The following is a 144179-nucleotide window of genomic DNA, read 5'->3' on the forward strand; positions in this document are numbered from 1 at the left end:
AATACTAATGATGTTTGGTGATCCTTTCCCCTTGTTAAAAATCAAAACATCCCTGTTTTCAAAATATTCCCCAAAAATGTTCACCTTTCTTTTTTATTTGGCTCATTATTAAAATCATGTTCAGTGGAAATTACTTGGATTATTGCTTTATATATTATTAATGTTTTCCACAACAATTTCCATTACAATACGTTTTTATAAAATGATACTTTTATTTTGTAATATTGAAACTTTAATTTTATAATATTGAAACTTTAATTTTATAATATTGAAACTTTAATTTTATAATATTGAAACTTTAATTTTATAATATTGAAACTTTAATTTTATAATATTGAAACTTTAATTTTATAATATTGAAACTTTAATTTTATAATATTGAAACTTTAATTTTATAATATTGAAACTTTAATTTTATAATATTGAAACTTTAATTTTATAATATTGAAACTTTAATTTTATAATATTGAAACTTTAATTTTATAATATTGAAACTTTAATTTTATAATATTGAAACTTTAATTTCTTAAATTTCAATTACTTATTTATTGTAATGAAAAATTGCTGTCATTATTTGTATATAGCCATGTGATGCTGAATAAAAAATAAAAATTTATTTTTTGCTTAACTTACCGGCTTATCCACTATAGTGAAAAAAAATTTAAAAAAATGTCATTAAAATTTCCATCAATAAGGTAGAATAATAATTATACAACTATTGATCTACAAAAACATGAAATTTATTTAGTGAAGGTATTTCACTAGATACGATGATTCCTGATGCTTTAGCGTGTAGTTTAAAATTTTTATAATTTTACAAATATATAGTAAATTACTTTATTTATTTTTTAAATATAATAAATTCGAAAGATAATGTATTTAGGTATATTCTTATATTTTTACTCATATACTTGGGTAGCACAAACCCAATGAAGCAGACTTCAACGTGAATACAGAATAACTTTCCCTTACTTCAACACTCAACGTGAGTCAGCGCAACAGAGGGTGCTAACATTTATTTCTTTGAGAGTAGTTGGCGAAAAATATCGGCGAAAAATACGGGCCAGAACAGCTTGTCAAAGAATGTCCAAAAAACATTTCTGGATCTATTACGGTGACACAGAGCCTCAACAATGGATAAAAACCTCACTTTGACACCTGTCTATCATCAAATCATTCATCACAAACATGTGCAGTTCTGTGTGGAGTCCCGAAAAAAAAATCAACAGAGACCTCCTACAAGCAAGGCCAAAAATATACTGTTCTAGAAGATCACGGGTCTGGCTCTACGTTCTTTTCTATTTTTAAATCCTTAAATGTTGATTATCTTAGTTTAGATCAAATCGTAGCTCATCTGAGTTAGACATTGCATTTCTCTCGAAGTCACTGACATCAATAAGACCTTTCTTCCCTGGCCTCAGCGTTCACCATTCGTGATACCCTGGATATGGAGCAACACTGGAGCGAATCGGCTTTCTCTTTGTTGTGATAGCCACGAATGTAGCAAATGATACTGTATCTTCTCGATTGCGTTTGGGAGATAAAACGGCTAATTGGTTATGTGGGGAGTGTTAAAGCTCACCGATGACACGGGGAAACGGTCTCCGAACCATTTTTTTTTCTGTTTCATACGACGAAATGATAGAATTATCCACAAACAAAGAAGAAAAAAAGAATTCAACGTCTTTGATGAATTGTCTGTTCTCAATATTATAATAGCGTGGAGAAAGCTACAAATGGCTTTTTGAATGAAAAACAAATCGAACCTAAAACAACCCCTAATCCAAAACAAGCGCTCTGAAGCATGTTTGTTGCCAGTTGTTAGCATGTAATACATGATTTTCTAATTTTTTCTCTCAGTGAATCACATTTACAATTTGCGCATATTGATTGCACACTTTTCTTCAGAATTTCACCCTATAAAACTCACGAATATCCTCGGTATTTGTGGATTCGCAACGTTAGTTAACTTTTAGAAAACAGTGTGTAGTTCTTATAATACATTTTTGTGATAAGTTCAGAGATATATTAGAATACACATATATTTGGAATTATTTAAAAACAATATAAATGTCTGATATTTTTTTCATGAAACTCCCATGAAAGTCCTTTGTATAAATCCAACTACATAAAGTTGTTTCTTATAACGTACAAGTAGGGTCATGGAAGTTACGCGAACAATAATTCGACCGTCTTCGTATTAAGATTAACTAAAATCCAACAATCCAATAGCGATGTATGGCTATTGATTCGAATTTTTCAATAAAGAAATACAGAATGAGTAATTTTGTTTAAAGCATAAATTACTTAAAAGATCTGTTAATCTAAAACTTGAATGAAAGTATCCTACTAGATAGTACGTGTGACTTGAGCAATAAGTATGATGGCTCAGACAATCAACATAAACATTGTATTAAATCTTTTATAAGTTTGAGCTGCAATTTTCAACGCAAAGTCATTTTTTTTCAACCACAAAAGTAGGTATTAAATTCAACAAACCTCTCGGGTCAGCTGTGATGCCTGTAAAAGAAAAAAAAAACATTTTTTTATAAAGCTTTGTATCCGAATCAATATATAAACAATCAATATTATAACAATGAAAATATTTTGCTTTCTCTCTATTTTGCATAATTAAAATTCATTTAATTTTGGTCTTACGTGGCCGCATTTATTTAATTTCCCTCTCTTTGGTCGTATATGATATGACTTCTTCGTCACAATGCACTAGAATCACATCTCTTTCAGATTTCATTGTTATTATTATGGCACACATTTTGAATTCATATTTTGTGTGTGTGTATTTTAAATTTTATCAACGAAAAGTACCACGAATTACAACTATTACTAGTATTTTTTTCCTCCCTCCTGTACGCACACAAAAGTGTTTTTATAACCTTTTTATTTCAAATACAAATGTACAAATTAATCTCAAAGACTAAAAGGCAAAACATTAATATTTTAATGACATAAACGGCTTGAATGATATCGTGATTTTGCTCATATAATCCACTTAACACAATGGGAAGTAATGCATACGTATAAGCCAATCAATGCATTTCTGTCCTTTTTTATTTATTTTTAGCACTGTCTAGTCAACGGCTACCATTTCCGCCAAACTTGACCATTATCACGTTGACATTCTAGCTCTGCTATTGATGTTCCGTAATGGCTTTGAATGGTAGAGCGCATTTTAATTAGCACCAGTGGGCATAAGATAATTGTGTTATAGTAAAAATGAACGGGTTGAAGTTTTCTATTGCGTATATAGTACTTGTAAATAAATTATGGGTTTTCTAGAACAATGGAAAGTTTGCCTATGGGCAACAAGTATAATTAAAGGAGGTATCAGTAACTTTACCTTGGATGCACAGCGCCGCAACGGCAGCCATAGCGACGAGAGATGAGAAGGATAACAGCTTCATGGTCTGACCTTTAGATACTGCTTACGGCAACTGTGAGATCTTTTCCAACAGACCAACTTCTTGAATTTATCCCATTTTATTCCCGTGGAATGTCACGTGGTGTGTCACTTGGATTGCGCATCTATGGAATCATATCACCTGCTCGAGTAACCTTACGTACGGGGCGATTGCTCAAAGCAAGAGCTCATTATAAAGTATTTGCTCAAGGTAAGTTCAATACAAGTTTTATATATATATATATATATTGCGTCTCTCTGTAACCTCTGTTTGCGTAAATAACTCGTTAGTGATCCTGTTAAATTTCTGACAAAATAGCATATTTCGTAACCTTGTATGCGTGGTAAAAGACTTTCTAAAATGTGATATTTGATATTTGCAAAATCTTCAAAAAATTGCTGTTAATCCCCGAATCATATACATTAATGATTCTAATACAAAATGTAAACACAACATTTGGTATCGATTATATTCTCATTGCAAAATTTTTTTTTTCACATTTTTGATATTGATGCAGCTTGGACATGCTTTTTCCCCCTGTTTCTCATCGTAAAGAGAAACTAAATGTATAAATGCATTTCGGATATTTATTAAATATATATTTTTATCTCAGCGGAATATTTCTTATATTAGAATACAGAGATTTTCCAGAGATGTGTGAGTAAACATATAAGGAATAAAATCAGTTCTAATAAAATATTCGACAAAAATTATCGGAGTGATTTATTATTTTGATTAATTTTTTTCTTTCTCCCATACAACACGTTATTCTTCTTCTCCCACACTTTATCTAAAAATACTTCAAGTTATTTACGCGCCGAATATTAGTTCGTCCCGAGAGAAAGATTTTCGCAGGCTCATGTTCAGCTGCTGAATATTTATGAGATCACGTCGATAATGATGACTAAGACTGCAACGATTAAGAATTCTGAAAATTTCTGCAGCAGATAACGTTATCTCAAATTCAGAAATCGAAAAAAAACCCTAAAATTAACCAACCGAAATTTAAACGAGGTATCTAACTTCTCTACTATTAATTCATCGAGCTGTCAGTTTAGTTGACTGAAAATTTAGTGAGACTATTCAGAGAAAAACTACACGTTTGATATGCTAATATGACGTGCGTGACGACATATGAAAAGCAACGTGAAAGGCCTGTTTTCCAGGGAATCATTTTTTTGCAAAGTCAGTCAAAACAAACCTCATAAAATTGGCTGGAATGTTTCATCACATACACCCTACTGACCAAACATTGCACCATTCCTCTTTAAAATTTCTCATTCTTTGTTTATCTATTTCTTTTATGGGAAAAATGTACTTCCCTGGATATAAAAGATACACTTATTTGTGGTTGTTGTTGTTTTTTATCTCCAAAATGGATACATTTTACTGGAACAAATACTATTGATAGTTATCGAAACTGAACTTTCCCAACTCATAAGAAAATTTATGACGTTTAACTTTTCCAAATCACAACACATTATGCCAACAGACACTTAATATAATGCGTTCATCATTTATCAAACGAAAATGGTACAAAAATCACCCACAGATGGCTTCACAGCTCGATAAATCGTCGTCCTACATATTTTCAGTTTATTCTTCTCCGTTTCAAACAACGTTTTCTTCTAGCAGGTCTTCCAAGCAAAATGTGACCCGGTCGCATTCAGAAGACAAACTTTTTTCTCATGTTCTAGTACTATTGACTAACTACAATCATGCTGTGGAAAATACAGGTTTCTTTTAAATTAAGGACAGCATTGAGGACAGACACATTGCATATTTCAGAGAAAAGGAATTGAGGCAAATGTGCCACTTATTTGTAAATTTTTGGCTCCTTTTTCAATTTAGTAGATAGTGAGCGCAATATTTGGCATGTCTCTTGTCCGAATTTGGTGTCATTTTGGACAAGTAGAAAGATAAAAAAACACAAGCCTGGGTTGAGGAAGTTCAATTTCGATAAGCCTGTACACATATAGTTCAAATGCATTTCCTATGAATGGCTTGAAAACTGATGCTAATTTTGACTTTGAAAAAAAATTAACAAATTTATAAGAGTCAATAGAACCCGTCTAAATTAATAACTGCAGAGTCTCATTCGTTTATCCAACCACGCATACCACAAGTAAAAACTTTCATTACGTTTGCGTGCAATGTTCCCCACGACACAGTATGTAAATATAGCTTTCTACATATAAGTTTCTTCTACAAACACACTTTCAACACTCATTATGCCGAAAGGGAAATAGAAAAAAATTGATAAAACAATTCAGTATCCACTTAGGGGTCGTTGTTTACATGTTATTTGGAAATTTGGAACTGAAAATACGCATTCATTTATTGGATCTCACTAGAACGTTATCGATTTATTCGATTCTTCTTCTATTTATGTATAAAAACGGGACAGGACTCTGACATAATTGCTAGTTTATCCTATCACAGAAGTCCGGTTATTAATGGAATTTATTTCTGATCATTTGAGAAAAGAAAACTTCTTAGTGATAATTCTAATTTATTTATGGCATATGAAATAAAATTAGTACTGTTCTACTCATTTGTAACTGAAAAACTAAATTTTTTGTCTGAAGAGAAAGTGCTATACGCACCCGTCGATAATATGCTTACGTAGAATTCAGAAAATAATATTTTTCAATGTTTTTTTCTACTGTGGTGCATGCAAACTTACTGATTACTTAAATATTATGAGAAATATGTTTGGTAAACATTGTGTTGAGATCATTTCTCAATTCTTTCATCATACATGTTTTTAGATGAATTGAAATATATTCAAAAAATGAAAAAAAAATTGAAGTGTTTTAAATTTCCTAGTCATAATAATGATTTTTTGTTTCATGTATTTAATATCCTTTTACTATTCCATCATATTACATTTCTAACCCCGTTGATCAGTTCTTCATTTATGAAAAAAATCAAATACAAACTATTGTTATATAATGTTTATTTATCACTGTAAATTGATGAAAATTTAACACCAAAATCAAATAAAGTGCAAATCTGAGTGTCAAATCCGATGGAATTATTTGATTTTTTGGAAATTTTATGATATGAATGTTACGAAAAAAAAAAAAATTATGTGGCTATGCATAATCACCTACCATTTTTATAACTTTATTAAGGGGTGCCACGACCCCTGAAGTCGAATTTTCAAAAATGACTTCAAAAAATATTTCATTCGAATAAAAATGAAATACTAAAAATTTCGTATCAATCGGTTAATTTGATCTTTCAGTATAAAAGAAAGAAGTAATGAATTATAGTGTAAATTTGTACAGTAAAAAACACTTATAGAACGTGGCTTTCTCAGATTGCAGTTTTTAAGTTCATCCGTAAGATTAAAAAAAAACTACAACATCGAAAATTCTGAAACTTTACAGAAATGTTTATTCGACATGTGTTAGTAAAATGAACCTCAAACTTGAATATTTGTCAGAAAACTTTCCTGACACAGGGGTACAACAAAAAACGGCGACTTGACCGCAGCAAAAATTGCTACCGCAGGGAGTCCTCCATCGAGGGGTTAGCACACCTACCTCTCGATGAGTATGAAAAACAAGCCTGCCGTTCGGAATCGGCAATAAATTGTAGGTCCCGGTCTAATTAGCCCTCGTGTGCAGAAAATGACGGGGGTGCGACAAAAATGATCAAATGATCAAACTTGAATATCAGACGATTCGTTAGAATTTTACGAATTTTTAAAGTTTCAAAAAATATATAAATTTTGGAAAAATCTAAATTCAACATTTTTTTTAAAAAATACTTCCCCTTATTCAATTGCTAAATCCAAGGTTCATTTTATTAACACATGTCAAATAAACACTTCTACAAAATTCCAGAATTTTTGTAGTAGTTTTTTTAATCTTACGGATGAACTTTAAAAGTGCAATCTGAGAAAACCACGTTCAAAGTGCTTTTTCTTGTATACATCTACACCAGTGCTTCCCAATATCGCCCCCTGGTGGGCGATAGAATCTACGGATTTAACATAGGATCCTATCGGTTCACTTGAGTTGGGGGGCTATGAGAGAAATATATTTCTGAAGAAGGGGACGATGGAATGAAAAGTTTGGGAAACTATGATCTACAATATAATTCATTACTTCTTCCTTTTATATTGAAAGAACAAATTAACCGATTAACACGAAATTTTTAGTATTTTGTATTCGAATTAAATATTTTTTGAAGCCATTTTTGAAAATTCGACTTCAGGAGTCGTGACAACCCCCTATTTATTCCATTTCCAGTGATTACCATAATCCCTAGCTAGTATTTGTTCCCCCAGCATGACCCAACCCACACGGGTAAAGCGCTTGCATCCCGGAAGGGACTGAGCCCTGGTCCTGTCTGGTCTGACAAAGATAGTATTGGTAAATATGATGAATTGTCAATGGATTATTCGAATTTTTTGGACATTATGTGCAAACGTCGGCCTAGGATGACGAATTCGATCGGTAATGCTGGTTATATTTGTTGATATGTACGACGAAAGCCAGCATTAACGATAATTACAATGATTGGTGATTTCCTGTAATTTACGAGGAAATGATCAGAGGAATATGGTCAGCCTATTTATAAAAGGATATTTTTGGTTTTTACGGTATATTTTTAGTTTTTTAAGGCATAAATGAATTTTTTATGGACCGTATTCTGTCGGTTTTATGGTCATACTAATCCTAGTCATAGTGATTATATGGTTACCGGTATGTCAAATTTACTGCAACATGTATAAACATATATATTGAAGAAAAATATTGCAGTGGGCATTAGTGTAAGAAATTATTGAAATTTGACACGTCATTTTGCAACAAGCGAACTGTTCTTATAAGTATAATAAAATTTTATTGTGTGAATGTTTTATTTTTTTTATTTAGTTGCTAACATAAACTGCATTTCAAATTATTGATTCACAGAAAATGAAATAAAAGTAAATAAATAAATGCCTTCTTTTTTTTTTCATTTTTTTTTTCAAATTCGGTTCAAACTGCAAACTTGAACGATTGAATTTTTTACGAAAACGTTTCTCAACGACACTATTATAAAACATCTCATTATACAGGTTGTTTCAAATTGTTTGTGCATACGCGTATCTGCAACTGTTGGCTTTAGTTAAAACTGCAATTGCAGGTGAAAGGATTGAAGATCGAAACGGATTGGTTAAATTGAGGATTTTAACAAATCCGTGCCGATCGCTAATCCTTTAACCTTCGATTGTAGTTTAAACTGTGTTGGCGAATACAGCCGTTAACTTCCGCTAACAAAAGGGTTTCGGATGACACGGGTTTCATAAAATGTCATAATTTTTTGAGGGGTCGTATACATAAAAATAATTATACAGTCCTCGTGAGAAGCCGCTGTGCGGTCGTGTGGGCAAGGTGCTGGACTCTCATAATGAGGATCCAGGTTCTATCCCCGTTGACGGCACAGTGGTTGTCGGCTGAAGTTGATTTTCTGCGGTTTTACAACTTCAAGGCGTGAATGCAAGCCCCAGTCTTTCATTTAAAAAGTATATCCGCAGAGAGCAGGCAGACCGACAGCACGACACTCAGATAACATAAAAATTCAACAATTTACCATCTTTACTTAAAAACATAGGAGACAGATGGCAGCCCCAGTCGAACACAAAACAAATACATTTCTGACAACATAAACACATTAGGGTCACACATACACTCAGAACACACATTCCAGCATGTACGAATTCGTTAGAAATTCCGCAAAGGAATGTGTTCAAGGTGCATGTACGATAAAATAGTAGTAGTAGTCTCCGTGTGACAAAACTTCCAATTAGTGAAATGTAGATCATGCTCCGAAAAGTCATTTGCGAAAACTCCATATTTTTTAATGTAATTATTTATTGAGATATTACCGATGAAAAACTATAATGTTTTGGCTACTTATCACTGTGTGTTAGTGTGCTTTTATTGGGTTGAAAATCTCTAATTTTAAAGATTGTATACAAATTACAGTAAATGACCAATTATTGGTTATTTTATTTACATTATTTTATTGTGTATTTTAAAAGACAAATGTTTTTCATCACACACTGTGCTAAATACTTCCCATCCCTCCCGGACAAAATTATAATCATATTCACAATTATTATTTAAAATTATATATTCAACCTTTTGTGGACTAAGAAGAGAAATGTAAAAAAAAAAATCACAACGTATTGTAAGATAAAATCAAATTTCATGAACCGTTGCTATAGTTCCCACTTCAAACAGCGCGGAACCAGAGGGAGGAGATGGTCCCTCCCAAGAGCCGGATAATATGGAAGAAATCGGTCTGCGTTATAAAATACGGGGCGATAAACAAATAAATTGCTCGTCCAAACTCATTGCCTTCGATCCGAGCCCAACAAATGGTCACATAAGAAACACAAATGTAAAGGTGGTTTCGTTGGGAAGAAAGTTGACTGGAAAAACTCTATTATTAAAATTATTGAAGAGTGACACTATTTTAATTTTTTAGGCACAATAACATTATTTACAGAAAATTTTTGCATTTGTTGAGCATAACTTATTTTTTGCAATTCGTGAACACACCTTCAGTCATTGGTGATAAATATTGAAAAATTCAGTGAAATATCTCGATAAATGCTACTTTTAAAAATATGGAGTTTTTGCAAATGAATATTTGGAGCATGATACAGTGGTGGTCGGGTGAAGTTGGTTTTCTGTGGTTTCCAACTTCGAGGCACCAATGCGAGTTGTCTCCCTGTTAAAATTTTTGCCATAGAAGCAATATGCCTACAATGGTACAAATATTCAATAATTTCACTTCACACATAGCTCGAAATGCAGATGACAGCACTATAATAAAAAATACATAAAATAAATTTCACGTCAGGTATATAACACATATACGCTCATATAAGCATACGCAGAATTTTCTCAAAGGGGGAAGGTTTCAATTTTTTTTCTTCTGGGGAGGGTTTACGTTTTTTCCTGCAAAATAACACTATTATCTCGTCTTGGAGGGGAGGGGTTAGAATCACCCCGCTTTGCGTACGCCAACGCACACACACAGCTTCCAGCGTCGCCCACGACTACCTGCTCATATCTCTTCATGGAACCAAAGTCGCGGGTCATGATCGGGTTAGGAGGAAAAAAGTATGCTCTACATTTCGCTAACTGAAAGTTTTGACACATACGTGGGAATGTCTAAAAAGTTCATTTAAAAATATTTTTAATGCAAACCACCCCTAAAAATTATGATATTTTAAGAAACTGGATGGCATTTGAAAACTTTTTTTAATTGGAAATACGGTGATAACGGCTAACGAAGATAATTCGTTCCGGAATCACCTACGTTAGCTGAAACGAGATTTCTCATGTAAATTCATTTAATTCATTCCAGATACTACCCAAAATTTTGAGATAAGTTTTTTAGATTACCAATTAGCGCTATAAAAAATACAAAAACTCATCAAAGACGAAAATGAACACCTTCAAACTAGGACGAATAAGGACATTTACAGGAAGATGAGATATTGAAGATCGTTTTATTTTACGCAACCTACACGAGCTAAAGGCTGAAGTTGGCACGATCCAGTCGAGTTCGTAGGTGTCTCCTCCATTTGTGATTTGATCAGTTCATTTCTGTGTCTGATACATGTCCAGGCTGTTCAATTTGATGCTAAGAATCTTGCATTGAAAGAACGCGTGCTCTTTTTTTAATGCATTTTCTGTTAGATATATCTTTTATTTTACATGAAATGGTTCAACCATTTTCAGAAAGATAATGGGCGGGTATATCTGATAAAAGATTCCGAAGTGGACATGAATTAATCGGACTCGAGTTAAAATAATGCTGATGATTATTAGCACGAGTTCGGCTTTTTCATGTTAATGCATGCATTTATATCGATGAAAATGCTCGTTAGCCACGGTAGAAAAATATCACAATAAAAATCTTCATCAGCTGAAAAATTCGTAAACCGAGGCAGCCCCTATCACTGTATACCTCTAAAGTTAAGGGTTGCAGAGATAGTCCCATGAACAAAAAATTACGGAAAATATATCGATGTGTTCATATAAACATTATTCGCTCAAATAATTTTACTAACCAACACGGTCGGGGCAAAACAGTGTAACGTGAGAACATGCAGTTGGAAACTTTGTGGAAATTCTATTTTCCTCACTCTGTATGCATACTTTTTTTTTTCTTTGGATATCAGTTGTTCGAAATTGAAATCATCCTACTTGTGATGTATCATGATGAGAGCAATTTTTTCCCAATTTATGTTTGATCTTCTTTCTACCCCTTGATCCAAATCTTATTTTTGAATAAGCACAACGTTTACGAAACAAATCATAAAGCAGCTGTACGACACTCGAAGTAAACGTATTTATACCAACCGGTCTTGATAGCATATATTGATATATACACATTTATGTACATTCCATTAAGTTGTTTTGTTTATCGTAAGGAAAATGCTTACATAGATTGGGTCTTTTTCATTTAAATAAAAAAAACAATTCCTCGTCTCACAATTTATTTTTCCTCGAAACAAGTACACTTGCGGTCAGAAAAAAAAAAAAAGACGAAAAACATATGTTTGATTATATTTGCTCACCGGTATGAATGAAGGTTTCAACATCTCCCAGAAAAAGATGCCTATTAATTTCAATTTATTTCATCAGATACTTAGCTGGAATTCCTTATTCCAGAACATCATTTGGCTATTCATAAATCGCATTAAATATAATGATGCATCATAATTCAATCAATGATGATTATTTTTCCGATTTTAGCGTTTAGCATATTTCAGGAGGGAAAAGAGCTGCATCTCAGTAGACTGTATTTAGGTGAATAACTAGTATTTATTTGCGTTAGTAGAATCTAGATTGAAATATGGCATTACATGTTAAGGGGGCTATTACTGAAAAATTTTGCATGCCCAAAAATATTATCACTGGCTTTACTTGAAACATTCGTAAGAACAATTTGATTCATTTGCATAAAAATATCGAAAATCGCATAACTTTTTTTTAAATCTAAATTTTGAAAGAAATTCGAAAATTCAAAAGGAATTTTGTCACCAATTAAAAATCTAAAATTAGTCAAACCGTTAATTATAGTTTTATACGCGGTTGGCGTCGGAAAAGAAGCCACTATGTTACAATTCTACTCGGTTATAGATTCATATCCGATTTACGGTACGGGCCGGACTTGGGCAGGTGCTTTTTCTACCCTCCCCCCTCCTCCTGACTTTTTATATTTCATATTTATACTTTGCTAATATGAATGCGAGAAACCGCGTTGAGTTAGAACGAGTTTAGTTGCTGTCACCTATCGAATAAAAACAAAACTATCTGTTTTAATTCTTAAAATAAAATGGTTGCTGGTTTTAAACCAATGTGTGGAATAAAAATGAACATTCCGTGGTATGAAATTTTATTATTTTTATGCTGCATATGGTGTAAATTTTATGCGCCAAAATAGTGGTTGATATGCTTTTTGGTGTTTACAAAAAAGTAATCTGGAGGCAAACATAAAAATATAAAATAACCTACATTTTGTTGCATAAAATTTACATCAGTATGTAGCATAAACACAAATAACATATAATGTTATAGCACGTTTTGTTTTTCTTTGGTAGGTGGCAGCACAGATACCAATGTTTTTGTAATGTGCATTTTTTCCGTGTAAAAGTTTTTTTTTTTTTTTTTTGTGTATAAGAGATGTGCATAAAGTATATTTTTACAATTTTTGAATCAATCGTAGAATATCTTATCCCATTCGGACACTTTATATACTGTAAAATAGGGCCATGTAATTTTTTTTAATAATATATTTTTTACGTTTTTATGAAACTATGAAGTCTTTTGCGTGATACCCCCATCAAGATACACTATTTCGCTGGAAGTGAGGTTTTTCGATATATAAAACAACCCAGTTGCAGTACATGAGAACCCATGACCGCACCGGGCTGTGTGTGTGCTAAGTAATAGGACCGTGAAAATCGAACAAAATACGTCGACTACATATTTTTCACGCATTAGTGTAAGAACACTTGCATCATCTTCAGGGGCGTAGCCAGAAATTTCGTTCGGGGGGGGGGGGGGACCACTTTCATTTCGGGGGGGGGGGGACCAAAGTGACAGAATAGATAGAAATGAAGATAGATTTGGCCATCTTTTTCCCTTTTTTCGGTCATTTTCTCACATTTCGGGGGGGGACCAGACCCCCAAGTCCCCCCCCCCCTGGCTACGCCCTTGATCATCTTCGATGTAAAAATAAAAATCATGTCTAAACGGTACTTTTTTTATCGTTTACATGTAACCAAATTGTTGCCCTAAATCATCTTTTCATGTTTTTTCCATATTTTCAAAGAATTAAAGCTTAATTCCAAATTTTTTTACGTCTTTTTTCTGTATTGTGCATTGATACGCGTGTACTATCCATTGTATGCCAATACGTGGCTGTCTCGCACGGTTTTCTTCACTTTTTTGCTTGCTCCCCTATTTGTTTTGAGCAGTGTATATATGCATATATGAATTGACTTCATCATCATCGTGCCCCCCAGCGATAATGACTGTGCCCTCCCCCCAGACTTCCAAGTCTATTCCGCCTATGATCAGCGGTTCGCCATTAAAATGTCATACGCCCTGTTACATATGCCCCCTGTACATATGTGCATTTCTTTTTTTTCCCATTAGTTGTACCGGCATACATATAACGATTATTATTTTTCTGTTCTCACAAGCTACCTTAGTACCAAAATATTTTGTTTCTGTGTTTTTATTAAATCCGATATCTGTAAATAGTTTACCACTTTCAAATTGATAATGCATTATCCTTATCATTTTAAGACGTAATTATAAAAACTAAAATTATCTACAAAATGAAAATCTCTCGAAGAGATTATCGCCTTGCCTTTATTGGATGAATTTCAAAAGAATTATCCAAATAGAGCATAAATAAGTTCGATACTAGTTCATAATTTGAAATTGTCTAGGTTGTAAAAGAAAACAAACCGTGAAAAATTATTTTAATTTTCCTTTGTCTACCAACGGTGCCTTAAAGTACCCGTCAGGATATTTCACCGTAGTTAGAATAATTTTCGCTATGTACTAACTAATTGTTTGAAAAACAGTATTTTTTGTAAAGTTATTTTGTCTTTAGTTATAACTAAGATTTCCTTCCAAATCATTTATATGATGATAAGTTATTGTTATCATTATATTTTTGTTATTCCATTTTCCATAATATGGTAGACAAAGGGATTAAAAAAGTCCGATCTACGCATGTAATTCTTTTGATAGAAGTATTTATACAGTATTTAATTCAAAAATAAAATTTATAAGTTTCTTCTGTCAAAAAATATTAATCCATAGAATGAAACGATCAAAATAAAAACAATTTATAAATGTTAAGATTTTTATTCATTTGGTCAGAATCTCTTTTGCTTTTATTAAAGTAAGTATGTAATCTTATTGAAGTCGGTAGTGACATCTATGAAAGCGAATAGCAGTCAGCACAATCTCTGCAAGTGTTAAATAATTTTTCATTCTCTGTACCCAAAAACACTAATACTTATAATAAAACTTCGAATTTCATAATTGTTTAATGTTCTGTAAAGAGTCTGAAAAACGCGCGAGACTTTAAATTATCTCGGACTCCACCCACACTCGGTCTTATTTTCTCATTTTTCTAGAAATTTAATTCATATAAATAAAACTGAGATTAACTTCTGCCGTGAGATTGGATATGGATTAGCATTTCTATTTCCCGAAAAATATTCGTTTTCGATTTCAATTTAATTCTGATCAGTTTTTTAAAAGTTCTGAATCGCTGTTAATGAAGTCAATTTAATTAAAAAGGTTGGCACTTTTTTTTCTGAAAAAAATTTGCAATGATTCTATGACTGAAAGGAAAAAAAAAAGCAATTATGCTTCATTTTCACGATTGTATCTGAATTAAAACTTGAAAATTTTGTCTTCTTAGAAACAAGAAAAATAACAATACGATGCATTGATTTTTTTAGAGGGATCCAGAAGTTATATAAAAATTTGAAGAAATTCGATGAGAAAGTAATAGTCTAATGCAGGCATCTTCAACTCATCGCTCGCGAGCACCAAGAGGCACTCCCTGAATCACCCAGAGTGCTCGCGAGCACTTGATCAGCGTTCTAATTAAACGCCTCGTGGGAATTGCATTCAAGGATGAAAATCAATCCTTATTTCATGAATTCGTATGCCAAACTCGCCGTAAGGGGTGCTCTTCTTTTGACGATGGGTACAGGCAGTGCTCGCGACTAGGAAAATGGTTGAAGACCTCTGGTCTAGTGAATGATTGAAAGACATTTGTGTTGATTTTTTTCAAACTTAATTAAAAAGAAATAATTCATACTGCACAGGGTGATTCAGAACCCATGGGTAAAAAAATTGGAGATGGAACGCATCTAAACGAGCAATTTCCGTCATAGAATGCATGAGCATAACGAAATCGATGAGCCGCTAGGCGGCACTGTCACTGAAAGCTACAAAGCGCAGGTTTTGCTGCTACTTGTCGTTTCTATCATGGGGATGGTAAAAGGGATCGCTGAATTCAGGAATCAGGAAAAGACAGACATGTATTTCATGTATGATGCTGCTGACGAGGATGCTCAGGAAGTTCACAAAGACTGCACCAGAAGTGTTTTCCGGCCCGAATCCTGCCAGATCGGAAAAACCTTTGAGCGATTGAACCGGTATCAGTGCGAAACAAATTTCTTGTGGCGTGCAGAGGCGCATTTATGGTTTTGTCGCCCTTATCACATCTTGGTCTGATTTTCTAGAATACTCTTTCCTCGAATTCGCCACCTTGTGCTATAACCTCTCTCTACTCATGCAAGTACATTGTGTTACGTTGTGCCCATGAGTATGTCCCATGAAATCTATGAGAATCGCTTCTTTAAATGTTTTCTATCACCCCTTAAATTTTTGTTCATTAGATCTGGACCACCCTGCATAATGTATTTCGCTTTCTTTTCTATATACACTGCTGTACAAAAGTTGAGCACGTGACAGTGAAAAAAGAAGTGGCATGACAAAGGTCTGCAGACTAACTTCTTTGGACATCGTGGTGGACTCTCCTGAGAATCCAAGTTCGAACCCCGTTGACGGCGTAGTGGTAGGCGGCAGAACTTGGTTTTCCCACTTCGTGACGCCAATGCGAGCCGGTACCCCATTTGGAAAATTCTTGCCACAGAGAGCAGGCACACGATGCTGCCGTAATATGCAAATTTGACCATTTCCATCTCTACCTCAGAAAATGAACGACAGATGGCACCACGAACACGGAACAAGCGCACCTCGACAACATAAATACTTTAGGACCACACATACACACAGAACACATTCCGATTCGTTAGAAATTCCGAAGAAGAATGTATACGAAGTGCATGTACGGTTAAGTAGTAGTAGCGGCAGACTAATTTCTTTGAAATTGTTTATCACAAGTGAGAAATGACATGATATTCTTAAGAAAAACATTAACAACGTCCTTGATTAATTAATCAATAGCATCCCGACAGCATAACATTATGAAGAATGTTTATAACTCTGATCTTCTCTTCATTGCAAAGCTAACACAACTAAAAATTGACCCTAATCTAAAAATGAGCGATATTAAAAACAATTTTTCATGAATTTAATTTTTTTTCCAAAATTTTCAATTTTTCAATTCTCTTCTGTAACTAGTCGGAGATTTACAAGCATAAATCGCAGTTCTAACAAATTCGCAATATTGCCTCAATTTCTCACCCGCACCATGAAATTCCCGATTAACCTGGTTATTTGCGAATATGCATACCCGGACATAAATTTTTTTGTAAATCTGTACGTTTTACGACAAAGTACTCCATACTACGAATTCAATTTTTTATAAATCAAAAAAAAGTAATAAACGTATATTTAGTTTTAAAAAAGAAATTTATTGTAATATACTCTGATTCTACCATTGCATTCAGGGAAACAAACTCAGATAAGACAAACAAATGTACGATTTTGGAAACACATATATGTATGCACGTCAAGTAAATAATAAGGTTCAGATTTTTTTTTTTTTTTTAATTCTATTTGAACATGCAATCTTTTATGGGGAAGGTTTTATTTTTTTTTAAATAAATGAAATTTCGGCATTTTATTTCCAATTTTTTTTTTTTGTTGAAAATTTTAAGCAGGATTGTCATTCCATAAAAATAAATATCGTAATCTGCGGAGACAAAAAGAAGGAAGAGAATAATCTCTTTATTTGAAAATTTGGTGAGGAGTTGGATGTTTGGGCAAAAATTGAATTTGCGTTGATCACTTGGAGGGTCATTTCTTCTCGTCGGAATCAAGATGTCGAAATTTCTTGGATTTCTTCAATATCTTTTCAATCAACTTCTCCTGTAAGAATAAAATTGAACTTCAGCTTTCTGGAAATGAAATTTCTGGTATAATATGCCTAAAATGAGGGTTTTCTACTATGGTTTATAATTATTTTTAGTATTTCACTTGTTTACCAGAGCTATGCTGCGATCATTTGTATTCTGATTTGGTTTCGATCCTCTGGCTGTTTGAAGCAGATCCATCCAGTTCTCTCTTTCCTCTGATGAATCATATTCCCTTATTTTTAAAAGCACAATACATTTTGTAATTAGAATCAATATATAAATATTATCATGAGCATTCTACAATGAAGTTTTCAGCCTGAGAAATAATAAATACTTTTTTTTTATGAAAAGTTATGTCGTATAAATTCAATAATGCAACCGACGCTCGATATAACGAGCCCCTTTGTCTCGTCAAAAATGGTCGTTATATTGGGAGGGTCGTTATATCAAAAGTAAAACATATGTGATAGTCGATCTATGAAAATATTTGGGATTTATACTACCGGTCGTTGTAATGAAATGCTCGCTATAATATGGGATCGTAATAACGAGCGTCGACTGTATCAGCTTTGTTCATTTCCAAAATTGTGTGACTTAAATTTAGCATTCCCCGTCTTACGTACGTTCCAATTAAAGAAGAAAAATATTTATTATGGCTAACTTGGTGAATCATAGGGGTGAACATTGCGGGATGTGACAGTGATGAACAGTTCGGGCATTTGACGAAAATGTCGTGATAAAATTGTCGGGTCAAATTTAATACCAGGGCTATTGGAAATTTCCAAGATGGCGGGAAAAGACCGCTCACCATCGTCTCGAATTCACTGAATTCATGTGCTATCAGTTCGACAATACTTTTGGTGCTAATATCTGTATTTTAACTAGTCATTGTGTAAGTGCTCACAAATGAATTCAAAATTCATTAATTACTCGTAATGAATGAAACACGTTCCCACTCTGCACATGGACAGTAAAAGTTCTATATAGCGAGAATCTCGCTATAACGAGTGATTAACATATCGTTATAACTCTGTTCAAAAAAAAAATTGTCGAGTTCCCAGTTTTAAGTGTTTTGGAATATATTGGGGATGCTGATTCAAAAAACTAGTGTTAGTTTTACCGAATCGAATCTGGTTTTGGAGATGATGCATACTCTACATATTTTGATGCCGTCTGCAGCTGGGCAACTAATTTTTGCGTCGAATATTTTTACCTTTAATTTTTTAATTTTCTGATTTCAATCACTATATTATTACATTTGTGTCATCATCGAATATTAGCGGTTTATACGTATCGATATTAAGTTTATTACTGGTTTACATTTCGTGCAGTTTCAGTGTGATTTGTGTGCTGTGCTTATGATGATTATTGAAATTTTAATTTTAATTTTTACTTTATCTCCGAAATTGAAGCCGATCTCACAAAACCAATGCCGGATTTGGAATTTTTTTTTGCCTCCCAAAATTACCCTAAAATCACTGAAATATTTTTAGCAGTGATTTACATTTAGCACGGTTTTAATGTGGTTTTTTTTATTCTTATATGTGTGTTTGTGTATTACTATCGAAATTTAATTTTCACTTTATCTCAAAAACTAGAGCTAATCTGACGAAACCAATGCCAGATTCTGAATCAGCACCACAAAACTACTCTAAAGTCACTGAAATATTTTTTTGTGGAAAAAGTCAGTGTTGAGCAATGCTATAAAAGAGTGTTAGAAAGATACAAAAAAAATATTCGGTTATAGCGAGTTGAAAATTTTGAAACTTTTGCTCCACCGTCACCAAATGTTCTTTGTCTCCCTTGAAGAATCGGACTAAAGCGATGAATTATTATCACTTATAATTGCATTGCTCTTCATACCATTGTTTGAGACACTTCTAAAGGACACAGGAAAGTTAAACTTTTTACCCCTTCTCCTTCTCTTCATATTTATAGGCTTTCCCGTTATACACAAGTGGCATGTGTGTTGATTTCATTAAACTTTTTTTTCTCTTCCAATGACTAACAGACCACGGTCACTGCCACAGCTTATTTGATCGGGACTTGCAGTTTTTTTAAATTCGTTTCCGAATGAACAAATCGTGCTACAAAACCTTCTGATTAGCAGGGAAATAAGTTCACGCTATTTTTGAACAGTGATCGCTAATTGGAAGATTTTAAAAAGTCAATAATAGTTTGAGACAAATATGGGGGGATGGGGGGGGGGACCTCTCATACACATTTTAAAAATTAATAAAAAAATCAACCAATTGACATAGAAAGGTGTCGTTTGCACTAAAATACTTATCATGGCTCAGAGTAGTTTTTTTTGTAATTAATTCCCACGATTCCACTGATAGATTCACTGTATAACGGAAAATACGACATTATGGCCACTTCGGTCTCCAGATTTAACTATCCTTGATTTTTTCTTGTGTAGATATGTCAAAGACAAAATTTACGTCACACGTGTGGCCAACATGGAGGACTTGAAATTTGACACCCTTTCATGAAACGCAAATCGTAATAAACGATTTATGTCGCATTTCATGCGACAATAAAAAACCTTATTAAGTTACGTTAATTGCGAAGTTGATGAAAAAGTATTCTGCAGGTAAAATAGAGAAACGGAAAAATGTGTTTAAAATGAGGAAAATGAGTAGAGTTATGAATTTTGTTGACATCAGTTTGAAATCTAATACTAGCAACTGCTTTAAGTAAAATGGGAAGAGATCTGGAAATTGTCTGGTGAGTTACAATTAATAAAAAAAATGGGAAACCGTATTCAAGACAACATAACATTTAAGATATGCCTCCCAGTTCCGGGAATGATCAGAAGCCGTATCATACATGTTACTTAGTTTAGCCTAGCAGATTCTCGGAAGTCGGGTTTCGGGCATTTTTAGCAATCTCATCCAGAATTTTATTATGAGACGAATTGCTATTACTTTCAAAAGCAGACGTCCCAACTCTGCCCTAATGACGTAACCAGGCGCATGTCTAGGCTTGAATTTGTTGAAGTTTTTTAATGCTGTTTATGCACATCAAGAATACTCCATCTTGGGGCCGCGTAAAAAAATACAGATGCAACCAATAAGAAATGAAAAAGCTTACAATATATATTTAAATTATTACATTTCATCTTTGCGAAAATTGGTATATAATTATTGATTGCTAGCTGAGTCATTTTTTTTCGCGAGAAGTGTTTGTTAGCCTTTGAGAAGACGTCCGAGGAGGAGAAAGGTACGCCAAGATAGGTGTATTACGGTACTGTACCGATCGTTGTATTCTCCCATGACCAATTATCAGGAGAAGATAGTTTACCTCCTCTTCGGAAACCATGATTTTTGTTCTATTAAAGTTCATTGCTATCTTTAAACGCTTAAGGGTGGTATTCACCGACATGGTTTAAACTAGTCACAATTTTTTGATAAGAGATCGACACAGATTGGTTAAATTCAAGTTTTTAACCAATATATGTTGATCTCTTATCCAAAAATTGTGACTACAGTTTAAATATGCCGGTAAATACGGCCCTTAATCTATCAAAAATTAAATTTATTTTTCTTTGAAGATTGCTTCTTGTATCCGAGAACAATACCTAAGTAAATATGTATAAGTAAAATATGCATTTCTGTTCGATCATCAATGTTTATGCCAGGAATTTCTGCGTTTTGTAAAATATCTATAACTTCATTTGAGAAAAGATTTGGACTAAGTATTTCTCATTGAAGAACACCATGTTTCTGTTATATGACTGTGAATATCCACTACCAATACGTATTTAAGGAGTCGCGCCGTCGTATAAATCTTTAATCAGAGATACAAATCGGTAACTAAGACCATAGTTCTTTAATTTCTCCCAAAGTATATCATATGGGACAGAATCGAATGCCCTACTTAGGTTGATGAAAGCACCACAGACTTTTCTTCGCTTGCACTGGAGCCGAATGCTAAGTAAATTCTAATTCAAGGTAAAAATATATAATCTATTGCTCCATATCTCTCCCTCAATCTAGCTTGGCATTCACCTATAACATCGTTGTATTTTAAATATTCGTTTAGTCTATACAGTAACGCGTAAGTATATTAAATTTATTATTTTTTCAGAGACTAGACTGCTTGATTAATCAGATTAGCTGAGTAAGTAAACTAATAAACTCTGTGTAATTAGTGTTTCGTTCCGTTTATATAGTGTGTTTTTGAATCATAACGCGTGAGAAGACTCACCTTGTGTCAGCGTCTTCGTATGGTAGAGATCTTTTGGCGCTAATTCCCCGGCACATGGGAGCAAACACGAAACGCCTATGCAATCAATGAGAAGAAACAAAAATCGCACCGTTATTAAAAGTATGCACAGTAATCCAACGGAAGTTGCAAGAAATTTCGTAGTCAACGAAATGTAACTATTTATGGTTTAATATTCTCTTACGCAATTTTATAATAATGTAGTTAAAAATGTATTCTGGAATCTGCAACAAAATGGGAGAAACCAAAATATTTTCGCATGATTGTTTCACAAAGTACGACTGTTTGTAGTGTGGAAATGTTTTACAAAAAAAATTGTAAAGGGGAAGTAAAGTTGCTTAATTAAAGCCAAAGAAATTGCCAAAGGGAAGTGAAGTTACTAACAGCAGTCAAAAAATTATCAAGGGAAAGTAAAATTTCTGTGAAATGAATATATAAGTTATGTACGTAGTTATCTGTCTGTAATTACCGTATTTTAACGTGTATAAGGAACCCCCCCCCCCTCATTGTTTGGTTTTAAAAATTTATATGACAGTTGAAAAAGATATATCTATATAATGCTATCCGAAAATAAGAAATCCCATCTATTTTCGGGACCTAATTTTTCAATGTTTCACAAAAACGGGAGGGGGGGGGGGGGAAGAGGTTCCTTATAAAAGTTAAAATATGGTAATTATGATGGAGAGGTAATTATTATCATGTAGTCTATAATCCCAACCCTTGATTTCAGAAAAAAATAGAAATTCGGATAAGATTCGTTAAAAATCGGGGAAAAATGGACAATTTATGGAATAGTCGGGACAGATAAAATTACGGGAACATCTCGTATAATTCCTACCTCTTATATCCTACATTATACTGTAGGATACAGTACTACTGTAAGAGGTAATGATAATACGGATGTGATATGGTCACCATTTATATTCTAGTTTCTGGCTCGCGAGCAGCAGAAATTACCTGAAGAAATGTATGCAAGATTGGTATACTGCTTTTGATAATAAATTTATGTCACGAATCACTAAAGAGTGGCTAAGTATTCTTATAGCACAATCTGTCTTATAACCGAGATCGAAATATTCAGCAGTGTTTCAAAACAAGCCATAAGAAACTATAGCACTCTAACTCTTCAACTGCTACTAGTGCACATCAGACTATAGAACATGAATGAATGCCAGAACTCTACCGACGGACTTGTCCTATCGACGAAATCTCTTCCAGACCAGAGTCTGGAACATGTGTGTGTGCCTAAAAGTCTGACTGCGTATATGGTGTTGTGTCCGATTTTTCAGTGTTGCCATCTATATTTCAAAAGTGAAGTGAGTGAAGTGTATTGATTGAATATTAGTACCGTTGTAGGACTGATGCTCACTGTGGCGAGACTTTTTAACGAGGAGATCGGCTCTTAAATACAAATACAACGCCACAACAGGCAAAGTGCCCAACGAGGTGGCTGACTTAAGAACATCATGGATCCCCGAGCCATTTTTTGGAGGTCCTACCTACTACTGCTACACCCCAAATGCACCCCCCCCCAACGAACCCCCCAACGAATCGGTACATGCGGGAATGTGCGTGTACATGTAGTGCAACCTGACGTAAAGTTTGTTTCTGTGTAATGTTTGTTATGTGTAGTGCTGCCATCTGCCACCAGTTTTTTTTCTAACTATGAGTGAAGTGTTATGATTGAATGATTTATCGTTGTAGGACTGTTGCTCTCTGTGGCGAGACTTTTTAACAGGGAGATCGGCTCGCATTTGCGCCTTGAAGTTGGGAACCACAGAAAACCAACTTCAGCCGACCACCACTGTGGGGTTCGAACCCGGATCCTCGCATCGCGAGTCCGTCACTATAACCACTCGACCACCACAGCGGCAATTCACGCGGCTTATTCACGCCTCGAATTTATGAACTGCAGAAAACTAACTTCAGCCGACCACCACGGGCCAGATTCAAACCCGTGGTCCTCGCGATACGAGTTCTTCACTATGACTACTTGACCATCACAGAGGCAGACTTTAAATGAAACTATAGAGCAGTATTCAAGCTCTGAATGTCTCTAGATGGAAATAATACTGGAACAGTAATCTGGCTCTGAATGTTTCTAGATGGAAATGAGACTTTATAGAACAGTAATCATATATGGCCAGCGGACCGAGAAGGTTGTGCAGTGCACCCCTGATAATATGATAAAAACAAAATAAAAAATTACCGATCAATTTCTCTGTTGTGGGCTTTGCTTTTGTATTTGTATCAACATTCAAAACAATACTTTTACCAAACAGAAAAATGCCAAAATTCTACGGCATTCGTTTGCGTGGATCTCACCTCGTTTAGTTTGACTTCACAAAAGCCATCGATTTAACGTGCGTAATTAACTTGCCATGTGTAGAGGAAAAAAATGATTTCCTTTTATTCGATATATCGCGTGATTTTTGCTCTTTTCTTCGACTCCATGCATTTTTTTTTCCTTGGTTCTTATCATGTTTCTTTGGAGGGAACAACAAGGAGCAGTTACTTGCTTTTTGATCAGGAAAAAAATCGAATAGTCTGAGAACAATTGGTTCCTAACATTTAGTATAGTTCTGAGATTTTTGTGGGAACATGTTATTCTTCTTCTTATTGTTATTGTTGTGTGTTTGTTCTCTGTTTATTTCTTTAGCAACTTCATCTCCAACCCGTTCGGAAGTAGCAATTGATGACGATGTAAGAAAATAATGACTTATTGATGTCCAAAAACAAGTCTTCGGATTTTTCCGATTTCTCCGAGTTTTCGAAAGGAACTGTTCATTTCGTCTATTTTTTTGCCCTTGGAAAAAAAAATCGGAATAATCTTCGATTATGGGCAATCTGTATTGAAGAAACTGAAGCCGTATTGGAAAATAAAGATTCACATTGGGAAATCTACTGGAAGAAATTCATTATATTTCCGATTCATTCTATAAAGTTTAACTGATTTGATGAATCGTTCAGTTTATGCCAGGGGTTTATAACCCATGGGTCGCGTCCCAAACTTGGGTCGTAAGGGTTTTCGCGATGGGTCGTATAAATCCTCATACAATCTGGTTATAAATTCATTTTTTGCACCACGTGTTTCATGGAGCGTCTTAATGATTTCGGTAGCTTGGACTGGGACAAAGGCCTTTTGGGGGCCCTCTTGAGATGCAAATATCTGTGCATTAGCCGACAGAACTCATTCCAAAAATTCGAAAACCACTAAAAAGTGTATAGCGACAAAAATAATAAAAATGTTCTCTTTTGAAAATAAACTCATTCCTCTTTAATTATACGGAAAGTATAATAATAAAGTATAATTTTTAAATAAAGTAAAATATATAAAGTTATTTTACTTTTTATATAAATGACTTTACATCGTAAATATTTTGACCTTCAACTACCGTTTGTCAAAATGTTTTATGTATCTGGGATGATGGGCCTCATCTCTTCTGACTACAATTTCATCTGTCATTCATCAATGGCAACAATTCAAGACACAAATGCTCGGATTTCCGCGTCAATTTTACCTTTGGTAAAATTTAAGTCGCAATGTGTGTGCTAAGATGATCTTTGATCTCAAATGGTGCCTCACAGCACCGAATCTACTGCGCTCAAAATTTTTCACAATCGATTCAAAAAGCAGCGGTTTTCAAAAAGTGTTCTGGGGCGTCTACAAGAACTTGCAAAGGGGTCCACGGGATGTGTTTCAGAACAAAGCAAAAATTGAAAGAAATTATGAAACATCTATGGGCAGTATGTTATATGCTATTAATTATTTGTTTTTTTCGTTGTGGCCATTGTATTTGTATCTATAGTCTTGGGTCACAAAGGGCACCCAATCCATCAATGAATTCAGCTCTAGTCACTGCTTGGAGATGAATTGGGTGCCCTTTGTGATGGACCAAAAAAGTCCTCTGGTGATGTGTGAATGAAAACACACACACACTGCGCTATAGAGGTGTTGAAAACACGTGCCGATATTCCTTGCCTTAAACAACAATAACTAGCCTTACTTTCATTGTCATCGCATTGTCCACAATCACCATCATCATGAAATGCCCCCCCCCCCCCATAAAACAAAATACACCAAGCACCAAGACCGCAGAAAATCTGAATGATATATAATGGTTGATAGATACTACTCTGCAGATCCCGGAAGAGCCACAAACTTGGAGTGAATTTTATAGATACTGAATCTTAATACTTTGAGTGAGAGAAAATTAATAAAAAATTAAGTTATTTCATATTTTTTGCAATCACAATTAATTTTAATTAAACGACTTTTTGGAGTTCTTCATGCCTACTAAATGTTTGCTTAGTCATTTATAAACTCGTTAAGCACCACACTATCAAAATAATGTCTCAATCTGTAACGAAAGGGTTTTACATAACACGACTATGATGAAAAAACTAGTCTCTCTACAGAATGTGAGCCTGAACCTGTGAAAGATAGACCATGTACTTTACTACGAGTCATTAACTCCACAAACTAGTAACGGTGTTATAAATTACTGTTATAAAAGCTTTTTTTTTATGTAAGCAATATTCCCGCATCCATCGACACATGGTAGTGAATACTCGTGTTTATCTGACTTTGGTTTGTACCTATTCAGGAAGTCAAAAAATTACCACACACACAACCATCGTAATTGAATTAGAAATGTATATGAATCGCGTGGAGGATTTTAAATGAAAAATATTCACACACACACAGCACTAACGCACACAAATGTACATGTGCGTGCCAGACATATATTTTAAGTAACGACGTTATTTGAATTACCCTATTTAAAAATAACACGTTGAAATGCTTCAGTGAATGAACTTCGTGGAACTAAAAGTATTCTTGTTGCAGAGCAAACTATTTACACCTACGCATTCGGATTCCAACTAAAATGAATTATGAGTAGCACCATGTGAAAAGTTTTCACCGTTTTTTAACTCGAGTTCTCACAACGATATTTACGTTAATTTGCATGAATGAGAGACATCCAAAAAAAAATGTATTCTCTTTAATTAGTGAATATCGTGAATACAAATACAATCATTGCACGTAAGCAAAAAATTAGCTTTTAACAGAAAACACGCAATTTTATTATTATTATTGCTAATTAAACTTGATTCGCAACAGTTTAAGGAGTATTAAAAAATTAAAATTTTTGGAAACATGAAGTGCTTAGAATTAAAATGATCATTAATACCAATTTATCTATAATTAACTTATTAGTGGTCTTGAGAAAAATGATAAATTAAAATAATAGAAATAAATCTGTGACTTAAGGGGCCGTTCAAATATTACGTCGTCATCGATGGAGGGAGGGGAAGGGGGTTTCCGATTTTCTGACTTTTGATGACAAGTGGGGAGGGGGGTTTGGATAATGCTTACGTCATCAATCACCCTTTATGAAAATATGAGTTGGATTCAGGGGGCAGAGCTGATGACGACATTTTGCTGACAAGGCGGAAGGGGGGGTCAAAAATTGCTAATAATTCAACCAATTGACATAAAAAGATGCGGTTTGCACTAAATTTGGCCGAGACTTTTTATTTTTTGATCAATTAAAAAAAGAGCCAAATTTCACTCACATGTGTCACTACTGTAAAACAAAAAAATCGACATACCACATTAAATGCAACGCAAACAGTGCAGTAAAGAACAAAGCCCAAGAGCCAGAGATGAGTGGCGGCTACTCAACATGGAGGCGAACCAGTCTTAGGACTGATGCACCGTTGATGATGATGACAGAGCATAATTAATGTTCGCGACAATTTTTGCGTCACGTAAAAAACTACCGTATTCCAATTTAATCACCCTTCCAACCGTTTAGATGTAGCCCGAACTAATACAAATAAATACGAATGCCACAACAATGCAAAGCTCCCAACGAGGTGGCTGAAAAAATTATGCCCATAAAAAAATACGAATGTCAAATATAACCAAACTACCCATCAAGGGCGCTCGTATTGAAATGTGATAATTTTATGCTTTGTAAATTATCATAAACATTAATCATGCACTTTTTGTGTTGCATTTTGTGCTATGCCGAGATTTTTTTTTATAGCGCCACATGTGAGTGAAATTTGAATTTGTGTTTTTTTTTAATTTATCAAAAAAAAGAAAAACTCTAGGCCATGATAAGTAATATTTTAGTGCAAACCACACCTTTATGTGCATTAGTTCATTTTTTTAAAATTGGTCCAAGACTTCACGTTCTGTATTTCACTGGCAAAAATGAGACAGACCAGTTTGGATTTAATAAGACAGAAAGTAAATTTTTTGAAAACATTACCGTGATATAAAAATTTATTCAAAACTTTTCTTTCAAGTCTTACATTGGCTTCATGAGATCTTTTTTTTTATTACATTCACAGTCTAAATCAGTCGTCATTTACCAAAGGTCCTTGAAGCGGTGTTCGGGAGGGATGTCTGTGAGCTTGTACCAGAAAGCAAGTAACTTATTGTTTTTACATTAATATATGTTGAATATCATTCAGTAAAGGAGTCCGTGAACTTGATCTTATTGACAAAATAGGGGTTTGTGGCTGCTTTACCACACACCAACTCCGGTCGTATATCACCATACGGTGATTTCCAACCAATTGAGTTGAGTGGGAAATAAAGGCGTCATCTATCGGTGGTCGCCCTAAGATAGGTAGATAAAGAACTTCATTCTGCTGTTCTTTGGCCAGATTCGAACGAGGTAAGACGAGCATCTTACCATTGCACCACTCGGGCGCAAATGGGGTTTCCAGCTCTCATTTTTTTGGCACAAAGGGTCCTTGGCAAATTGAAAGTGTTGCAAAAATGTTAAGAACCCCTGGTCTAAATATATAAAAAAATATTTTTCACGGGCAGAGAGAAATAAATCCTATGAGTGAAACTTTGTTTCTTTGTTACATCCGTATGTTTGTTTCGATTTCTAATCTAATTTCAGATATAATGAATGTATTTATGATTACCGAGTGCTTCAAATTCAGTTAACTTGAAAAAAAAAGTCCATATTTCACAAAATAATGATTCTGTGGCAATTTGAAATCAAAATTAAAAAAAAAAATTACAAAAATAGTTACGGTGATGTCATAATAGTCTCAGCGACATTGTAGAACAGTGAAGAAGCGTATAAAACTAGGAAACGAGCTGTAAGTACGGTGACAGTTTTTAACAGCCGAAGACCTGTAATTTGGAGGTGCGAAAAAATATTTTGTGATTTAGAAATGCTGTCCAACATTGTGTCATGATGGCTTCAGGTTTCGGGAACGAATAACAACCGCCATATGAAACATCTCGATTTTTTTTTTGTGTGTGTTTTGGCAGCATTGAATTCTAGTGTGTTATTAAAATCTATCTTTTATATGGGAACGTAGGCATGGCGTCCTATAAATTCGTGAGTAGTTTAAAAATTCATAAAAATTTAAAAAATAGGTATATTTGAATGCAGTTTACGGAAAAGTTATTCTCACGAACACAGATTTTTTTTTTTTGGTATAAAGAAGAAAAATTCTTTCAAATTTTCGCCGATAGAGAAAGCAAATTATAGAATTTCAAACCCGAACTTTTCTTCCAAATCTTCTGCGTCCAAAACGTTCGTCAATAGTTCTCCATACACCGATGTCAGCATCACAATGTAACCTCATGCACAGGAAAATTCAGAAATGAGCTATCAATCGTACACCCTGTATTTCTTTTTTTTTTTTTTTTTCTGACTGATTTCCAAATGTCCAGTGGTTTGGTTCCGTGCAGCGGCCTCTACCGACAAAAATCGGAACTATGTTTTAATACCAACTCCCTCCCTCTTCCCCCCATCGTGAGAATAGCTCTTTTTTTGTACACCGCATTCTAATATACCGATTTCTTCAATTTTTATGAATTTTTGAACTATTTATGGCACACCCTGCAGATTACTTTAGGTATTTCGAATTCGGTAAAAATTTCAATTATAGAAGAATTCCAGAATGTTATGTCAAATGAAATCAATGAAAATGGTGACTCTTTTATTTACTCACATAATCGAAGGCTTCGCTGAATTCTTTTACCGTTACGAGTGACGACGTTCCTTTATTTCTTGGTATTCATATCGGTAAAAAATAACTCACCAAGATTTTTTTCGGTATCCTTTTAAATTTGACGCAGCATTTCCATATAACCTGCTCGTGCACAGATGTTGATTTTCTGTGACACTTGCCGCAACGAATGCATCAGAAAGAGCCGATGGAAGATGATAGGCTTTTAGATATATCGCCATATATGTATGGTAACCACGCACAGGGAGAATTTCAATTTCTACGGATTTTTTGAGAAAAGGAAAAGCCGTAGACATTCTATTTAAAATTCAAAAATATTGTTTTTATCAGGGGACCGAAATGTCTTTAGAGTATCAAGACAATATTTCAAGACAGAAGTTATTTATTGCATGTTACATTGCTAGAAAATCGATATTACTCAGAATTTGATCGATAATCAGTAGAAATATCGGATAGATGGAAAATATAAGAAAACTATGATATAATGAACTTCAATTTAACTCTCTAATTTCTTCAGTATTCCTCCCGAAGTAAAAATAATGAATTTCTCATGAAATATCAGAGCATTATATGCATTATAAATAAATTATACATTGTACATTGTATATAATGCTAAATTGTACAAGATGTGTCCTATAAGTCCTAAATCGACCTTCTATCTCATCAACAGTTTATCGCAGAAATATGGTTACAGTTTAAAATATGCTCAAAATGTGTTCACAAAAACCACCCTGCACTAGTTCTGAGAATGAAATTACTGTATTTCACAAATAAAAAAAAGTCTAAAATTTTATACGGTCCCACTGTCCTCTAACATCAAATTAGAAAGTTGTTGCCCTGTCTCTTCTGAGCCTAACAAAAAAATTCCACGGTTCTAACTGTAATGTTTGCTGAGATATTTGAATTCCAAAATTGGGGAAAAGTTGGGAAAGCACGCCCGCCATACATTACAAATCATTTATACTGTTCTTTTCAAACTTACTTTTCTCTTAATTTTAAATTCAAATATCTCAGCGAATATTCCAGTTAGAAACATTGGATTATTTTGTTGGCTCAGAAGAGACAGGGAAAAAACTTTTTAATTGGTAGTTGAAAGACGGGGGACCGTATAAAAATTTAGATTTTATTTATTTTGGACACAGTTTTTCACCCTCAAAACTGATACAGGGTGATTTTTGAACACATTTTGAGCATATTTTAAACTGTAACCATACTTCTGCGATAAACGGTTGATGAGATAAAGGTCGAATTAGGACTAACGGGCACACTGTATATTTTAACATGGGAATTTTAGAATTTACACATTATAATCCACGAATTCCACAAGCCAATGCACATTATGATTATAAAACATCCAATTAATCTCGAATTATTCCCGACAAATGGTAATTGCAGAATGCATTTGATTGCTTAACTGTTTGCATGAATATGGTAATAAGGTGTTGAGCTAGACTAATTCCATTTATTAGCATATACATGCGTATATAAGTGATAATTCCGTATAACTTTTTACCTGCAGTCAAGTGCTTCGCTGAGTAGAGTGAAGTAGATGACGCAGAGAAGCAGAGGCATTCCTATTTCCCATAATCGGGCCATTGCGAGTCTGTAAAAAAAAACAAAACGAAAAAGCAAAAATATATATAAGATATTTAAATTGACCTCGTGAAAGCAATTCAATGCGATAAAATAAAATCTCTCTCTCTCTGATTTAATAATTTCACATAATATATTTCTGTTCTTTCCATACGTATATTGCACTTGGATTTGATGAATTACGTATAATTTAAAAAAAAGAAAAAGTTCACTATGAGATATTAAAAGGGAATGGGGTCTGTATTTTAGATTAGCGAAAATTCTGCCTTATATATACAGTACAATACGAGTATGTATGCATGAATAATACATAGTATATACATAAATAATATAATTATTTGTACACATCACTGCATGTGCTGTTACGATATTTCATGCAGGAACGCAGAGTATATGAATTTATAGCATTATTGTTATTTCATACATTCAGATGAATTATTTGGGTCTAAATTCAGAGCACAAAGACCATTAGCGTAATTCTGGAGTATGTGATTTTCTTACTTTGGAGCTGACATCTCTCTCCAGAAAACTCCTCCCCCCCAAACAAGGAGACACCACTACTACTACTTTACCGAACATGCACTTTTCGTACACACAATTCATCTGCTAAATTTATAACGAATCGGTACAAGCAGGAACGTGTTGAGTATGTGTATACAGGGTGGATACTATCGACCGCCCAATAATCACACACTTGATTATGGAAAACTAATACAGAGAAAAGTGTATCCTCTTTTATAATCGGACGAATATTTCGAGAGGTTTTTTTCCCCAACTTTTCTAAGTTTTTCAAATTTAAATATCTCGATGAATATTGCATTTAGAAAAGTGGAATTTTTTTTTGTTGGCATCAGCAGAGAAAGAGACAGAGCAACAACTTGGGTAACATTTGGGTACTTATTCTAATAGCAAGTGTCCCTCTAAGATGAACGGTCCGAGAGAAAATACCATACGCCCTGTTACCTATGCACTTTGTATAAGTAATCAGTAATCATATGTGAAAATTATATGCAATTTGACTACAAAATCGGAAGAGCGATCAAAAATACGTTAATTAGTGAGCCAAAGAAAGAATGTTTCTACTAGCGTCCTCTGCTGTTGACTTAAAAGACTAATTTCCGAATGCAAACATATAAAAAAAAATTGTCTTTTTGAAAAATTTATACATGAGTTAGCATTTTAATAAAATTTAGTATAATTAGTTTTAATTATAGAGAAATTTGATGCATTCAAATAACGGTTCATATATTTTTATTGTATTTTATTCTGGTAGACAAATTTAATTCTAACTCCATAGGTGGCAACTCTTTATAAATTGAGTCAGAATTGCAAAATTTTACAGTTACGGTTTTTATTAACACAGCCACTGAAACTACTCGTAATGCTCCTACTAATGATCCACTGGGTATTCCTTGCTGGATTAAGGAACGTATCGAATTAAAAAACAAATTTAGGAGGAAATGGCAACGTACGCGCTAAGTCCGTACTTCAAGGACAGATACAGAGATATTAAAAGAATTGTAGCTCATGAAATTAGGGAGTTTATGAGTGAGCGTTGTTTGACCTTTCTGTGAGAGGCAAATTGTACCGATGGTACTCTATATAAGGTATATAAAACTTGTAAGCCCTCCCAAAGGAGAATTCCTCCGATTAATGGACTAACAACACACTCAAGAACTTACCTGACAATATGGTTCGATATCTTGTCAAAATTTTTAATGAACTGCTCCGACTGAACCATTCCCCGATGAGCTGGAAACTGGCCAAAATTAAGGTTCTCCCCAAAGCTGGGCAAGACCTCCACTTCCCTCAAAACTGGCGCCCAATCTCGCTTCTCAGTTCAGTGAGAAAGCTATTTCAGATATCTGTGGCAATACGAATTGACAAATTCATCGAGGAAAATAGCATTACTGGCCCAGAGCAACACGGCTTCCGCAGTATACATTCGACCACTGCTCAATTATTGCGTTTCATTGAACGCAGGATGCAAAAATCTAGAAAGGCACAGCAGCAGCAGTAGGTCTTCTTTGATCTGAATAAATTATTTGACAAACTTTGGCATAAAGGGCTCCTGCTTAAAATGATTCGCATGAAAATGTCTTTTAATATTATTAAATTTGTGAGCAACTCTCACGCTCCTTCCGAGTATAGATAAATGACTAAACATCAAATTCAAGACCTGTTCGTTCGTCAATTGCTCAAGGAAATGTGTTAGGCCCCATCCTGCACAATGTCCACATAGACGATTTTCCTGTTTCCCCAAGTGCTTCACTGCTCTATACGCAGATGATAGAGCCATATGTTGTACAAACAAGGATCCAAGTAAGGCTCTCTCAAATTTACAGGAAATGGTGAGACTGGTCGAGTGCTTGTGCGTCCGAATCCGTGTTGAGCTTAATGCAGAAAAAAAAACCAGTATTCATGTGGTTCACAAGACTAATTTACCACATTATGCTCATATTACCGTACAAGGCACTAACATTCATCCTGTTACACACACGAAATACCTTGGGGTCATGGTGGATAAGAGATTCAGTTTCTCCCGTCAGTGTGATGATGCCATTCACAAGGCGACTGTGGCCTCGGTTATGCTGAACAGGCTTAGCCAAAAGCATTCAAGTCTTACGCAACAAAATTATACTCTACAAGATGGTCATTAGACCAGTGCTACTGTATGCTGCTCTTGTGTGGCTGTTCGCACGAAAAACGAATGTAATAGTCCTTGAAAGATTACAGAATAAAACTCTCAGTTGATACACTGGTCTTCCTTGGTTCAACAGGAATCTCAACATTAGAAAAGATACCGGTGTGTTGAACATCACTGCAAGGTTTTTCGATGAACTTTCGGATTCTGAATTTCAGCACCTATCTGAAATCTCTTCATATGACTGTCGACAAAAGTCAAGACTGAAAAAACCGAAGAATTATCTTCATATGCCCGGTCCTGCCTTGCCAGGTCTATGAACTGTTTCAAATAACAATAGAAAGTAATGGAACAGAAACCCCTCGGGGACGAATTGATTCTGTATGCCAGTGTTCAATCAAAAAAAAAAACCACGTTATCACGATTGGTGACCTTCACCATTGACCCTGGTAAGATTTATTTTTTCTCAAAATCAAAAAAAAAAATTATTATACTCCGCTGACTTGTGGCTTTCTTTTCGGTTTTAAGCTGCAAGTTGTTGAAATGATCCTGGTTTTCCTAGTTGGTGTAAATAAATTTTAAATGCATACTATTTAATCGCATTTACTCACAATAATCGCATTTACTCAACATCAATCGCATTCAGTCAACATCAATCGCATTTAGTCAACATCAATCGCATTCAGTCAACATCAATCGCATTTGCTCAACATCAATCGCATTTACTCAACATCAATCGCATTTACTCACACTAAATTAGACACTACTGCTACTGGAATCGGCAGAGTTATGATGAAGGGGGTTTGATGGGTTTATCACTACCTATTGGAGCCCCCGTTTTGAGTTTTTCAGGTATCTAGAAAGTGTGGATTTTACGAGTGTCAAAATAAATTAGTTTCGTTTTTTAGCGTCACATATATTTTTGACATTAAATATCATTTTCTAGCTTGACGGGTACAAATTTTGGTATCGTTTTTTTTTAATCGGAAAGATCAATTTCTCAATAACTTACAAAATAATTGATTATTTTGTAAATTCAATTATTTTGTAAATTGATTATTTATTATTTATTTATTATACACAGTATATGTATTATTATACACAGTATCAGTTTATTTTTATAAAGTGTGCACAACGTATTTACAAAATAATTGATTATTTTGTAAATACGTTGTTTCTTCTGCCTTAATGACTAGAACCATTCTAATGCCCATTGCATTGTACGCATACTTCGTAGTCTTTATTAGTTTTAATTGTAGGAAAACCATCGGAACGGGGAGGGGGAAGTATTGCTCGAAGCATGTGAACATTTTGACCGGGCGTACATTTTTTTATTCACCAAAATGTTCGCTTCGTTCGATCCATGAATTTTTCTACATACAGTAAAACCGCCCTCAACGGTCATCCCTCTTTTACAGTCAAAGATTAATTGCCCCTTGTAATTAAAAAAATTATGCGACCGAAACTATACATTTCAAACTCCTGTGATTAATGGTCACCCCTCTTTTACAGGCGAACTTGTTTTTTGTCCCGCCGTTAGCCGCAAAAGAGGTGTTTTGCTCCACTGTATATCCCAAATGTTTCGCCCATTATTTGGCCGGTTGCTCTCAAGAGAGAGAGAGAACAACGTGGTTTTCCTTCTTTTTTTCAAATAAAATCATTTTATAATTTGAGATAGTTTTAGCACCAATGCTTCTAAGCAGCTCCTCCTGAACATTCGATTTTTACTTGTGAGCTGTTCATGAAGTTTCTATAATTACCAGCATAATGGCTCAAAGGTACATGTCTCCTATTTCTTGACAAGCCAAGCAAGAACGATTTTTGGCCCTCGCATTTTGGAGATAAACACCATGTATGTAGGAGACATGTTACTGTGCATTGTTCAACAATGATAGAAAAATAAGTTGGAAAACAATAATTGACCTTTTCATGCTATTCAAATCTATGTAAATACAGTGTGTTCCTTGGAGCGCAACATCCCATATTTTTCTAAATATTGACAACAGTCGACGGTCGTTATATCGATCGAATATTACGGCTACCAGATAAGTTAACTATTCATCCCATACAACGACAAACGAAGACTATTCAATCTAACACAACTCAGATTCTGCCGATCTCTGGATCTGTCCCGCCTCTTTGTTTGCAAAGAAATGGAGAAAATCCGTGTTTTTCGTTTGTTAAAATGGCGTTTGACGTTATCCGTAGATATTGAAGAATTTATTACCCATGTGTTTTCATGTAATTAGTTATTACTAGAGCCCGGATTATGTACACTAAAAAGTAGTGAAATATGCTCTAAAAATAAGCAAATATGCACTTAAAAATGCCAAAATATTCATTAGCAAAAACCCAAAATCTGCACTGAAAATTCTGAAAAAGTTAAAAATTCCAAAATAGTCAATTTACGATAGGTCGATCTAGAATTACTGGAATATCTGTTTACGTCAACTTTTTCACTCTGCCTCAGAACTTTAGTGTTAAAATTTTTCCTTAACTCGAAGTTTTCTTCCTCTATGTCGAAGGTTTCAGGAATGTGAGAAATTTAGAAAAGAGCATTTAGCATTTAGCAATGTAATTTAGTATTTAACAATATAATTTAGCATTTAGCAATTTTATTTAGCATTTTCATAATATAATAAGTACGTCTAGTTCATTTTTAAATATTCACATTCAATAATTAAATATGATTAAATTAGAATGATTTATCTCTTCGAATTTATTCATCTCTAATAGATGGACATGTTTAACTAATAAAGTATTCATAAATAGCACTGTAATTATGATAAATCTTTTTCTTCTCACTCTGAAATCGAAATTTCTGATAAGTCGAACTAACGATAACTCGAAGTTTTCTGTAGGCCACTGCACATTCGAGTTATCGATATTTGATTGTATGTACTAAAAATGAGAAAAAATATAAGTGAAAAAAATATACGTTTTTAAAATACATATTTTCTATCCCTTAGTGCATTGTTCATTTACAAAAACACATCCCACATGTGCCTGTATGTATGCAAATAACTTCCAGACATTTTTTATTTAGGCATTTGTAATTTCTAGTTAGTCGTAGCTGCTCATTAACGTAGAACTGCTCAGTAACTAAAGAATTTATGTTACTGGTATTTCTAGAAATATAGCGCAAAATGGTAAATTTTTTGTTTACCTCATATTTAACACTTAGCATTTGACTCAAAAACTGTGGCAAACATATAAAGCACCCTTCTTCCAGTTATGGACCACTTATGGCCTAGTTATGGTCCAAACTGACACTTGCTGAGGGTTAAGTTGGCAATCTTTCACACTGCTCACAACAGTCATTAAGCTGTGATAAACTACAGAATTTCTTGTGCTCATATGAATAATTCAACCTCATAATTATAATATTTTAATTTTGATCAAGCTACGATATGATAAAGAAAACGAATCATTAAATCCCACCTGCATGAAAAATAAAACCGAAATTATGAAAATATTATGAGCAATATTCATTTGAAAAAAGTGTAAAAGAAACGCGACTGACATTTCGTAAATATTGAAAAATAGGGCCTTATCCTGAAAATTCTTTGATTTTATGCATTTACATACATTAATGCTGAAAAAGAATAAAATATGCAAATGGAAATGCACATATGCAAATGGAAATGCACATATGCAAATGGAAATGCACATATGCAAATGGAAATGCACATATGCAAATGGAAATGCACATATGCATTTACTTATAATCCGGGTTCTAGTTATTACAATTTAATTATTATTTTCTTACCTGACACATTTTCACTGCAGCTGCTGCTTACATTTTACAACGAAATAATGGCATAATTTTTTATTCCGCCAAAATGTAAAATCGCTTGAATTCTTTTTTTTTTCGAATTTTCCAATATAACGTCCGTTTTCCGTGGAACGGGGGGGGGGGGGCGGTTGTTATAATGAACTTAAACACTAGTAATACTAGTACTATTTCAAATTACTCAAGTAATTTCAGTAGATATCCTCAGTCTCTGTGCGGATGTATGGTTATCGTATTGAACGCTCATCCTGAGGATTCATGTTCGAAACCCGTTGCTGCACGGTGATGAAGTTGATTTTCTGAGGTTTTACAACTTCAGGGCGTTATTGCAAGATAGTCTCCCATTTAAACAAGTCTCTCCGCAAACAACAGGCAGACCTACGACACTAGTTCCAATCTATATACAGGGTGTATAGCCAAAAGGGAATACGGCATTTTAATGGCGAATCGTTGATCCTAGAGGTATATTTCCAATTAGAAAAAGTTTTAAACTAACGTGTTGTACGCAGATATGCAATTCATGTTGCAAAGGGGGGGGGGGGGGTTATAGAGTTATTAAAATAAAAAAAAATAACTTTTTTTTTGTACAGCCCCCCCCCCCCCCCCCCCGTGTGTCTCAAAACCCAATTTGAAAGTTGTTGCTCTCTGGCTCTCCTGACGTCAACAAAATACTTTCCACATTTCCACAAAGTGTATTCGTATTCTCTCGGATTCGAAAAACGGAAGAAGATAATTAGGAAAAAATAGCGTTAGAAAAATGTCGTTAAAACAGTTTTTCCGCATTTAAAGCTGTTCTTTCCCAACTTTTCTTTGTTTTTCGAATTTGCATATCGCTGTGAATATTGCACTTATTAGAAACGTGGAAAGTTTTTGGTTGGGTCAGGAAAGCCAGGGCAACAACTTTCTAATTGGGTTTTAAGGCACACTGGGGACTGTACAAAAAGTTTATTCTTTTATTTTTAATAACTATACAACACAAATGTTATTTGCTCTGAAATCACGCCGAGCAATTTTCAGATTACCAAATCCACACTAGCGAAGCCGCTACAAGTTCTCAGAGCTATAACAGCAACAGAGTTCTCAATATAACGATGCTAACAAACAATGATGATAAACATTCGAATTTCTACGAACGTTTACCATCTTTACTTCTAAATATGGAAGACAGCTGGCAGCACCTGTGAGAACATGATTTTGACAACATAAATACGTTGTGGCCACACATAACGCCCACTCAGAACACCCATTCCGGCATATACCAATTTGTTAGAAATTCCGTACAGGAATATGTGCGAGGTGCATTTACGGTTAAGTAGTAGCACATATATATGCACAAGAAATGAGCTCATGAATTTTTCGAGCGGTACCGAAAGATGCTCAGACGTTAAAATAACCTTCTTTTCTTTATCGTCCACATTGCGGTAATGGCTTGAGCACACAACCAACGTTGATTTATTTCTTCCTTCATTCCACAAGATATTGTGAAAGGCTCATATTTTCGATACCTGTATAGGGATAGTTATGAAATTTTTAGTGAGTGAATGACTCTTTTTTGAAAAAGTGGGCATTCTTTTGTTGAAAAGTACCCAAGAGAGAATCTTTTCTCCTTTCTCTGCACAAGATTCGGATATTCTTTAAAAAGCACGCGGTAAAATTCGAAATCCATTTAGAACGCGTTTCAGACTGTCAAAAGATGCACGTAAAAGGACATAAATCACACTTTGCATCTTATTACTTTTTTTTTTTTTGAGGGGGCGGGGATAGAATATATCAATGGGGTGATTTTTCCTCTTCTCATACAATTTGTTAAAATTTTTTTCATTTGACTGATATTTGATTATGTACCTTTCAATTTCCTGAAAAAATGGAATGAATGGATACGTAAGAAGACATAATGGTTATATATTATACAGTATGATAGTAATTTTGTAACCTTGAATATATATTTGTATGAGCTCATGGTGATATTTGCACCCAATACTGCCTTCATAGTAATGTTTATGTGCATTCCCAATAATATAAAAAAGGGAAGTTTTTGTAATGTAAATAATGTATATGCGTGTAATTCGAATGTGAATGTGTCCAGCACTGTCAACGGAGGCTCTGTTTGATTATTCCCGTCGCCGTGCAGGCTCTGTGTGTTTTCTGTGTGTGTATATATATTGCATATTCTGTAAAAGGAAAGGGAAGCAAAACTGCCCAGCACTGTGGACGAAGGCTTTGTTTCTTCGTTTCCCGTCACAGTCGAGGCGCTGCGTATATATATTTTGTATACATTGCGTATTTAGACCATTCTCAAATCTCTCCCACTTCAACATGCCAGCTTCTTCTTTCTTGCCCACAAGTCTTTTCCACACTTCTTTCGAAATCCGAGGCTGCGGTCTCCGGCCCTTATGTGCCACTGGGCACACGTGCAATTTTTCTCCCTAGACATTGGATTCAGTCACCCATTTTTGTCAAATGGCTTGTACGTTGCATCGAGTTTATGGCTGTCTTCATGGGGAGAACGACGCAAGTGATTCGATACTTGCGAGCGCGGGGCAAGGGGAGCCACCACTATAAATCTTTGCTAACTTTTCCGACACAACTCTGCCTCTTTTGAGGTAACGGAAGTAAGGTGCTTTGCATCAGTCCGGGGTTGTGAGCGATTCTATCTATCTATCTATGGTATGGTATTAAAAACGGAAAATATTTAATGAGAAGTTCATTACTAAGTTTTTTTAAAGTATATTCCCAATTTCTGGGAAGTAAGAGATCATCATGTCTATATTTTCTTCCTTTTGAGGATACAATTACAGTGATACTTTCCGTCAATAATTCGTCCGAAAACAATCGGGGAAATCCGAAACCGACGAAAACAATTACTTTTTATAGTATATTATTTTTTATGTTATATTATTTATTATTATATTAAGCAAAGAGGCAATTATATATATTTCCTTATGAATCAATGTAAATCCAATTAATCCGTTCTAGACGCTCCGAAATAACACCAAAAAACACATTTTATAGGGAATAAGTTTAGTACTAAAAACAATAAGAAATTAATATAAAATGAATATAAAAGATTAATGTAAAAAATAAATGAACATTCAACATGGAATTTACATTTTTATACCTTTCTGAAGATTCTTCTAGGCGTATTTAAGACGGTGGGGGAGGGGGGAGGAAGTGATGTAGATATTATTGTTTGGAAGGGGGGAATCCTCCCCTCCATAAGGACATTGGGTATCAAGACACTATCTAGGGTCACTTCCTGAGGCATTATCTGAGTTCACTTGAATTCGGACACAAATTTTTCGGCCCCAGACTTATACGAACTTGAATCTGCGCCGTGCCTAGCGCCACTGTATATGCTAGTGCGGCTGTTGAATTTTCTGAACCAGCCTCTGCTGGCCTTAAAATCAGTAAGTACACTAGCACTCGTCCGAGGCATTCTCGATAATGAGATCGGCGTACAACAGTCTGGCCTTTTCACATATGATGGCCTCCGAAACAAAATCGCCAATGGAAATTTTCAAGTGCATGTTTTGACATTTACAAATGCATATAATGACATTTACAAATGCATTTTTAAATGCATATTTTTCATATTTTAAAGCATATTTCACCACTTTTTTAATATACAGTCGGTCCCCCGTCATCGCTGTTATTTCTTTATTGGGAAAAGTTTTTGGCAACACAGCATTCGCCATTCACGTGTTTTGTTTACAAAATTTAAGTTGTGTGTGTTTAGGATGGCTCATTTTTCCAGTGCTACTGATAATACTTCGAAAAGACAAAAAAAGAGTGAAAACTTTACAAGAAAAGTTGGATATATTGACTATACTCTTGGCGAAAGTATGTCAATTGCTGCTGTGGCCCGCCATTACGGAATATACGGTGAGATATATCGAGGAAAAAGAAATTTGAAATTCGATAAACCGTAGCTGTAGCTGCACCTGTGGCAGCGAAAACTTTGCATCGCCTGCGGGATCCATGTGTTTCTCTTACAGAAAATGCTGTTTTTTTTGTGGGTACAAGACTGATAAAAAAATGTTATTCCAATTGATTGTAATATTATAACGGAAAAGGCGAAAAATGTTTACTTTTCTGTAAAGGAAAGGCCTCTGCCGACCAGGTGGCAGCTAGAAAATTCCCAACAAAGACTTTGCAAAAAATTATTGAAGAGAAGGGTTATGCACCTCAGCAGGTGTTTAACGCTGACGAAACTACAGTATTTTGGAATAAAATGTCGCAAAGAATATTTATCACTCAAGAAGAGAAGCGAGTCCCCGGTTTTAAGGCAAGTAAAAATAGACTTACTATATATAAATTTAAACCATCATTTTCAAATTTGTGAATCCACGAGCATTGAAAGAAAAGGATAAGTCAAAGCTCCCACATAGTATTTTGGATGAACAATAAAAAGGCTTGGATTACGGAAACACTTTTCCTGGATTGGTTTAAACGGTGTTTCGTTTCGGAGGTATCTTGAAAGTGAAGACATGTCATTAAAAGTTCTTTTGATACTGGATAATGCTCCTGGACACCCAGATGTCGGTGAATTTAAAGTTGATAGTATGGAAGTCCCTTATATGCCTCCTAATACAATATCTATCATTCAGCCTCTTGGTCAGGGGGTAATGCGAGTATTCAAGGCTCACTGTACACGTCACTTAATGGAAATGATTGTGCGCGCAATAGACGATGCAAATGCAGAAAATGTCTTGAAGATATAGAAGAATTATACACTATCGCTAATGCCATTACTGTCATCAATAGAGCCGTGGCAGCTCTTAAGCGAAAAAAAGTCAACTTAGGATTGGCTTAGCCTTTGACCATAATGTGCGCTTAAGGACACAACCATTTCTACAGAGCTAACTGAAGAGATTATAAAAGACATTGTCACGTTAGCGAAACAGGTGGGTGCAGAAGGTTTCAATGATATGGATATAGAAGAAGTCGAACAGCTAATTAATAGCAATTCAGAGGCATTGGCCGAGGAGGAATTAATGCAGCTGACTCCTCCTAAAACTGGAGCGGACCAGATGAAGAAGCTCAAGATAAAAAAATGGAAGACAAGTTCACCATGCGTAACACCGGGGAAGGGCTTTGCAAGCTCAAATCAGCAATAAATAATTATCGTGATATAGATCTCTCTGTGTTACGTTCTTCACGTGTGGAAAAATTGGTAGAAGAATTCTTGTCAACGTACTCCAACACACTTGATGATGGGAAGAAGAAGAAACGGCAAACAGAAATCACAATGTTCTTTCAGGAAACATCGCCAACAATCACTGTACCCTCTTTTACATTCCCTTCTAACTCTGCGTCACCCTGCTCTTTCTCATGATGTTCAATAAACGAGATATACAGAAAAAACCCATGGTTTCGGTTAATAACGGATTTCCCGTATTCCCGGTCACCCCCGGAACATAACCCCCGCGAATACGGCGGGGGGCGGCGATTGTATAATCCGTATAGTTATGATATAACCATTTAATTGGAAAGCTTAGAAATATCCAGGAGAGAAATAGTAAGCTAATATATTATCTATATACAGTATACATAAAAAAACTTGTCCCGACTCACTGACTGATTCATCATCAACGAGCTGAAATCACTGAAACTATAAATATTTAATTTGTCAGTATTATATTTTATAATATAGAGGCTCACTACGGCGGGATTTCTGTAAATTCAGCTTCACAAAAGGTTCATTAGGGGTTCAAATATGTTATATGGCGTTAGGGGGGGGGGGGATCATCACTGAGCAATTTCAGATTACCACATCCACTGTTACCAGCGGCAAACGAAGCCGCGGGTAACAGTAAGTATAAGTTTTATTAAGCAAATAGGATACCCTGAATGTCATTTCATGGCCAAAAAATATTAGTGTCAATATTAAAAAGATATGGGTGTTTCATTTTAAGCAACACTGTATTTTTATGATTTATAGATTAGATTAATACAAAAATGGCATTTATTGCTTGCCAACTTACTTTTCTATCATTGCTGAAAAATGCGCAGCAATATATCTCCGCCAAGCAAGGTATTTCTTTCCAAAATGCAAGAGTCATAAATCGTTCTTGCTTGGTTTGTCAAGAAATAGGAGACCTTCGAGCCATTCTACTGTCAATTATAGAAACTTAATGAACAACTCACAACTAAAAATCGAATGTTTAGGAGTTGCTTACAAGCATCGATGATGAAACGAGCTCAAAAACTCCTTCACGAAAAATATAAGAAACTCGTGATGCTTTTTTGAGAGCAGCATTGCCAAATAAAGGGGTAAATTTCCTTGTAATAAGCTAATGCACAAATGTCTTCAGTGAAAACGATGACAAATTATTAGATCAACTCCATCTAATGACTATTCAATCAATATGGATTATGGAATCACAATGGAATATCATATCGTAAATATTTCTATACGTTATGTTTCAATATTCCTTGGAGGATCCGACGGGTGACTTGAAATAATTAAAGCGATGTATTTGTTTACCAGGCCCAATGCACGTTATTACATTTAATCCTCTCTATCTCAGGTCAATATTGGAATTCTTAGAAGAGCCACGAAAAGTTATCGATGTAAAGCTTAAATTAATGATGTAGCTATAGGCTATTAATCACAGTTGACTATCCTATCGCCAGTGATACGCGAACCCCGAATGTTTGAACAAACATAGAAAACGCTTCGAATGCTGCTAAAATTCATTAAGGTTTCATGAAATCGTCGATCGTAGCCAAAAGTTTGCGAATTAAAGCACTTAAATTTACGAAAATGTGTCGCCGTTGCTGTTGGCAGATTCGGAAGCGTCATCTCGAACTCGCTGCTTCAGCGAGAATTCAGTTGTATAGAATCTTTTGTATTTTTTTTCATTTCGTGAAACGAACAAGCGTTGATTGAATCTGAAACTCGTGTTGCTTCTGAAGTCCTTGAGTTTCGAATTTTATACTTCAGAGAAGGGGCTTCCAGTAAGTTGATTTTGTTTGAAATACTCTAGTCGTTAGATTCGGAAATTTCATTTGAATGATCGAATTCATTCTTATGTAGTGTATATACAAGAGTATATCACAAAGATAGTCAAAAATATAGTAATTCGAATTTTTGTTTATACTGCCTCGACTCAAAACTACTTTCAATGAATAAGATTCGCTACTATCCCTACTATACAAAAAAATAAAATAAAAAATTACACCGTTATGTTCTGATACAAATTCGCCGATTGATCGAAATTCTGGTTTTTTCCATGTGTCAGTTTTTGTAAGTTAAAATAATTACGGTAAATTCCTGCGTATAATTCGCATACCCAAAAAGTTCATTTTCAATCATAGAATATTAACATTTTGCGGCCTATGTCAAGGTGGACTCTACATAGGACTGCATCAGAAAACACAGTATAAACTTCGTTGCTATAACGGCCCCTTACCCTTGGAGAAAGCCTCCACGCTATGGAAATAGTTATCCATAGCGTGCGCGAACAACTACATAAATAAAGGGAATAAAAAAAACGTGATATACATGTAAAAATGTGCACATCATCAAAATGGAGCAATGTATGATGTGATGTAAATGCAATGCCTATCTATCTTTTTTCATGGTAAATCTTGTCCACAGTTGCCCTCTAATTTTTCATATTTATAGTTGGAAAGTCATTTTATAGACACCCTGTATGCTTAAGAAAGCGAAAATGTTTTCAAAATTAACAAATTAATCATGTGGGATAATGCTTGATATCTTTTATTGTAAAAATTTAGTGTGATTAAATATATTGCACAAAAAAGAAGTCGGCCCTTCTAGTGTTAACCCTTCGAGTGTTCATTTTTCTTCCATCTTCTTCCAACGAAATGCATTTTATGATTCACCCAGGAGAAATCCACCAAAAATTCAAGCCTCGATCACAGTACAATGTAAAAGTGGAAAAAAAGAAAAAATCCTAGCTAGACTCTTCCTCCTATTTGTGTATTAGCTTGATCACACTCATCAGGAGTGCGCTTCGCAAGGCACAACCATAACCGAAGAGTACTACCAAGAAGAGGTTCTTGGTAGTTGCAATTGGCAGCTCCATCACGATTATTAGCGTTGTTCAAGTTTCTCCTGCCATTTTGTCGAAAACGAAAATACGACGGTGATCACTTCCTCACTAATCGGTGATGTGCCGGCGACTGTCAGCTTCTGCATGCAAGAAAAAATTCAAGCATGATTACCAGGATTGCCTACGTGCACTAAACTACACCTCCCTAGCTTCATTGGTTAATGCACGGAAGATTATGATCGGATACTTTTTGAACAAACATAGTGATTACGTCTGTACAATTCGCGAGCAGGGAAATATGAAAAGCCTCAAAGATTTCAAAAGACGCAAAAACTGTCAAATATCAAGAATTTAAACTATCGATATCCAATGAGTATTCATCCAAATGTTACCGAGTGAATAGATAAGAGAGTCGGCGACAGGCTGAGAGAGACTTTTTTTTTTATTAAGAGGGATATAAAAATTTTAATTTTCAGTATTTTGCAATTATTATTAAAAAGCTCAATTTTTCTCAAAAATTAAATTACAATTTTTATTTCTCTCAAGCCCGCTTCAAGAAGCATTTTGTAAATTTCTGTACAAACAGCATGTGAAAGATATAATTAGATGATAGGACTATTATTTTGTTTCACTTTGATAATATTCTGATAATTCGCTCTGAAATATTCTAGATTTTCGGAAGAATTTTCAAAGAGAAAAAAAGTTTTGTCCGGAATATTCGAATGCGTAAAAGATGAGTAGGACGCTTATTTACTCATAAAAATCACTCATAAACTTAATATTTAATAACTCATAAAAATATGAGTTGTGCAGGTAGGGAAAAGTTTACGGCTACCACGACGGCACGGCTACATCTATGCACATGACACGTATGAATAACTTAAAAGTGTCTATCTACATGATGGGAGAATAAAACTTGAAACAATCTTTTGATGTGAAATGATTGTTTTGGTTGTGAAAAAAAAACCCCTAAAAATATATACGACTTATTTTGTGAGATACCAATTTGATTCGGTATATACATTTTCGTTTGTTTTATATGGAAAAGTGTCGTTTTTTTGTTTTTTTCTCACCCAATCCTGAATGTCTTCAAGAGCACTTCAGATTATATTCCTGATGTGTCCATAACCTAAAGACGAACATCGTTAAATGTTATAGTCACTAAATTTGACGGAACAGCTTGTGCGGGGGTGCTATTTACATAATTGTGGGAGTTTAATCGAAATTCTGTTGTTTATGCCGGTTTCCGAATCCTGTGCGTTCACGTGGCAAGCGAATCTAGAAAGTTCTGAACGTGCAGAGCTTATAAATTTCATCATATTGAGTACTTTTTATACGTCTGGTTTGCGGTAAATGATAAACCGGTGACCATGCATAATAGGATAAAGCGAAAAACATTTTTTCTGAATTTTTTTTTTCCATATTGTCTGAATCATTAAATGGCGCCAAATTGCTAGAACAAATTGTCTCCGAATTTTAGCCTAAAATATCATCTTGAGATTCCACACCTCAAGTGAATATTTATAAAAGGGTCCCCTATCTTTTAACATGGTGAAAAAACTGTGCTCTAGTGGAAATATCATTAAAAATATTATTAGTTATTATTAACCATTGATTTATTTCAAGTTTGGTACACATATTTTTGATTGTACATGCCAATCTATGGCAATTTTCAAAATAGCCGGCGATCATTTATAATAACCAGTGATTATGCATTAATCGCATTCATCACATTTACCGTAACATATGTGACAATAAATGTGATAAATCGAATATTATACATAAGAACCGATTTTTATGCATATTTACCAATACTGAAAGCATTATCACTTTTACCAGCAATTATGCGTAATTACCCAGTTTCGTTCGTAAATCTGGTAAATACTTGAAATTTATCGCCTTTATCTCTGATTGAGAATAATACTATTAGAGTAATACTCTAGAGTGAATTTGATAAATATGAAAAAAATTTAAATCAGCCTAGTATGCGCGATGAATACAGTTTATCAATGACGCGACTCTTGGGTATTCTGTATAATCGCTGGAAAAGGTGATACATTAAGGAAAATTTATCACACTTACCAAAATGCTTGGTAAGCATGTGTAGTAATCGGTCATTATTAATAATAGCCACATTTACCGTAACATATATATCACCGGATTTATCACTTTTAAAGCACCAAATCTATTAAAATTCGTAGTTTTATTTCATCGATAGGAAGTGTGTAAAAAATGATAAACATGGCATTTTCACTTTACATCACAATGAATACAATCATTTTTTTTAAAGCCGTATTATCTTGTATTGTCAGGAAGTATGTGTGCAATTTGGTAGAGGAATATGTCTGTTCAGAGTACGAGAGTAGGAGTACGTATTAACTAACCTTACAATAAGTAAATTTACAGCTCAGAACACAGAGCTGTATGACGTTCTATTGGGGGGAAAAAACAATTATATTCCCTTTTACAGCACTGTAAACATGATATTTTGTGTTTCCTCAAGAATGGATCACTTAGATACCTACCCTATTTCCATCAGAATATCAGAGACAATTTCATTTTTCTTTTTGAAAATCGTTTTCTCACATTAAAATTGTTCAATATAACATTTTGTACACGTAATTTTATACCTTTGATGTATTTTTATATCGTATTAAACTTGTATTTTAACGTGTGAAAGATTGAAATCGTTCGTCTTTTAAGGACACAAAAAAAAATTTACGTTTTTTATAGGGAAAGGGAGTTTCTTATCACATATAAATATCCATCTATAGTTATCGATTAGAAATTTATCAATACAGAGTGTCATTTTATTTCATAACCGGAAGATACTTCGCTTTTCTCGTCGAAACCCAGCAGCAAAATCCGCCAATACATTTTCACGCATCGATTAATTTTTAAGGAGAAGGAGATTACCGCGTTGGTAAGAAAACTGGCGAAAGTTGATACCAACAACGATCCGCGTACACAGAATGACGGTTCGCGTCAAGTTGACGGTTCAACGAACAAACACGATACCTGGAAAACGAAGAGGACAACGCATTTCTCTCTCTCCATCTGCAACCTATCAGATAAAATAATATTATTATTATTACTTATCACCCTGGGATGGATTCGCGCTTATTACTTTGAGTGGAGTGAACTCTTTTGCTCGCGTTTCCTAAATAACAGCCACTGATGCAGTAAATGGGGGAGCGTTGCTCAACCTTTCGCCTGTGTCGACGACATCGGTAACAAACGTCATTGAACACAACAGATTTGAACGAATTTAAAAGTCTATGAATCCATAATTCGTTGTTAGAAATGCACCGGGAAACGTCCCTTCGCATATTCAACTTGAAGATGCCATAAGGATTTAAATTGAGTTCTAACACGTAGTTGCTGGATATCAGTTACTCAATACCACTCGACGTGTTTCTAAAGATGAATTTGCATTCAGAAAAACTTAATAATATAAAAAATAATAATTTGCCATTTAAATAGAACCATTTAAATTCCTAAATAAATAGTTTTGAGCTACAGTAACCATTTTTCTTTTACTCAGTTTGATTCATAAACATGTTGCTTTAAGCCACGTATATCAAATAGTTTTTACTCGTAGTTGCCGTATTTTTATGGCTTTTGTATGCAGTGTATCGTACGTTTTAAGCACTCGTGATTTATTACCCAGTGTCATCCAAAGGCATTACATTCTATTCATAGAATCCCTTCTTCCATGAATAGATAAAATTGATTGAAAAATAATGCATATCATTACCAACTAAGTAGTTATTTATTGCATTTGGTTTTTAATGTTTCTATACAGTACTTAACAGAAAGAAAGACCTTAAAAAAATTATGAATATATTTTATGTAGGATAAATACAGTGTATACATGATTAAATACAAGCAAATTTTAAATTTTTTAGCCTGACTTAAACATCTGCCAAAGTGTTCAAGAGGAATACAGCTTTGATGTTTTTACTAACATTGAAATTGTGAATCGGGGTGTGTCTGATCTTTCATCTGATATTCAAGAGTTCCCAGAGAACGGGGGCATTTTCAAGATCAAAGCTCAGAATCTTCCGGGGATCACACAAGCCATTGGATTGTGGATGTTGGATTGGGTAGGGGAACGGTTAGATTAAGACGGATAAGCAAGCGTCTTAATCCAACCGTCCCCCTACCCAATTCTTGTATCCTTGCATCACGTTTTAATAGGCATCCTTACCAAACCAAAAAGCCAACCATGGCCCCCTGCGCTGTATTTCTTTCCAAAGAACGAAACCTGAAGGATGCATTTATTCAGGAAATGTAGTATAACCATCGCCGAAACAGTAGGCATTAACTACAGTATTTACAAGAGGTAGTCTATCGCAATCTAGCGTCGGCGATTTTCTTAGAAGTCTGAATCTGACAGCCCAGAACTATACAGTATGTAACATGTATGTGTACTAAGTAATACAGTCGGCCTCGCGTAATTTGATAACGGAAATCCCCCCCCCTTCCCTTAAACGGATTAAATCCTCCGGCGTCAAAATTTCTCCCATAGAAACAATTTAAAAGTTCCCCGCTTAATTATAATTTCAACGACTTCATCCCCCCCCCCCCGCTTAATTGAATATTGCGCTACACACGTCAACACACATCAATCACCTCACGTATAATGTTCTTATTGAATAAAACATTTGAAATTAATATAAAATATGCTACTAAGATAAATACATTTGAGAGTAGGTACTAACCTCCAAGTATTCAAGTTATCTTCAATACCTATACATAATTATTTTATTTTTGTTCGCTGTCGAGCCAATAGAGGGTGCTAGCTTTCCTCATGAAAATAGAAAAACTTAGGTATCGTGATCATTGTCCTAACGTTGTGAAATGTCAAGTGAATTGTTCCCTGCTTAATCAGACATTGTATGCTGGAATCGATTGAGCGGAGCCGACTGCACTTTGCAGCACAGAGCCTTTATCAGGCACGCGGCAGCTAAGAAGAAAAAGAACTTTTGTGCCTAAATATTATACGGTAGATGTGATGAAACAAGTACAACTTAGTATAAGTAAATTCCTACGTAAAAAAAAATTTGGCTTCAATAAGGGAGATGCAAGCGATGCGCGAAACATCTATGTTCAAGTGATGGGACCCTCCATTGGCATTGAGGGAATTTTTTTTCAAAACGGCACATTTTTCAGAAGCACTTTCAAAGTCAAATTCTACTGTAGAATCTCTCGATAACAGACATCCATTGGACCGAAAATTTTGTCCGCTAACGAGGAGTGTCTGTTGATACATTGCAAAATACATTGAATGCCATCGACGTGATTAAAAAAAAAGTGTCCGTTGGTGGAGATGTCCGTTATGAGAGGTTCGATTGTAGAATGACCGCGTTTATTTTATATTATTTTCTAGAGGGATGTAAGGGGAAACCCTTACTTTTGGCTACCTTGAAGCCTTCTGGAATCAACGGTTGGCGTAGAAGTTTTCAATTTTTTCAGACTTTACCAACACCAATTTTTGTATCGAAAGGTAGCATTTCCACTAATTTTCTTCCAAAACGGAGCATTTCCTAAATTTAATGTAAATAACCCTTGAATGTTGATCAAGAAAAACATAATATTTAAATATTCTAAAAGCACACATTTATGCTACCTGTTGGGCTTTTTTTCTATTTTTTTGAAGCAGTCCATTCCCGAGAAAAAAAAAGTTTTTTACTTCTACTGTAAATTTGGCCAAAGTGGAAATTTTCCTTCTTGAAAATCAGCCCCTCATATGTAACCACAATGTCATTGGTATAGCACTCGCTTTAGTGTTGCCAACAGTTGAACACTTTATCAAATATTTGAGTTGTCTGCTTTGTCCAAGTAGGACATTTCAACAAGCACTGTTCTCGAAACAATCTCATTTATGCATGAAAATGTTAATTAGTGAGCTTAATATATACTAGATCAGACGTACATCTAATTAAAACAAAGTGGAAAGAAAACATTCTTTAAAGAATAACTGATACCACAAAGTATAGATTTTTCTGCTAATTCGATTCAGTTCGAAATTGTCCTTGTATCACTTTCAACGGAAATCTAAACTCACCATTCATTGAAATTTTTGTTTGTCAAGTCATTCGAAGCATCTGACCTGTGTTAAGAAGCTCTATCGTACGAAGCAGCAAATTTCCCAATCGATCGGTTACATTAATATCTAATAATCAACCATAAACGTCTGTATCGATGAAATATACTTAGAATGCAGCTTTGTTTGCGTTTCCGTTCGAGAGAAGCGAAATCTCTACTCACGCGCACGTATTCATGCAAATCAGTTTCCACCCGATAAGTGTTTATTGCTGTTAGCTCGTAGTAGTAAATTAATTTAAAGTGCTCCGAGCACCTCGCACAATGAAAGACTTTGGAAAATTAATCAAGATTATGATACAGAAAGTTCTTAAAAGTGCTGCTTCCTATATTCTATTTCTTTAATGTAAGTTCAGGAAAACAACGAAATCTAAATTTATCTGCTTCATTTATTATGAGATTGAATAATTCATTAAAAACTTAATGCCAATAATTTAAATAATTTTCCATTCCCGCTCTTGTTTTTAGGTTAGCTGCGATTTTTGATGAAATGTATTGATCAAATCATAATTATCGGGATTCATTGGCATCAGTATTTACTGCCTACAGTAGCAAACGGTCCATATTCGAAGTCAAAACAGAAAAATTCAACATGTTATGGGCACATAACTTAACAAAAAAAAAAAAAAAAAACTAACAAAAAACCATCCGGACAATGTTCCGGCACTCGTGGGTGTCGTTTCCAAGGTGAAATAAGAGAGGTCCTGAATATAGCAAAAAAGTGATCAGAAACTTAGAGAAGGGTCAAAAGGACTGATTTGTCTGCGGGGGTCAGAGTTGTTTGGCGTCGGTTGCATCAGTTTTGGTCGGTTGTTTGAGCGTTGTTGTTTCGGTGTCTCGGAGCCACTTACATATTTTATAATGATAGCGTATGATTAACTTGGTCACCATCGATTGTCATTCAGGTGCTAGAAAAATCACCTAAAATGAAATGGCAGTGGAATGAATGGAAGGCGTTTATTTGATGTCATTCACTAATTGTTCTTGAAAAACCTCAATATAAGTACCCTCAAAGAAATGCAAAAAGTAGTGGAAGGAGGAAATTGAAATTTTTGGATCACCTTTGCCTCGGAAAAATTAAATTTGTGGTCCAGCAACATAAAGCTATTGTGGATTTATAGCACTCCCGATGTCAACAGCGCCCATGATTACCGAAACAGTTTGCCAACAGATATTACACGCCATTAAGCATTTTACCCACCTTGAGTACCAACAAAGTTGTCCTACGGACAAAAAATTCGAATCACCCTGTTATAATTACAATGTCATTGTGATGATTTCAAATTTTTTCTTTTCCAAAACACGTTATATTTTTCAGTCTTTGCAGTCTGAAGCTAACTAATCAGAAGTGTAGTCTTCGCGAAATGACCAACAACTGCTTAGTAGTAAATGACTAGTGTCTAAAGTCTGTTTGATGTGTCAGAAAGCCGGCCATTTCGTGTAGAAAATTAAACTTCTGGTCGCTAGTCACCCTTAAAAATTATTCCAGGGAGAACGCTAACTCAGTGGCATGTTCAGGTAGTCCTGAATCTATATGCATTAAACACAGGTTCCATTCCTACTATCACATACTGGCGTTCGGCTTTGAAGTTAGTTTTCTGAGGCGATGTCGCATCATGTTGGGTCACCAACACTTATTCCGTTATTGATTCAAAGTTTCTCATATAAATGTTTACGAGACACTACACGTGCAGTTAACGATATGGCCGCACTCTTTTGCTGTCAAGGCGGGGCTTTTTGAAGACATTACCAAGATTTTGCCCTGCTACACACAGAAAGGGTGATACAAGTTCCTTGGCCTGCCCTGTCGCCAGATTTGTCGTTAAAACTGTATAACATCTGTGAGAAAATCTGGGACGCCAACTTCGACAGCTACAAGTTGAGACGATCTACAGGTCCAGAGAGTTCAGCAACATCACAAATTCTAAGCATCTTTTCAAACTGCTCAACCCCTATGGCATTTATTTCAGAAAAAAATATTCAAAAATAGGAAAAAAAATCCTGTTTAATTTTTTTCATTATACTGCAACAATAAAAAGTTAGAGAACGGTTTTATTTTGTAAAAATAATAATAATAATTAAATAACTCCTACATAATCCATAGTTTTTACATAATCCAAAAATAAAGGCTAAAAAATGAATTACTAACTGATTAAATGGATCATAGCAACGAAACACTAACTTTTCGGGCACCACAAATATTTCACGTATGATTTTCCTGAACTTGGTTTGGATGACACAGGTTGGGGCTCTCTTGCCCGGGGAGTGAATCAGCGAGGTGCGCATGCGCATGATCTATAGTGGGGTGCGCGTGCCATCTCGCCCTCCCTACTATGCCAATAATACATTTTTTACTAAACGGAGGGGTGACCTCTTCTCCTCGCCCTCCATCCATATCCGCCTATGCACGGGCTCTTCGGAAAGTGATGTTTTGGGGTTTCCTACCTAGCTTGAAGTACCCACCTAGCAATTTACATACTTGCTCTCAGACTTTCTATACTTAATCATATTATCACGATGCCCCTGGACTGTGCCATAGGGAGTCCATTTGCCAAGACCTGTCCATGTCCATGCTTAAACTTACATTCTAATCCTGACTCGTGCAGCATAAACTGCCCAAGAGAGAAAGAAAAAATCCAATTTACTCCATAATTTTTAAAATTAAGCACGCGTCTTAATCAAACCACTGAATGAAGTCATCTTTATTATGAAAATATAATTAAGTTATATATAAAAGAACGTGATTTTTTAATTTAAGGTAAATAATCTTTTGTGAATCTAATCAGTGAATAAAAGCTGCTGAATTTAACAATTTCCCTATTCAAACTAGAAGCCCCAGCAGATTAGTTGACACACAATGAAATCTAACATTATGAAATTCATTTGACATTGCTATGATGAAAATTTTCTTTTTTGATATTTTTCGGAGCAGTTTTGAAAATAACGCAATTTCCATCGTTTAAAGAGCGATTAAAAATACTGCCGACTGTAAAAAGAAAATTCAGGAGGATAAATTAAATTAACATAACGCTCTAATAAGCATTTTTAACACGTTTCAGACAAAAAGTTTTCTTTTATAAAAATTAATTTCATTTAGAAAATAACATAGAGAAAAAGAAATAAAAAGTCAAAAATTTCTTAGAAATCGTGAGATTTAGAAGCAAACAATTATGCAAATGAGTGTTACGTGTTCAAAACAATTCATTTAGCCCTCCAAAAAAAACCATTAGTCAAGACTTGATTATTTTTAGCATCATTTTTAAAAGTTGTTGATTACCTGTTAACTTATATATTATCCAACTTCTCGCATCAACAGTGTTTATAATATTTTGTTAAACTGATTATTGTAATTTGCAGGAAATAATTCTAAAGCACATCCTGTGTTATTAAATATTTTTAATAGTTTATAATAAACTTCTAAAGTGCGGTTGTAATTTTTTTTTTTTTAATGAGGTAAAATTTAAAATGAAATTGCTTTCAGAATGGTTTTCATATTTATCTAAAACTTCATAATCTTTAGCAACGTTTCTCAACCTATGATCCTCGGACTACGTCTGGACGATGGCATAGGTGGTCCGCAGGCAGACTTGATAATTCTATTCTAACTGAATGAAAAATTATTCATTTTCTGTAACTGATATTAAAAGCACTCATGTATGGGTCCAAATAAAAATTGTACTTTCATATTTAGGTTCACCATACATCATCAAGGAAAATGCTGGAAATTGCGATCCTAAAGATGAGAGGTCACCAATTGCCAAAAGATGAAATTTACAAGTTCGCTAACTACTGCAAAAATTGGTGGGGGGGGGGGTATAAAAGGCTGCGTGACCAGTAACCAAAAATTTATCTGACGATTTTTTGTTTGCATTTATAGCTATAACAAACGATCGTAAAAAGTTATGGAAACGCCGTTTATCCACGATTATAGTAAAGATAACAAATTCAAGTAAGCATCATGGAAAAAACGGGACAAACGTATAAAACCATTAGGACCAACTGAAAACACAGAAATGTCCCGAAATACGCGCGGAACAAAAGTGGTCCGTTAAGTTGTTCAAACATTTTACTGGTGCTTGGGTTCAGAAAGGTCGAGAAACGCTGATCTATAGCACTGCTCTTCACCCTTTCATATTTTGGATTGTTGAAAAAGAATTTGGCAATTTCATGGACCGGCATTAATGAGAGAAATGATTGGCGAACCTGAGAAAAAAAAATGATGGAAGAAAAATTTCCCTACCTTCTGTGATTAGAGAAACAGAGTACGGCTAGGCTCTTGCTGCAACCTATCAAATAAAAACAAAACTATCTGTTATAATTCTGAAACTAAAATTGGTTTGTGGTTTAAAACCGGCACGCGCGCGACATCAAAGTGAACAATATGCGGTAGGGCGCCATATATTGTCTGTTTTCATGCTGCATACCGGTGTAAATTTTATACGCCGCAATGCAGGTTTCAATGTTTACAGCACAATTTCAGCTATTACTTTACTATTATATTATTATATTGTGCTGTACCGTATATTATTAAATAAAAAATATATTATACCCTTTTTGGTGTGTCGAATGTAAATATAATTGAAACTAACGGATTGCTCATAGGGAGTCTCTGGGTCATTAAAAGAGCACATTATTTGCAAGTTATTGTTCATGTTTGGAAAAAAATACTCTGCTTGAAAAAGTCAGTTTTCTCTCAACACATAATTTGATATATTACAAAACAGATTTTGAATAGATTTTGATAGATTTTGATTTCAGTTCATAGAAAGTATTGCTTTGCATTCATTTTCAATGAAGCAATTGTTAAAATGTCGTAATGGATATTTAGAAATAGTGGTTGAGAAAAATAATTGCCCTTTTTTTTTTTGTGATCATTGTATCTAGAAAAAAAACGCATCGATCCTGAATTGTATCTCAAAATATGTTATCCTATCGAATGGATATGTTATCCATTCTCGTCTTGGCCGCGGTAGGGAACGGTCGTGCTTTTATCGCGCTCAGCTCGCTGACCAATAGCTGTAGTTTCATCTGAAACCGTTGCCGAGGGATTACCGAAGGGTTATCTGTCACGTCGGTGCCCCATTTTGTGTTTTTCTTCATTCTCGTGAGATTTATTTAGCGTGTTTTTTTATTTTTGGGTCATATTCTGCAGTGTTTTCTATATTTTACTAGATTGTGTGTTTAATTTTCTGTTTAGTTTGATTTTGTCACCCGATTTTTATGGCTGCACATTGTTGGATTTGCGAGATAAGCGTTTTTTTTTTTTTTTTAGATTTTCAGAACATTGGTCACGATGGTCAAAAGATCGAATAGAATGTTCTTCATTTTCAAAAAGGTCTCCTTCACGTTCTCCTACAGTCATTCTTCCGCTTTTCCGAGACTTAGTTCGTCCTGGACTGGAGTATGCGTTAAGATTTCGGAGACCATCCCTACGGAGGGACATAGACTTTGGTTGAAGGGGTGCAGGGAAGAGATAGGCGTGTCCTTATTGGCACACGGTGAAGACAGACTTCATTTATTGAATATGTTTACATTGGATGAACGCAGGTGTCGGGAAGATATGATCGAAGAGTGCAAAATATTCAACGGGATAGATAGGATAGACCATGAGTTATTTTACACCATCAATCGATTTCTTTTACAAAGGGGACACCAGTACCGATTAGTAAGGGACAATTCTAGATTGTGGTGTCTCAGGGAATTTTTCTCTAATAGGGTTGTTAATATATTTAATAGCTTACCCTAGGGGTAGTAAATTGTAACACAATTCACACGTTTAAAAAGAAATACGATAAATATGTTGGCGTAAATCGAGAAGCTGTCCCTACTTAGAATAAGACAATCATAAGTATTCATTATGGGCATTGTATAATATTTCATCATGCATTTATATTGTTTGTAATTTCATTTTTAATTGGGTTGCTGTATTTTTGAAATATATGGCATCCATATTTGTTATGGGCATCTTTTTATTAGCCACCTCGTTAGGCATTTTGCCTGTTGTGGCGTTTTGTATTTGATTTACAGATCGTAAATAAATCGAAATATTGTACGATTCCATAAACAGAAAATTTTGTACAATATTCGCAAAAAAATTTATGGCAGTTTTTCCTCTCTTTAAACCCATAAAAAAATTAATTGAACGTCAATCTCAATCACAAAAACTTTCATGTCTTCAATAAATTTGCAATCGTTATATTTGATGCTATCCTTATTGTCGTTTTGCGTCATACACCAAAAACTCAACCGTAAAAAAAATTAATTGAATGTCAATCACTGACAATCATTTCAGAAATACCGTTTATAACAGTTCGTTCATTTTAAACCTTTTTTTTAACGTTAAATGGTTATATTTATGTCGATTGATTTCCATCATTAACGAAACTATAAAAAACTATCAAAAATTATTCGAACCTGTAGAGACTAAATACTCATGCTCTATATACCGTCGGTGAGTTTGAGTTGTGACAATGTCACAAAGCATCTCTTCAATTTTACGCGTGAAATAATTCAATGAAATTTCATTTACGTTATCAAAACTTTTTTCACACTGTTTATTCTTTGTCTTCCCAATCAATTATGACAACTCCGTAGCATTATGCGTACCAGAATAATGGTTCAAACTTGTAGGAGTTTAAAAAAGGTTAAAAAATAGAAAAATAAATGAAGGAATATGTTTTCAACATTTTTTGAGTAACGAGTATCGTTTATGCACATCATCAGATGAACCATGAGAACTCTGACATTTGCTACAACTATCAACGCCTTAAACTCTAAAAGTCTCTCTCTCTCTTTTTTTTGGTTTTTTTTTTGTCAGAGTGTCAATACCTTGTGAGCATGAAATCTGACACAAGCATCGAGCTCATGGTACTCGCAAGTAGCAGGTGGAAGATGTCATGTGTAAAACACTGACTGAGTACGGATCAAGTAATAGCCTACATTTTTAGTACGAAGATCGAAATAATGTTTCTGAGAAAAAAATGATTGCAGATATCGTGCGAACATACAGGCTGTCTCAAATGGTTTGCACAGCAGATATCGCAACCGTTTACTTTAGAAACATACTTTCAATCACGAAAAGTTTTCAAATAACGTGCACTTTACTTAAAATCTGAAACAAAGTTTGAAATTTTCATTTAGACTTCATCGAGACATTATGGATGTATAAAATCAACAAGTTTTGGTAAATTTTATCTGTGTTGACAAGTTTTCATTGGCCACAAAAGCTGCCATTCGTTAACTGCCCCATAACCACAGAAAGAGATTGCTACCGCATCGAGGGGTTAGCGCACCAACCTCCCAGTGAGTACAAAAAAATATGACTGCCGTTCGGAATCGACAATAAATTGTAGGTTCCGGTCTAATTAGCCCTCATGCGCACAAAATGACCGTGTTGCGACAAAAATGATCAAATGATTAAAAAGCTGCCATTTTTAGGGACTGTACGCTAACACAACTCAACCATTTTTATTTTTTTCCCACCATAATAGCAACTATATTTTTTTACAAAAACTTTCTAAATGGTTTTTGAGCACAAGGTGTCCGTATAAAATGTTAGTTTTTGTATAAAACAACAAAACAACCCCTACATTATCAATGACATATCTGAGTTCTACACGTTATTTGGAAAATTTTATACCTCTAACAAGGAAAGGTTCGGAAGGTGTCATCCTCAAAAAATTATGAAAAAATTAAAGCATATTCATCTCTCCCGGAATTACATGAAAACAGAAAATTAGCGGCGGAGTTCAATTATTAAAGCCGCGAAAAATTATTAACAATTACAACAGTTGGCTACTTATCGCCTCTATAGCTTCTTTGCGATTTCTATGAAGAACTTTTCCCGTAGATACTCTCTAGTAACAGTGAAACCTCGTTTATACGACGTTATGGAGGCCGAGCCAAAACGTCCTAGAATGATTCTTTTGGCAGTAGATGATTTGCAACCAGCAGGTTGGTCTTTGATTTTGTTTCCCTGCTTTATAATCGTTTTCAAAGGTGCCACGAGAACATTCAACTGTTTTGCAAGATCGACTTTCGTCATGAATTTGAAATTCTTGTTGAATTTTTCCAAAATTTCCATTTTCTTTTTTTTTAAAAGAAATCACTTTTCTTTTGCGACATTGTGAAGGGCGGATTTGACTTTGCAAGCAAAGCACCGCAACGAAAGAAAAATAAACAGGAAACGATTGAAAGAACTTATTGTATATGTGTACCGTATGTGTCTCTTATCTGTAGACCTGTACCCTCCAAATGCTTACGATGTGTGGACTTTCTAAATCTTTGAGGATAACGCTGAAAACTTTTGGACTCACCGCGTCTGCGTATTCTCAGAAACAAGCATAAAACAAATCGCTTAAGAGTCCACACTAAATGACCATCAGCTAGCTCACTGACTATTTTCGTATATGTCAGCAATCATCCTAAAATTTATGACTATTGCGGTGACAATTTGCAAGAACCGTTGCAGCAACGTGTTTTCTCTGCATACAAAAATTGTGCGCTCTCGATGGACGTTTTTTCGAAAGATTCGGTGTACGGGTGGAAGTGAAAACGTCCAGTAATTGAGGTTTTGCAGCGAATAAATGAATTATTTTAACATTAAAATGTATAGGAATATATTTAGACGGAAGCCAAACGTCGTATAAACGTGAAAGTCGTATAACCGTATACTTAGCGACGTATAAACGAGGTTACACTGTAATTCTCTTTTTTTTGCTTCAGTCTCTTCTGTTGTACCTAATCATGTTGTTTGAATGACGTCATTCTAAGACTCTACGTTAGCCCCGAAGACTCTAACAGGGTTAGCATCGCTAGGTCACAGGAATTTTTTAAGACAGGAAAAATAACTCACAAAACAGCCGATAGGTAGCGCTGGTACGAGCGACATCGGTGTAAATATGAAATATGGACTTTAGACGGTTGTAAGAACTTGCGCTCCTATCCACAATCAGTTCACCGTTGTAAACCGGGTATGTGCACCTGCTGCACTACGCCGTTGCTGGATTTGTCACTCGCCTGCAATGAGTTATTCCTTGTGGTGGTGGTCATGTTGAACACATGTTGCTATAATAAACGATATTGAGGCATTCTGTTCGTTATTTGCGTATCTTTTCTTTGACTGGTGTACGTCAGTGCAGTTTTTGGATGGGTTTTTTTTTTCCAGTCTTTAAAAAATCCCCGTGACCTAACGTTGCTAACCCTGCAACCCTTTTTTTATTTCGGTCATTTTTCCGGTTTTTATGCATTTTTAAAGTTTGTACGGACTTTTTGCCCACCCTGTACTTAAATTTTCTTTTCAGGTTTTCTTTTAAAAAAATATTCTAATTAGTTTGATTTAACGGAAATTAAAGTAATGAAATTTCACATCTGGATAATGCATAGTACGCGATATTTTTAACAATCGATTACATAAAAAGTTAATATCAGAATCAACCATATTATACCAATATTATACCATATTATACCAATATAAGAAATTCTACAAAACTTTTTTTTGACATAATTCTAATTTCCTTTCAGACATAATTCTAATTTTTATAAATGCATCAGCATCCATTGATTAAATACTTATTTCATTCTTGAGAGAGGATACGTTGTTCAGGAGAAATGCGTGGGAAGTGGCTTAACCTTTCATAGACACACCAGCTGCGTTGTTATATTTCAGCGTTTTTTTTAATGCTATTTTAGCCATTTCGACCACTTCCAATTATTTTCTTAAAAATTACTTACCATAGCCGTGAAATTTCACATCAGATATTTTTTTGTCATTTAAAGTAATTGAAATAATGGCGCTGTACCAAAGTTCTTAGGACGAATTAACCGTGTCTTTTGAAATAAAATACTTTTTTTCATCTTCTATTAGATGATTAAAGAACACCCAAATCTGACTTCCATAAAAATCATTTTCAATTTATTTGAGTGAATCAGCATAAATTCCTTTTCTTTCGGTTTCCGAAGAAAATTCTTAATAGCAGAAAAAAACCGAAATCGAAATATTTTTTTAGGATGATAATTATTTTAATTATCGATATATGCATGAGAAAAAGAGGTACTCTGGTAGCTATTAATTGGTAGCAGATCGTGCTGTAGTGATTTATGGAATGTGAGTAAGCGTGTAACGCTGAATTTCTACTAATGGGGGGAAATTATTGAGTCATTAATTCATGTGCGGCGACAAATGAAAAGACTTCTACTTACGTTATTTAAATGGTGTCGAGATGTCACACACAATTATCGATGTAGTTATGCTACAGATCAGAGCCGACCTTATAAGGGGTATGCGTCAGGTGCGGTCGCACCGGGCCCCGCACTTAAGGTAACAATAATTTCTTTCATTAATTCTGAATTTTCATCGATTTCGAAATTCCATCAATTTTGGAATTCTGAATTTTCAGCACATCTAGAATTTGAATTTTCATCAATCGGCGAATTTGGAATTTATTATATATTCTGGTATTATTTCAATCATTTATTCTGAATTTTCATGACATCTGGAATTTTGAATTTTCATCAATTCTGGAATCATTTCCACCAGATGTTGCCCTACGAGGGGTTAGCATACCAACCCCTTGGTGAGACGTCTTTCTTTGTCTACTTCCTGAGCCGGCGTTTAGGGTGCTGCAGAATACCGCTCGAACGCAATTCATGGCTTTTCACTGCGCCAGTCACTTACTAATGCATGAATGTGAATGTTGACAATTGAATTTTTCGAAATTTTGTTGTGACCGCAACCGCGGCAGCAAGGGTTTCGTTTTCCTCTTCATTCTTTGAAGGGCGTATAACTTGAAATACTAAGCGCATACTTGAAAACACCCAGACTTCGATTTTCCTTCGCATTCGTTGGTTTTTGCAGCAGCTAGGGACTCGTGTATCGGCAGTCATTTCATGGCCATCCCGTGAATTGATTAACATCAACTAATTACTTTAATAGATATGTTTCTTCGAATGACGTATGTTCTTCTTAATTAATAGAAACCAGAGGAAAAATGCGATAATAGTTTGTAATGACTTGAAAGCAAATATTTCGAAATGTATTAGTTCCAAATATAGATGTTTAGAAATGTGTGTACACTCATATATCAAAATGATGTGTAGATGCACAAGGCAAAAACGTCATTTTAACGCAAGTTTGTATGATTTATGTGATCTATCGGTGTCACCACTTTGTATACTGGTTTCACAGAATTCGCGATTCACTGTGTTTGTATTTTGAAATGTACGCTTCCGAACCGACGAGGTCAAAAACGTAGAAAAGAACGCGCATATATAACACGAAATAGTCATTTTTCAAACTACAATTTCGAACATAGGATTGAAAAATTCCGTGTTCCCTCTCTCTCGAGCTGCCATTTCGAAGTTTCTCACTAAAATTGACTTGTCTGCTTACTCATGACTGCGCTCTCTTGACAAATTTGCGTAGAAATTGCCGCAATAATTCAGGGAAGTACAGTGTGATTATCTCCCCGAATAACCGAGTGATGAACAAACGAGCTGTCACTTTGAAACAGTTGTTGCCTAAATACAGTAGAAGTCCGTTATAACGAGTACGGCTTATAGCGAGAATCTCGCTATTACGACCGATTCGATAGTGATTGTCATAGATGCAAAAATATTCGCTTATAGCGAGTTATTTATGAATGAAAATCAGAACACATATTCGCTATAACGACAACGGGAATACTCCAAAAAAAAAGCATGTTTTCCTTTCCCTTTCTTCAAAAATCATATACAAAATGAAGATTAGAAGGGGAATGGCATTTTTTAAAATCCCTATACCCTATTTACATTTGCATACAAATGGGGCATGTTAGTTCCTCCCTACATAGATAAGAAGATCACATGCTGTATCTTATCTTCTTGTTAACTACACAGGGGTTGAAAAAACACATCATTTCATCTATAGGTGTGTTAATCGGGTAGGTAGGAAAATTCATCATAACATTACATTAACTTAATCTTAAAATAGTTTTAATTGTAGAGAAAAGAAAAGATTATTATATTGAATAGATTTTGCCTTATGTTGTATTTGTACAGTGGAATCTTACATAATTAATCATTTTATTATACCTATATTTAATTGTATATATTATGGTACATATAATAATAATAATAGTGGAAAGCAAAATCTATTCTATAGAAAGTTTAGGCCTTAAGATACAGTTGTACACGGTACTGCTGCCTTGGGGACCCAGATGAGAAACACGGGTCGAATTACAAAGGGTTGTAAGAGAGTGAAAGAGATGGTCATCGAGCCATATAAGGTAATGTTTGTTTTTCAGGGGGTGTGATTAAGGGTCCTTGGCGAGAAGAATTTCTCCGAGGGTCTTAACGGTCCCCTTAAGTTTTCCCCTTTTTTCTGTTGTACCTCACTCCCCCTCTCTCTCCCTTCTCCGCCAACTGTAAATTAAAACGCCGAATAATTCCCTTCAGGACCTGTACTCAGTACATTTTCATATAGTTTTGGATCGCCAAGGGGCCTTTTTAACATACCCTCTGGGAAAATTCGCTGGCAGTCTCGGAGAGATGATTTCTACGAGGGTTTCGAGAATTCTACGCTACTGTCGGAGGAGAGTTTTTTGCTCTCGCTTGTAATTGAAGCTTGCGCGAGTTATATATGTTCGCTCGCTGGTGATTTGAATTTACTATGTGCCTCGAGTATTCACGACTCCTGTGTTCTCGAGTAAATCGCGTGCGTCTACCGCTACGTATTAATTAACGATTGTACGAAAGAGCAGAAATCATATGGATGGAGGGTCTGGATCAATGGTCATTCCAGCAATTACTATGATAGAGGAACACCTTCGCCTTCGCTACTTCGCCTTCCAGAAGGCCGATAGTAGCCAGTCGGTGAGTGCCCCTACCAACCTGTTCCTGAGAGGTGCTCTTAACAACAGGAGTGCTCCTACGAACCTGCTCCTGAAAGGTGTTCCTAACAACAGGAAGGATTCCTAGCCGCCAGTGACCTGCAGAATATGCGGGAAAATAAATTCCGTCTTCATTATGGACAAACCTCCATGTTCACCTTTTCGAGCGTCAACCGTAGTTTGCATAAATAGACAGAACGATAATATGTAAGTTTTTTTTATTTAAATCATTGTAAAGCGATGTTGTTTTTTTTTGTCTCGGAAAATCTAACCTTCATTTGGTAGATGTTTGCATTTATCTGTATAACCTTTTTAATTGTTAAAAGGTAGCTACCTACACCATTATTTTCTATTGTTAAAAATTAAATATCTTCTTTTCCTTAAAATTTGACTCTGATTTACTTGCTCATGAAAGTGTTGTGTTGTTTTCTTTCATCTTATGGATTGCTAAACCCCTTGTCTTGATCCTGCAATATTTATTCGAACCTGGGTGAATGGATTCCAATTTTGAATCAAAGAAAAATATAAATTAAAGAGAAAAGGATCAAGACACGGTGGTCACCCCAGTCTCGGCAGGTAAAGAACTTGCTTCATATGTTTTTCCTGGATTTGGATCCGTGGTCATTGACGGTAACCTTCATGGTGAAAAACGAGCATATCTTGCAGCTGCGCCACTCGGACGCAACCCCTAATCACTAGGACGTGACCTCTGGCTTTGACATCGTTGTTATTTTCCTTAAAAAATTCTTTACCCTTCCCTTCTTTCTTGGAATCTTCCAAAACTAGACATAGGTCCAGTAAATAAGTTTTAATCATTTTCTCTGCCTTAAATGTTATTGGGCATATTTATAGTGTAACGAATACTCCAGTTGCAGAAACTGCTGCATCCTATAAAGTGAAAAATTTTATTTTACAATCAACATAGGGTACACTTACATATAAGCAGCTAATTCTACTTTCTATATTTCAGCAGAAGTAGTTCAAAATAAAAGGAAAAATGAAGGTAAATTTATCTACAGTCGTGGTCGAGTTTGTAACATTTTTCAAAACACCGTCATGAAAAAGAAGTTGTAAAGGCTTTGAACGGGAAATCTGAAGGAGTATTAGTAATTGTTGGGTGGTGCGTCAGTTGTGGTCGGCTGAAGTTGGTTTACTCTGGCTCCCAACTTCGAGGCGCAGATGCGAACCGATCCGCCAGTTAAAAAGTCTCGCCACAGAAAGCAACAGACCTACACAACGGTACAATTATTTAATCATAACACTTCACTCATAGTTAGGAAAAATTGATGGTAGGTGGCAGCACACTACACAAAAAAAGCAGTACACAGAAACAAACATCATGTTAGGTTCACAACGCGTGTTCTCACATTCCTTCATGTACCACCAGTTCGTAAGAAATACCGTAGAGGAATGTGTACGCGGTGCATGTACGTTTAAAAGTAGTAGTGATTGTTGGGACCTCGAAAATAAGTCGTACTAAGCGGGAAAACAATCCAAGTGGGAACATTATAAGTGGAATCCACAGAAGTTAGTTTTTCCCTATTTATATGTTTTTCTACTTTACAAGAAACTAAAATTCGTTTATAGCGAGAAGTCCGTTATAACGACAATTTCCTCTATGATTGTGAACTGTCATTATAACGGACTTATACTTTATACATTGATGAAAAATGCTCAAACTAATCATGATAATGAGTTTTTCGTATGTGGGTAGATGAAGAGCATCGTAATATATTATGTTCAAACATCATTTTACCGGTATGCCCATGATGTTCTTTGGACGGTCTATAAGACCAGTACCCTGAATCAAACAATATCCTTACATTGTTGAAAGTTTTCACTAATTCTGAAATCATTTCTTTCATAAATTCTAGATTTTCATTAATTCTGGAATTATTCTCATTATTTAATGGCGTCTTTACAGGTGGGCCAATAGGGCCTGATTACCGGGTCCCAATTCGCACTGGTCACCCCAAGTTATTGGAAACTTTCACAAGATAAAAGTATTACTTTCATAAATTCTGGAATTATTTTTTTCAGTAATTATGGGAAATGTTTTCATTAATTTTGGAATCGGTAATTCTTTTAATAATTTCAGATCCAATTCGGAATTATGATATCTTTCTATGCATAGATAATTTTATCCCTGTGCAACAATCTGTGATAACTTTATGCTTTTTTGTGATTGCCGACCTCTCCCCCCAAAAGTACTTTATTCAAAATTCTGGGTCAAGAGGGCTCTAAAAATGTCTGGATTACAAGGTCATCGATATCGTTAGGACACCCCTCAAACCAGTGATGCAACGAATGAATTTATAATCAGATTGTAAGTAGATTTGTATGACCCATTTCAGGAGGCCTTGCGAACTAAATTTGGTTCGTGACCCATAGGTGAAGAACCCCTGTCCTACAAGCTTCTTCCTAGGCCACGATGTCATGATGACATCGGCGCTGCCGCATAACTATAAGTTCGTCATAAACTTGGCGCGATTTACAGGAAACTGGATGTTACGGCTTTGTAATTATTGGTTTTACATAGAATACCTCATAAAGACTATATATGTGCAAGTGAAAATGATATAATTAATAATAAATAATGACTATTCACATAAATATCGTAACAATATGTCAAAAATCGAGATATGGTCATCAAATCTATTCATATAAAATAATAACATGTCCTGACTGATTCATCATCACCGAGACAAAACCATTGAAGCTATAAATATGAAATTTGGTCAGAAGTTTCATTTCATAACGCAAAAACGAGCTAAAAGAAGGGTTTTTCAAAATTCCACCACACTTAAGGGAGGTTCATCATAAGGGAGTTCAAATATTATATATAGAAATCCTGCCAAGAAAAAAACCACAGAAACTAAAATATGAAATTTGGTTAGTATTTTTATTTCATGAGGTCAAGACTCACTAAGAAGGAGTTTTCCGAAATTCCATCCCTAAGAGGGCTATAAGTAGGTTCAAAAGTTACATAGAGAAATCACGCCTGGCCGATACCGCTAAATATACTATATTTATGAAATTTGGTCAGTATTATTTTATGATGTAAAAACTCGCTTAGAGGGGCTTTTAAAATTTCAACATCTAAGGAGCTCATAATGTGGTTCAAATGTAATAAGGGGTGATCACGGACGAGCCGAAACCGGTGAAGCTATAAATATGAAATTCGGTCAGCATTATATTTTATAATGTAGATACCCACTAAGATGGGATTTCCGAAAACTCAACTCCAAAGGGGTTCATGAGGCGTTCAAATGTTATATGGGGGGAATCAAGGCAAAGTAATTTTTAGATTACCTAATCCACGCAAGTGAGACCGCAGGTAACGGGTAACAGCTAGTATTACATAAGTATTGGTAGATTTTACCGATGTCTCAGATTAAACAAGTGCAGCAAAATCGAAATTCTAGTCCATAATATGTAGTAATCTATAAAGCTTATAAGCCCACAAAGTATGTAGTTAGGGAGGCCATGAAAAGTTTTAAATGAAAACGAGGAAATTTCTCTTCCTCCCGTCACACTTTTGATCTCAGAAATCCAGGAAACCGCATGATCAGCTTAAAATTTAAATAAATTTTCATCGCAATTCGAAACCCTTATACCGAAGTTCTGCGCCACATAAGTTTAAGAATTCGCGTAACGCTTGGAGCAGAAGAGCATTGCTTAGCACCAAAAATCCTTCAAATGAATAATCATGAACTATATACTATACGAATATGAGTTTTAATCTAGCAGCATTTTAACTATAGCAGATATTGTATATTCAAATCTATATACAGGGTGTACATTAAATTCGTAAATAGTTTAAGAATTCATATAAATCGAAGGAATTTTTGTATCTCGATAGAGGACACTGTAGGAAAGCAAATAACTGGAAATATTCAAATCACAGTCCTATAAAATGCACGGTGTACAAATAATAGCTTATTTCTGAATTTTTTTTGTTACTGGCGCTTAAATACGGCTTCATAGTGATGTTGACGTTGGTGGATAAAGCACTGTTGGTAAGTTGTTTTACCTCAGTCGTGAATTGCCGGCTCAAGTTTTACGAACGTTTCGGACACAGAAGAGATTGAAGAATGGTTCAGTTTGTGTGTTATTTGATTTGCTTTCGTACAGCACCCTCTATCAATAAAAGCTTGAACCATTTTTTTCAGTACCAAACAAACTTCGTGAATGCCTGCGTGTGTTGTCCACACAAATCTACAATGTTATGTTAGACCGATCTTCGCCCAATTTTGCATATGGGATACACCAAACGGAAGCCGACTTAAACGATAGGGTACTTCAATAGTTCTTCAGAACTGGTCAAATCCCCGAGAGGGCCAAAAAATTGTCGGGTAACAATGATTCTTCCAACAATGACTTTTGATTGCTTTATTTGGTAACCGTGGTTCCCAAACAGTGCGTTTAAGACAGGTTTTCCCCTTTTACAATTGTTTGTCGCTTCTTTAATGCTGCCAGTATATGCAGAAACCCCGGGACGCGCCGGATATATTATAGCTAGTTTCTAATACAGATAATGATAACTTATTATGAGGATTTATTTCAGCCGAAGTAAATGCTTTTTCTATATTTGTAACGACTGAATACAATGTCCCGTGACGCAATATCTGTATCTATAATCGATGAGAACTGGAATGTAAATACGTTTATCTGGGATCTGTGACTCAGTTCTCTCCATCATATTCTTCTAGAGCAGGGGTCCTTCAACGTTTCAGGCATTGCTGGCCGAAAAATTTCCCTGAAGCCCGAGGGCCAATAAGTCATATCTCACTGACTATATTTAGTTAAACGCAGTGACGTTTTAACGGATTGATCCAATGGTCGGTCCCAAGGGCTCTGAATCAAACAGGAGCCCTATGTTATTGGAGAATTTTATTTATTTTGTGAGATTATTTTTCCCTTATAAATTTCGATTCTTAGATATTTTTTTTCCTTATATATAAATAAGAATTTTCATTTAATTCTGAAATTATTTTTCATTGAATGTGAATTTCATTGATTCTGAAGTTATTTTTCCGTCAAATATTAATTTTCATTAATTCTGAAATTTTTCATTAAATATGAATTTTCATTAATTCTGAAATTTCTCATTAAATATGAATTTTCATTAATTCTGAAATTTCTCATTAAATATGAATTTTCATTAATTCTGAAATTTCTCATTAAATATGAATTTTCATTAATTCTGAAATTTCTCATTAAATATGAATTTTCATTAATTCTGAAATTTCTCATTAAATATGAATTTTCATTAATTCTGAAATTTCTCATTAAATATGAATTGGATTTAGTTCTTACTAGTTTTGAGGATCTAGTTGAACATGTTTCGGTGGGGGAAGAGTTTTCTTCCAGTGATCATCGTATCGTCAGATTTCACTGTAACTTTTCCTCGGGTAAGGTTGATAACAAAAGACTGGTTCCTTGTTTTCGGAGAACTAACTTTGATGTTTTGAGAAGAAGGTTAGCGGAAGTTTTCAAAGACCGGTTGGAATCAGTAGGGGTGGTAAGTCAATGGGAAGAATTTAGTACGAAGCTGTCCTCTGTTTTGCACAACGTCATACCCTTTGTTCGAAAAAAGCGTGTTTGTACATCGCACCCTCTATGGTTCACGGATAGCGTGCGGAACCTTTATCTTGAAAAGAAAAGAGCATTCAGAGAATATAAAAGTGGACGAGGTGACCTATCATTGTTTACTGATAAAAGAAGACTGTTGAAGAAAGCGATAAGGGATAGTAAAAAGGAAGTTGAATCTAGGTTGGCAGATAATATTGGCTCTGACCCAAAATCATTTTTTCGATACGTCAATAATGGATGTAAGGGGACAGTTGGCCCCCTCTCGATAGGAGGCTCTAGGGTAGATAGCAATGTAGGCATGTGTAGTGCTTTCAATGACTTTTTCGCGTCGGTTTTTAATGGAGATAATGATATTCGATATACGGGTGTTGCATGGGGTAATAAAACCCTCAACGATATTCAAGTAGAAGACGGGGAGGTCCTAAATCTTCTAAGAATGTATGTGCAAGCAAAGCACCAGGACCAGATGATATCTATCCCAGGGTCCTCAGGGAATGTGCTAATGAATTGTTGGGTCCGGTCGCACAGATATACAGAAGTAGTGTTGCTGAGGGTATCGTCCCAAGAGATTGGAAACTTGCTAACGTTGTTCCGATATTTAAGAAGGGTAGTAGAGAAGCTGTGTCCAATTATCGTCCAGTGAGTTTGACGAATTCCCTCTCGAAAATTATGGAAATTATCATCAAAAGACAGTTTGTGAAGTGGATAGACGAGAATAATGTATTGTCGGATAATTAGCATGGGTTCGGGAAGGGGAAGTCATGTGTAACTAACCTCCTTTGCTTCTATGATTACGTGACTAAGGCTTTGGGTAAGAGCAAAAATGTCGACGTTGTTTACCTTGATTTCCAGAAGGCATTCGATCGGGTCCAACATGGCAAACTCTTGAAGCGTTTACACGAGATTGGAATAGGGGGCAACTTGCTGAATTGGATAGAATCGTGCTTAAGAGATAGGTCGCAACGAGTTATGGTGAACGGGGAATTCTCTGGTTGGACAGACGTCACAAGTGGAGTTCCTCAGGGAAGTGTCCTTGGCCCCATACTTTTTTCACTTTTTATCGACAAACTCGATCAGGGTATCGATGGGATTACTAGCAAATTCGCAGATGATGTGAAGCTAATGGAGGTAATCGGGAATGAAAGCGATAGGGAGTTGCTCCAGACCAACTTAAACAGGATTGCAGCATGGGCAAATGAATGGAGTATGACGTTTAGCGTAGATAAGTGCATGGTCGCTCATTTTGGTTCGAACAACCCACGGTTCTCTTACGAGTTGAATGGTGTCACTATCCCGGATGCAACTAGGGTCACCGATTTGGGAATTCTCATTGACGAGCGACTTAGGTTTTCTGAACATTGTTCAGCGGTGGTCAAAAAATCGAATAGAATGCTTGGTCTCATTTTCAAAAAGGTCTCTTCGCGTTCTCCTAAAGTCATTCTTCCACTTTTTCGAGGCTTAGTTCGTCCTGGACTGGAGTATGCTGTAAGGTTTTGGAGACCATACCTACAGAGGGACATAGAATTGGTTGAAGGGGGTGCAGAGAAGAGCTACGCGTGTCCTTATTGGCACACAGGGCTTGAGTTATGAAGAGAGACTTCATTTTTTGAATATGTTTACCTTGGATGAACGCAGGTGTCGAGGAGATATGATCGAAGCGTTCAAAATTTTCAATAGGATGGATAGGATGGACCATGAACTTTTAGTACACCGCCAATCGACTGCTTTTACAAGGGGACACCAGTATCGATTGGTGAGGGACAATGCAAGGCTATGGTGTCGCAGGGAATTTTTCTCTAATAGGGTTGTTAATAAATGGAATAGCTTACCCCCGGAGGTAATAAATTGTAACACAATTGACACGTTTAAAAAGAAATACGATAAACATGTTGGGGTAAATCAAGAAGCTATCCATACTTAGTATAAGACAACCATAAGTATTCTTTATGGGCGTTGTATAATATTTTATCATGTGTATATATTGTTTATAATTTGTGTTAAGTGCATTGGGTTGCTGTATTTTTGAAATATATGACAGCCATATTTTTATGGGCATCTTTTTATCAGCCACCTCGCTGGGCATTTTGTCTGTTTTTGCGTTGTATTTGTATTTGAATTTCTAGCAATTCTGAAATTGGTTTTTTTTTTTATTAAATACGGATCTTCATTATTTCTGCAAATATCTCTTTCAATAATTCTGCAAATATTTTTCATGAATTCTGGAAATATTTTTCATCATAATTCTGGAAATATTTTTCATCATAATTCTGGTAGTATTTTTCATTATAATTCTGATAGTATTTTTCATTATAAAAAATTCTGGTAGTATTTTTCCTCAATTCGAAAATATTTCTTTCAGTAATTCTGGTCATCCTTATAAAAAACTTTGAAGGTCACATAAAGATCCTCGGGCCATATGAGCATGAAGACCCTCCGTTCCAAATAATATTGTGTTTTTGATGAGTTCCCAGAGAGAAATTCGCTCAGTTTTTTGAGGTTACGACGAGCTTAAAATCTCAGAAAAGTAATCCTTCACTTTTGTATCATTCCGAGAATTCAATCAGTCTTAATCCCGCATAAGCCAAAGCATTTGGGGAGATGTTTTATTCCCTTAGGATATTTCTTATATAAGAGTTTCTCGTATTAAATTCGCATCAAAAGCTCAATATTGGTTCACGTAACGTAGAAAACTCTTATTGAGACAGAAAGCCGATATCAACCTTTGACCTCAACATCCCATCCACACTTTCATCTTTTGATGCTTCCAATTAGTTCGTGGCGAGGCTAATGGAATTTCCGTATAATGCCGTCAAGCAATTTGCACACTCCCGCTCCTCGTAAAGCAGATTATGTTATGTACCTTCGTGGCTTTGTTTTCCGGCTAACAACAGCAAATGATAAAGAGAAGTTATTCTGGGAGCCACAAAGTTATCATGTCCATTTGAGGTTCGGTTCGAATAGCACCGAGTCTCTAATAATATTGATATATACCTTTTACATCGGTATACATTTTCCTGGGACTAAGGTGAGATCTTCCGGACACAAACGTAATTTCGACTAATAGTCTTAAAGAATTTCTGATGGTGAAATTCCGAATATTTATCTATTTTCAAAAGAACGTTGTCCATAATAGTTGTTAAGACATTAGAGCCCGGAAATTCAAGAGAAATATCACAAATTCTAAGTTTTAGCGTATTTTTAATTTTTCTTTTTGCAAAAATGCTTTTTTTTATTTTTCCGGCCGTAAATGCCTATTTTGAAATCGTTTTATGTTTACCCGTGAGTTTTAGAGACCATGATCTGTATAACTCGATCATTTCAGGCATTGACAACATCGAAAGAATTGCTCTTTTCAAAAATTTCAGCCCTTGATAATAATTTTTATCAAAAATCCACCCCCCCTTCCAGCTCTATTTGAATGCAAAAATGCGCAAATGCCCGAGAGATAGACATCTAACAAAACAGTATTATCAGGCATAGAAGTGGCCAAGATTTTTTCGCCTCTGCTATACATAGTTTTCAAATAGCAATCAACTTATCGTCAAATTAACATCAATGTTATAAGAGCTCTAATTAAAAAAGGATTACAATATAAAGGACACAAATTATAATTACTTAACTATTTATCATTATTTTTCTAACTATACTTATTGAATAGTCGATAAAATCACCTCCGACACCTTGAAGCATACTAAATACTTTATTTTTAGTATGATAGTATCAACTTGTCTTGACTAATAATGCAGTTGTTGTAAACTAATTTGAATTACAAGCCAATAACGTAGTTTGACCCTTAATATCATAGTTTTCAGTTATTTTTCGTTTTTTTTTTTTTTTAAATTATAAATGCCTTTTTTAGTGACTATTTTAAGCATTTTCAGTGGGGGTTTTTTTGCCTCTTAGTTTTGTAATTTATAGTACTTGAACTTCCAGTCCCTAGTTATCAGTCATTTTTCTGTGGTTCCTGACTTCGAGGCGCAAGTGCGAGCCGATCTCTCCTTCAAAAAGTCTTGCCACAGAGCGCAACAGGCCTACAACGGTAGAATTATTCAACCAGTGCACTTCACTCATAGTTAGAAAAATTGATGGCAGATGGCAACACCACACATAACAAACATTACACAGTAACAGACTTTGTTAAGTTCACAATAAGTACACGCACATTCCAACATGTACCAATTTGTTAGAAATTCCGTAAAGGAATGTGGACGAGGTGTATGTATGGTTTAGTAGCCATTAGTCATATTCAACTTCTAGGCGTGAATAGGAGACGATCGCTCAGTTAGAAAAGTCTCTCTGCAGCAAGCAGGTGGACCTTCAGAACTATACTTACATAACATGAAAATCCGGGCATTTTTCACTTCAAAATATGGAAGACATATGACAGAACTAGTATAACGTGAAACAAACGTAATTCTCTAGCATTATAAAAATGTTAGAACTACTTTATATAAACACACTCAACACGTTGCTGCATGCTTTTTTTTGGGGGAGGGGGGGGTTCACGGCTCATTTGTAGAACTATAAAAAACATGCTTATTTGAAGGGGGGAAATATAAATAGATTATATACTAAAGAAGAAAAGTTTTAATTGAATCAACACGCAAAAGCACTGCTACAACGTTGGCAGACTGCAATAGTAGTAGTGTTGTGATTTCACAAAAATTGTACTCGTGGTTGCATCTCTCGATAGAAGTATGTGAAACGTTGTTTTAGTTCTTTTGCAGTTCAGTAGATGACATTCCTATCGCATGACATTTACTAGTGCTGGATAGAATGTCCTTCACCATTGCTCATGAACCGTAGCAGAGCCACCAAGATTTCCGGAGTCCACGACTGAATGAATGAATGAACGCCAGAACTTTGCCACTAGACTTTTCCCATTGCCGAGATCTCTTCCGGTCCAGCTTCGTGGCAGAGTCCGGAACACTTTATTTTGTGTCAAAAAAACACATAACATACAAAATTTTTACAACATATTTTCCCCGGACGATTGGGTACTGTCGCGATTTAAAAATTTTGTGGTGATTACAGACGATATGGGGTTGGGAGTTGGAGAAAAGTTTCTGTGTTTCGTTAAGACGGATGAATGTACACATATTAGAACGGTGGTATAAAAGAAGTAGAAGGGGGGGGGGGCCCATGCCATCTCATCTGTTATCTTCCACTTGTCATATTATATACACAGGATACAAAAAAAGAACAAAATGAGAATGGGGTCCACGACTGAAAATATTAGAACCGCTGGTATACAGCATGGATTTCAAACAAGGTGTTCCATGAGAGATTTTTATGGGTTCCACGGAATCCAAAAAAAATTTCCATAAAAATTTCAAGGGTTCGTCACGGAACCCTTGAAATTCCTTTAACCCCGGAGAGCTATTTAAGAAAAAAAAATTCTTACAAATCTGTTTTTTGATCTGAATTTCGACTAGAGTCGTTTAAAAAACAGCAATTCCGTGTAGTTTTTCTCTCTCGGCCCCATGGCCACAAACTGCGGACGTTCGAAATATGGAAAGAATTCACAACAGACATTGCACCATTTTTTTTCCCCCTTCAAATTATTTTTTTGCCTAAAATGTTGAAAGCATAAGGGAAATTTCCCACGAGTGACCATTATTACATCATGTGAGTGAGCGCATTTAACATTTTAAGACTACAGAACCATATGAGACAGAGAGAGAGACACACGTGTCCTTTCATTGTCCAATCAGCACTTGTCATGCAACATAAAGTGGCAAGCAAAAAAAAAAAACTTTTAGCAGCCTCGCCCAAAGAATTATATGTTTATACAACTTGAAACTGGTCGTTTTTTTCACATTATGCTACTTTACGTTTTATGAGGGTTTTGGAATAGACATCACAATCATCATCACTTTGAGAGGCAAGCGCAGGATATGATCGCTACAGAAATCAATGTTAAAAATGCCGACTATCCAATGTGAAAATTCGAAAATTTGGTGGGGGTTTTCACACCCCGTCAATACTTTCAAAATTTAAATTGAGTTCTTATTTTTCAAAATCTCGAGTTTGTTTGGAGATAAGAAACCGAGAATACTTGATGGAGAATTATTAGCAGTATCTACTTTTGAGTTGGATATGGTACATGTAATAATACACATAAATTTCAATCTTTTATTTATCATGAAAATGAAATTGTACGTCTGTACGAAAAAACGCAACACTAAAGTGGATGTAACTTTGGTTCTACGCGCCATATAAACAAAACAAGGACTGTAATGAAATTACATCGTACAGGGCTTTCATAAAAGATAAAAATTGATATTTTCTTCCAAAACGACGTTTTCAACGTAGTCGGATACCTTATTTGTGTAGTTCCGACGATTCATGAAATATTTACAAACACAGTATAGTGAAACAAAAAAACAAGATCTAAAAATTCATGCAATATGAAAAATCTCTCGTATTCCTTGAGGCACTCAAAAGGAAAAACAAGAAATATCTGCATCATTCGAAACATATTCCACACAAGCATCCACATCGACAAAAAATAAATAAATAAATAAAGTAACAGTATCTCGCCATCATAAACAAACAGCCGATTCTTCAATGAACATTTTGAAATGATTTCAATATTCTGGAATGTTTTCACCGTTTGGAATCTCTGCTTACAGTGCATGCTAATAGCGTTTACTTCAAACGAGATAATTAATGATCTGACACTCAAATGTGAGCAGATGTAAAAGCGTCGCAGAAAACACTCATAAATTCTCCGACGCGTGTAACAAACTCCAAGTTGTTCGAGCGGATTTCGAGTCTCATCTCACAGGTGATAAAATCATTCAAGTCAGCCAAAATCATCTTGAAATTATGAGAAAAAATAATAATAACAAAATTTTCTTAGTTTTAAAACCAAATTTCCACTCATTGAGTAGGATATTTGGCAAAATAATTCTGATCACGTTCAAAATATTTTTCAGGTGAAGGACCTATTGTAAATATTACTTCCTTCAAAACCCACGTTTTCAGTAGATTAGAAAAAATCATGTTCCCCTTAGAAATTGCTTAAATATTTATTAGAATACGAAGAAATTCTGGTATCATTTCTTCTTACATTTTTTGCTTCCAAAAAAATGCATTCTTCTGTTGAACTCGGCATATTATTAATAATTGCCGGCAATGAGTTTCAATGAAGAAAATGTATGAGTATATATTAAAAAATACTAAAATAACAGAAATTGTTATATTTATATTTCAGACATATCATACATTCCTGGCAGTATTCAGGCTTGTTGTGAAGTGGTCTTGGAAAATAAATACTGTCAACAACATATATTTTGTCTGAGCAGATGCGATAAACATGTTTCGCAAAAAAAGTGAATGTTTATATATTGATATTTTGAACGCCAATACAGAAAAAGGTTTGAATTTAAAAAACTACTTCATCAAACATCAACTCTGACCATATCGCTATATAACAATTTACTGCCATTAATGAGATGGGTTGGAAATAAAGGCGCAGTCTATCGGTGGTCGACTCAAGTGCGTTAGGGAAAATATCTTGTCTATATCCTCCCTTGGATTCGAATCCGGGACCGTTACAGCAACCTTCACGGTGGTAGACGAGCATCTTACCACCACGCCACTCGGGCGCGAATTTAAAAAATTGGCAACCCTAGAGTCTTAGAATGGCATGATTCAAACAACACGATCGGGTACATACAACACAAAGAAAAAGAAATAACGAGGTTCTTTTTTTCTTCTAGACGGGAGAAGCTGTGAAGGGGAAAAAGTAGAGCTGGAGAGTATGTGTAAGGAGTGAAAAGAAGTCTTTTTAGATATCACCAAGAAGAGAGAGACGCGATGAGTAGCCAACTCTAGATCAGGTACAACACATGATCAGATACAGCACAGACAAAAAGAGAGAAAAAAAAGATAGATAGCTAACTAGTTTTTCTAGAAACAGACAAGCTGGAGAAAAAAAAGAGCAAAGAAAGTGAAAAGAAGTTTTTTAAGACATTGCTAAGAAGCGCAAGAGGCGATGAGTAGCCAACTATTATAATTTTTAATAATTTTTTGAGGCTTTTAATATAATTGCGTTCCGCCGCTATTTTTTTTCTTTTCGCGTGTTTCTGGGTGAGATGAATGTATCATTTTTGTTCATAATTTCTTGACGACACTTGGAACCCTTTGTCTTGTCAGGCACAAATGTACCAATCAGTAAGCTCTTGAAATATAGATCCTGGAAAATAATATATAGTCACTGAAAATATTTATCTATTTTAAAAAGGACTCTCTAACTTTTTTTTTTAATTTGTATATATAGACTCAACTTTTCTATTCAAACACGAAGTTGTTTATAACAGATTCATGATCCTCAAAAATATTCCCTCTAATGCGATGCATTTTGCATATTGTTTCACGTTCGAGCTATTCGTATGATAATGCTTGAATAAATTCCGTGTATCTATTTTATTGAAGAAAATTATTATAACTATTATAACAAGGCGTACATAACAATGTATTGAATATATCTACTGAATGCCTTAGCCGTCGATTTTTGTATAATTTGCCGAAAATATTTCATATTTTTGAGTCATTTAGGTTTGTAATTTTAACTAAACTCAAATGCTGCCATTATTGCAAGCGATTGACCGTATGTGTAACTTTGTACAATGTTCCCCCAAAGCTATTATTCATCGGTTGTATTATTATAACAAAGATTATCCTCGCATCCTAATCGAAATTTGTTTAATGTGGTTATCGAACGCATTGGAATTCATTCGGCTCCGCTTGATTAGTATTCACTGTGTAATTTCAGAATACACCACACAATACTTGTTAGTGGTTGCTGGTTTGTTCGAAATGAAAATTATTAACCTTGAATATCAATTAACGTTAGAATAATATTTGATATTATGGAAATTGCTCTTAATCGCACTAATTGTCTCTTAAAATTTCAATTTATTATGGGTTCATTTTAGGTTAACAAATTTTCAGTAGCATACATGTATGTGCTTCTTATATGTATGAATAATGCTAATTTTACCAGAGGGTACATCAAACTTTGTAACTCGAGCCACATCATAAAACTTATAACTGATGTTTGTTTGTTCTTTAATGAATTATTTTTTTCCCGATTTTGATCGTACGTTCTTTTTTTAACGGGACTTCTCCGATTCTGACCCCAAAATTCTAAGTAAGTTAATTGACGCCCATTTGACGTGATTCAAAATGGATCCTGTTCGTAAGTCAGACAATAGCTTTACCGTGAAAACGGAAATATGAATAAATTTTTCAGTCATGTTTTACACATCGGCTTAAGTTGGTTTTCTGTGGTTTCTGAATTTGAGCCGATTATCTCGTTAAAAAAAGTCTCGCCACAGAGAGCAACAGGCCTACAACGGTACAAATATTCAATCATTACACTTCACTCATAAATCAAAAAAAAAGAAGATGGCAACACTAGATACGCTCTCGGACTTTTAGGCATGAGGACACACTTCTGGTGCAACTCATTCGGTAATAAATTTCCCATGGCGATAGACCAGGATTGTGCTCGCTTTAAAAGAAGAATAGAAAGAGAAAGAAGTTCCATATGTGCGTACAGACTGTTATGACGTGCCTTCATATGTATGTCTTTCACAATGAATCATTGTGACGACAAACACTGATGTGTAACTTCTAAATGGGATTCGTATAAATAAATACTCATCATTTACTTGTTTCATTTATCTAAAGACTGTTTCGTGTCAGCTTTTTCTCTCCAAGATTTGAGATTTCTCAATATGTCTTATGAAAGATCGTTTCTTTGTTTCCGAGGTTCTACTGTCAGAATGAAGAAACCAATTTCGCATTCCGACATGTTGTTGAAATTCTTTAGACAAACACTCGTATTTCTCAGAAATTTCATTTTTTTTCCCGTAAGAAAATTGATGGTGTTATCAGACAAGAAGAATATATGGTTTATTTTCCCGTTGTAGTTGTTTTGAATATTTTTCTGAACGAACTAACATTGACAAAATAGATGCTTTTCCGTGCTTGTTTTACCTACCATCTGCATACTTGCTCATTCCTTGTACACACTCACATGTTCCTCTTCTTCTAAAATCTTCTTCCGAATTTCTTAGTTCATTCTTGTTCGCTTACTTTCATACTTATTTTTGGATCCCTATGGTTTGGCGCATACATCGATACCTTTAATGTGATCCGTAAGAATTTACTTTTCTATAGGGACAATAATATTTCGGTAGCACACAGAAAAAAAATTCAATTTAAAGCAAGATACATGGATCAACTCTATATTCTAGTCACGTTTGAACTTTGAAATTTCGTAAAAAATATCACGAGTATCCAATAAATTTGCATAATCATAAGGAGGAGAAAGGTTTTCCAAAAATAAAATTACAATACTAAAGGGAAAAAAAACCTCGGCGGAAAATTTATCGGTGAATGTAAATTTGAAAATACCCGAACTTTACACTACTCAAATTTGTGTAGAATTTCCGAAAAGAAAAATTTTTGAACCTTCCAAAACACAATGTTAACAGTTATTCAAGTGTGGACTAAGTTGCTCACATTTCCAATAATAATTCGATTTACTCGAAAAATTCTAATTACTTCGACTCGAATTTCTCATAAAAAAACAGAAAATGTTTTTAGCCAGAGCATAGAATTTATATAAATTCGTGTATGAAAATTACTGGAGCATCTCTTTTTTTCACCGATTTTCAATCCTGAATGGCTAGTTATATGCAAATGCTCGTGCAAGAATCGGAAAAAACTAAATGAGTGAAATAAAACATAGAATTTTTCCGAAAATTACATCCATTATTTAGAATTAATAGAAATATTTGGAGTAATTTTGTTATTTCGTAATATAAAAACTACATTTAGTTGCATGTTGCAATATTGAAAAGAGCCTAAATGAATGCGAGTTATATAGGGGGAAAAATATCCAGAATTCTTCTCAATTTTAAAGTTAGCATTGTATAGAGTAAATTTTGAATAACAAAAATTGTCAAATATTATATTTATATATTTATATACATTTATCAAATATTATATTAATCAAAATATTTTATTTCATTTACTTGTTTGTAATAAGGTATATCCTAATTAATGATTCTGAAAAAAATTTCAATCTTTTCCATACAATTCTGAAAAAAAAAAAACCTTTTAAAATATACAAACTTTACTTAAAAAACTTGATATTTTCTTTTAATATCTATAATTATTCAATGTAAAATGATATCGAGAAGCAATTAGTGTAATTTTGAAGCTCAGAACTGAAAATGTAACTCAAGATCGAATTTCCTTGAAATAAAAAAAGCATCGCTCAACAGGTGATTTCTAGAATCGAATACATAACTTCGTTATTTTATAACCACTACTAGTAAAATTTTTTAATGAGATTATTAATGGTAGAAACATCTAAAGTATCCTTATAAATTATATTAACGAAGTATTTTCTTTTTTTCGTTAAACATCTTTATGCTTCAAACTTTCACTTATTAAAATATACGGCGCATCAAAAAAACTGTGAAGCTTTATGAATTTGATCTCTCAATTTCACTGAATAAATTTATCCGAATGAAAAACATTTATTTTTACATGTTCATGAATTATCTGGCAATATTTGATAAAATATTTCCCTCTTTCATCGCATTTTTAAAATGAAAAGAAATGATATTTATCTCTAATGATTTAAAAAAAAGTATCACGATCTAGAATAATATGTCGGATGTTTCTTTAAAAATACTAAATTGGCGATATTTTTTTCCTCTTGTTAAAGCACGAGGTTCCGTAAGATAGTTTATGTCTAAAAGAGAAAACTTACAACATAATTAATGTTGAAGAAAAGAAGATAGATTAAAAATGATCCTAATGTTTGTTTTTATGTCCTGGCTTGTCGTTGAAAAGGAAACATGAAACTTTTTCAAAAATTGAGAAATAAGAAATCAATCCGTATAGATTTACGAATCGTATATAATGAAACTTCGAAAACATAAAATCCTACTATAGAAACTTTTTCCAACGAACTTCGTAAGAGAGAGAGAGAAAAGAATCAAATGTTCTTCAATTTTATTTCGCGATTTCATCGCTAAAGTGAATTTAAGAAGTTTCAACTGGATTTTTCTTGATTCTTTTTCTACATTTTTTTTTCTCCCATAATATCTGGTTTCCTCATTCCCGAACAATGGACTTTTCAGACTGATTCATCTCATTACTCATTTAAGGTTGTTACATTGTTTCAATTGTCTATGAATATGATTCTTTTTTTCGTTGGAATGCCAAGTTCCTGTAGTTTTTAATTTTTCATTTAGAAGTGGCTGAAAATTACATTTTAAGAAAAATTAAATTAATTGATGTAATTTGTAAACAAAATAAAAGAAAAATTCTTTTGTTTTATATAGAGTTTTAGGATGTTTTTCTTTAAATTTTCAAAGCAATGAATTATATTAACTTGAAACAATGAATTTCCTGAAAATATAATTTCTAGTTCAGATGAGTATTGCTTCCACCTGGTATAATAAACGTTAAATTTCTCGCAAAAGTAAGAAATAATTTTCGTAATAAGCAATTGATGTCCAGACCAGACCAGAATTAAACGTTTTCTTCGCTGCCCAGCCTTTGTAGGCTGTCTGGCGCTTGCAACGTCGTGAATTGGTCAAAGTCCGAATTGCAGAAATGATTCGCACTTTGGCTGGAAATGTGGCGAAGTGGCCGGTGATCCCTGTCCAAAGCTCGATGTGCTGATTTAACACGGCTCGATAGGAGCCAAATCCATTCTTTTTAATCGCCAACGTGTGATGCATGTCTACATCAAAGCTGCATTAAGAGTTGCATTAACTTTCAAGTGGCTTTGGTATATACGGGGAGATTATAAAAAAACTATCCCGATATATGGGCCCCTAACTATCATACCATTCACAGAAACTGAATGAAATTTTGGCATAAGGTATTTTGAGGTATGCGCTCAAGAATGATATGGAAAACAACAGTGTCACTCTAACAGTTACGGTTACAGTGAGAAAATTTCGAAAATATCAAATGGCAACACCAAGTTTTTTGTATTGGAATGCGATCTCCATACTGAAAAACACTAAATAGCGTTGGAATGGCACCTGTAGCACGAAAATCCCCGGAGCTAGGCAAGGAAAAAGTAAAAAGGACTTTGCCGTGCACTAGAGCATTAATGTTCATTTCATTCGTCACACCGTTTCTTCGGCTGAGATCCCAGCCTGATTAGTCCTCCACAAAACGAGAAGAAGAAACCAAGAAATGCAAATTTCGGGTTCTACGTAAGACACAGTCATGACTGACGTCGTCACGCTAGGTGAAAGAAAAGGCACTGCGAAATGCGAGCCACGTATGTTGCTTTCTGCCATTCCGAACAAGATTCCGCTTTCAGGGAAAGAACGTGGGGAAATCGTAAAGATTTATTACCTGAATGGACAAAATGCTGCAGAGACATTGCGTGTTTACCGCAGAAACCATGGATTACGGCGAGGCCCGTGCACTGTCAAAGCTGTACGGGACTTGATTCATAAATTTGAAGAAACTGGTTGCACATGCGATCGACCTCGGTCTGGACGACCCTCCGTTCCCATGGAAGCTGTTGCAGAAGTTCATCAGACGATAAGCACAGTTCGTACCGCAAGTGCACGCGGTGTATCACGTGTTCTGAATCTGCCGAATTCAACTGTCCACAAGATTCTGCGCTCTGTTCTAAACATGTTTCCGTATCGATTCCAGCGTGTCCAGATGTTGGAAGCGGGAGACTATCAATTACGGCTGGATTTTGCGAATCAATTCCGTATCCGGTACGATGAAGATAGCAGCTGGCTTTTACGCATTCTGTGGACAGATGAGGCGCATTTCTCGTTAACTGGTAACGTGAATTCGAAAAATTGTGTGCACTGGGCAGACAATAATCCACATGATGTGCTTGCACGTCCATTACACGAGGAAAAAGTGACTGTGTGGTGTGGTATAACGAGTACGTTCATCCTCGGCCATTACTTTTTTGAAGAGGTTACTGCCGGTGATCTGCAAACATGTACAGTAACGAGTGCTCGCTATCTGGACATGTTAACTCGTTACGCGATTCCCGCATTGCAACGGCAAAATGCTCTATCTGAAGTTGTGTGGATGCAAGATGGCGCTCCTCCACATGTAGGGGCTTCAGTCAAACGTGTCTTAAGTCAACAGTTTGGTGACAGAGTTATCTCCCGTCATTTCCCGTTTCCGTGGCCACCAAGGTCTCCTGATCTCACACCAATGGATTTCTGGCTGTGGAGATATCTGAAATCCAAAGTGTATCAGTTTCGTCCGCAAACTGCATCTGATTTGAAAGATGCCATCAGAACTGCGATTCAAGAGATTCCTATTGCCATGGTACGTGCTGCAGTGCTATCCACCATCTGCCGCATGCAAAGTGTCATCGTGTGTGAAGGAGGTCATGTGGAAAATTTGTGAAACACAATAAAATGCTTTATTTTATGCTGCTTCTCTGTCCTTATTGGTTGTCCTCACTTTTAACCTATCTACCGCCAGTGATTTTCATGCTACAGTTGCCGTTCGAACGCTATTTAGGGTTTTTCACAATGGAGATCACATTCCAATACAAAAAACTTGGTGTTGCCATTTGATATTTTCGAAATTTTCTCACTGTAACCGTAACTGTTAGAGTGACACTGTTGTTTTCCATATCATTCTTGAGCGCATGCATCAAAATACCTTATGCCAAAATTTCATTCAGTTTCTGTGAATGGTATGATAGTTAGGGGCCCATATGTCGGGATAGTTTTTTTATAATCACCCCGTATATAGCAGCTGTATTGAATTAGCTTCATGTGGCAAGAGAAAAAAAAGTTAATTCTGAGAGCAAAACTATAAAAATTATTATATAAACACAGTGTTTTCTGCTTAATTTCGGAGGAACAAAATGATTACTGCATCGTGATAACTAATGTGCACATAATTATCACGAAAAAATACGCCAACTTGATGATGATCCCGAATCAAGTCTGTTCTTTAACTAGGGATCACCGGCCAGTTCACGAACTGTCAGGGTCAATACTTAACGGCATTGACCAATTTGAGAAGTGGCCGGCCCCGTTGCGAATTGGTCAATTTCGGGCTTTGGCAGTAGCATATATATTGTAAAAAATATATTACTTATTTATACAACACAAATGCAAAAAAATTAATGTATCGATCGTTTAATTTGTCCTATAAGTTTTTTTTTTCATAATTTTAATATTTATCTAAATAATACAATAATATTTAATATATTCTTTTAATATTTTATCTTAAATATATCAATTTAATTTTACATTTTATTCGAAAAAACGAAATTAATTTCATGAGGACAATGAATGAAAGAAACCAATTAGTTTAAGTGCCACTTTAATCGCATATCGAAAGCGGAGGAAAAAATAATGTAATAAGAAAAGTTCAATGACACAACGCGACACACGTTCTGTCTCTAAATAAATCAATTTCTTATTTTGTAACTGGACACTGATCTAGTATATTTATTTCTTATGTCATAAATATTAGAATCAAACTTTTTTCCCCCAAGAAGAATCCCTAAGGATAAAATTCCCAAATTTATTAAACTAAAGTAATCCTAAATAATTTAGGCGATTTTCAAATAGATTGGAAATACAGTATATACTGTTAATATTAGGAATGTATTCTTCATAAAAGTTTCTAAATATCTTCTTGAGGTAATACAGTAATGCAAGGTGTTCTTAAACTATGCGTTAACGGAACTTAAGTCGCAGGGGCTCCCCAGATTTGCACATCCACTAACAGCCAGGGGTTCTTTGAGCTATGGTCCCGACACAGACTTGATTCGCAGGAGCTTCCGAAATGGGTCGTAAAAATCTACTTACATCCAGGGACTCTTGAGCGTTCTTTCAAAGCGAGCACAACTCCGGTCCATCACCATCACCATAGGCAATTTACTACTGAGTGAGTGTGTCTCCCTAACAATCTGAGTGTGTAAATAGTGTTGTCTATGCCTCTTCAGTGCCGCCATCTATATTTCAAAAGTGAAGTGAGTGATGTATGATTCAATATTTGTGCAGTTACAGGCCTGTTCTTCTCTATAGCGAGAGTTTTTAATGATGAGATCGACTGGCATAGATCATGACCCAAACTTGATTCTCAGGGGCTTCCTAGATGAGTCGTACAAATTCACTTAAAGTCCTGTTACCAGTGCAATTTTTGCGTCACTAGTGGTCGCGATAGGACTCGAAGCTTATCTTATTGCTGATTTCGGGTAGTGGTTGAAAAAGGTTAAGAACCCCTGCAGTAATGCAAAGAAAATGCGATTTCCTTGCAGCTCTCTTTCTTTCTCTCTCTATTCTACAAATTTCATTAGTTGAAAAATATAGAAATTTACGTAATGTTAAGGTTGTTTTTATTTTTGGATAGTGAAATGAACGGTGTATGGGTTTTGTAACGAACTCGTACAAGTAATTTTGAAATTCATCGAAATTTTTATGTAAAAAATACCGCTACACAATGCTAATGATATGCAATTTAGTAAAAAAAAACGACAAAAAGATATTTTTTTTAATTTTACTTCGCAGTAATGTCTGAAAGTCACCGCCTCATCTGACATTATCTTAAGCATTAAATCCCCTAAAAATATTCAGAGGCAGCATATCATTTTCTTGAGAAGTGGATTATTTCGTCTTTTGTTTGCCACCTAATGTGTTAATTCCCCCAGAAGAAAAAATACCTACGCGGAATTTCACGCGAAGATCCAACTTGTAGGGAAACCATTTTGAGGGGCGATTATATTCCCATTTACTTAAAATGAAAATGTCTTACGGAGAAACATTTTCACCTTTTTTTTGATTTTCATCTATGCTGAAATATTCGAGCAAATGGGTATGTTTTTTCCGGGACTTGATCTCCCGGACGATTTTCTTTCATTGAATACCTTGACGATCGAGGAAATCTCTAGATTTTTAAAACAAAAAAATGATTAGAGACTCCCTTTATGCATTTGATTTCTCTCCTTTTATTTTAAATATCAAAAGCAAAAACTTTTTTTAGAAGCATTTTTTTCTCAAACTGTCATTATTAAAATTTTTCTAACGAACTTATATATACCGTATATACTCGTGCTTAATCCGAGTTTTTTTGTGGAAAAATTCATTCCCAAGTGGGAGGGGGGGGGAGGAGTCTGCTTATACTCGTGTCAGTTTTGATGAGATCCCCGCAATCAGTAGTTATTTTTGTAGCAGTGTTCGAGAAACCGGCATTATCGGTATGGGACATGTTCAAACCCCACAGAACTAATAATGTCAAAGCCGAGGCAAATCGAAAACATTATTAGTTGGTGATGGCTAACGTTGATTGTACAGCCTTTAGATGTGAACATCAACAAGCCTCTCAAAGACTATTTGAGGAATTTGTGGATCGAATGGATGAGTTCCGATGATAAAGAAACTGCAAAAAGTGGTGCCTTTAAGAAACTTGACATTGGTCTAGTGTGCCAATGGGTACATGAGACGTGGAATTCTGCTTCCACCGAAATTATCATCCGATCCTTCAAAAAGTGTTGCATCAGCAATGCGATGGACGGAACTGAAGATTATATCCTCTTTGAAAGAACAATGGCGATGACAGCCCAGATGAGGATAAAAACGAAGATGCCGCACCCTATGATGATCTGATGGATTACAATTAGCTTGGAGACTCGGAAGAAATGGATTAAAAGGTTTGAGCCATTTTCTATCTTAAATTTCCGCAAGCTATTTATTTTGGATGAAAATGTAATAATTTTTTTTATCTGAAATGCACGGATTTTTTGGGGGTCGGCTTATACACGGGTTTTCAATTTATTGCGGTTTTAGTGGTCCTGAAGGGGGGGGGGGTCGGCTTATACACGTGTATATATGGTATATAAGACAAAAGGTCTTTGTAAAAAAATATTATCGATGTTTGTGTATGGATTGTGTTTTATAAATGAATTAATATAAACTTTCTCTCTTATTGGCATTTTTCTTCTGTGATGATAACATCTTATTTTATAACATTTTTTTTTAACTAATATGTTGATGAAATCATTTTCGAAAATTTCGTGTTTTAAGCATGTCAGAATAATTAAAAACTGTCAGAATAACTAAATTTTTTTATTCAAGTCGAATCACCGCATAGAAATTTATACTAAATAAAAATTATACTAAACTGTAACATTACTGAAACCTAAATATTTTCGCTGATATTTCCAGCAGTAGTCACGGTTAATAATTTCCTAAAGTAGCTACCTATTTTCATAATATTCTGCTTAACCCATCAAAGATGTTAATACTGAGTTTGTAAAGATATTAGGATGAATACTGTTTGTGTGGTGTGTTTTCTTTTTTTTTCCATTAATTTTCCCTATAACCTTTTTCCGATAGATTATAATTCGGCTTTATTGATTACCCCTTAGTTTTTCCAAGGTGCAATATATCGATTTCCCTTCGGAATCTATTAATCTATTTCATAAAATGCGGGGGGGAAAATATATATACACAGCATATCTCTACTTGTATATTAACTCTTTTTTTTTTCTCTTGAACTTTCAAAAAAATACTACAACAAGTATTCCATACAATATGATTGTTTAAAAACTTCTAAGTTAAAATGCATCTAAAGTGTTTTCATCAGTTTTCTTAAACGCTTCCAACACGGAAAAGAATGCTGACTAAAGTTCTTAATTTTTATTCCAGTAGTAGCAGCAATTTTCAAAGGTGGGGATGAAAATTATTTCACAATAATTTTGTAAAAACTTTCGTAAATTTCGTAAATGCTGCTTTATATCGAATTTATTTTACAATATTTATTAGAAAAGTGACCTAAAATAAGGTAAGCGCTTATAAAATAAATTGTAGTTTGAAATCAACTATAGTGGAACCTCCGTACAGTGAAACCCTAACAAAAGAATTTTTCTTTTATTTTGTTTGCAAATTACATCAATTAATTTTTTTTCATATTCATAGACTATTGAAACAATGTAACAATCTTAAATGGGTAATGAGATGAATCAGTCTGAAAAGTCCATTGTTCGGGAATGAGGAAACCAGATATTATGGGAGAAAAAAAATGTGGGAAAAGAATCAAGAATCCAGTTGAAACTTTTTAAATTCACTTTAGCGATGAAATCACGAAATAAAATTGAAGAACATTTGATCCTTTTCTCGTTTGAAAAAGTTTCTATAGTAGGATTTTTTTATGTTTTCGAAGTTTCATTACGATTCTTAAATCCGTACGGATTGATTTCTTACAACGGAAACTCCCTGTTATTGCAGACACTTCCCGTTAACCATTTTACGATCAAAGGACGTAATATTGCGTCCATACGTCAACGGAATGAATTCAAAAAGTTTATTTTCCCTTTTCTTTCCTCTCTTCCCTGATCATCCCGAAGCTTTGTGTTGCAACCTTACAATTTTTTCCCCTCATGGTTTTTTTTGTATACCCTCAGTGATTTTTTTTCCTCACATATGATGTATCTTTATTTTAAGAGTGAAAGAGAACAGGTAGGGTGAGAGTGAAAAGAAATATAACTTTGCAATCTACATCGCTTTATCTCTTATATTGTCTTACTCATTTTTATTTGTGTTTTTTTTTCTTTCCTTTTTCCTAACGTGCGATTAGGTTAGGGCAAGATTACTATAATTATTGCTGATTCGTCAAATAGAGAGCATCCCTACTTCTTGCCAATTCGCTTGTAAGCAAAGGGGTTGATGGACACATTTTGGAATACGTCGATGGCCTCAATGTATTTTACTAATTGTTAATGGACACTTCCCGTTAGCGGACGAAATCTTCTGTGCCAAGGGTATCCATTATCTATCATAAAGGTTCTATTGTGCATAAAAATTTATGATGATTGTCTTGAAATGCATCTAGAATAATTACTGTTATTGTTATAATTATCATTAAGTATAGTTACTATATTAATATTATTATTGATAATATTATATAAATGTAGATATAATAATATTAATAATAATTTATTTGCTTATGGGGCCAGACCCATGCAAGGATGGCATACAAAAAATAAAATATACAAGTAATAAATTACAAATCATTAGAATACCAGTCGTAGGACATAGAACACGCACACACATACACTTCAATATAAAAAATTCAGGAAATTCACAATATCATTAAAAAAATAAAACAGTTTTTCAATTTGATATTCAGAGAGGTGCGAAATTTTAAAAATTGGGTTTTGTCTGGTTGGATTGCGAAAAATACACGATTTTAACAAGACAGCTCTCTGCAAATTAAACAATGGGCATTCAAAAATAATATGAAATACGTCAAAGGAATGACCAAAGTTATAGTTACAGTTAGGGCAATTCACGCCAGGAAAAAAAAATGTCGATATAATTGTAGTTATTATTATTCATCACTACTAAAATTAACAACAATTTTGACTGATTAAAAACATTTACCACGAAGTAATTTGTATTAGAAACAGCTGAGATCGGAAACGAAGCAAATATTCAAAACAGTTTCAGTGGATTCAGCAAAAATCTGATAATTTTAATTTTTTGAAATGTTTACAATATCCAATAAACTAATTTTTATGACTTCATTAACATCAAAATTGAAAGAAAACATTTCTATACTATTGTATTCTATGTCTATTTGAAAATTTTGATAGTTCGAAAAGGAAAAAAAACCGATCAATCACATAACAGTGACTAAATATTGCATAAATATATTACGTATTTCATAATTGTATTTTTTCTTCTATAAAATGTCATATATATTCAATACGTTTCAACTTGGATACTAATCAATTCACAGAATTGTTTCTATGAATATACAGGGTGATTACTTAATTTCCCCTTGCGACATTTTACTAGCGAACCGTTGACCCTAAAGGCATACTTTCATTTGCAAAAATCATTCAATTAACGTGTAGAAATCAGACACGTCATTCATGTTGCAAGGGGTTGTATTGTTACTAAAATAAAATGAAAATTTACTTTTTACACGGACACCCCGCCATCAAAATAGGTATGACTCTAACATCAACGATTCATCAGTAAAATGTGGCAAGGGGAATTAAGTAATCACCCTGTATAGCTACTATGAATGCTTAAACATATAATACTAACTAAAATTAATGTTTAATATAAATCGGATTAATTAAGTGCTGTATAATATTAAATAAAATGAGTGTATGATATAATTTAATGATAATCGGCAAAATTAAAAACATAAATTTATTTAAAAATATTGGTGCAATAATTTGAAAGTTGAACATATACATATACCGTATTCTCATCACGCAATATTTCATCATCGCTTTGCCGAAAATTGAAACAGGGGATGCAAAAAATGTATCGTCCCATTTTTCATATTTCTATATTTTTTTCTAATACTTATTTATTCACTTTCAAAATTTTAAAAATATAAATGCTTTTAAATTTGGGAAAGAAAAAGATAATGTAGATAAGAGCCTCCAAATAAGAATTCAGTTTCAATAAATGGATAGAACGAAATGTTATCAATTTTCTTATGTATCCGAAAAATATATACACGGTATATGTATTTGAAAAGTATTTTTGCGCTAAAAAAAAAAAACAAGCATTCCAAAAAATCTTCAATTCTATAAATAGCGCAATTTTCGTCAAGCACTTTGTTATTTTTAATTTCATTTCAAATCTTCCAAACTGTCTTAAAAGGATTACCAAGAGCTTTTGTTGGTCGAATCAATCCTTTTCTTTCCCAATGTTTTTGATAGCTGAAAAACATCAGACTTTAAATGTATGAATACAATAAAACGAATGTTTATTTAATCTTTGAGCACATCAGATCATTTTAGGAAATCTGATTATTTTTATGCGAGTAGAAAAATTCATATATATCAGAATCTTGTTATTTATTTAGAACGCTCTATCATGAGAGTCAAAAAAATGTTCGTTCACCTTTATAAAAATCGTGAGATTTTCACGTACGTTAAACACCTGCCGCGTAAAATTTCAGAAATTTTCAACTTATTTATAGTTTTAACTAGATTTTTTTTTGTTGAATTGAGAATTTAACTGTGGGTGAAATTGAAGTAGTTTACGAGGAAAAATCTTTTCTCGGATTAAAAAATATTCTAAATGTTAATAAATAAATTTCACCTGTATAGAACATTATCTTGATGAGATTTTATGCTAAATCATCGCTCTAATGTATTATGATGTTTGTGTAATGTATGAATAAAGTTCAGTGACAAAATCTCATGCCATTTGAGTGATTAATAAGAAATTCAGAATAGAACTAGACGCTTCATCTGCAGATATAACATAATTTTTCTTCAACCCTTTATTGCTTCAAAAATTTAACTTTTTGTGGGAAGTGCTTCTCATGAATATGGTATATGTTATTAATTAAAATATCGCTGATTTTATCAAGAATATCATGCGAAAATGTGAGGAGCATAAAAAATAAACACACGAGTGAAATTTTTCACTTAGGGGTCATTCAAGTATTACGTCAGCATCGATGGGGGGAGGGGTTTCCGATTTGCTGACTTTTGATGACAAGGGGGAGGGGGTTTTTGATGATGCTTACGTCATCAACCACCCCCTTTAGGAAAATATGAAATATTCTTAATGGCATCTTATTCGGTGCGCCAAAAACGTAAAAAAACCTTTCGATAGTTATTGGGCACATGAACTAACATTCTACCTATTGATAAGTCCCCTACAGAGTTCACGGATCCTTCTAGTGCTCTGGAAATGCTTCCGGATCGCTTAAATGCTCTAAAACTGCGCCACATGTCACTCAAGGGATCTCTAAATGTGCCACGGATCGTTTAAGTGTTCTGTAACTGTGTCGCGGGTTACTTTAGTGATCCTTGAATATGAAAGTGATCTTTGAGGCCTACTTCAGTGAACTGAAAATGTGCCACGGGCCACTTAAATGCTCTGGAATTGTGCAACGTGTCATTTAAGAGATTTGTAAATGTGCCGTTTAGTTCATTTTTGCAAAATTAGGTTTTGGAGGGAAGTCACATCAGACAACATTCAGGGCCACATTTGGTCTGTCCACATCAAGGGTTTACCATACATGGCGTGAAGGGTGGGTAGCAATGAATTTTTTAAAAAGAAATTTTGAGTCCTTACCCTTCAAATAGCATTGAAATTAACAGAAATCGATTATAATAACATGTAAAGGTATTTTCTTTCGAAATTTTAATTTTTTTTAAAATATTTTTTGCATAAAAAAAATGGGTTTTTTTGGTCTGGGGGAGGCGCACAAGCACCCTATGCCCCCTCCCGCGTACATTTCTGATCCCACCAATATTCGTTTGGAGGTAAGGGGCCGTGATGACGAAATTTTGCTGACAGGGGAGGGGGGGGGAGGTTAGAGTTTTGCTGGATTTTGCTGACAGGGGGGTCAAAAATGACCAAAAATTTGATTACGTAATACTTGAACTGCCCCGATTTCGGGGCCGTTCAAGGACAGCTTGTAATAACATGATGCCAGATGTTTTTCCCGGTTAACTTCTTTCAAAATTAAAATCAAAGTTGTTTCCAATATGTGTTTTAAATGGATTTGTAAATTAGAGACGCTAAAATGCTTGATTGAAAATTACTGCAGAAAGTATGATTGTTCATGAAGCTTATTGTTGCAATAGAGACCTTTTCTTTTTTGAGAGCTTTTTTTCATGATTGGATTTTTCATGTCGTATAATTTTAAAAATCCGAGTTGTCTCGTGGAAAATGATAATTATAGTGAATCATAATTGTTTGATCAAACATTCAAAATTTTGCTGCCATTTTTGCGAAAAATAGTTAGTCGACGTTTGAGTGCTTCACACAATGATACAGCAGCCAGATCATCCGACCAATCCTTTAAAAAACCAAGAAATATTTGGAAAAGTTTTTCTTTCAAAGGAACATTACAGTATCGAATTTCACACACAAGTCCATTGCTAAAATTACCTTGTCTCGTACGGTTTAGTTCACCGTTCAAAATATTTCGAATTTGCAATTAATAGATATATTGTTTCTATATCACCCGAAAGTATTTTTCGGGATAGTTCATTTATTATTCAAAAAACCACGACGTCTAGTCACCCTACCCGATACAGTCAAAATCGATTATAACGAGATTCAGACGCCGTAAAATTTAGTCGTATCGACTGAGGTGCCGTTGAAACTGAGGTTGAAATACAGTATATTGTATTAATCAGATATGCTATCATATATGAAGCTGTTAATTTCTCCCGATAAGCAAATATTTTCAGAGAATTTAAAAGAAATCGGGACAACATCACTCAGTATAAATACAGATGGTATTTCGTTTATTTGAGAAAATTCCAAAAAGGAAGAGGGATCGTGTTATCCAATATTTTCCCAAGCCATGAACAGCAGAATTTTTTCGAAATGATTGCAGTTTTTCCTAACCTGTCCCATGGACATAATTCGGCTGTTCGGAAAATAAATCAATGGGGGAAGCAGTTCAACATTTCTGCAGAGAGAACTTCATTACTCAAAAGCATTCTTTCATATTTATGTAAAAAAAAAAGAAATTAATCGAGCGGTATATTTTTTTCTTCAGGAGAAAAATATGGGTTCTAGTTTCATAAAAACATATTTTGATAACATGTAAAACATGAAAAAGTAAGAATATTATCAAATATATATATTTTGCAATTACTACCAGATCATAAAGAATTTTTTCTCGGATGAATTCACTAATTTGTGAAAATTTAGCATAAATAAATCTTAATATAAATTCAGATATTGCGATTTTTAATGTAAAATAAAAATATATTTCTAAATATATATTGAACCATCAAGTTTAATGTATCTTTCTAATTAAAAGTATAATTATTGATGTATCTTAATTGATATGTTCAAAAAAATTCAAACTACTATATTTTAACAAAAAATTATATTATTTACTTGAAATAACATTTCAGTTAAACTTTCTTTTTTGAAAACTTTAATTTTATGTATATTACATTTAAATTAAATTTTAGATAAAGCCATCTATTCAAATATTAACAGCACTTATGAAACTAAAAAAAGGATAAAAATTTGAGATTTTTCAAGGTCTGTCATACTATATAGTTTTGAAAAGTTAACTGACGACAATATTGATCACAATTTCGATTGTCTCAAAGCTATTAAAGTTATAAAATTCCAGCATTTCAATGAAGATCTCAGTTATTGTTAATTCTAGCAATAATTTTGATTCTTCTTCCTGTAAAAGTGTCAAGTCATTCAAAATAACTGTAATTTAAAGAGTGAAATCGTGGTTGTGATGATTCTCATGTGAAAGATTATTTCTACAGCCACTTTTCACGAAATGGTATTTGAAATATTTGGATTTCTCAGATGAATAATATGAGGCTATAATTTTCGGTAGAGAAATTTTACGAAAATTTCCAATAAGGATCGATAAAGAAAAAATCAGCAAAAAAAAATTGCTCATCGTACAGTGTATTACTAATAATAGACTGCGATGTGTGTTGTGATTTGAAATTTTAACTTTTAAAAACTGCTGTCAGTACAAGTCTCAATCTAAGTTTCAATACCACTACAGTTTCAAGTCCTGTAGCATAATTTCACTGAATATCTGAAGAAACTTGAAGGGACAAGCAAACTGCAAATATTTTAGAATCCTAGTTCTTTTTTATCATAATTTCCACGGTGTTTGGACAAGTGCCCATCTTGCTAATCCACCGATGAAATTGATTGCTGTGATGCGAAGCAACAGGTTCTGTTCGAATAAAAAACGATAAGCGAGAGTCCCTCTTATATGTTTGATCACAAAATATATACCGTGTTTAAAAAAAAAATTATATTTGAAAAATTGCATAAAATTAACCATTATAAGATTTCATATAAAATTAATAGAGCTAAACAATTATGCATAACTGGTTATAATAATGTCTCTTTAAAAGAGCAGACAAACCAAAGAGATTTAATTATTTTACATAATGAAATTCCGTAAAGTTTTTGTAAAATGAATTTATAGTTAATTTAAGGGTGTCATCTCTTATTAAGATTTTATATTTCTCCAATTAAAAAACTTATTAAAACTATGCTTTTTATACACTATTAGATGCCATTCCTGATTTTTGTAAGTGAGCACAACTTTTCCTGTTTAAGAACCACTGCCTTATACATTGGAAATTTTTTGAAGCCAAAACATTGCACATTTCAACATGTACCAATTCTTTAGAAGTTCCGCAAAAGAATGCGGACGAGATGCATGTAGGACTCAGTAGTAATAGTAGTAGTCACCAAAAATGTCCTTTTTTTTCAATATTGGAATAATGCTATTGACTTGCAGTACCTCCGTTACATTACATAAAGGAACAGGACACTAAGTGTTACTTTAATAAATATGTAACACAGATATTCACTTAAAAAAACAATCGAGCTCCATAGAAAGATATGATAGAAACAATATCTAAATGGCTCTCTAAAGAGACAGGGCAGCAACTTTATAATTGGGATTTTCGAGGACAGGAAGTCCGTATATTAAGTCAGTTTTTGTATTTTAATAACTATTCAACCCCTTGCAATATGAATGACGGATCTGAGTTCATGTTATTTGGATACCTTTTCTAATTGGAAGTATGCCTCTAGAATCATCGGCTCGCCAGTAAAATTGTGCCCTAGAGACTTCACTTACTACACATTTATATAACATATTGTATAATTTTGAATACATATTCTGGGCGCGGTAGCCCGGTCGAGAAGGTACTCGCCTAAAGTACCGAAGGATGTTTAGAGTGTCGCGTGTTCGATACCCGATTCGTCCTTGTCAGAAAACTTTCCTGACACAGGGGTGCAACATTAAACGGCGACTTGACCGCAGCAAAAAATTCCTACCGCAGGGAGTCCCCCATCGAGGGGTTAGCGCACCAACCCCTCGATGAGTATAAAAAATAAGCCTGCCGTTCGGAATCGGCAATAAATTGTAGGTTCCGGTCTAATTAGCCCTCGTGTGCAGAAAATTACCGTGGTGTGACAAAAATGATCAAATGAATACATATTCTCAATGGGTCTCTTAAGCACCCTAAAATAGGATCCCTGAAATCCTTGAATAACCCGATTATTTTCGCATATGCCTGACTTTGCGCATGCTTTTTGGAAATTGTACATGAATGAACATACATATATTTATATATATGTATGTATTTCGGGCTTTTACCAACTCATCGTGCTAAAACCTACGTCTCACCGGTAAATCCTAGGTTTTACCGTAACATATATATTTATACTAGTACGTGTTATTTTGCATGTCGTATTTGAATGCACATTGTCAAAAAGTCCTCTAGGTTCCCTAGGCCACTGAACTGATTGTATAATATGATTCTCTTTGTATGTCTGGTCTCGCACAGGTTTTTTGTAGTTGTATATGAATGCACTTCACATGACTAGGGATCCTTTAGGTACCATGATAGGAATCCTAATTATTTTTATTTTTTTCCCCTGTAACTCAGAATTTTCTCCGGCACGATGAATTTATATCGCGTAAGCGGCAGGGTCCGGTCGTGCTCGGTCCGTACTGTTCTGTACGGACTTTTGTACGTTCCTTGTTTTGTACATTATGAAATTGCTGTACGAAATTATGTAACTCATTAAAATTTTTGACATTTATCCCGAAATGTGTAAACATTAATGTTTATCTATCATCAACTTATGGTTTTGTATTCTTCTAATGATAAACGAATAGTGTGTTTGATCGTATCTAATCACAAAACCAATGAACATTGGAAATAATTGAAACTTTCAATTTCTTAACAATTTTAATATATTTTATGTAGATATTGATTGAGGTTGAGCAATTTCTGAAACAAAACTTTTTTTTAAGTAAAATAATATTTCAAAAAAAAAAAATATTTCGTTTTCGAAAAACAAAATTTTGATGTTTCTTCTAGTTATTCTGTCTATTTAAGGTATCCAACTACCTTAAAAACGTCGTTTTGGGGAAAAAAACATTTTTTCATTTATTTATTTATGAAATGCCCCTTTTCGTAATTCTAAAGCAGACCTGTTTTATTTAAATGCCGCTTATATAACTGAAGCCACGTCCACTTTAGAGTATTGCGTTTTTACTTACAAGTAACTTTGATTAGAAACTTTAGACGCATTTTACGAAGAATACCTTTTGACATTTTACTTGAGTTTGAAACTTTATTTTAAAATTCATGTTTTTAATATATGATACTTTGCTATATATTTTCAAAGTTTCGTATCAAAATCCTAGGTTTATCACATACATTTGTCTAATTACGATGTTTTATACAGAATATGTTGAATGATATTTCAAAAAATTCAGACGTACATCAATAGATTTGAGGGTAACTTATGATCATGTCATACAATCCTTCAAGTTCTCGTTTATAACCAGCACCATTATTAGCTAATTGAACTATAAAAATCATAAAATATTCCGTTCGTAGTACTTTTTGCAATCGTGTTCGAATATTACATGAACTTTGCTTAAACTTTGACATAAAAATGACATGGAAATTGACGCAAGTAGTCCAAAATTGTAATTTTTGTCACCATTTGGGACACATTATATCAAAAAATGTTATTAAAGTTCCCTCCAAGACCATTTTATAGAAAAGTGACAAGAAAGGTAGTCGTATACCTTAAATAGCATTTAAAAAAATCTTTTTGAAATTATATCAGATATATATATATACTGCCGTATAAAACAAACATCAACATGGAAAATAATTTAAGAATTGGTGAAAACACTCACCTGATCTTGTCTTGATATTTTCAGATGTTATATTAAAATATTCAAAAAGGGTCGATTCTCGTTGTTTGTCGTTCGGCTTGGAGATTACGATTGAGAAATATGTTCTTTGCTGTTTGGAAAAATTTTTGTTGCGTCCTAATCGTTTCACCTTCGGAAAGCTACTTCAAGAGGAATTCCATGGAAACTCCTCTCCCTTCTCAGTAAAACGATTCAAACGGCGCAAGTCTCCTTACGGGATGCTGTTTCGCTCTCATCCGATTGGCAGGGCAAATACCGATCAAGGCGTCATCACAAACTTGAAAGACATCCCACTCGCGCCCACGCTCGTACGAGGTGGTGGACGACCGATATTAAAGTTATACGTTCTACACTATATTTGTCCACTGGATAAATAAGAATTTCCTCGCGTTTCACTTATATGCTATGACCTCTACTCCGAATAAATAGTTTCCGGCGTTTTATTGGAGTTTCCCGTGAAGCAAATGCCAAGACATTTTTCTAGACAATATACTATATGGTATCGAAGGACCGATGTAAAAAAAGTACTTAAAATCTGAAGGTGTACAGTAAAAGACAGTTATAACGAGTACGGCTTATAACGATAACCTCGCTATTGCGAGTAATTCGCAAGTGATTGTCGATGAGCTAATGTTAAAGGTGCAAAAATTATCCGCTTTCAGCAAGTCATTCATGAATGAAAATCAGAACACATTCGTTATAACGGCAACGGAAATTCACGAACAGATAGAGCATTTTTTTCCTAATCCTTTAAGAATTATACATAAAATGAACTAGAGAAAGTGGTATTTTTTCAAACCTCTTCACATTATACATAGGTGTTCATAAACGGGGCATGTCAGTACCTCCACATAGTTAAGAAGGCTACATGTTGTATCTGATCTTCTTGTTACCTATATAGGAGGTGGAAAAAACACATCATATCATCTGCAGGTGTGTTGGTTGGGCAGGTGGGGCACGATCTCTGATTTTGACATCGTTGATGTATCCCTTAAAAAATCGTTTCACATTCTCCTCCCCTTCCTTTCTTGAAATCTTCCAATACTGGACACAGGATAAACAGGTCTTGATCATTTTTCCCGCTTAAACTGTAACTGGAAATTTCTACAATGCAACGAATACTCCAGTTGCAGAAGCTGCTGTATTCCCCACCGAGCAAAATTTTGTTATACAATCAGCATTGTGTATTCATTAACAGTTCACTCGAGATGCATATTTCAGCAAAAGTAGTTCAAAATATAAAGAAAAATGAAGGTAACTTTATCTATTTTTCCCCGCTCATTTATGCGTTCCTACAGTGCAAAAAAAGAACTAAAATTCTTTTATAAAGAGAAGTCCGTTATAACGACAATTTTCCCTCTGATTGTGAACCGTCGTTATAACGGACATCACCTTATAAGAGTGAAAATACAGTGTGTAACAAAATAAATAATCTCTAACGTGCTCTAACTTCCATTTAGAAAGTTGTTACCCTGTTTCTCCTGATGCCAACAAAAAATATTCAGTTTTTTTGAGTGCAATATTCACAGAGATATTCGAATTCGAAAAGCGGAGGAAATTTGGGAAAACAACATCGTTAAATACGGAAACCCCGTTATACCCGCATGTAACGCTGTTCTTTCCCCAATTTTTTAATATGAATAGCTCAGTGAATATTGCACTTGAAAGTTTGAAATTGGTTTTGTTGGGCTCAGGAGAGGCAGGGCAACAACTTTGTAATTAGAAGTTAGAGGACAGGGGGACAGTATAAAAATTTAGTTTTTTTCATTTTGCTACACACTGTATTTTCACTCTCAAAACTTGTACAGGGTAATTTTTGAACGCCTGTTGAGCATTTTTTTTAAATAGGAATCACACCTCTACGACGGATGGTTGATGAGATGAAGGCCGTGCTTATTATATTTACATTATTATTATGTATTTAATTTGATTTTTTCAACCAGATACATTTTCCATGAAGAGCCAAAAAAACTGGTACAGGCATGCGTATGCAAATAAAGAGATATGGAACCAATCAGAGTACGGCGCTGCGGTCGGCAACGCCTATATAGCACAACAAGTGTCTGGCATAGTTGTTAGATCGGTTACTGCTGCTACAATGGCAGGTTATCGAGATTTAAGTGAGTTAGAACGTGGTGTTATAGTCGGCGCACGAGAGATGGGACATAGCATCTCCGAGGTAGCGATGAAATTTGGATTTTCACGTACGACCATTTCACGAGTGTACCGTGAATATCGGGAATCCGGTAAAAAATTAAATCTACGCCATCGCTGCGGCCGGAAAAAGATCATGCAAGAACGGGATCAACGACGACTGACGAGAATCATTAAACGTGACAGACGTGCAACCCTTCCGCAAATTGCTGCAGATTTCAATGCTGGGCCATCAACAAGTGTCAGCGTGCGAACCATTCAACGAAACATCATCGATATGGGCTTTCGGAGCCTAAGGCCCACTCGTGTACCCTTGATGACTGCACGTCACAAAGCTTTACGCCTCGCCTGGCCCGACAACACCGACATTGGACTGTTGAGGACAGGAAACACGTTGCCTGATCTGACGAGTCTCGGTTCCAATTGCTTCGAGCTGATGGACGGGTATGGAGACAACCTCATGAATCCATGGACCCTACATGTCAACAGGGGACTGTTCAAGCTGGTGGAGGCTCTGTGATGGTATGGGGCGTGTGCAGTTGGCGTGATATGGGACTTCTGATACGTCTAGATACGACTCTGACAGGTGACAGGTACGTAAGCATCCTGTCTGATCACCTGCACCCATTCATGTCCATTGTGCATTCCGATGGACTTGGACAATTTCAGCAGGACAATGCGACACCCCACACGTCCAGAATTGCTACAAAGTGGCTCCAGGAACAATCTTCTGACTTTAGACACTTCCGCTGGCCACCTAAATCCCCAGACATGAACATTATTGAACATATCTGGGATGTCTTGCAACGTGCTGTTCAAAAGAGATCTCCACCCCCTCTTACTCCTACGGATTTATGGACAGCCCTGCAGGATTCATGGTGTCAATTACCTCCAGCACTACTTCAGACATTAGTGGAGTCCATGCCACGTCGTGTTGCGGCACTTCTGCAGGCTCGCGGGGGCACTACACGATATTAGGAAGGTGTACCAGTTTTTTTGGCTCTTCAGTGTATTAGCAACATTATACAGTCGGCCCCCCCGTATTCGCGGATTTTTTTTTTCAACAGTCAGAAAGCTTCATTCATGTGTTTTGTTTACAAAATTTGACTTGTGCGTGTTTATGATGGCTTGCTAATGCTATTACTGTGATCACTAGAGCCGTGGCAGCTTCCAAGAGAGGAATGGTCACCTCGGGTTGGATTAACCTTTGGCCACAATGTGCGCTAAAGGACACAACCATTTCTTCAGCACCAACTGAAGAGACTATAAAAGACATCGTCATGTTAGCGGAACAGATGGGTGGAGAAGGGTTCAATGATATCGATGTAGAAGTCGAACAGCTTTTATTAATAGCAATTCAGAGGAATTGACCGAAGAGCAATTAATGCTGTTGACTGCTCCTGAAACTCCAGTTTCACATTTCATTGCGGATTCCACTATGAGTTTTTAAATTATTTTTTTCAGAATTATTCTTTGAATTTTACGTGCTATCTATAAGGCAAATGACATTTTTCTCCCATGTGTATTTTCCATATTAATAGCATAGATAATAATTAAAAAGTGAAGAAACACACTCTGATCTTGACTTGACTTCTCTGATCTTGATAAAAACTGATCCTGTGCTCATATTTTTCAAGAAATTATTTACAATATTTCATATGAACCAGTAAGTGTGACATCATTCTATGAGCATAAAATTTCCTTAAAACTTTGATACTTGTTTAAAAAAAAGGGTTCCTATGCCATTCATATAACTTATGATAATACCAAATGTCTCGTAATTTATAACTATAACATTGAAAAAAAAATTGAAGGAATTCTGGAAAAATTAAAATGCAGTCTGGGTTAATTCGAAGTCCAAAGTCACTGGGAAGAGTTGGGTGTAATTAATCTATCCTGAATCTGTAAAATGACTGAAAATTGCACCTTAATTATCAACGTTCACGTAGGAATAATAATTGTCAATTATGTGAAAATTTCATCATCAGTTACGAAACTGTTTCCCAAATTTTGCTTATCATTCTTCTTTGCTATCAAGAAAATATATTTTCATTAACGTAATTACAAAATATGAACTTTCCGATGCTTCCCATACTCTTAATGACGACAAAAAGATTCAGATTTCAAATGAATATACACCTTATCATCTATAGGTTGAAAGCATATTGGTATTAAGTTGTATACATTCTCGATGCACTCCAGAAAAACAATGTTAAAATGGGCATTAAATTATCGAAAACTAGAAAAAAGTAGAGAAAAACAGAATTTTCAAAATTTTATTAGTGTTCAAAAATTTCTTGTTTAACAACTTGGTCGAGAAAAGGAAAATTCTGGCTTCTTGTAGAACTATTCCGAACTAAATTTTCTGAAACAAAAATCATGATTTTTCCAAAAACTCTTGAATTGTCCAAACAATTCGAAAATGTTCGCATTATACAAGAAATCAAGAAATTTGAGCATTAAATTAGATAGAAAACTAAAGGGGATTTGTAAACATTCGAATTATCCGAAATTTGAATTGATCAAGTTCTATCGTATAAGAATTCATTTTGAATTTTCTATGATTTCTAGTGAATCACTCTTCATACAAACTAAACTAAATCTGAAATGAAAACGAAGTAAAAGTATGCGATGTATCTTCTGCTTCGCATGCTTGAAATGGTAAGGTTTTTTCCTTTCTGTGAGAGAAAGCAAGCCTTATAATATTCCTCAGTGATACCGGAATATATACCCACGATAATGCATATACAAATTCCTAGTAACAAATCAACAGTTGCCATTGCCTGTCAGATACTGAGATCAAAACCATCCCTAGAGAGTTATCAATCTTCCTTTCTTCGTTACGTAGAAAGCAATAGATGTGTTGTGGCTGATAATTCCTCAGCTTCAATTTGACTTGTAGAGTATCAGTAGCAATAGCCATACATTCTAATTTTCTCCGCAGGATAAAGTTAACCTACGGTGTATTCTCTATATAGCATTCGGTTATATTATATTGAATACAATGGGGTTTTTTTTTTTTGCTCTTTTCTGTATTTTCAATTCAAACGTACGAGACGCTATAGTAGTAAGCTTCTTGATGGTTTCAAAAGTTCCAAGTTTGCAAATTTTTTTAAATCATTTTTTTTTGCTAAACGATTTCAATTCTTGCCAACTTCATCAAAAACTGCTGTATCTCTTGTAATATTCGCACGTGGGTCTCCTACCGTTTAAATATGTTAAAAACTTTCTTATGTATAGGTATTATTGAAAAAATATTATATTTATTTATTACAAATTTTCATCGCATATGTTGATTGTGTATGCTGTCTTATACCAGTACAAAATTTCACGTATATCTAATACTTAATTTTTTACAAATTTTCAAAAAAATGCATTAGAAACAGCTTGCGCACGTGATAAAATTGCATGAAATCACAATGTAATTGAATGTAAAAATGATTCGAGATAAAGAAAACTGAAACTGTTCAGTTCATAAAATGAAAAAGATTGAGATTTAAATGACTCAATCTTATTAAAAATTAAATTTTAAATTTCAAAAATTTAACAAAAAATTGAATTTGTGACCCAAGTATTTATGAATGGACCTCTAATGTTTTTTGTCATTTATTTTCAAATAATTTTTATTTAATTTCACCGATATCATTTTATCATGAGCGCAAGCTGTTTTTAATGTTTTTTTTGAAAATCTTTAAAAAATTAAATATTAGAGATACGTGAAATTTTGTACTTGAATAGGATAGCATATAACATAAAATATTTGTGGTAAAAATTTTAAATAAATGAATGTACACATAACATTTTTAATCACATTTCTATATAAGAAAATTAATTTTTTATTAGATTAAAAGACTGGGAGACCCCTTAAAGCTAATACCGCATCTTTCCAGAGAAGAATAAAATTTAATTTCCATTTAAATACTCATTATTTGCATCCTATAAAAGAATATTTGTTTGCAGAAATGCTTGCTAAGTACGCAGAAATAATTTACAAAATTTAAATAATTTAAATTTGAATGTTTTACAATGATGTTCATAATTCTTTGGGAGGGAATAGTGTTGCTTTTTTTTTTAACCGGCCGAATTAAGATTTGGATTGATTTTCTGAATTTTTTCTGTTATTTCCTCTTCCGATCCTTTAGTTTTGAGATATCAGCCATAAAATTCATGGAAAAAAATTTTCTTGTATGTTTTCTGGGCTTGATCATGTCCATAGAAACAACATTAAAATCAAAACAAAAACAATTAAATTTTATTCTTCCTTAAAAATAGGTGATTTAAAAAAAATTAAATTTATGGCATAAGTGCTGGAATAAATGAAATTTTTGTTTTGTAAATTAAGTTTGGAATCTCGTGCATTCAGGAAAAAAAATCAAGTGCTTTCATGTAAGAAAAATATTTTTATCTAATTAATAAAACCCATATTCCCAATTAGGAACATTGGCGGTTAAAAAGGTTTACCAAAACTAATGTTTCAAGGCTCCAAAATTATGTTTTCCACACGTAAGCGTAGTGATGGATAGGTAAGCCAAAAAATAAGGTAATTATTATTGATAACAATTTAGACACTCAAACTTTCAATTGCGCAAATAAATCTCTTACACATCACCTGTCGCTTTTCCACAAACATTTCGAAGCATAATACGACAGGTAAAATAACCTGCTTAGATTTTTGTTTCAAAATTCGGAAGGTAGACGGCAGCACTTCTCAAACACGTAACAGGCATTTCTCAGAAATAGGGGCGTAGCCAGAAATTTCGTTCGGGGGGAACACTTTCATTTCGGGGAGGGGGGGGGCAAAGTGATAGAACAATAGATTTGGCCATCTTTTTTCCTTTTTTCACATTTCGGGTTCCCCCCCCCCCCGCTACGCCCTCGCTCAGAAACAAACTTCCCGATGGTTTCAAAACCCGGCACATTACAGCATGTGCCAAATCGTCAGAGGTTCATCAAAGGAATGTTTACGAACGGCATGTGTGGTTTCAGGCGTCCTCGGTGGAACTTAAACATGTGAGATGAGTTAAACTATGTATATACTGACGAATATTTTGAGCAAAAAGTAAAAAGAATAAAGTGTAGGGGTTTCAAAATCACCCTAAAAATATTGTTATAGAGTGGTTTATCATAGTAAAGGATATCGTTGTATCGAAAGAAGTTTAACATTAGACTATAGATTTAGACAAGATTTGAAAAAAATACCGTTGTAGAGGGATTTACAAATACAACGCCACAACAGGCAAATTGCCCAACGAGGTGGCTGACTTAAGAACATCATGGATCCCGAGCCATTTTTTGGAGTCCCTACCTACTACTGCTACACCACACATGCACCCCCCCCCGCGGAACCCCCCAACGAATCGGTACATGCGGGAATGTGCGTGTACGTGTAGTGCAACCTGACGTAAAGTTTGTTTCGGTGTAATGCTTGTTATGTGTAGTGCTGTCATCTGCCCCCAGTTTTTCTAACTATGAGTGAAGTGTTATGGTTGAATTATTTACCGTTGTAGGACTGTTGCTCTCTGTGGCGAGACTTTTTAACGGGGAGATCGGCTCGCATTTGCGCCTTGAAGTTGGGAACCACAGAAAACCAACTTCAGCCGACCACCACTGTGGGGTTCGAACCCGGATCCTCGCATCACGAGTCCGGCACTATAACCACTCGACCACCACAGCGATTTATCGAGTATCGTTGTAGCGATCCTTCACTCTATATGTATCCGTTTTGTGGGCATTGTAAATAAATTAAGATTCTTTTTTTGTGACATTGAAAACCGCAATTTTGACACAAAAATTCTTCAGTGATTTTCGAAATAAAATATCGAAGCTAATTATTTCCCCCGAAATGTGTTTTTGTTGTTATACAACCCCTATTAGGCGGTCACCTCCGCAGACGGCCACTTTTTTACGGAACGCCTAACGACCGTCTTAAAAGAGATTCACTGTATTTATTGCTATCAACAGTTTTCAGTTCCATTTTTATGTTGTTAGATTAAAAAAAAAGCAGGTATAATGCCAACTCTCTCTGCTCAATACAAGGGGTACTACCAAAGTACTTGAGGCTATAGCAGCGAATTTCTCAAAGTAAGTTCGTCCAATGAAGGGAAAAAAAGATTATTAAACTGAATAGAGCATGTTTTTTCCTCATTTTACGAGGATTACCTATTTCAACCTTTTTTGATGAGGAATTAGTCTTTATTCCGTGGATTATATCTAGACACGTACCGTGAATTACATCTACAGCAGATTCAGTAGGTACCTTTTTTTATACCGATGAGCTTTATACTGTTTTTATACAGCTCATTCGGGGGAAAAAGAAGCAGTCATTAAGAAAAAACATATACGTTCGAAAAAAAATATTCAACCAGCCGTGTTCATCCTTAAATTATTGATATATAGAGTGCAGAGCCAACTTCCCTTGTCACAAATTACTGGCGGACCGATGATGTTAGAGACATACTTGCAATTAGGCAAGTATTCAAACAACGTGCACAGACCCCAGATACGTAATTCATGCTGCAAGGGGTTGTAATAGAAATACTTTTTTTGATACCATGCCCTAAATAAACTTGATCAAAAAGTTATTTCCCTGTCTCTCTGCTGAGCTCAACAAAAACATTCCATGATTTTAATTGCAATATTCGCTGAGATAGTTGAATCAAAATTAGCTGAAAATGAAGGCAGGACTTGTCCGTGAACTAACGGACAAGCTCATTCTACGCTTCATATACTGTTCTTTCCCTCGTTTTCAGTGATTTTCGAATTAAAATATCAAGGCGAATATTGCAACTAGAGACAACGATTTTTTTTTTTTTTTGGGTGGGGGCTAGGAGAGACCAGGCAAAATCTTTCTAATTGGATTTCTTACGACAAGGTGTCCGCATAAAAAGTCAATATTATTATTTCAATGACTATAAAACTCGTTGCTACATGAATGACGTATGTTAGTTCTGCACTTTATTTGAATATATTTCCCTATTGAAAGTATTCCTTGGGCCGGGATTAAAGTATAAAAGTTTTATTAAAGTTCTATTATAAAACTTAACCAATAAGCCTATCGGTTACATTTGCTCAAATGTAATAGACAAGCTTATTGGTTGAATTTTGTTTTATGAAAGAACTTTAATAAAACTTTTATAGCGTAATCACGGCCTTAGATCAATGGCTAACGACTTATTCCAGGATAAATGGATTTTCCTATGCACCCTTTATATGTGTATTATGAAAAGGATGGATGAATTTATAAGGATTTCTTAATACAGGCGTCTTCAACCTTTCAGATATCGTGGGCTGAATTAAAACACCCCACGAAACCCGCGAGCCAGCAACCTTATTTATTTAGAATTATATACTGTATAAGATGGAATATCCATATTTATATATACAGTCTTTTATCGCAACAGAAGGGTCAACAGGTTCCCAAAATAATTGAAGACTTCGTTTATTCTACAATTAATTTTGAAATTACATCTTTCTACTGGACTTCTTTTAATCATTCCGAAATCACTTGAATCTCAGAATGGAATTCAAAATTACTTCAATTTTCAAAATAACTATTTGCTTGTCTGCAATTAGTTATTCTGGAATTCTGTAATGCCGAAAATATTACTTTCATTAATTTTGATATAATTTCTTTCAATTATGAAATCATTTTTTTATCAATTACGAAATAGCTTTTATCGTTAATTCTTAAATTATTTATTTCACTAATTCTGAAAACATTTGTTTCAAAAATTATCTCTTTCAGTAATTCTGGAATTACTCTCCCATTAATTAGCAAGTTTTATCAATTACGAATTTATAATTTCAGTCCGAAATTATTTCTTTCAAAAAATTCTGAAATTAGTTTTTCGAAGAAGTATTATCCCAAAATTTCTTTCGTTAATTTCGATTTTTTAATTTTTTTTTTGTTAATTCTGAAAATTATTCTTTAAAAAATTCTGAGGTTATTTTTTCATGAAGGTATTTTTCAGAATTTCTGTGAATTCTGAATGTAGATACGCAATTTTTAGATGCTGAATTTTTCCCCAAAAAAATTGTTTGGACTTTATGCTCCGTCTCTCACTGGCCTGTTGGTGTAATCAAACCATTCTATTTTGTTAATAGCTATCTCCAATGTTTTATCATTTTCTAAAAATGATCTGCGGGCCACGGCAAAAAACTCCGGGGGCCAAACGTTGAAGACCCTTGTTCTAAATAATATATTTATGGTATGCATCGTTCATCTCGAGCACGGAAGAGATAGTCAAACCAGATCGGGTAGCCTAATTCAAATGGCTACACCCACTTTTCCATGGCCAAGCCTATTCATATCCGGGCCGGGAAAAAAATAGGTTTGTGCAATGAGTATCAAGCAGTAAAAATTCAGTTGAATGTGTAAGTTTCAGATGGGTTGGTATTCTTATTTAGTTGATCTTTTGATATTCTTGAAACTCCACTTTTTTATTATGTGCTATACTTATCAGGAAAAATATGTTCGTATATGAGCGTCATCTGTCTCCCCGAAGGAGAAACGCGGGCTTATATTCATAGAAAAGCTTTTTTTTTTCATTTCCGTATTTTCTAGTTTCGAACCCGAAGATCCAAACAACTTACGGTGAAAAGTGAAAACATTGCAACTGCGTGTGTCTATGACAATGAGCCTATTGCTGTTGAGATATGTTTATGACAGATACAATTATTATAAGTTTGTATTTCATATCCATAATTCTCATTTTGGAACTATTTGGTCACCCTTAAGGCAGTGCAATATTATTTGGGATGGAAAATACTGAGAATGAAGTGAAAGGGATGTCGTGGCAGGTGATTAGTAGGGAGCAACGAGAGCTGTGAAAAAATGCAGATGTGACAGTTACAAGATAAAAGTGATGAGGAAAGGGACGAACGATGTAAATTGTTGACTGTGGGCAATGGTGAAACGGAAAGTTAAAAAGAAGTTGAAACTGTCAAGAATTAATAATTCAGAATAATCAATGTCTTGATCTGCAACATTAATTTCGGTGGGGAAAGACATTCTCTCTTATTAATGAGTCTTTTATTATCATCAGTCAAATTCACGGAGGGCTTCTTTGCACACATTATACATCCGCAGTGAAACCAACACAACTTTTTAAATCAGTTTTGTTTTCCCCTGAAATTTTTTTTTTTCAATTAGGAATAAATATGTTTTTTCATGTTATTGTGAAAGCCCTGGAGAATGTTTTAGAAGAAAAAAAATCTGAATCATTGCCAATATTCTATTACAATGTAAAGTAACAAAAATAAATATGCATAGACTATTTATCACTTCCATAACTGAAAAAATAATATAAATTAATATACAAATATAAATCCAAATGCTAACAGATGCAAGCTAAAAAAAATTCAACAATATTGGATTGATTAATAAATACACGGAATTCCTGTAGAAAAATTCAGTGTTACATGGTTTGGAAGCATTAAAACAATCTGTCACGTCAATATTCGAGGAAAAACAAAGATAGGCAAAATATTGACCACATTGAAGACTCTTTGAAAATTTTATTTTTTGACAATCATTATTATGTACCGCTCTACTCATTCAGAATAGAGTTAATTTTTCTTATTTAAGAAACTTGATGTAATCATCATGTAAATCAGTGTTTCAACTAAAAAATCATTTACATTTAAAAACAAAGAAAGTGGAAACCCGATTCTTTTGTTAAAAAGGAATAAATCTCATTTTAAAAATATTCATAAAAAGAGAGTAATTACACTGATCTTTAAACTCTTCTAAATAATTTATGCGTGTCTTTCCTTTTTCTCAATCTGTTTGCTCTAGAATTTTTTTGTTTCATTTCTGAATAATGACGTTAGATTTTTAGAAATCCATTTTAAATTTATTCAGAACACGAACTTCATTGATTTTCTTATTTAAGTTTTATACATCTTATATGTGAATTCAATTCTGATCATCATAAAGCATCCGCAAATGATTGGAGTCTTTCAAAGATTTTATTGTAGGCATACTAATTGACACGTGACCTCCTCCTCCTAACCAGATCATGACCCGCCGTCTGTTTCAATGAAGAGATATAAGTAGGTGGTCGAAGAAGACTTGGACATATGCTAGAAAACGTGTGTGTAAGTGTTGTGAACCGAACGTGAAATTTGTTTCTGTATAGATGTCATCTGCCATCAATTTTTCTAACTATGATTGAATAGTTGTACCGTTGTAGGCCTGTTGCTGTCTGTGGCGAGACTTTTTTAACGGGGAGATCGACCCGCATTTATGCCTCGAAGTTGGGATCCACAGAAAACCAACTTTAGCCTATCACCACCGTGGCGATAGTAGGGTTCGAGACCGGATCCTTACGATGCGAGTCCGTTACTTTGACCACTCGGCCACTACAGTGTCTTGACACATGAGCACACATAAGCATAAAAAATATATCTCCAGCATATTAAAGGTGTTAGATCTGTGGAGAGATTTTTCACTGAACACGATACTTACTCGCTGGATGACACTACCTAACCGACTTTGGGACAACCTTGCAGCCGGAAGCGGAAACAAAATAAAATTCTGTTAACTCAACTAACTTAATCAAACTCAATTGCCATTTCTCTAATATATGTGCAGCCGTAAAAAGAATTCTTTATAGTTTCTAAATTCGAACCGGTTTCTCATGCAAATAAGTCTGTCGACAGAGAGCAGGCTGAACTTTAAAAAGGTAACAAAAATGCAAATTTAAGCATTTGGTCACTTTCACTTCAAAATATATGGAGTACATAGCAGCACTTCTCAAACACGGAACTCGCAGAAATCTAATATCATAAATACGTTAATGCCTCGTCTATACATTCAACACTTTCCCGCATGCACAGATTTGTTAGAAATTTCTCAGAAACGAGGGGTACGATGTGCTCCTTGCTTAAATCTCCTTACTATGTGCATGTACAGTTAAGTAGTAGTAGCCTTATCAAACTGATACAGAGAGTCTCAGAAGTGACGGGCTTATTCATACAAAATTAAAGGGAAGCCATAGAAATGCACCATTTATGAGTACATTTCACTCATAGAAATGCACTAATTTGCGTTCCCATGAGTGCAAAACGACTCATTTCTGAGTGAGTCTCTTTGCAACTCAGAAAAAGTTCACAGAATCCCATGCCAACTTCTCAGCAGGAATGACCTGATAGAATTTCAAAATTAGATGCAAAGTTCTTTAACAGATGGTGCTGCAGTCTGGAAAACTAAAATACGTTATTTTCCAGTTCCCGGCCGTGGCATTTGCAGGAGTCTCTACGAATTTTTTTTTCTGAGACTACGCCATGTTTCTATATCATATCTTAGTTGCAAATGGTGACAATTTTGAGAACATAGTAATTTCGTTTTTCCAGACTGCAGCGTCATCTGATGCAAACATTTGCAAATTTCGAATGCAAATACAAACACAAAGGTCACAACAAGAAAAATGCCCAACGAGGTAGCTGAAAAAGGATGCCCATAAAAAATATAGATATCAACTGTAACCAAAATACAGCAACTCAATATTGAAGTGGCTGAAAATTACTGTTTTCCCAAGCACAATGCAACAAAAGGTGCATTTTAACGTTTTTATTATTATTTATTTATTTTTTAAATGAGCCTATCAGTTTTGGGACAACCTATATTTGTAGTAAATACCCTGTGTAATTAATTAATCTATATATATAATATTGATTTTCTGTCTGTCTGTCTGTATATGTTCTCTATACAAATCTGCAATTTTTGATCGATCTTAGCCAAATTTTGCATATATACCAAGCGGGACTCAACTTTAACTATAGGCTACTTTAAAAGTTCGTCAGAGCTGGGAAAATACCCAAATGGACCAAAAATTGTGAGGCAACAATAATTTTTCTCGGCCTCATCAAAGAATTTCAGAATGTTTTCTTTTTGGTCACCGTGATTCCCTAGCAATGTGTTTCAGACATGCATATGCTTTTACAATGATTTGTCGCTTCTTTAATGCTGCCAGTATTATGTATAATAGTTTATTCCTTTATAATGATTTGTCATTCTTTCAATCCTCCCAGTAACTGAAGAAGACCCGGGCAGCGCCTGGTATTATAGCCCTAGTCCCGTATAAAATCTGAAAGATGTTGACTTTTATACGCGATAAGAACCTTACGTTAGCAACTCCATTTTGGTTGCGTATTTAATCTTCATACTTCACTCATTTTTTCTCTCATATACTTCATTTTAGATTTCTTGAATCACAGATTTCTTGAGTTGGATAGGATCAGTCTACCTTTAAACAAAACAAAAAAAACTTTATTGTTCTCAAAGAAGGCAGCTGTTTCAAAGACCTTAGTTGCTTTTAAATTCACGAGAAAATTTTTCGAGTTGTTTTTAAGCCATTGGAAAAGAGTGCTAAAGAGTCAAGATGAATATATTCAGGGCTTCGGTAAGACCAATTACGTTCGATGAAGCTTGCGATCTGAGGATGTTACTGTTCGGTAAAGTCGGCGAGAGTTTTGACGACGCATGGTTAAAACAAGGTCTGAGATTTGAGCCTCGGAAACCCTGTCACAGGCTAGTACAGATGTGTGGAGGTCCTTGCGGGGTGATTGCCTCAGTGCAAGCGTTCGTCATGTATGATCTGCTCTTCAGCCAAGATAGAATAGCAGGACCAGACGAAGAATTAGATTGCTCCAACTTCAACGTGAAAAGAGATGCACTCGCACGTGCCATGATGAGTATCTTGATGCAAGTGTCGCGGTTAGGAAGGGTGCTGATGGTTTATAAGGGACATACGGTCGTACTGAGTAGCAAGGTGATGCGGAACTCTTTCAGAAGAGACAATCACATCGAATATCTGAATGTGAGGTCGTTCGGGAATAAGGAAGAACTGCTGGACTACTTATTCAGCTTTGCAAATCATTACACGCATGACATGAACGGAGGCGTCGTCACTTTCTTGTATTCCGTCCTCCTAACCAAAGGGATCCAGAATATACGTAATGAGATGGACAACGCAGAGAGTAGTCTCATCGGAGACAATGACGGATATTGCTCTCAAGAACTGGTGAATCTTCTCCTGACGGGCAAGGCAGTGACAAATGTTTTCAATGGAGAAATGACATATTATAATGAAAATGAAGAGGTGCCGAATGACGGGAATGGTGATGCGACACCGAAAGACGGGAATGAGGGCGTGACGTCGAATGACGGGAATGAGAACGTGACGTCGAAAGACGAGAATAAAGATGTGACGTCGAAAGATGGGGATAAGGACGAGAAGCCGGAAAACGGGAAAAAGGACGCGAAGCCGGAAGACGGGAAAAAGGACGAGAAGCCGGAAGACGGGAAAAAGGACGCGACACCAAAAGATGAAAATGACGTGACGGTGTGCAAAGGAATCCCTCGTCGGAATAAGATCGGCCTCTTGTCGCTATTTGAATACCATGGGGCGTTGACCATCGGATCCTTCTACAAAAATCCGTTGTACCCAATATGGGTTATAAACACAGGTAATCACTATTCCACCCTATTCGGAAGGTCGGTGGATATCTTGGCCGAAGATTTTAGAGAGCCTTTTTGTCTGATTAACGTTGACAACATGAGTAGGCGAAGGTCCGAAACCACCGTAAGGGTGAATCCGGTGGCCGTATCCGATGACGACCCAAGCAACAAAACGGACGATAATGAGAATGAACCGAAACCGATTGAAAAATGTGTATTGTGCCGGTGGCCGAACGCCAAGGTGGAGACATACGAAATGTGACGATTATCCCCATCGGGAACAAATATATTATGTCAACATGTTTTCTTTTTAGAAATTTATGTTCAAAAAACAAAATTAAGTTCATTGAGTTTTACGGTTCGTATCTTTTGACGATACATTTTTTTTTTTTTTCCTGAATCATTTTTAGAAATTTTCATAAAAATTTTTTTACATGTGTACATTTAATTTATTAAAATATCAAGTTTTAGTGTTTCGTCATATTTTCAGTGGAAAAATGATTGAACATTTAGTTTTTAATTTACCAATTTACCATTTTTTTACAAACTTAAAATGAATAAATTTTGATTTATAATATAATTCATTCAATTTTTTTTAATTTATGAATTTTTTTAGTGATGCAATGAATTTGTTTCACGGGCCGATTGAATATCATTCATTACGCATCATTGGAACTCCAGAATTACAAATCAGTTGTATGTGATTTTCATATTTTATTTTTTCTGACTTTTTTTTCTTCTCCATCATATACACTCAGACCTCAATAAAGTGGAACCTCTCTATGACGGAAACCCTTGAGACCGAAAATTTTGTCCGCTAACGGGGAATGGTCATTAATAGGTAGAAAAATACATTGAAGCTCGTTGACTTAATTCCTGAAAGTATCCGTGAACTGGTATGATGACCACCACTGACGGGAAGTGTCCGTTATGGGAGGTTCTACTGTATGATATATATCATTTCTGGCTTCGCTTTTAAAGTCAGTGACTAAAATTTTGTGTAAGAATCACCACATATAATGAGCTTACTCATTATTGAGTAAACCCGTTGGTTTTTTTTACTGCCATTTTTATTCGGCCCAGGGGTGACGGTATAACGAGGTCTGACTGTACTTGTATATTCTGTAGAAGTGGCTCCCAACATTTCATAAAGATCCGTTTCCACGGGGATTAAGTAATTTGGTAGTTAACTAAATTTTAAGTCGTCGAGTATGTAGTTAAAAATGTATGCAGACGTTAAGGGGCTGGTTTCACGGATTCAGTAGCGTTGAATTGTTAAGTAGTTTGATGGTCAAGTAGAAAGTGGAATAGGAACTGGCCTATTTTTTTCATTAAGTAGGCACAATGCACCAGTGGGCCTGGCCTGCATACATTACTTGATTATTTCGTTGTAACAGTTTTATGTGCTTTTGACGACTTGAAATTTAGTTAACTACTAAATCACTTATATAATAGGTGGATATCGTAGACTAAAGATATAATAGACTGCGCACGCTATTCATAAAACTTGTCGAACGTGAAGAAAAGATAAGCAGTACTGTCGGGGAAAGAACAGGTTCTGCGCTATTACATTTGGCGCGTTTTCGCAGAACCTGGTGATTTCGTGTTAGCGCTAGGATGTTGCTGTAACCCAGCGGTTCTCAACCGGTGCTCCGTGTGAACTTCCCGGGGCTCCGCGGCCACTCGAGAATAATAAAATAAATCAATAAATTTGATAAACAAACAAAAAAAAAAGAGGCCTAAAGGGTACCGCCATATAAATAATGTACTAGAAAGGGCTTCTATAATTAAACAGGGCTCCACCATAGAAATTATTCACTGAAAAGGGCTCCGCGAGTCAGAAAAGGTTGAGAACCGCTGTTGTAACGAAATTTGACTCGATCAAGTTGATGAAAACTTTCCTTCATTTGTTGAATGAATCTCATTCATTCTTTTGTAAGATATTTAGGGAGTGTCAGATTTGAAAAAATAATATAAACAAATGTTGAAAAACTAATTTTTTTTATTTTCCATAAGGGATAATTCCTAATAATTTAAGACTTTTAAGTTTTTAAATCTTATTTATATGGTCGATCTTTATATATATATATGTATCCTATTTATATATATCCTAATTTAAATATCCTCTTCATTCACTTTGTCACTTTTAATTTCGAAAATTTATTTATACTATGGGTTATTAAAACAGAAAAAATTATCTTTCCAGAACATTGCAATTACTCTAATCATACATTAATTATTAGTATATAATTATAATGCATCATACTATGTTATGTAATGTAACACAGTCACGCTCATGTCATATTCAGTCATGAAACAATATTCAAATAATAAGTAAAAGTTCATTTATATTCCTGAAAAATCTTTTATAACCTTATCACAAAAAATGTAAGCACTTACATAATGTTTCAGGAATAAAATAAACTTTTCAAGAAAATTACAAAACCTCATCAATAATTTCTCTAAATTATAAGAAATGAAATTTCGTGTAGCTTATATATGTAAAGGGCCGCAACTACAGGAGTGCAGGAGTCTGGTGTCTCGGGCGCCGAACCAGAGGGGGCGTAGATTTCACCAATCAACCCCCTCCTTCAACATTACATGGGGGCACCAAAATGCGCTCTTGCCCCGGCTGAACAAACATCTAGTTGCGGCCCTGTATATGTAATAATTTAAAGTATGTGGCGTGTATATATATATATATATATATATATATGTGTGTGTGTGTGTGTGTGTGTGTGTGTGTGTGTGTGTGTGTGTGTGTGTGTGTGTAACCTCTACGCTCCTGAAGTATGCATATGTGAATCTTCATTTTTTAAGGTATTAAATAGTTTTTAGAATGATTCTTTTTTCAAGTAAACACACTTCTGAGGTATTGACTTTCACGTCTTAAATCAGAGGGTTGTAATAAAGATTTTTTTTTGTTGTTTGATGGCATTTTCACATGCAACAAAACACAAATCAATCAATAAAAAAATTTCTTTTCTCGTATATAATAGTTTTATCTCAGGCGTGAAGAGGGGTAAAAATACTACTATTTTTAGTGGTAGTTATACATTTTTATGCAAAAACTGCCATTGTCTAGATGCATTTTATTTAAATAAAATATAACGTATTTGTCATATATAAATTCTCTGAAAAGCATATTTTCTTCAAGTTGAGCAAAACTCGAATGAAATCACTAGCTCGCCAAATCTCGCCAAATCTTGCGGAGACGTATGTTTCAGTTAAAACTTAATAAAACTCACTACTGCAATAATTTATTACCAAAAATTCTATTAAAACATTTAACAATGGCTCATGACATTTGAATTTTACCAAAACTTGGAACTTTAATTGAATTAAATCCAAAATGATATCATTAAAAACTGAGACTACGTCAGAAATCCATTGAATCGTCATTATTCCAATTTTTAATTTATAAGAAGGGAAATAAGCAAAAAAAGTTATCAATTGTGTCTAATACTGGTCCCCGTTTCCTAAACCATTCACAACATCCGAAAGCTGCGCAAGTGTTGACCATTCTAATCAAAAATAAGACAGCACGTGTAGATCGTCATACGAACAGCCATAAAGCCAGGTTTTCCTAGGAGAAGGCTTTCCACGCTGCACACTGCGCAGAAATTTTACTCCTAGGAATACCCGGCTTTAGGAAAGCATTGCCAGCGAGATTCCCTGACCAGCCTTTTGACCGGAGTCACGGGACTCCGATCCTTTCTTCACATTGTAACCCCTGACAAACCAGTCACGGCCCAGACTCTGTCCCTCCAGGGATGTAAGCCTTTAAAAAAAAAAAAATGGTGGAAGCGCCGGGTAATTTGTAACCCCTCGCACTCTCTCTATACTATTATTATTACTCTTTGGTGGATATAGAGGGTGGCGTAGGGTGCGATCGCCCCCCTCCCGTTCATTGAAAAGTTTGTATTATTGGCATAGGCGAGAGGGCGAAAATAAACACCACTTTCCCCCGTTTACTATATATATATTTCCTTGGTTATCCTCCCCCCCCCCCCGTTCGAGATGTCTGTATTCGCTTATGATCACTTAACTCATGTAAACGGGCCTAAGTGTTCTTTGAAAATGAGTAGGAACCTTTCATTATCTTTAGAAACACATTGGAGGTTTTTCTCAATCTCTGTAAATACGTAGGTAGGTGCGTAGAAATTTTTAAATTTGTAGATTTGCTCAATATGTAGAAATATGTAGGTTGGCGGTTCCTTGAAATGTGTAGGTGACTTTTCTTACCCTTGGCCATGTGTAAAGTGTAAATATGCGTAGGAGGCTTGCGTTATCTATAAAAATGCCCAGGCAATTTTATTTACCTGAAGAAATGCGCGGGCGAAAAGCTTGCATACCCCCTTCCCGTATACTTTGGCACAATTAGGTTTTTGTCCGTTCTTAATTTCTTCACTGATTTCCATAGCCGTTGATAATTTTAATCCGCAACGGCTAAGCGAAATAAAAAGATTATTTTTCGTGTACCATGGCTATCTCCGTTTATCGGGTCGCTCTGCTTAGAGCAGTGATTCCCAACGTGGGCGTTAACGCCCCCTGGGGGCGGTAGAAGCTACGGGTATGACATAGGATTTTTACTCTTCTAAATATTGACTCTTTTACAAGGTGTGTCCGAGTTGTCTAAAGGCAGTGATGGGGTGAAAATGGTTGAATACCAGTACTGTAATGCAAAAAACACGAAAAACACTTTTTTTCGAATCAAAATAATTGGACATAGAAACAAACGCATTAACCATATTTAATAAACTTCTTGTATCAAAAATCACGCCGATAGAGTACACAAAAATAATACTGATCTCAATGTGTCTGCTTCTCCTCGAGAAAATAGTGATTTCTTTAATTTCCATTCGAAGTGCACAGAGTTGAAAAACACGTGCAAATTGCAAGAATCACAGCCACGAATATATATTGCTCCAGAAAAGCACTTTTTCCCCCTTATAAATAATGGCTTTCTTGCAGCAATTTGAAGAATCTCTCATTTCAATACCTAAGAGGGATGAGAGCATTACAAAACAAAAATAGTTTGCTTATTTCTAGTGTTTAGCTGAGATTTCTTAGTTTTCGTAGGTGTTTGATATTTATTCCGAGTCCTTGCGCTATACTAGCATTGTTTATTTTCTTTACTTTGAGACGTAATGCATTTCAAATGAAAGGATTTGAGGAAAGATATTCTCGAACCCAAAAAAAAACCCAAGTTTTTACTATTTTTCTCTTCTTGCTTCGAAGATACGAAACGCGTATGCACACAATTCCCGTTTCGCTGTACTTGATTGATTAAAAGCCCGGGTTTGTTTAGACTGAGATGAATGAATTACTGGTGCCCTTTTGATCAAAAATTTAAATCGGAATTAGAACCGATTCCTCATCGGAAAGTCTGTTAAGACTGTATTTTTACTCAAGCTTTACTCCTACACCGTTAGTGGGTGAAACTAACGAATTCCTCTCGCAGGTATTTATTAACTTCGTTCTCCGTGATTCGAATACTGCTGATCGAATCTGCAATCGAGTATCCGGGTCCTTTCATTTCTTTGGAATGATTTTTGCGAGTCTATTCTATTATTCACTCTTCAATTTGCGAAAAGTGTGAGGCAAAGAAATTTGTTTTTTTTCCCTCTTTCTTTCTTCTCAATATAACATAACACTTGAATTATTTCTTGTGATAGTGAAGAGAAATTAAAAGCAAAAGGGGGAAAATAATAATGATGATGATAACTGCATCGACATTTTACTTATCAGCTCATTGGAAGATTGAAGCTCTTCAGTTTTTAATATGCTTCTTTAAGCTTAGATATCATAGGAGTTCACAAATTTCATAGGAGAAATAGCAAATTTCAAAGCAGAATTTAAAAAACAAATTTCCATAGTAATATAGGTATCCCTCGCTTTACGCAATTTTGAAAAGTCGATTTCCGAAATTCAAAATTTGGTGTGTAACTAGATTTTAGTCCTGAAAATGGGCTTGCAAATTAGAGGCATGACGTAATTAAAGAAACAAATTTCGTTGGATTTGATGATGTAGATGAGACATCTATAGAAGAAACGCTGAAATCCATCTGACCAGATCTCATTAATGAGCATCTTTTGGTACACTTCACTCATAGTTGGAAAAATTGACGGCAGATGGCAGCGCTACACATAACAAGCATTACACATAAACAGACTTCATGTTAGGTTCACAACACATACATGCACAATTTCCAGCATGGCCCAGGTCTTCTTTCACCACCTCCTAAAATCTCTTCATTGACACAGAGCGGTGGAACGTGGAACATGATCTAGTTAGGAGGAGGAGGTAACACATCGACAATGCCATCAGAATTTTAATCGAAGGAAACAATCCTAATGAATTTAGATTTATCATATTTGCAAGAATTATTCTCTAAATTTACTCCTAAAGTTTTTATAAAGAGAAGGATAGTCAGCTGAATCTCAACTGCTTTCATTAAAAAAGTTATCAGCCAATCATCAGTCTCTTCAGAAGAAGAAAAACCATCAACATTCGCTAGAATCAATAAGAAGTAGTAAAGAGGGAGAGAGAGAAGTGGAAAATATATTAATTAAATTCATTCATATAGCCTAAATTGACGAGGTTTTTCTGTCATAAGTTTGAACAATTAATTTATTCAAACAAATTATTTTCTTGCTGGAAGTTGTTGTTTTTGTCCTAGAAAACATAGCGGAAAAATAGCGAACTGTTGATCCTAGAGAGGCATACTTACAGTAAGAAAAATTATCCAAATAACGTGTAGACCTCAGATACGTCCATTCATATTAGAGTTGTATAGTTATTAAAATATAAAAATTAACTATTTATACGGACACCCTGTCCTAAAAAGCCAAATTGTAGAGTTGTTGCTTTGTCTTTTCTGAGGCCAATGAAAAATTCTACGTTTCGAAGTGCACTAATCACTGAGTATTTGAATTCCAATTTGGAGAAAAATTGGGAAAGAACAGCATAAATAATGCAAAGAAGCTTTCTGAGTCATATTTTGCTGTTCTTTCTCAATTTTTCACAAATTTTTGAATTCAGATATCATGGAATATTGCACTTAGGAACAGTAGGCCTCGGAAATGAATGATTACACTATGACAAAACACAAACCATACCATATGTGTTTGGATACGGAAATACGATCACAAACCAAAACCTCAGTTTTGGACACAAATATTCATCGTGTTCGTGTGTGGAACTCCCTTGTTTAGCAGCACAATATGAACCCCCACCATCAAATATGACACATTTTTTCTCGTTGGAATTATTAGGGTCTGTGTAGCTTATATAGTCTGTTGTAATTTCGAGATGTCATTGTGAGTTGGCATTCACTTCGAAAAAGTTTCTTCACAGTGAACAGAACACTGAATATGTATTCAACTACCAACTACCTCGTTGGGCGTTTTGCCTGTTGTGGCGTTGTATTTGTATTTGTACAAATACAGGTCACGAAAAATCAACTTGTCCAACGAGATGGTGGAAAGAAATGTAGAACATGCCCATAACAATTTATAAGAGCGATTTGTGTGTTCAAACAGGAAGTATTATTAGAACATAGCAAAAATTGCTATTGTCACTAGAAATAACGAATGTAAATATTCTTTTAATAATGGTGCGGGCCGCACAAAATCACGCCGAGAGTCCGCTGTTGGCCACCGCTGCTGTGTACATACCGTATTTAAAAGAGCCTCTAGTTGTAGAACAATTGCTGTTCTTTGTTGGTACGTAGGCGCCATCTGGTGTGAAGACAAGTGTGAAGAAGTGATGTTATGAAGAGTTCGCCCATATGTGTCATCACTTCCAAGTTTCTTAATCTGGTAACCCAGCGGTAACCTCGGTCCAATACCGCAAAAAAAATTAAAATAGCAGTTCAGTTTCGAGAAGAAAACTATCAAGTTAAGTATAGTGGCGCCGCCTGTTGTGAACAACTATAAGTGAGTCGTTACTAAGAAGGCACAAGCGTGCGTCCTCATTTTAAAGTTTTCAAATATAGTAACCCTGATTGTATCTTCTTTTTTTTTTGAAATTTTAGTGAATGGAAAAAGCATTCACTTGATCGCGTCATCAGATAAATGGATGAATTTTTTGCCTTTAAACTTTAATTTAACTTTTCCAGCGCAAAATTTTAGTCTTTGAAGCTCAAAGCTGTAAAAAAAGCAATGGGATTTACTTGGAAGAATGAAGGGCAGACATTTTTTTTTCCTTTCCTCCACCTCAGAAAAAAAAAACCGCTCAGAACTTTTGGGATGAACCAATGTTAATTTGGGCGGCCGTGGCCAACACAAAGAAGCTAGAAAAATACGTAATTGCAGTTTTTCGAATATTGAAGAAACTCACGCTCTAACAGCAGCGTTAATTCAGTTGTAGAAAAGGTTCCCTTATGTAAAATAGTTGAATCTAGAACATTTTTTACGCTCGACGAAATTTATTGTGTCGTGATCAGAAAATATAAAGCTTACCCTCAAAATTTAAAATCACAAAATTTTTCTCAACTTTATCGGTCGAACATTTTGGGGATTGGTTTTTCCTCTTCAAAAGCATACGTTTAGAGTATTTATGAACATTTATCTTCTCGGATAAAAAGAGATAGCCATGAGAGATAAATGTCAATTTCATGTTCTTCTTGAGAGAGAGAGAGAGATTTATAAGTATTATATTTTTCCATCATAGTACGTAAAATTTACTTCTATCGATTTTTATACGAATAACAAATGTGCATATCAATATTTCAAAACGGAACTTACTTTCTAGACTTCCATCGCAGATTATAAAAAAATTATTTTGATCTTTAATGTATTAAAAAAACTAATATAATAAAAAAATTTTTATATCTGTATAAATTAGAAAATTTGCTTGAAATCACATTAATGTAATTTAAAACACTACGAATCTCCGACGATGTTCACAGCAGCAAAATAAACAAATTTTCATATCACAACATTGGACATTCATTTCTCTAATTTTTTCTGTAAATATTTGATTTAGCTTCAAAAGATTACTTCTATCAACGCAATCGTGTCATTATACACATGATAGCAATAGAAGAAAAAGGATAAAGAAATCGCTGAGATTTTAATTTTAACCGAAGAAAACATTTTTGAAATTCTTATCAATCATTAAAACTAAATTTGCATCTAATATTGTTTATTATTCTTGCCTAGTAATTCGTTAATTTTTTTTCTTTTTTTACTTGAAGGAAATTTCGGGGATCCGAAGATAAAACAAAAACATCGCATTCCATATTCATATAAAAAAGAGTTTCTTTTATATTTTATGCTTATCTTAAGCTTTCAAATGCGAGTCCTCCGGGGCGTACATTAATTAAATCCGTTATTTGTTCTTATAACTTCGTTTGGAAGTTATTCAATAATATCAATATCTTAATGAATGAGTGATGAGTTTCATTCAAGTCGAAGATTAGCATAAGTTTTGTTCTAAAATACGAAAAGAAATAATAAAGGATAGGTTGTTTCCTAACAACACTAATCAACGAAACGGAAACGTTGTCTTGCATTATATTAACTTTTTTTCGGTTATTATTACTCGTGTACGTCCGGGTAGGTTAATAACATAAAGTACACAACTGATTAAAGTTAACGTAAAGGAAAAGTCATGCAAAATGATCTCAAATTTTGAATCTGAGAATCATCAGTTCTTTATTTTTTAATTTCTTTCGTGTTTTAGTCAATAAAAAACTTGCGTCTATTCATCATGAAAAATATATATCACTTCTTGATTATTTTTAATTGAATGGTGGAAAGTTCTTGGTGATTTCTTGTTAATGCAGCATGTGCACTCTTGAAGACGTACACACAGACAGCTGCTTTCGATTTCATTCATGATAGTTTTTCCAAATTTTGAATGGCTTTCGAAAATTATTATGTGCGATTTAAAATATATTGAAAAAAAAAATAACTATAAAAAATTGCATTTATGAAGTATAATGTTTTCTGAATAAAAACTAACTCCACAGGATTGAGCTTCAGAAAGAAAGAAAAACAGACTTTGCTAAATTGAATTGTTTCTGTTGGGCTGTTCTATGGTCTGCGATACTGCAATAAAATGACGTCAGTCTTATATCTCATCATACCATGTATTGGGTGATTCCACAATTTCACTTGTGAACCGTTAATCCTAGAGGCATACTTCCAGTTAGAAAAAGCCACCAAACAACGTGTGGAACTCAAGTACGTCATTCATAAGGCAAGGGGTTGTATAGCTATTAAGAAAATAATAATTATCTTTCTATATATACAACCTATCCTCAAAAATCCAATTAAAAAGTTATTGCTCTGTCTCTCCTGGGGCCAACAAAAAGAAATCCGACGTTTCTAAGTGCAATATTCGCAGAGATATTTGATATTGAGTACGATTTTTAAAAAAATTAGGCTTTTTACTTTCTATGGAGTATGATATGATACATAGTATTATGGAAGCAAATGAAGAATCATAACTATAACAAAAATAATTACTTCTATCTTTACATTATTACGTCACAAAGAAAAATGAAAAAAAATGAATTATTTGTTGTGTTAAATAAATAATCAGCACAATGTATAACATAATAGAAAATAAAAAAGCCTAATACGTATCAGCAATTCTATAAAACTATTCAGAAGGTAAATAAAAAATTGTAGCAAATGTTTACCGTCGTCTTTATTATTGGCATGTTTTACCGACAGATAATGATAAGAGCGAACAAATCATTGGAGAAGATCCCTCAAGCAAACGATATTCAATGATTATCCGACATCAAAAAGATCGTAGAAAAATTATTTATTTTTCTTCACGCCTTTCGCTTCAAGCTTTATTTTTTTTTTATTATTATCGAAATTACCAGAATGTATTATTAAAAAAATGTGTAACTCTCAATGCCAATTACAATAATTTTTCTTTCCATGTGATATGATTTCTTCTACTAATTGAATAGAACAAGAAAAACCTCGAAAAAAAATGCGATTTTCGTAAGTTATTTCTGGTTTTTAACCGATTCGAATACCGGTTTGATTTTGCATATCATAGGCAGTACGAAAACATGAAAAGAAAATTACAAATACGAATAATAAGACACTCGTACCCCTCTGGGGTTATTTCTTCACTAAATCGCATAAAAACTCTATCATTTTATTGAAGATAGTTGAATAGACAATACTATAAAATTCTAAAGAAATTCGATGAACGCCAATTCCAGCTGCTATTATGGAAAAAAATTTTAAATGGCTGTAGGGATAAATCGTACCACATGAAGCGTGTTTTATTTAATGCTAAAAGGAATCATTGATGGAAGAAGATGTGACAGGTTTCTAATTGAACCACGATAAGTGATTGAATATAGCCGATTTGATCTCCTGTAAATTACTTGTGCAGTTTTTTTTCAGTAGCAACAATGTGAAAGATTCGCGAACACTGAATTTTGAAATGAGAACCGGAAGGCAAGATACGAAGCAAATATAAATTTATTTTAAAAGTTTTAAAATGATTTAAATATTTTTCGCTTCTCTTTTTACACCAGTATATATATATACCAGTAATTTTATCAAAGAAAAAATTTCACTTTCTTTTGTGTACAAGTTACATAATTATCATTGCCGTACATTCGATATTCTAATACTGTACCTGAGAATGCTTAAATCCTGTATATGTCATAATAGCTTGTGAATATTAACAGCGTCTCTTTGAATCTCTTTTGAACACATTGAGTATCTGTTATTATACTACATTTAAATATCTTGTGAATACCATTAATATATTTTGCAAATATATTTAATATCTTGCAAATATATTTAATATCTTGCAAACATGTTTAATATCTTACAAATGTGTTTTATATCTTACATATAGCTTTAATATTTTGAAAATATCTTTTATGTATAACATGATGCCGCTCTCCACTTGTTGATGCAAGATTTACAGATAACTGGATGTTGTGAAGTCTCATTAACAAGTGGAGAGCGACATCATGTCATATATATATGACAAGAGCTGAGTTGTGCTCGGTTTGAAAGAAAAAAAGAAAGTCGACTCTCATTATATATAACTATCAACCATGTGACTGTTCAATTATAACGACCGGTACGATAAGTCCCAAATTTTTTCATATTCATCCCACGTTAATTTTCAACCAATAAAGACTTCGGCTAACGAAGATGATTCGTTCCGGAATCACTTTCGCTATTCGAAACGAAATTTGCCATAGGTTTTAACGGGAAATCGTTTAATTCGTTCCAGGTACGGCACAAAGAAAAAAACTGACCGGAGGCTAGAATGAAGTTGTTCACAATTTTGGATTAATGAAAAATTACAAGAAGATGAGAAATACACTGAATATCTTTCTATTTTGCGCAATGTTCACAACCCAGTCGGGTTCGTTGGTGTTCTTTTATATGATCTAGTGATCTGGGTGTCTCATAGATGCAGATGGAAAAGATAGTCTACTAGAGTATCAGAATCCTATAGAATATTGTTTTGCACTGAGAGAACGTGTGCACTGGAAGCATTCATGCATAGGCTCTTATTTCTTTCAACGCACGGTTTTTTTCTCGCTTTGAAAAGAATTCACTATCTTCGAATTTCTAGAAAAATACTGAGCAAATCGTTCTGATAATTCGGTCACGTGAACCCTATGCTTGTACTTATAATTTCCAGTGAAAAATTTAGTCACGATGCATTTAGGGAACTGAAAGAAAAAAAATGAAAGAAAGAAAGGTTTTCGATCAACCCTTGTATGATAAAAACTGCAAATGATTTGTAACTTTCAGAAAGTATTGTACTAACTTTGTGCAACATTTCTACATGCGTTTTCGTGAAATAGTACGTATATTCACGAAGGTATAAATGTTTTCTATAAAAATTTTAATTTTTATCGCATGTTTTTTGCTTATAACATGTGAAGTTTTCAACCAATTTTCATAAAATTCACAGAAAATCTGGCACTATACATGTATGTATAGTGCCATCATATGTATGATGTCAAAATGAAGAAACTGAACGTAATTATAAAATGACAAAATAATCGAAATACCAATTTGTGAAAAAAAAATCCCTTATCATCCAAGTACTTTCAGCCAGTAACTTAAATTACAGCTCACGATATCGCGTATATCTTTCTGAATTTTCACGACATTTCAACGGGAAATTTTATTAGAGTTACTTACCCCGGCCCGGCGAATGTGGTTCGCCATACGGGGAAGTGAAGATCTGGAAATTTTATATAGTGTGTGTGTATGTGTGGCAACTAAATTATGAAAAAATAAGATATTTTCTAAGCATGCGCGATTAAAAATTATTCACTGAAAATTTTCATATCTCATTGTGAATAAGGAATTATTAAATTCTAAATTTCCCATTCGTGGTATTCCCATATCTCATGTATAGTGTCAGATTTTCTGTGAATTTTATAAAAATTGGTTGAAAACTCCACATTTTTTATAAGCAAAAAACATGCAATGAAATTGAGTATACGCTCTATTCTCACGAAAATACACACAAGTATTTCACAAAGTCAGTAACAAATTTTGTAGAAGTTACAAATCACTTGCAGGATTTTTTTTCATGCACAGGAGGGATCAAAAATCTTTTTTTTTCTCATTAAATTTTTTGTCGGTTCCCTAAATGCACTCGTGGCTACATTTTCACTGGAAATTATGAGTAAAAGCATAAGGTTCACGTCACCGAAATTTCAGAACGATTCACCAAATATTTTTCTAGAAATTCGAGAAAAAATATCTAAACTCCAAAAAGGATAGACTTTTGGAAATGTGGTGTATCTATCGATAAATAATTTGATATAATTGCATGGGGAAAAAAATCGAGATAAAACATACTATATATGCAGAACTAAATTCGCAGTTATTTTTTAAATTATTTACGCAGCACGTTAATCTAATTTTGGTAAATTTTATGATCCACGATTAAATTCGTGTTTATTCATTCGTGGCGATGTTTCCAGAAACCGCTAATCAAACACGTCAATTCTGAATGAGAAGGAGTAGTGGATGATTTGCTTTGTCCAAAATATCGGACTGGCGTAAGAGTTGTTTTCCAGTTCTCCCGTTAATTGAGCAATGATAGCGAGGCACGTGACCTTTCATTTGCCCGAGGTTCAAAACACATCGGAAATTCATCCCACGACTAATAATCAGGAATGTGTCACTCCACCCATTTCCTATCAAACACTTTCAAGATGATCCTTCATCTCGGTGGCCGTTCAAATCTTCAAGTTCCGTATCAAATTTCTCGGCTGTTAAATGGAAAAGCTTGGAGAGATTACTGTGTTTGTTGCAGTGGCGGATGAGAGTGTGTGTGAAGCACAAATTAGTATTTTATCAAAATTGTCCCTTTGGGAAATTTTTGATTTTCTGCGTTCAATTCCCCGTTGCGTGATTGGATGGTAGAGAGATACTACCCACATGCATTTTGTGATGGAAAATGCATTTGAACTTCCAAAAAATGTGATAAAAATGACGTAAAACTTAGATTTAGTACCGAACACTTGTCATATTTTCAGATATGAAACAAGCTAATAACCGATACCTTCAAGATAATTTTTGTTGTCTCATGAAATTAATTCAATGCACTAGATAGTGCTGTCCAGATCGTTCCCAAAAGCCAACCGTTGCCGATTGGTTGGATGCCGCAGTTTTGTCTCAGAAGAATATGCACAAAAGTAGATATTCGAGCACATTATGAATTGAAAGTTGAAAATCTAGCTTTCGATAACTTTAAGAGGATAAATTTGTGGCGAGAATTTCTTACATGTGCACTTTGAAGTAAATGTACATATATTTACCAAATGTCAAATCATTTACACACAAATTAGCGGAAAATTATTCAATACTATAGCTAGACCTAAAATATATATGTTATGGTAAATTTGATTTTAAAAAAAAATCCTATGATTATGCATAATAACCGATTATTATTCACAGTAACCGACTATTTTGGTAAGTTTGAGAAATATTGTGGGTTTATTACATTTACGGGTGATTATGTATATTCTCAACTATTATTGTGGTTAATGTGATAAATCATCAATCAATTATTTAAATTTTCTGGACATTATGCATAAACTTGAGTCCAGGATGGTGAATGTTGGTTATGTGTGCACATGTTGATAAATATAAAAGAAGATAACATTGTCCCTTTATTTGGCGGTGTAGCTTGCTCTCAAGCGCAACACACACACGAGTTTCTTACATTTCTCAAATAAAGGCATTTTCTATTTTGAGGTCGTTTTGGCATTGACGTTTCTAAGCAACTTCTAAACATTCGACTTTTACTTGTGAGCTGTTCATGAAGTTTCTATATTTACCAGCAGAATGGCTCAAGGGTCTCCTATAAGCCGAGCAAGAACGATTTTTGGCCCTTGCATTTTAGAGGGAAATACCATGTGTACAGGAAACATATTTCTGTACATTCTTCAACAATTAAATGACAATGGTCCCTTGGGAGATCATACTCTTGTATACAGTTTGTGTGTAGTTCATGTGTTGTGTTGTTTTTTATTGTGTTGTTGTATGTAGTTTATTCATACAAATAAACCTTTATTCTCTCTCAAAAAAAAAAAAAAAAAAATGTAAGTTGACAAACAATAAATTACATTTTTATATTATTCGTTTGGTCATTTTTGTCACACCGCGGGCATTTCTTGCACACGAAGACTAATTAGACCGGCACCTACAATTTATTGCCGATTCCAAACGGCAGCTTTTTTATATTCACCGAGGAGTTAGCTTGCCACCCTTTCGGTGTGAGACTCCCTGCGATAGCAGTCTTTTTCAGTGCTCATGTCGCCGTTTCAGTTTTACCACTGTGTCAGGAAAGTTTCGGACGAGGCGGGTATCGAACTCGCGACACCTCTAAACATCTTTTGGTACTTTAGGCGAGTATCTTATCGGAATGGGCTACCGCCCCCCTATGCTATTCAAATGTATGTAGATCATATAAATACAGCGTGTTCCTTGAAATGCAATATCCCATATTATTTTTAGATACAAAAAATTTTTAAAAAAATACATTTTTCCATCTTCTCTCTCATACACACCTTTTTTTAATTTAATTTGAATTTCATGTCAAACTATACGTATTTTGCGAGCATCACGTATGGGCAAAACTGTTAAGTCAGCGTTTCTCAATCTTTCAGTATTTGCGACCCAATTTTCAATCATAATTTTCATCGCGCCCCCCCCCCACAAGTGCAGTACAGAGGGGCACCCCCCCCCCCCATGAAATTTTTGGAACTTTCATATGGAATATTACATTCAAATAATTTGCTGAAAATTACTTTTATCAACTTATTTCAAACGGAAATAAAACAATCTTTCCTCTGAGAAAGTCACGAAAATACTGAACAATATGGGATGTATTCTAATTATTAAATACATTGTGCAGTACTGATAAAGTCCTATTTGAAGTGTATTATATCAGTGTAAATGCGAATTTTATTTTTTTTATCTTATAATGCATTTTGCTTTGCTTTCCTTTCAGAGTAAAATAATCATTTTTTTAAATAATACATATTTCTTTCGATATGCTAGCGCCCCCCTTTCAGTACCTGCCCCTTCTCAAACCTGCCCCACAGGTTGAGAATCGCTGTGTTAAGTGATTATAGATTGAAGCGATATTTCCGTATGATATTTTTCATTCTTATCATACTTCCCAACTCAATTTGGGAATTATGTATAATCACCGTAACATATACATTAGCGATAGGACCTAGATTTTTTATATGTTTTGTGCTATTTCTCAACATTTTTCATAGAATATTAATTTAATTGTGCCTATTACATTTTTGTATGGAAAAAAATTGACGAATATGTACTATATTTTTTTGAATTGCATAGGATATTGCCGAACTTCATGCCGGAGAAAGCAATGATGATCTCGTGAATCAACTTGTAAATCTTTCCTCGTTAATAGATTAATAGCAGCTCACATTTAACACACATATAAAACCATTTTTTGATGCAATATTCTTTATTTATAGCAAACAAAATTGATTAGAATAGTTTCAAGACTTTGTTTCTTGATTTCATTCAGACCCGCAACTTGATACTTTATCAGCCGGGGCAAGCACGGATTTTGGCACCCCCGTGCAATTTTGAAGAAGCAGTTAAAGGGTGAATCCGTGCGCCCCCTATATTCCAGTGTCCGGGGCACAAGACCCGCCTGCTCCGCCAGTTGCGGAACTGATTTAACTCAGTCTAATTTTAAACTTGCTCCAAGCGTTTTTACGTGATAAGCCACTTGAAATAAATTCGAATCTCTTTGAGGATTAAATCTAATTACTTCCTACGTGATACTCAAAGACTTATCATTGCAAATACATATACAGGGTGCATAGCAAACAGGGCGTATGACATTTTAACGGCGAACCATTGATCCTAAAGGCATACTTCCAATTGCAAAAAGTTTTCAAATAACGTCCTGTACTCAGATATGTCATTCATGTTAAATATTCATTCATTCATAAAAAAGTTATATACTTATTAAAATACAAATAACTTTTTATTTAGTCTTCGTGCGTCCCAAAAACCAATTAGAAAGTTAATTTTTTTATTTTAATAATTAGGGTTAGGGTTTTATGTGTGCGCACTAAAAAATTCTAAAAAGTGCTCTATAAAATATGCATTTATGCTCTTAAAAAACTGTAAATATGCCCTATAAAACGAAAAATGTCCTAAAAAATTTTTCATTCCCATCTCAAATAACATTAGTTTTAGCAAAATAATATTATAATGAGAAGTATTGATGAAATCTATACTATTATGAGCCATTGCTTATTGTATGAACAGAAATTCTTCGTTTTACTATCCTCCTACTGCCAAAATTTCCCTTTTGAGAAAGTTTTTCCTTCCAAATTCAGAATTAATATACTGCCATCTATAGGTAAAACTACAGAGCCAAGTAATGTATTTAGCTTTAGAAAAGTACAAAATTAATAAAAAGAAATAATTATTTTTATTTGATAAAAACTCTCACAATTTCCCACAAACGCTAAAAAATTCCCCCATTTGCAAATTTTAACCAATTTTTCCCACAAGTTACAACCACACACACTTTTATATGCTCTAACAATTCAATGTCATTGATGATTGGATGAAAAACCTGAATTTCAAGATATTTTACTAATCAGCAACGACGTTCTATTTTTAGTGCATAAAAATCCTTGCCCTAAGAGCTCTCGTCGGAGGCGGGAAGCACAAAAACCAGCCAAAAATCATGAAATATGGAAAATATCCCTTAAAATTTTGAAAATATGCTCTATCACGTAAAAATAGCTAAATATGCAAAGACAGAAATCCGAGCCCTATTAATAACTATACAACTCCTCACAACATGAAAGACCTACCTGAGTACTACCAATCTTGAATATTCTATAACGTATCTCCTCTAAAGACACAACGGATATCTCAGAAGTATTTTTTTTTGAAATAGAATACCTCTATGAATATAAGGTCCGAACAAATGACAACTACAAATTAAAAAAAGTTTTTTTTCCCAGCTGATAGGAAGAATAGAAGTGTAACATTAGGGTAATGTTTTTATTTCGGATGAAAGGCTATAAGCATAATGTTAAAGTACCAAGTTATTTGGAAACTTTTTCTAATTGGAAGTATATCCCTCGGATCAACGATTCACTAGTAAAATGCCATACCCCCGTTTGTTATGTACAGAGACATACGAATTCAAAAAACGAAGGAAAGTTGGGGAAAAAACCGTTTTTTATATTCGCATTTAACGCTGTTTTTTCCCAAATTTACTCCGTTTTTCGAATTCAAATACCTTTGTGAAAACTGCACTTTAGAGAAACATGGATTATTATTTTTTTTTTTTTTTAGTTGGTATCAGGTAACAACTTTCTAATTGGCTTTTTATGCACAGGGTATCCATATAAAAAATTATTTTTTTCATTTTAATAACTTACCTTATACTACCCCTTATTAAATATTGAATTAACAGTTAAAAATTGACGTATGCAAGGTAAACCGAGAAGTTATCCGTGCTTAGAATAAGATAACCATAAGTATTCTTATGGGCATTGTATAATATTTCATCATGTGTATATATATTGTTCAATTGCATTTTTAATTGGGTTGCTGTATTTTTGGAAATATATGACATCCATATTTATTACGGGCATCTTTATCTCAGCCACCTCGTTAGGCATTTTGCCTGTTGTGGCGTTGTATTTGTATTTGTGTTATATCTGAGCTCTACACGTTATTTGGATATTTTTTTTAATTGGAAGTATGCCTCTAGGATTAACTGTTCGCCAATAAAACGCCATACGCCCTTTTTGCTATGCACTCTGTATATATCTAGAAAATCGAATGGTAACATCTCGAGTCTCCTCGACCACTTCGATGATGTTTTAGAGTGGTGATGACACGTGGAAATCATTATTCGTTCATGACCCTCAAAGTGAACAACATGGAACTAGACATGCCCAAAATCTGCTGACAAATTTCGCTCACTAATTTATTGGAAATGCGACTTTGTCAAAGGGGAGGAGATTCTGATGATCTTGTTTGAGTCGAGGACATTGAGTATGTCCATGCAGTCTATAATTAGATACACGGTATTACGACCACAACGACGTGGGTCGGCTACATGCGATGGCTTGTTTCCCCCCCCCCCCCCTCTTCTGTGATGTCGTTTTCGGAACACAAAGCTTCTTGTTCCAGTAAATAAGCTCAATAAATGAACTTCGTAAATACCAGAACTGAATGGCGTCCTAAAATTGTCAGTTGTATTTAGGACTAGTGGCAATAACCGGGCATAATAAGGAGGGGAGGGGGGATAAATTACTTATATGACAACACGGGAATCTTTCGAGCTTTTTTTAGCAGTTGAAATAGCCATACGTTACGTCAACAAATGCGGTAGGAATCTTCAGTGAATAACACACAATAATTGAATCTGAATAAACAAAAATTCATTCTTTTGAATTCGAAAATCTAATTCTTCCTTACAGGTTGTAATTAACTCAAGTCATTTTATTCTGAGCTGTCGGCAGCCATAATTATTTATTATTAGAAAGCTATGAAGCTTTAAGAACGTTTTAATGAAAGGATGAGGGAGAATATATAGGATTTGTGTGTAGACAAATGAATGACACTTTTTTAAAAATTCGTATTTTCAAAACTGTTAGGTACACGTAATATAACCTGTGATGCATGAAAATAAAGAAAAATATTCAACGTTTTTTTCAATATCGCTCAATAGATGTCAACACTTTCGTAGAACACAGTGGCTGAAATCGACGGAATCATTCTTTTGCTGTTTCTTTTCAGTTACAAATTTGTAATGCACGCTGCTCAGAAGTAGCGAAAACAACACTTATGCCAACACACAAAAACTTTTTTCTGTCATTTTCACCATTTTTAATTTCAGACACCGCGTTCTACGGCAGTGCTGCCATCTGTTAAGCGATCTTGAAAAAAAACTTGGAATATTTTTCTTTATTTTTATTTATCGCAGATTATATTATGTGTAATAGAATTATAGTAACATTATATAGTAAAACAAAATCTTGTAAACGTGACGTTGTATTCTCATCAATGAAAAAAAGGGGAATGGAAATGGTTCTGCCATTTTTTAATAACCTGCCGTGAGAGAAGTTTGAGTAATTTTGGTCACGTCCTGCATTTCAGTACAATGTATACAGAGAAAAAACCCTTTAATGATGAATGCCCAAATTGTGTTTTTTTAATGCTCAAATTCGTCATTCTCGAATTTTTGTAGCATGCTCATGATTATTTATGGTTGCAAACCGCTCAGAGCAGGGTAATCTTTAATTTCGTATATTTATTTATAAGTTATTTGGGATTAATAACAGAAGTTAAAGATTTTCAATCCATGTAAGACGTAAACGACCATTATAGCAAAGAGAGATTTATGCAGATTTTCGAAAATATTTATAAAGATTAATAATAATAATAACGATCTTGAAGGCCTTTAGGCCAACAATATTGTGTAAATAAATAATGAAAATAAATATTTATTAAATATATATAATGTAAAGAATTATTAAACTCTTCCAAACTTTCCTATGGCACAATTTCCACTTAGTTAATTCATGGTTTCCCCATACTGAACACTATTTCATCGAAAAGTTAAATTCCAAGTTTGATGAGGATGAAAGTCATAAATTTCATGCTCAAGTACTTTCGTGATAGAAATTCAGTAGGAATTCAGATGTGAATAGTCTTCTCCTTTAACATTATGCTTATAGCCTTTCATCCGAAATAAAAACATTACCCTAATATTACACTTCTATTCTTCCTATCAGCTGGGAGGAAAAACTTTTTTTAATTTGTAGTTGTCATTTGTTCGGACCTTATATTCATAGAGGTATTCTATTTCAAAAAAAATACTTCTGAGATATCCGTTGTGTCTTTAGAGGAGATACGTTATAGAATATTCAAGATTGGAAAATCCTCTGAAAATAAAAATATGTATAAAAAAATTGCTTCAATCAGTGAACAGTGAAACTTTCATCTATTCTTCCATCATCCACTGAAGGAAGAGTATTCCGAATATTCAAATGAAATCCAAGAACAAACTTTGGTCACCTCTTGGGAAATCATAACCAGCAATGGAAGACAGGCCACCCACAAAACAACCTCCTTTTGTACAAAGGAAAAATGCCTTTGCGTTTTTGAAAAAGAAAACTGATAGTAAAAGTAATTTAACGTCACATCGGAAAATAAAATATTTATTGTCTATCTAAAGATAAAATTCCTATAAAACTTCTCAATTATTGGTATAATTAATGCAACTTTGTAATGTTATAAACACCTTAAAGCTAAGAGCTTCAAAACGTACGGAAGTTACGTTCATCTCGAAAGTTTTGATAAATTTTCCATAATGTTTTGAGCGAAGAAAAATATTAAAAATACTCGCATTGATATATTACGATGAAAGCAAGAAAAACTTATAACTCACAATCGATTCTCACGTCAATTTTCCAGGACGCAACAAAATGTTAACTTTACTACGATAAAAAGAGACAGCAATTGAAACATGCGCCTTTTAGACAGCGTTCAAAACTTTACAAACGTCGCACATAAGGATCAGATATCAGATTAAGACGCTCAAAAAATAGCATCTATAAACTACGTAGCTTAAATTAATAAATTCCAATGTGGAATTCTTCTTTGTATTCATTTAATAGGTTCCAAGCTTTTTTAGGCATAGGAGAGGCAGAGCCCTGCCTCCAAGTCACTGCAAGCATGTGACTTGGAGACACAGGCATATTTCCAGGAGCGAGAGCTAAGCACGCTATAACCCAGGGTGGAAATTTTGAGAAATGAGTGGTCAAGAAAATTAGACTAAAATAGGAGAAGAGCGGCCAAATTTGCATGGCCCACAGGCGGCAAAATCACAAATACACCTCTGCGTGTCGCTAACTATGAAAAAAAATTATTAGCTAAAAAAAAAGCATTTAAGGTATATGAATCAAGTATTTTGTAAGACTTGTGTTTGGATTGTGTAGAAGTTACAGGTTACAGATAAAAAAAATCTCTAATAATAAGTCACTGAGATAGATGATAAAAATGAACGGCTATTTATCTTTTAATGAAAAAAATCGACTCATAGTTTTTCCTCACTTGGATAACTCCTGAAGTTTTACCTTCGAGGCACATGTGGATATTGAAACGTACAGGTGAAACACCTTAGGGTGATGTGACTTTTTTTTTAAAAGTCTTGTGCTGCGTTGAATCTAACGTCACGATATGTTTAGTTATGGCATTTGTATCTACAGGCCAGGGACCTTCAACCATCCGGATATTGCAGGTCAAAAAATAATATTTATATAACCGGAAAGGTCAAAAAGTCATCATACTGCGGTATCTAGATGCATAGTTATAGTCAGATGCATGATATAGTCTTAACGGAGGTGGAACCAATGGGACCCAGGGCTCTGAGTTAAACGGGGAGAGGGCTATATTATTGAAAAAAAATTCACTTATTCTAATATTATTTTAATTCTGAAATTATTTCTTTCATTGATTCTGAAATTATTTCTTTCATTGATTCTGAAATTATTTCTTTCATTGATTCTGAAATTATTTCTTTCATTGATTCTGAAATTATTTCTTTCATTGATTCTGAAATTATTTCTTTCATTGATTCTGAAATTATTTCTTTCATTGATTCTGAAATTATTTCTTTCATTGATTCTGAAATTATTTCTTTCATTGATTCTGAAATTATTTCTTTCATTGATTCTGAAATTATTTCTTTCATTGATTCTGAAATTATTTCTTTCATTGATTCTGAAATTATTTCTTTCATTGATTCTGAAATTATTTCTTTCATTGATTCTGAAATTATTTCTTTCATTGATTCTGAAATTATTTCTTTCATTGATTCTGAAATTATTTCTTTCATTGATTCTGAAATTATTTCTTTCATTGATTCTGAAATTATTTCTTTCATTGATTCTGAAATTATTTCTTTCATTGATTCTGAAATTATTTCTTTCATTGATTCTGAAATGTTTCCTAAAAGGGAATTTGAAATTAATTCTTTAACCAATTTTGGAATTTATTTTTTCACACACACATTGAGGGAGGGTTTCGTTCGATTTTTTTTTCTAACTATGCAAGTCTTTCGGAGAGGCACTGTAGAAAGTTCCAAGCATAGACTAAAGATATAACTCTAAAGATATTATTCTAACTGTGGTTCCGAGGGCCATGCGTTGAAGATCTGCTATAGGACAACAAAAGATGTTTTTGATCCCAACTGTGAAATTTAAAAATTGAGTAAGAGGTATTTTCTACCGAAAATTAATCCTTCGATTTCACAAACGTGAATTGTAAAAATATATTTTAGATGAATCTGTATTTTTATTTATAAAATAGAAGTCAGTTCGATTGATTAAAATTTCTCATGTTCCTTAATTCATTTTTTGCGTTTCAGGGTCTAATTTTTTTTTTCTCTTTCGTGTTTAGTACATACTCATCTAACTCAGAAATGAAATTTTCAACCTTTTATCATTTTTCTTTTTTAACAGTGGATGAAGAAACAAGAAACAATATGTGGATGAATAGGAGGAGCGATTTACAAAGCAAAAAAAAATTGGAAGAATACTTGTACCTTCTTTTTTTTCAAAAGTATTCGTAGTTTTATCGAGTTTTCGATCGATTCTATTGAAGTGTTGGATAAAAAAGTAACATGAAATTAATAAAATATCGAGAAATATTGAAGTTTTTTTGTAAGTGAATAGAATAAAACTTTTTCGCAAAAACAGTTTCAAATAAAATTCTCTAAAACATAGGAATTTTTAGAATTTTTATTCTTTGTACATCAAGACCTCCACATTGATAAAAAAAAAAAGCATTAAAAAAATTAAAAGCACCCCAAATAACAATTCAGAATGCCTTTTTATTCTTACCGGTGAGAAAATGCTACCAATAAAATCGATTCTTAATTTCTTAACTCATCACACACTGAAAATTGAATAACATCATGAAAACGACTTTTAAATAGATGCTAGTTCCATGCAAAATTAGAAGTGGAATTTTACATTGCACAGGAGTCAATTTAGTTCGATTCCTTGCATTTCCTGGAAATGGTAAATCGCTAATTACCTTATTTCCGTGAAAGGATGAGAAAATGTATGCAGTATTACTTGGAATCCCTCACTCTGGTAAGGATCATCAATTATTATCAGTTATATAACGTGAGGATTATTAGAGATCAAATCAGATATATATTTACTCATCTAAATACATGAAACCTTGGGATATTCTCGAACCCTGAACTTTGATTTCAATCAGCCGGGACAAGATAAATGCTTGAGTAGTTGTTGCGGAGATTTCGCCAACGTATCACTAAGAGCCACAAATTTCCAATTAAAACCCATGAAGCAATAAGAAATTTTGAAATAGACGTAATGGTGTAGTTATATCGTTTTGTTAGCGTACCTCGTCTGTTCAATAGAGCAAATGAAAGCTGTATATAACGTAGCGTATCTACAGCCGAATACATTGTTACTGGAACGGGTTGGATTCCATTTCGATACATTGGCGTTACTTAGAAATAATCAAGATAATAACGTGTACTGACTCGTGCGTTTTAAGCTGCTCAAAGTATTTATTCCCCATTTCGACTTGTTGCCAGTATATTGATAACTTTCCCTAACATTATAGCTTATAAAACATTATTTTACATTATTAAATTATCCTCAGTGGCTCTTATGAATATTATCCGAAACTAGTTGAAATTCTACAATTGATTTTAAAACTTATAGTAAAATATAAAAAAGAATAAAAACTTCAGCTGTGATAACTGAAAGATTTTGAGTCTGATCATTTCACTCCCATGAAATTATTGGAAGAGAAATAAAAAATTAAAATTTTCAAACTGAGCTCAGGAAAAAAATGTCAATCACTAAAATTGGCATCTTTCTTTCTGTACCAAAAGAAATTTTTACCTCGTAACCTTTGAAGAAAAAATTCGTCGATGTATAAATTTTTGATTTTTGTCACTCTTTTATGGTATTCAATTCTCAGAAGGGTTTGCGAACTTGGAGTTATAAAATGAATAGTTTCAATTTTAGAGAGATTTAACTCGACTAGTTTTCTTCCCAGAGTAAATTTCTTTTCATGTAACAAAGACACGTGCAAATTTTAACTGATTGACAATTTTTCGATTTAATGTTGTATAAAAGTTTTAGTTTTCATATTTTTATTAATTTTCATATTTTAATATTTTTTCCAGGTCCTTACAGTATCGTTATAGACAGGTTTTATTGCATTTATCATACCGATAGAAATTAGCTCCGTATCATTTGACTGAAAATTCATCGATTCAGCATCAATACTTAAATTTTTTCATTTTTCGCCTCTCTTTTTCGACCTTCCTATATTTATTTTGGCACCTGGTCATTTTGGGACGTGAAAGAATGGAACAAATCATGAATTTGAATTATGGATATCTCAACGAATCTTCATTCAAATGTCATGGGATAAATTTTTCTCCAGCATGAAAGAGAAGCGAAATTTTACTAATTAGCTTTTTTCTTTTGGATTGGTGGCGGTGTGAACTAAATAACTTTTTCCTCTCCCCTCCCCCCTTAAAAGTGCTATAGACCCCTCCCCCCAAGCCAACTGATTTTTTCTAAGGCCCTACCTGGAAAATTTATTTGCTAATTCCTGAAAATGTCAACCAGTTCTAATCTTTGTGAGACTCTTTTCTCTTGAGGCCCTCAACGATATTCAAGAAGAAGACGTGGAGGTCCTAAATCTTCTAAGAAATGTATGTGCAAGCAAAGCACAAGGACCAGATGATATCTATCCCAGGGTCCTCAGGGAATGTGCTAATGAATTGTTGGGGCCAGTCGCGCAGATATACAGGAGTAGTGTTGCTGAGGGTATCGTCCCAAGAGATTGGAAACTTGCTAACGTTGTTCCGATACTTAAGAAGGGTAGTAGAGAAGCGGTGTCGAATTATCGTCCAGTGAGTTTGACGAGCTCCCTCTCGAAAATTTTGGAAATTATCATCAAAAGGCAGTTTGTGAAGTGGATAGACGAGAATAATGTATTGTCGGATAATCGGCATGGGTTCAGGAAGGGGAAGTCATGTGTAACTAACCTCCTTTGCTTCTATGATCACGTGACTAAGGCTTTGGGCAAGAGCAAAAATGTAGACGTTGTTTACCTTGATTTCCAGAAGGCATTCGATCGGGTCCAACACGGCAAACTCTTGAAGCGTTTACACGAGATTGGAATTGGGGGTAACTTGCTGAATTGGATAGAATCGTGGTTAACAGATATGTCGCAACGGGTTATGGTGAACGGGGAATTCTCTGGTTGGACAGACGTCACAAGTGGAGTTCCTCAAGGAAGTGTCCTTGGCCCCATACTTTTTTCACTTTTTATCGATAAACTCGATCAGGGTATCGATGGGATTACTAGCAAATTCGCAGATGATGTGAAGCTAATGGGGAGTAATCGGGAACGAAAGCGATAGGGAGTTGTTCCAGACCAACTTAAACAGCATTGCAGCATGGACAAATGAATGGAGCATGTCGTTTAGCGTTGATAAGTGCATGGTCGCTCATTTTGGTTCGAACAACCCACGGTTCTCTTACGAGTTGAATGGTGTCACTATCCCGGATGCAACTAGGGTCACCGATTTGGGAATTCTCATCGACGAGCGACTTAGGTTTTCTGAACATTGTTCAGCGGTGGTCAAAAAAAGCAAATAGAATGCTTGGTCTAATTTTCAAAAAGGTCTCTTCGCGTTCTCCTAAAGTGATTCTTCCGCTTTTTCGAGGTTTAGTTCGTCCTGGACTGGAGTATGCTGGAAGGTTTTGGAGACCATACCTAAAGAGGGGCATAGAATTGGTTGAAGGGGGTGCAGAGAAGAGCTACGCGTGTCCTTATTGGCACACAGGGCGTGAGTTATGAAGAGAGACTTCATTTTTTGATGATGTTTACATTGGATGAACGCAGGTGTCGAGGAGATATGATCGAAGTGTTCAAAATATTCAATGGGATGGATAGGATGGACCATGAACTTTTAGTACACCGCCAATCGACTGCTTTTACAAGGGGACACCAGTATCGATTGGTGAGGGACAATGCAAGGCTATGGTGTCGCAGGGAGTTTTTCTCTAATAGGGTTGTTAATAAATGGAATAGCTTACCTCCGGAGGTAATAAATTGTAACACAATTGACACGTTTAAAAAGAAATACGATAAACATGTTGGGGCAAATCGAGAAGCTATCCATTCTTAGAATAAGACAACCATAAGTATTCTTTATGGGCATTCTATAATATTTTATCATGTGTATATATTGTTTATAATTTGTGTTAATTGCATTTTTAATTTGGTTGGTTTTTTTTTAAATATATGACATCCATATCTTTATGGGCATCTTTTTATCAGCCACCTCGTTGGGCAGTTTGCCTGTTGTGGCGTTGTATTTGTATTAGTTTTAAACATTATCCGATACTTTCATAGCTACTGTTAGATGTAAATACTGTCCAAAATTGTTTGCACAGCGTACATCTTTGAAACCGTTGTTTTTATAAACATACTTTTGATTAAAAAGGTTTTCGAATCATATGCAATCACCTATTCAAAATGTCAAATTTTCCAATAGAAAAATTAACTTTCTATGTAAACCCTATGGGCTGAAACTTCCAATTAGTAAAGTGTAAATGTGGCTCTGAAAAGTCATTTTATATTTAAAAAAATGCATAATTTTAAATGCAATATTAACGGAGATATTTTACTTTGATGTTTTCAGCATTCATCGCCAATGACCGAGGGTGTGGTTCACAAACTGCGCAACGTAAATTACATTCAAAGTTGTAAAAATTTATTAATTGTCAAAATAATTGTCAATAAATGTAGTTGTTATATCTTGGGAATAAAAAAAATTAAATGGCTGAGTTCATTCTATTTGTGACAGTCCCTAAAAATGACAACTTTTGAGTCTAAAAAAACTTGTACAACTTTCGAATCATTGAAAACTTCCCAACACAGTGATAAGTTGCCAAAACATAGTGATTTTATATATTTAATATCTCGATAAATATTGTATTTAAAAATATGAAATTTTTTACATATGACTTTTCAGAGCGGAATCTAAGTGGAAATTATAGCACACGAGGACTCTATACATCCCTCAAATAATCCCTCTCATAACGCATACATCCCTCCAAATAAATTTCTAAATTTTAATTTGCACTTTATTTGAAAACTTTTTTACTTCTTTTCTCTCTCTCTCTCTCTCCAAAGTCAACACAGTTGTAGAGACATCTGCTGTGCAAACAATTTGGGATAACCTGTATAGTCCGTTTAGTTTATACAGAACTTCCTGGCACATTGCCCAACTGTCATTGTCTACTTACGAAAATAAATTTTCAGTTCGAACCGATTACGAAACAGAAAAAAAAAAAATCTACCTAGTCAGACCGAAAAATTCTTGTTAAGACAGATACAATCCAGCATAAATCTGAATGTCTGACTATTCTAAACGTCAGAGCTCACGTAAAATTGATTCATATGAAATCTTTTCTGAATTTAAAAATTTTTAATAAGAATTTGTTTTACTTTCAGGTCTTTGTTGTAAATTCGAAAAGAGCGATATGTGCACAAAACATCTTCAAAATATATATGA

The 144179-nt window shown here is 34.5% G+C and overlaps 3 protein-coding genes and 1 long non-coding RNA gene across 5 annotated transcripts; 2 read left to right on the forward strand and 2 right to left on the reverse strand.

Moving 5' to 3' along the window:
- Positions 1–611: 611 nt before the first annotated feature.
- LOC149082833 (uncharacterized) lies at positions 612–3518 on the reverse strand. Its single transcript, XR_016193200.1, has 3 exons — positions 3359–3518; positions 2500–2520; positions 612–644 (listed from the first exon to the last, which is right to left on the reverse strand). It is a non-coding gene; the product is annotated as an uncharacterized LOC149082833 (long non-coding RNA).
- Positions 3519–17377: 13859 nt separating this feature from the next.
- On the reverse strand, positions 17378–99572 carry LOC149082834 (uncharacterized). 2 transcript variants are annotated; one of them, XM_089236900.1, is made up of 6 exons: positions 99394–99572; positions 56448–56493; positions 31562–31651; positions 22015–22089; positions 17932–18034; positions 17378–17815 (listed from the first exon to the last, which is right to left on the reverse strand). In XM_089236900.1, exons 3-6 carry the CDS (start codon positions 31642–31644, stop codon positions 17744–17746), a joined length of 333 nt encoding a protein of 110 aa, XP_089093026.1. In that variant the 5' UTR covers positions 31645–31651; positions 56448–56493; positions 99394–99572; the 3' UTR covers positions 17378–17743. The 2 variants fall into 2 exon arrangements, with proteins under 2 accessions (XP_089093026.1, XP_089093027.1); XM_089236901.1 differs by lacking the exon at positions 56448–56493.
- On the forward strand, positions 83947–85110 carry LOC149082835 (histone-lysine N-methyltransferase SETMAR-like). The gene has a single exon (XM_089236774.1). The coding sequence runs from the start codon at positions 83947–83949 to the stop codon at positions 85108–85110; it is 1164 nt and encodes a 387-aa protein (XP_089092900.1).
- A 14376-nt stretch (positions 99573–113948) lies between the features above and the next one.
- On the forward strand, positions 113949–115289 carry LOC149082836 (putative ubiquitin carboxyl-terminal hydrolase MINDY-4). Its single transcript, XM_089236775.1, has 2 exons — positions 113949–114651; positions 114889–115289. Exons 1-2 carry the CDS (start codon positions 113949–113951, stop codon positions 115287–115289), a joined length of 1104 nt encoding a protein of 367 aa, XP_089092901.1.
- The last annotated feature ends 28890 nt before the right edge of the window (positions 115290–144179 follow it).

Source organism: Pholcus phalangioides, unplaced genomic scaffold (genome assembly GCF_987345545.1).
Source record: "Pholcus phalangioides strain wild (caught in Gottingen) unplaced genomic scaffold, Ppha-v1.0 ptg000009l_1, whole genome shotgun sequence".
In the NCBI taxonomy this organism is placed as follows: domain Eukaryota; kingdom Metazoa; phylum Arthropoda; class Arachnida; order Araneae; family Pholcidae; genus Pholcus; species Pholcus phalangioides.

Coding starts and splice junctions, on each gene's coding strand:
- LOC149082834 (XM_089236901.1), bottom strand. CDS start 31,644: ATGGCCCGATTATGGGAAATAGGAATGCCTCTGCTTCTCTGCGTCATC. Junction 22,090..31,561: donor AGCGAAGCACTTGACTGCAG/GTAAAAAGTTAT, acceptor TTGATTGCATAG/GCGTTTCGTGTTTGCTCCCA. Junction 18,035..22,014: donor TACGAAGACGCTGACACAAG/GTGAGTCTTCTC, acceptor TTTAAAAATAAG/GGAATATGATTCATCAGAGG.
- LOC149082836 (XM_089236775.1), top strand. CDS start 113,949: ATGAATATATTCAGGGCTTCGGTAAGACCAATTACGTTCGATGAAGCT. Junction 114,652..114,888: donor CAATGGAGAAATGACATATT/ATAATGAAAATG, acceptor AGGACGCGACAC/CAAAAGATGAAAATGACGTG.
- LOC149082835 (XM_089236774.1), top strand. CDS start 83,947: ATGACTGACGTCGTCACGCTAGGTGAAAGAAAAGGCACTGCGAAATGC.